This window comes from Camelus dromedarius, chromosome 2, assembly GCF_036321535.1.
Source record: "Camelus dromedarius isolate mCamDro1 chromosome 2, mCamDro1.pat, whole genome shotgun sequence".
Taxonomy (NCBI): Eukaryota; Metazoa; Chordata; class Mammalia; order Artiodactyla; family Camelidae; genus Camelus; species Camelus dromedarius.
The window spans coordinates 114,603,016-114,715,512 of record NC_087437.1 but is presented as its reverse complement, the minus strand read 5'-3'; the positions used below and the strand labels follow the sequence as shown (position 1 = coordinate 114,715,512).

Here is a 112,497-nt window from a genome sequence, read left to right as displayed (position 1 = left end):
AGTTGTGGAATGATTACTACACAATCTAACAAAATATGTAAGCATGATAAGACACTACTGTGGTGATTCTCACAAGGTTCAGTTGCCCCTTACTAAGGAATGGGTGGATTCCTTCACTGGCCCACGTCCATATGCACAGTATTCTCTTCTTTGATGGTTTTACTTTTGCATGTTCATCACTTTGTGTGCCCTATGAAAATGCAAGTAATACCTGGTAGAAGGCATAGTCCTACATCAGAGCATTTAATTCCAAAGGCCAGATCCTGCCTGGTCTCCCAAGTTGTTGTTCAAAACTTTTAACGACAGGCTTCATCAACTATTTCCATGAACCTAGTTACTTCTATTTGTAAATTAACTGGGCATAACACAAATACTGGAAAATAAGGCTTATCTCCTTTGAAACACACCTCACCACTCCTCGAGAGCCAGGAGCCGCCACCTCTGTGCTGTGCTCCAGGATAAGCTGGCTTGGCAGGAAGCCCACTGGGTGGGGTAGCACCGAAACTCTTCTTCACATCATGAAAGAGCAGCAGCCCTCTCGGGGTTTTCCTGTTTCACTTTCTCCGCACCGCGGTTGAGAATGTCACGTTCTAGAGCAAGACAAACCTGGGTTTCGGTTCCTGGCTCTGCTGATTTTATAGAATTGAGTAACAGTCCCTGCCTCCTAAGGGGGTTAGGAAATCAGGCACGTGACACACGCAGCACCATGCCTGGCCCTGGGAAGCACTGCAGTGGGAAGGACCACACATGCAAACCCCGTTCCCACCACACGTCCTGCAGCTCTGTGTGTTAAAAGCTCTGCTTTGTCAGAACACCAGTCCCAATGCTCTGCCCTCAGAACAGTGGCACTTTGGTCCCTGGGCTGGACACCTGGCTTAACTTCTTCTGGGAGGAACTGAGTCAGAGGCATTGTCTTCAAAGTGGGGTACAGAAGGGTCTCCACTGGGAAGAACAAAAAAAGAATTGCTAATTTTGTTTTTCCTCATACTTAAAAAACCTCCATTTTCTCTTTTGTAGAACACACAATATGTTAGTACTCAGGTTAATTAATGTAACACACAGGCTTGGCGACACTGAGGGGTGGGCACAAGTTTCATTTTTACTGATGGGTGCACGATCAAAACTTTATACAGACCACAGAGGTAGCACAGGGGTGGTTAGTTGCTCCGACTCTAAGGTAGTTACCATTGATATTTCCATTTTATAGATGAGAAAACTGAGACACACAGGATTTGCCCAGCCTAGCAAGTGGGGAATGCTGAAGAGTCAATCTAGGCAAACTGACTTCAGAGCCTGTGCCCTCAAGCACTGTAGTATGTATGCTGACAAGGGATTTAGACGTCCATCACATTTATATGGGGGGGGGCATTAGGTCTATTTATTTATGTATGTATTGTTAGGTTTTTTTTTTTTCCAACGTGAGTACTTGGGATTGAGCCCAGGACCTCGTGCATGCTGAACATGTACTCTACCGCTGAATTACACCCTTCTCCCCAATGAGACTTTTTTAGTGCTCTGTGGTAAACATGTATTGTTGAATCCCTTTCAAGATTTCTGTTTAATGAATAAAGATTAAATTACATATGGCATTGACAGAGACCATTAAGTTGTTTTAGATACTGGAGAGAAAAAAAATGAAAAACAAACTTTGTAAACCTAAGGACAGATACAAGAACTACCTTTTGTAGCATAATATCTACTGACGATATAAATAAGCTATTAGTTTTGTTAATTTTGATAGGTGACTGTATGCACCCACCCTGATGTTAACTATGAATCAGCATATGGTTATCTCCTTACAATCTGAATTATGGGGAAGTCCTCATATAAGTTACATACAATTTATAATTCTACATTTCAAGATTTAACATTTTAGTGACCAAACCTGCAAATGATTTTAAAGATACCCTCTATGTACAAAACCAACAGTTTCCACCTAATTTTTAACATACATTTGTATGAATACCCGTGTATTTAGTGCTTTTTGACTCTGATTTTTAGCCCTTATTTAGGGAACCAAGTGGTTCTGTGCTGCCCGAATCCTATATGGGGGCTAGTGACACAAACTGCTTCTGCACTGCACACATACTAATAAGCAAGAGGATGTGAGGAGAAACTTAACCTGTAATGTTGGTCAAATTCCCAAACACCCCGTCTACAAGAGGATGGATCTGAGAGCACACGTTAGGACAGTACGCATCATCTGACCTGGAAAGTGATTTTATGGCCCTGGTGGCTGAAAAGCGGACATGAGGCAGGCAGGTCTGGCAGGTAAGCCCCGCTCACTGGCGCAAAGTGAGCACCCCCCGCGGAGGACGGGCGCCAGGCGGGATTCTAAATAGGGTGGTTGGCGTAAGACAGAGAGGCTTGAAAAGAATGGGAAGACATGCTGTCAGCCTGGAGGAGTCTGTGCCGAGGAACGGATTATTTTAATGAACAGCGATGTCTGCAAAACGCTTGAAGAGATCCCAGAAGGACAGAGTAATAAGGAGGAGTCCAAAGAGTGAGCTTCCCTGATAGTAGTTCCGGGCCTTAACGGCTCCGTGACCACGCTGATTGATTTATGTTAAATGGAGAGTGCTGGCAAGGCACATTCTGGTACACAACTAAGGTTACAGCTGTCAGAGGTTTGAAAACTGTGTCTTTCTTACCCAGAAGAACAGAGCAAACACGTGCTTTTAGTAGGCGAGGGTTAAATACACTGAGATATCTTCAACTCTCGCCTCTGCTGAATAGTCAATGGTCACGGGCAATTCGTATTTTCAGAAAATAATGTATTTTCATTAAAAAATGCAGTACCAATATAAATGCTTAAAGGGACATGTATGACAAGTTAAAAAAATAATATTCAATAGGTTTACACTTTCAGAGAAATGCATACACACAGACCCATCTATCTACATCAACAAAGAAAACAACTCTTCACTCTCTTCGCCTTTTACTCCATATTACAAATTTTATGCCACTGTTAGATGATATATTAATTTTATTTTCTTTACATAAATTGAGGAAGAAACATAAAATTAGATCTAAATGTATTACAAGGCATTCAGGGAGGCGTGTTTTGTTGCCCACCAGAAAATTATCTGAAATTCACTTTCAAAATTGAAATAGACTTGTTTAACAGCAGTATATCCTGGCTCCTTTCTTGTCTGGAATATTATCCTGGTTTTCATCGAAGCAGCAGTAAGTGGATTAAATACATTCTGTCTTACAAGGTTAACATTCCAGATGTTCCAAAAAATCACATTCAACACATTCTTCCAGTTGTTTCAGGACCTTTGGGCCGTCTGCGATGGGGAACTCTATGAGTGGAGGGCCTTGGGTGTCAGCAGGCAGTTTATTTTGGGTTTTAAAAGCACAATTTAGTGTCTTGAAGAACGGTATCAATTGCCTAATGCTGGAAAGAGAATGCTGGCGCAGAAGAGGGAGTTCGCTCTTCATGGTCATCTCATCCGAACTGCCGATTTCCTGCGAAAAACACAACAATCACTCAGCCTTGCTAAGAGTTAGAGAGGCACGTGGAGCACGTGCAGGCAGCAAAAGCTTGGGACAGGCCCTTCATGAAAAGTCACCGTCAGCACTGCTGGCAGCAGTGTGAACTCAAATCCCAGGTCTTCAGCTGCCGTATTCCACCAGGATTTGCCCCAAGTCCCCTGACCGGGGCCCCTGCCCACCCCTCCTGCCGGTCCAGCCTCCAAGTAACACAGGGATTCTGTGCGCCTGACTACTTCTATGTGACACTGTCACCCAGGAAGCTTTACCTCCTAGCAACTGGGATGACAAAGTCACATACAAATGACGAAACCAAGATGGAATTTATGAACACCTCCCAGTTTGAACACTCAGATAAGAAGACATTTTGAAAACTGTTCAAAGTCATTGAAATCAAATGGAGTATGGAGTACTTCACTCACTGCTCAGCCCTTCTCCCCTCTGCCACAAGTATCCATTTTAAAAGAGAAAACATTTACCCCGTATTTTAATTTTAGAAGTTCGAGAATCCGGACAGTGTGGGGTTTACATTCTTGGTGATTCTCCTCTAGATCTGATGAGAAGGCAGGGCCCTCTGTGTCCACTTCAGGAACAAATGCCCACCTATAACTGGAGGAAAAAAATCCAACATCAGGCATGCTGGCTCAGAGCCCACTTAAAGATTTTTAAATAGTTTTATTGAGATGTAATTCACATACCATGCAATTCACCCATTTAAAGTGTACAGTTCAAAAGTTTTTTGGTATGTTCACAGAATTGTATATCCATCACCATAATCAATTTTAGGATATTTTCATAACCCCAAATAGAATCCCTGCTCCCTTTAGCTATCAAGCCATTCAATCCACTACACCCCTTTGGTCTGGACAACCACTAATCTATCTTCTGTCTGTACAGATTTTTTATTCTGGACATTTCATATAAGTGGAATCACACAGCATGTGGCTGTTTGTGACTGGCTTCTTTCATTATACTGTCAAGGTTCATCCATGGTGCAGCACATGTCAGTACTTCATTTCTTTCTATTGTGGAATCTTTCACTGTATATCACATGTTATTTATCCATCTGTCAACTGATGGACATTTAGGTTTTTTCTACTTTTTGCCTGTTATGAATAATGCTGCTATGCATATTCATGTACATCAGAACTCATTTAAAAAAAAAAAACAAAACACTTTTTAGAGCAGGTCGTAGTAAAATTGAGCAGAAAGTACAGAGGTTTCCCATATGCCCCTGCTCCCCTCTGCCATGCACAGCCTCTCCAACTTTTAACACCTCCAACCAGTACATTGGTTACAATCAATGAACTGACACTGACTCATCACCCATCACTATTACTTTACCTTGGGGTTCACTCTTGGCATTGTGCATTCTCTGGGTTTGGACAAATGTGTAATGATATGTAGCCACATTATAGTATCATACAGAGTAGTTTCATGGCCCTAAAAATCCTCTGTGCTCAGCTTCCCTCTCTCCTCACCCCTGGCACGCACTGATCTGTTTACTGTCTCCACAGTTTTGCTTTTTACAGAACATCAAATAATTGGAATCATACAGTATGCAGCTGTTTCAGATTGGCTTCTTTCACTTAGTGTTTCTAACCACAAACCTTTCTACATGATTGCTCTCTTTTGGGGGACAGGACAGAGAGAAGTGGCATCTGGGGCCAGGCATGAAATTAAACATATGAGCAGCTGTGTTAAGCCTACAGGAAATGTGAGCCAACAAGGACAGAGTGAATTGGAGACAGTGTGTTCAATTTATTTAATTAAAAACAAACAGACAAAAAAACCTACACAAATGCAATGAGGACCAGCAGCGGGTGAGTGTTTTATAAGCCCCCAGTAGCAAAAACTACCTACACACACACACACACACACACACACTTACATTTGAAATAATGGCATCTTGTCAGGTGGAAAAGAAAGTGCTGTGTCCAAGAATTTGCAAGCTGATAAATATAAGATGAGTTCACTCGGGGGTATCTCCCCCACCGAGGGCCCATTTCCATCAGAGACTGAAACTTTCATTCTGTTGATTTTGTTGCTGTTTCTATAAATTTGCAAAGAAACTCTTGTTATAAATTCACTCACATCTTCTGGAACCCATTTGCCTTTGCAACGTCCCCTAAGAAGGTTTTCCTTTCAAGCAATGTTCAGAATAGCAACTGACCCCTCACATATACTTCGAAAAAATACTGTTTAGCATTATTAATCTACGTCATACAGTGATGCCCATTAACCTCACATACGTGCACAGACCCTTGCACTACTTACCTCAATGATTCATCCTCCTTCAGATCTTCTTCAAGCTGTATGAATGTATGAACCTTAAAAAAAAAAGTGAAGTTACTATTTGAGAGAGATTAAACGTACTTTAATGTTCAAAATTTGTATGTCCATAAAAATAGCAAATAAAGCAAAAGAAACAATCAACAAAATGAAAAGACAGCCTATGAAATGGGTGAAAAATATTAGCAAACCATATCTGATAAGAGGATACTATCCAAAATGTATTTTTAAAAAACTCATACAACTCAATAGCAAAAAAAAAAAAAAAAAAAAGCAAATAATCCAACTAAAAAATGGGCAAAGGACCTTAATAGACACTTTCACAAAGACAATATATGAATGGCCAATAGGTACATGAAAAAATGCTCAATATCACTAATCATGAGAAAAATGCAAATGAAAACTACAATGAATCTTGTAATAACCTATAATGGAAAAAATCCACAAAAGAATATATATATATAACTGAATCACTTTGCTGTACACCTGAAACAATGTATATCAACCATACTTCAATTAAAAAAATTTTTTTTAAATCCCACAATGAGCTATCACCTCACACCTGTTAGAGCTGCAGTCATCAAAAAGAGATTACAAATGTTGGTGAGGATGTGGAGAAAAGGGAACCCTTGTGCACTGTTGGTAGGATTGTAAACTGGTGCAGCCACTATGGAAAACAGTATGAAGGTTCCTCAAAGGATTAAAAATACAACTACTATATGATCCAGCAATTCTACTTTGGGGAATATACCCAAAGGAAATGAAAATACTGTCAAAGAGATATCTGCACCCCCATGTTTACTGCAGCATTATTTCCAATAGCTAAGACATGGAAACAACCTAACTGTCCATGGACAGATGAATGGATAAGGAAATTGTTGTATATGTATACAGTGGAATATTATTCAGCTATTAAAAAGGAGGAATCCTGCCATTTGCAACAACATAGAAGGACCTTAAGGGCATTACACTAAGTGAAATAAGTCAGAAGAGAAAGATGAAAACGGTACACATCTCACTTATAATTGGAATCTGAAAAACAAAACCAAACCAAAATGAAACTAAACTCATAGAAAAAGAGGTTAGATTTGTGGTTACCAGAGGCAGGGGGTAAGGGGAGGGAAACTGGATTAGAGTGGTCAGAAGGTACAAACCTGAGTTATAAATAAATCCTAGGGATGTAACATACAGCATGAGGACTATAGGTAACACTGCCGTAGGTTATATACGAAAGTTTAGAGCTGTCATCACGAGGAAAAAAATTTTTTTCTTGTTTTTTTCTTTGTGTATCTATATGAGATGATGGATGTTAACTGAACTTATTGTGGTAATCATTTCATGATGTTTCAGTCAAATCACTATGTTGTACACCTTAAACTAATACAGTGCTGTATGTCACATACCTCAATAAAAGTGGAAAAAAAGTTTAAAATAGCAAATAATATCAAACAGTACAAATTATTTGAAATAATGGATAGTTGAGAGATCAAGTATGATTAAAGGATAAAATATCTCTATTTAACCAAGAGCTATGTGCTACAAACTTGATTAAAAGTTCTGCAGATAAAATTAGATATGTATTAAATAATATATTATTGCTGAGGAAGCATTTTAAAAGCTCCATCTTTGCTTTCAAGAGTAAAATAGTCGTACTTACCAATTCAGAGACCATTATTGGCCACAGTGAAGTCAAATGTTGAGGAGATATTCTTAGCAGCAAAACTCTGAAAAAAAGAAACATCTGAGCAGCAACTAGGGATGTCCGTCCAACTCTGAGATTGTCTGTCAGGCGTTCTAAGGGAAGAAGATTTTAGAGATGTCACACACATAGGCAGTTTGGAGTTTCTCATTCGACAAAGAGGAAAAACAAAACTGCAATTGCTTCAACATCTGACAACAGCCCTGTACGTGAAATGGGTGTGGGAGAATGGTTCTGTGCCCCTTGTTTGCCCCCAGCCTGCTTCTTTGTGAGGGGCAGCAGTTCATGGCCTTTGTTTAAAGGAAGTGAACCAAGTGACTCTGATTCTCCTGCTACAACTGAGTAGAAAGGCACATGCTTCTGACTCAAGCCAGAGATCCACTGGATGATCAATGATCAAGTGAATGTTCTTCTAAGAATATGAAACAAGACACAGAAACCAAAGACAGTCCTTGGTGAGTGATGCAACTATAAGACAGCATAGACTGGTTGCCAGATGACACTATATTTCAGGGGTGAGGAGTGGCAAATGGAGTGAGCGAATAAAATAGAAATATTCAGTAAAGTTTAGATTTGATGGCCATGGCAAAAACTTGAATTCCTGCAGGAATAAAAAAGTTATAGTATACGTATGCATATGTATAACTGAATCACTTTGCTGTACACCTGAAACTAATATTGTAAATCCACTACACTTGAATAAAAAATTTTTAAAAAATGGGTTAAACTCTAGTCCCTAACAGATTTCCTCACTTCTCCACTGAAATAACTGTTTGCAGAACTGTGATGTCCCCCTCCCCATAATCTGAGGTTTCTTAGGAACATAACAAATTGCTATAGCAAACAGCTGAACTACAGTCATGCTAGTGAAGATTCACTGTAGCACACTGGTAACGAACTTCTCTTTATTTGAGGTATTTAAGTGGGTTTTTATTTCTCCCTTTAAAAGTACTCTGACCAAATGAAAGAGCATGCATAGCTCAGGTATTTGACAAACAAGTTGGCATTTTTTAAAGAGTGGTTTGTGCTTCTGGACTAGATGGAGTAAGTATGTTACATCCTGTTTTTCTGACTGCAAAGAAATGGACCAAAAAACCTTGGACAAAAGACATAAACCAGTATCAGAAAACAGGTGAAGGAAAGGTGGCAGGACTAGGTAGGCTCCTTAGAACTTAAGGAATGACCTGGAAGTGGGTTCCCTGGGTTTTTTAAATTTTTTTTAATTTAATTTTTAATTTTATCCCAGCCTAGGCAATTGAAAAGAATAACTTGGAATGCCAAAAAAAGTCTCAACTTGAATGAGAAAAGATACCCAAAAGACACCAATGCAGAGATAATACAGAAGTTGGAATTATTAGAAAAGGATTTTAAAGCTGCTATCTAAAAATACTTCAATAATCAATTATGGACACTTGAAACATGTGAAAAATAGAAACTGTCAGCAAAGAAATAGAAGGTACAAAGAAAAGTTAATAGAAATTTTAAAACTAAAAAATAGAATCACCAAGATGGAAAAACTTACTGATGAGCTCAACAGCAGAATGGAGATGACAGAGAAGAGGGAAACTGAAGACAGAATCAAGAGAAATTACTCAAACTGAACAAAGGAGAGAGAAAAACATCAGAAAAAAGAAATGAACAGAGTCTCGTGGGCCAGTGGGACAACAAAAGATCTAACATTTGTGCACCAATGTCCCAGAAGGAGAGTAAAAAGAGTAAAGATTGGAAAAAAGGTTTGAAAAAAAAAATGACTGCAAACTTTCCAAAGCTGGTGAAAGACATACATCTACAAATACAAGAAGCTAAGTGAACTCTAAAGAGGGTAAAATCAAAGAAATCATGTTCAGTCACATAATCAAACTTATGGAAACTAAAGACAAAGAAAAATTTTTGAGATCAGAGGGAAATTATACATGACCTAAAAGGGACAATAATTCAAATGGTAGCAGATTTCTCTTTAGAAACTACAGAGTCAAAAAGTAGCAGCCATTTTTCAAGTGCTAACAGAAAAGAACTTCAACCCGGAATTTTTTATTTTCTGTGAAAACATCCTTCCAGAATGAAGGTGAGAGGAAAAAAACAAAACCAAAACAAGATGAATAAGGGTGGGAAAGAAGTCTCAATGAAGGAAAACTAAGAAAAGTTGTTGCCCGTGGCTTTGCACTAAAAGAACAGCAAAATGATGTTATTCAGACTGAAAAGAAATAACAGTAGGACACATGAAAAATGGGGAATGACTAAAGAGCAACAGAAAGGGTAAATACACAAGTAAAAATAATATTCTTTCCTCTTGAGTATTTAAATTATGTTGGACAGTGAAAGCAAAAAGTGTATCACTACCTCTTGAGGTTCCCAGCATAAATAAAGGTAGTATTTCAGACAACTATCAAATGGGAGAAGAGAAAAGCATCCAAAACGGTGGTAAAATGTTGATACTAGTAGATCACCGTAAGTATGTACATTTTATGTTTACTGTAATCTCTAGAGCAACCACAGCAAAAAACTATATAAAGAGATATACCCCAGAACCACTTCAAGTAAATCAAAATGGAATGCTGAAAAAACGTGAAAGTAACCTCAGGAAAATAGGAAGAGGGAAACAGGAGTGAAAAACAAGGAACAAACAGAAAATAAATAAAAAGGCATTAATAAACCCTGACATGGCAATAATTACATTATAGGCAAACTGTCTCAACATACTAATTAAAAGAGAGCAATTGTTAGAACGGATTAAAGGAATGACCCAATTATATGCTATCTTACACAGAACTCACTTCAGATGTAATGATATAGGTAGGTTTACGGTAAAAGAATGGAAAAAGATACACTATGCAAAAATTTTAAGAAAACTGGAGTGGCTCTATTAATACAAAACAAAATAGACTTCAGAGCAAAGAAAAGTACCAGGGTCAAAGAGGGACATTACATAGTGGTAAGGTCAATTCAACAAGAAGATATATTAATAATATTAAATTTTTTTTCCTCTTTTTTTTAAACTTTTTTTTATTGAGTTATAGTCATTTTACAATGTTGTGTCAAATTCCAGTGTAGAGCACAATTTTTCAGTTATACATGAACATACATATATTCACTGTCACATTTTTTTTCGCTGTAAGCTACCTACCACAAGATCTTGTATATATTTCCCTGTGCTATAATATTTTTATATGTTTATGCTCCAGACAACAGAGGTGTAAAATACATAAAGTAAGAACTGATGGAACTCAAACCAGAGTAAGTACTGACAAGTATAGTTGAACTTCAACATCCCTATCCCATAACTGATAGCACGCATAAGAAAAAAGTCAGTATGGATACAGAAGAACTGAGCAATACCATCAACTAACAGGATCTAATCAACACTTGTAGAACACTCCACTCAACAGCAGCAGCAGAACACCCCTCATTAAGGGCTCATCGAACATTCACCAAGGCTGTTTTATGATCTACGATATAATGTAACTTCAACAAATTTAAATCGTACGAAGAATGTTCTCTGACCATAACAGACTCAACTAGAAATTAATAACAGAAAGATAACTGGAAACACTTGGAAATTAACAAACTTCTAAATAAGATATGGGCTAAAGAGGAAGTATCAAAGGAAATAAAAATAAATATACATAAATGAAAAAGTTAAAATATAATATCAGATTTTGTGGGATATAGTTGAAGTACTGCTGAGAGGGAAATTTACCGCACTAGATGCTTACATTATAGAATAAGAAAGCACTCAGATCTATAATCTACGCCTGTACCTCAAGAGACTAGAAAAAGTACAAAATAAACCCCAAACAAGTACAAAGAAGGACATAATAAAGAGCAGAAATAAATGAAATTGCAAACAAAACAAAAATAGAGAAAAATCAATCAAACTAAAATCTAATTATTTGAAAGGAAGAATAAAATTGATAAATCTCTAGAAAGACTGACCAAAAAAGAGAGAAGGCAAATTACCAATATCAGGGATGAAAGAAGGGAAATCTCTGCAGACCCTACAGACAGCAAAGGGGTAATGACACTTCAATTACTGTGTAAGTGGGAATGCAAAATGGCACATCCACTCTGAAAACCAGTCTGGCAGTTTCTTGTAAAGTTAACCACACATTTACCATACGACGCAGTAATCAAACCCTTGTGTATTCATCCTAGAGAAATGACACCTTATGTCCACACAATAATGATACATGAATGATTTATCATGGAGGCTTTCTTTGCAATAACCAAAAACTGGAACAACCCAAATGTCCATCAGGTAAATGGATAAATGAACTGTGGTACATCCATAAAATGGAGCACTATTACTCATTAAAAAGGATCAAACTCTTGATACATCCATGAATGTACCCCACTTGCCTTGGGATGGTTCTCGAAGGCATTGTACTAAATGAAAAAAGCTAATTTCCAAAGGTGACATACTATATGATTCCATTTACAGGATATTATCAAAGTGACAAAATTAAAGTGATGGGGAACAGATGAGCAGATTCCAGGGTTTAGGGTTGGTGGAGGGTGTGACTATATAAAGCAGGAGTGACTTGAGGGAGTTGTTCTGTAGTGAGTTCTCTATCCTGGATGTGGTGCTGGCTGCAAGAATTTGTATATGTTCACAGAACTAGACATACACACGAACACAAAAAGAGTACGTGCAGAAACTGGTGAAATCTGAAAAAGTCTCTAGTTGGGTTATGGTAATATTCCCATGTCGACTTGCTGGTTTTGACGACGGACTAGGTTTATATGAGATGTGATCACAGGGGAAGCTGGAGGAATAGTAACAGGAACATGAGGTACTATTTGTGCAACTTCTTGTGAGTCTTAATCTATTTCAAAATAGAGTATTAAAAAAAGTGGTTGGCACACATAGGGCATATTTTATATTGATGCTTCAAATAAAAGCTAACTTCATGAGATCATTCTTCAGCTAAGACGATCTATTTTAGAAGCTCTAGTTTTCCTCAATCTCTAATATTCCTTTCTTAGCTGAGTGATAAACCTTACAGGCTTGAGGAGTCCTTGTGAGCACAGAGCTGGAAAAGCCCTGAGCCAGCATCCACGTACCACCGTCAAGGTTGTGGAACCTCGCTTAGGCTGGCCGCTCAATCTCACCGAGTCTGCTTCCCACCTGTAGAACTAGAGTCGTCCCCTTGCTCCACTTGTCTCGAAGGGCACCTACTGAGGACCACAGCCTATCGCTGGGAGCCAGAGGGGCAGGTACTAATCTCTCTGAGGATCAGAATCCTGATGTAAAAATGGAGCTAATACAAGGACAATGAGGAAGACATAAAAGATGGCAAGTACCCCAGTGGAGCTGGAATGAGCTACACTCATCCAGCTTAAAGGGAACAGAGCGCTGCCTCTAGACCTTTCTGATCCCCTCATCAGGGGCCTTTGTTGGGGGGGCAGTGATACCTGTCCTCCTTTCATCCTAGACAAGCAGCATTTTGTTGTCCTCCCACTCCTTTAAAAAAGTAATAACTGCTTTAACCTTATTTACAGCTTCTTTTGGGATCAATGTAAAATCTTTGTCACTATAAGGCAAGGTGTACGGAGCTGCTCACTTCCTCACCCTGTGCTCATCGATTGACCTCCTTGGGGCCACTTGATGGCGTTGTCAATCAGGGGAAAAGGACCCTAGATGGAATCCCAGAGGAGAAATGGCAGACGTTCCCCATTCCTGCCTCTTCTGATTAGGCCTGAACTATTTACGAGGGTGTGCAACTTATAAGCTTCTGGATGCATCTGCTCCCTTGACTTGGGCGTCATTGCTCTATGGGGCCAACATCCCAAGACTGACAGAGAACACTCTGAATTCTGTCACCCCAGGACCTCAGTGGCTGGGCCTATCAACAATCCTGGGGACAATGACAATACAGAGGCAAGTGATTTGTAAACTGTCAGTTACAGTTTTTAAGAGAGCAGGGTAAGAGATCTGTGACATAATTCTGTGTGGAAACAACCTGAATACCCTTCCATTGGTGAACTGGTAAACAGACCACACAACGGAATACTACAAATAAGTGGTAATAAAAAGGAATAAGCTATTGATAATACAAAAGAACAACTCTCAAATACATCATGCAAGTCAAAGAAGCCAGGCTCAAAGGCTACACACCGTCTAATCACATGTATAGGACATTCTGGGAAAGATGAAACTATACAAACAAAATCAGATTTAGTGATTGACGGGGTCAGGGGGTCATGGGAGGAGCTGACTTCCGAGGGGCAAAAGGGAACTTTCTGGGGTGATGGAAATGTTCTGTACTTTGACTGCAGTGGTGGTTATATGACTATATGTGTTTATCAAAATTCACAGAACTGTATAAACCAGAAAGGTGATTTTTACTGTATATAAATTATACCTTAATAAACTGACCCCCCAAAAAGGATTTATACCGTAATTCTAATATTTTTAAAACTATCTCTTACACTAGTCTTTATGATATTTAATACAAATCTTGAAAGATTATTTGTTTATTATATTCCATTCAGGCTATGAGTCTTAAGGAAAACACATTCCTATTTGAGAATTAAAACACAATGTTCACTCTGCCCTCTCAACATTTTATCAGGAGGAAAAAAAAAACCTCCAAAATCATGTACCATTATCCACAATCATTCCTTTTTGAAGCAGACAAGGAATAACATGAGTATGAAGAAGAGAAAAGGCTGCCAAGGAAAAGTGAGATACTTCTCCAAAATCCTGCTCCTTCACCAGCCTCACTCAGTATTGAAAACTCAAAGTGTCTGGGCTGCTGGAGGAATTGAGGAGAAGCAGTGCTAGACATTGTTTTTGGATACATATATATTTACTGAAGTATAGTCAGTTTACAATGTTGTATCAAATCCCAGACTTTAAATAACTACCTATAGAAACTAATGGCCTTATATATAATAACTGATTTTTTAAAGTTTCTTTTTGGGGAGGCAGGGGAATTAATCAGGTTTACTTATTTAATTTTTTTTTTTTTGATGGAGGTACTGGGGATTGAATGTTAAGCATGTTAAGCATGTTAAGCATGAACTCTACCACCTGAGCTATACACTTCCCCCGCAATAACTGATTTTTAACATGAAGTTTCAGATTTACCGATATATTTCCTAAGTTCTACATTCACACCTGCTGACTCCTCATTTTACATCCAACCATTCTGCCAAAACACGCTGTGGGCCAGCCTTCTCATCCCCTCTGGGCCTGTGTGTGTGTCGGGGGTGGGCCAGGGGGGAGGGGCTGGCCTTCTTACCTTGGATCAGAGGAAGGTAAAGGTGGTACTGATCAAGCTCTCCACTGAAGACAGCAAAAGCCTGGCGCTTTAGCAGCATGGCTTTCTGCTCAAAACTGGAGAACAGTTTTAAAGAACTGCTCTGCATGTCTAGAAGAAATAGAGCAAACACGTTCCCTTTAGTGAGAAAACTACAATGAGAGGTAAGTGACTGGAAATTTGTACTGGTGTAATTCCTACCTTCCCTGGTGAAAAATCACAATCTTGATGGAGTAAGGGCATATAGTTATTATTATTCAGATATTCACATTTATAAAAGGACTTACTACTTTCATAACACTTAATGATTTGGTATTTGAAAAGGATATAAGGTTCAGGAAAGAACTCCTAACAAATTATGGTCAACTTATCATTACTTTTCCAAAGCATTTCTCCACCATGACACTGTAGAAAATGTTGTTAAAGGCATTCTTGCCAACAGACTGGAACTAGGAAGGCGCATCAATTTACTGCTGGCAAATCACGTACATCATATTGCAGCCTGCGGCTGAGACGGCATCGTAAAAGGTGTGAGCAGGGATCTGAAATGCGCAGCAAAAGCTATGGCCAAAAGCATCGGTCCTTCAAAGTGTGACTTATGTGCACGTAACACAGAAGAACTTACTCATTAAATCTTTAAACATTGTTTTCTCATGAGTCAGAAGATGGTCAATAATGGACTTCCAACTGGATATTAAATAAAAGCAAAATTAGTTAAATATGCAAAAGGTGACAGTCTGATTAAAAGCTTCAAGTAAAGAAGATGTTCCTATAAGATCTATTAAAAACTGCTTTCTGAAAAGTTAGTGAAACGAATGAATAGTTTTTATATAAGGAAAAGCTAAGAAAAGACTTTTCATTTATAACCTTAACCTAGGGAATGAATGACAGAGCTCACCACAACAGAAAACACCAAGTGTCAAGGTATTTTGGCTTTTGCAAGGGCTGCCCTTAAATATGTTCACACAGGTGATGTCCATGCACTTGTGTGGATGGAAAGAAGCAGGGGTCGTGGAGACAAAGACCACTAGTTTTCAATGGGCTCCCCGCCAGGGCAACAGCATCACAGGGTGAGAGCCGTGGGCTCTGGGGGTGGTAGGCAAACTCTCAGGCTGTACAGAAAAGCTGACCAGTCTCCACCTTCTATCCTGCCATGAATACAGGAGTGTTCAGACAAGCCAGGGGCAGAGTTACACATAGTTTTGTTGACCTCCCAAGAAAAAGGCACAGGAAATTCGTCTTGCAGCTGTAACAGCCTGGATTTCCGCTGCCCGTGCAGAGCCTGGCCAGCCACAAGGACTCAGTCAGGACTCAAGGAGCATAAGCCAAGAAGTGGGATAAGGGCATGGCAGTGTCACCAGTAGGCCCTGTCATCTTAACATTGGTCAAGTATTTGTGATTACAAGATAAAGTAGTTCTAGACTGAGGACAACTGGAACTCCAGATCATGCTCTTTAGGGATAATATGCTCTTATTTGAAACTCTCCTCTTGACTAGAAAAACGAGGCATTAAAGCTTGGACTCCTCTCCCAGGACTACACAGTTAACATGCGAGTGATGGCCTATGACTTGGGTTGAGGCTAGCTCTGCTCCCATTTCGGGTGTGAGAACTGATTACAGAAACCCCACACACTTTTCCAACGATGCAGGGCACGTTTTTATCAGGACAGCATTTCTTACTGCACACAAGAAGTGTCCATCTGAAAGAAGGCAGGGTCCAAGAATAAATCCAGGACTTCTTTTTTCCAGGCCCGTTTCGTATAGGCATAACCGCTCAGAGAACTCAGCAGCTGGGCTCCGGCCCGGAAGCTGGGGGCGTTGTAGGCGCTGAATGGGGTGCGAAGGGGAAAGGGTCAAGGTCAGAGGCTGTGCGAGGAAACGCGCTGGATGCATTTCCCATAATCTCTCTTTCCACATGTGGGCGGCGTACCCCGGAGAAGGCAGAGCTACCTGTGGTTGCGCAAGTACGGGAAAACGTAGTAAAGCAGACGCGAGATCAACGGCACTGCCTTCTCTTTCTCATCGCTTCGATAAACCATGTCCAGGAGAGTTGCCAGAACCTAAAAGGGAAGGATGGCCAGAAAACAGAAATCTCCTCAAGCCAGCGGCAGTACAAAATTCAGTCCTCAGGGTATCTACAGCCTAACGAGAAAACTCCACGGTGCAGTGGGAGGCCAAGACTGACCTACGCGCTCACCTGGGACGGTGCAGCCAGTGCGCCCTGCACCTGAGAATGAACGCCTTTGCAGAGACTTACCTCCGTAAGGGGTGACAAGTCAGATGTGTATTTACCTCTGCCAGGAGGGAGAGGGCTTGCACACTGTACACTGAAGGGGCGGACGCGGACACCATCGCTGAAGCGGCGGCAGCGGCACCTGCTGATAGAAAGAGGCATCTGTGTTTTCATCATTTCTGCCCCTGAGACATCACATGAACGTGAGTCATGAACCCCACCGTTCACACTGATTATGTATGGAAGTACATATTATGGAAGTACTGATTATGTATGGAAGTGTTCCTCTCTGTTAATGTCTTCACTTTCAGCAACGAAGCATCTCAGTACTGTGCTCAAATAAATGAGCACCAACTCGCTGTCTTCCTCCCCACTTCTCATCATCATTCTTGGAACTTCAACAACCCCTTGGACGATTCGTCTAACACCCTGGCCTCTGGGCCCCTTAACCTTTTCCCTTCCGACCATCTTTTATTTTGCTCCAGCTCAGCCACCCACTGTCATCATCGCACCCTTGACCTCACCGATTCCCAAAGCCTCCATTTCCAGCATCCTACTGTAACCACATCTTATCTTTCCTGCTCACTTACTCCTTGAACCCTGCTCTGACAATTTCCTGAATCCTTGTACAGGCCTCTAAGCTCTTGAGTTCACCACCTTAACAACCCACTGACTCCCTCAAGTCTTCATTCCTCCCCCACCCCACCCACACGCACGGTCTATTGTCCACCTTCAAACATCCTCAACTCATTTTGCTTCTCTCTCCCACTGAAGCACTCACCTAGGAAAACGCAAAGCTGGCTAAACCCAACAATTGCCCATGGAGTTCAGCGTAGCTAAATGCTCTGGAAGAAACCAAACCACTATGAAACAGATCTCACTTGACCTCATGACGCTGAATCTCAAAAAGGGCCTGATGTTACTAGATAACCCTACCCATTCCCTCGGGGCAGGCTGGCTTTCCCACTCTCCAGCATAATTCTTTCACCTCCCCTCTTGATAACCACCAGTACCTGTCCCTTCTCAGCTGGTAACCTCACCCCACATTTCATTGAGAAAATGAATGTAAACCAGTAGGAACTCCCTCAGTTTGACCACCATGAGCTATTAATCTAGAACATTTATGTCTGTCTTCTCTACCATGTGTCCTGTTTTGATAGACATGTTCCTGGCTCCTGTCAAAGAACTGTAATTCCATTTATGATATTAATCCTGGCCCTAGGACTGTCTAAGACTTCGCTTTCTAACTATTCTTTCTCTCTTTGGTATTAATTTCTTCCTCTCTGATGTACTGTTTCATCACCATACAAACATGCTTTGCTATACACCAACTGAAAAATAAACCAAGTGAAAGATATTCTTTGGCCCTTAGCACTACTTCATTACTATCCTATTGACACTAAGTTATCAACATCCATCGTCTCCTCTTCCTCATCGCCATCCTCTCCTCCACCTACTCCAACCACGTCTTCCCACCCGCAATGATTTCCATCTTGTCAAATCCAGAATCTGTCCTCATCTCACTTCTCAGCAGGCTTCTGCTGGTTTCCTCCACCCACCTTCTTGAAACACTCTCTTCTCCATAGTTTCCATAACTCTATGTTCTCTTGGGTTTTCCTCTACCCCAGTGACCTTTCCTGGTACCTTCCCAGACATTTCAAAATTTAACACTTGCAAACCCACCCTTGAGTTTCCTCTTCATAATGTTCTTGCTTCGGTCTTCTCCACCTCAATAAATTGTTTAAACCAAAAACCAAAGTCACCCTTGATTACTTTTTTGTAACTACTACGTCCAATCCATCAGCAAGTTCTGCTGACCCTGCACTTAAATCAGTCCACCTTTTTCCATCGCCCCCGCCTCCAGGTCAACATCATCTCTTGCCCAAAGCACCACGAAATCCTTGCAAAGGACTCCCAGTTTCTGCTCTCATTTGCCAGAGCCCTTATGGCTCCCAGCAGCCAAACTGATGCTTTCTAAATACTCAAGAAGATCCTGTTACTGCTCCAAACACTTTAATGGGTTTCTGCAGCAGTGGGCAGACAACCAAGCTCTTAAGCACACTCTGTATCACGCCCGACAGCCTTCAGCCTCCCGCTCCCCCTGACCTTGGATGACTGCTCATTAGGCTCCAGGCAAGCTGGTCTTGAGGTTCTTGGTCTCAGCCCACTCCCACCTCAAGGACTTTCCATCTCCTCCAGGTCTTCACATGGCTGCCCTCTTATCTTTCATTTCTCAGCACAACTGTCACTTCCTTGGGGACACCTACAGTACCCCCCCAACCCCAGTCACCCCTGTAACAGTACTCTGATTTTCCTCACAGTACTAAGAAGCACCTGAAATTCTCTTGGTAATTTATTTTTCTTTTGGCCATTAAAAAACTTTCATTTTGGAGTGATTTTGGATTCTCAGAAGAGTTGAAAGGTACCTTTGTTACTTTACTTTGGACTGTCACCTTCCGTGCCAGCCCCACAAGAGCAGAGGCCCCGCTTACTGTGTTTGCTGCTGCAGCACCAGCACCTAGAACACAGGGCGTGGCCCACGCCAGACACACAGATACAGGAAGACCTTGCACATCCACTGCCGGCATAAAAACTCTCAGCGGAGGAAAACGCAGCATTGGAAGCCTCATCCTGTTTCATGCCTTATATGGCCAACATGCATGCTCAGTTTATTCAAGACCAACACGAAATACAGTTACGATCCAGAGACCCTTCTGGTACTCTGTAATTTGCTAAGTCAGTCTTATTGAGAAGCCCAAAAGCATCTCTAGCTTTGGAAGTCTATGATTTCTTTTTTAAAATAAAAATCAGCTAATTATTTTACAATAGTATTGCCTGGAGCTTAAACTCAATTACTGCACAAAAGCCAGGCCCTATACCACCTGACTCAACACAGCGCAGCCGCACTGGGGGTGGAGCGGCAGTGTAATTCACACAGCAGTACACACGACAGAAACAACTAAAGACCGATTAGCCAAGGAGATGTTCTCTTTCCCTAGAACCACAACTGTAACCATAACCACAGCAGCCCGAGAAAGCATAACTGTTGGTTTAAGTTAGCAAATGATAGCACATTAGTTGTAGGATCTTCATTTCAGAGTAAAGTGTAATTATTTTTCTTAAGTAAGCCACAAAACCAGCTCTCAAGTGAATGCGGCGGAAGTAATGGATGGGGGAACCACAGCATCCTTCCTTCTCCTGGGAAGAGCAGCCCTTCCCGGGTGGAAGTCCATTCCTCGTGGCTCCGGGGCACCAGCCCTCTTCCCGCCCTCCCCTGGGTCAGCTGCAGGCCCAAGAAGAGCCATCCAGAATCTTCATGTGAGACTTGATAAACCTCATCTGAATGCCTGGTTCCTGCTATGCCGAAAGCCAGGCATTGATGCCTGGGCTTCTCACGTACTTGAGCCAAAAGGTTTCACAAAGCTATTTTATCACTCAGTCTCACCCAGGTCCCCACCTTGAAAGATCTGCCACAAACAACTTGGCCAAGGCCCCACAACCCTATAAATACTTCCCCAAATGTCCCCACTGAGACACCCCTGTGCCTCTGTCAAGCTTCCCCCTTGACACAGCAGGTCTAATAGCCTGAGACTGGCTTGACTGATAGATTCCTCTGGGGTCCTTAGGGCTCTGGCAATGAACAGCCCACACTGCTGCATTTAATCCAGACTCCTCAAGGGTACCTGGCTGATCAGCGGTCCTCGGAGTAAACAGATGCGTCCCCTCCGAGGGTCTCCCGACCATCTTCCTAGGAAGCTGTAACTAACAATAAGCCTGGGGGAGCCTACTCCGCATGATGCCTATTACAAACTCCTCATGTCCCGGGCATGACGGAACACCAGGACCACCGAGAGGCTGGGGTGTGTTGGCCAGAAACGAAACATAACATCACGTGCCTGATGACAGCTTGCTGGTTTACTAAGTTTTCTTTCCACAGAGCCACAAAAAGAAAAACACACATTCTCCTATTCTTTACCCCACACAGATTTCTATCACTGAGTCCAAGCAAATTATCTTGGGAAGTTACTTTCTTGGGCCCCCATCTGGGTTCAGTGAGGGCTTAACACGGTGGCAATGAGCCACTTGGGACACTTCCAGTGGAATCCTACTGCTTATTATATGTACAACTCATGTTGTAGGAAGTAAAACCAGTTATGTTCAAGGCAGACCAGACCCACGAGCTGGCAGCACCATTACTTTCTGACCCATCTACACCTACCGTGAAAATCTTCCTCAGCGTCAGATTCTTCTAGAGATATCTGAGGCTGGGCCTTCACTTCCAGGTTTCTGCTTAGCCAGCTGGTTTGTTCCAAGGAAGAGCCAGCAATGTTCCCGACAGCTTCTAGAATTTTCTGAGTGACTTCCTGAGAGGAATCGGGAGGAAGGGGAAAGGGAGTTAGTTAAGGACAAGAATCCTAAGTGCCCAAAACTGCCCCATCCAATAGAAATACAAGGCAAGCCACATCTGTGAGCCATATAGGTAATACCAAGTTCTCCAGGGGCCACATTCCAAGGAACAAGTTCATAACATTTAACCCAGTAGGTCCAGAATATTCTCACCACATAATCAGTATAAAAATTATTAGTGAGATTCAGCACTTTTTTGTGCTAAGTCTTTGAAATCCGACGTGCATGTCACACTTCCTGCACATGCAGCCCAGACAAGCCACATTTCGAGCTCAACAGCCACACGTGGCCCACGGCTACCATATGGCCCGTGTGGGTAAAACAGACACAGGAAGTCACAGCCGCACAACGCACTTGGCAGATTAGATTTCTGGTTTCTTTAGGACCATGGGTTCTTGCTAGCAATGTACCTTGCAGTAATACAACAAGAGACAAAACTGAATAAATTAAACTGACTGCATGAGGGTGGGGTGAGGCGTCATCTGTGTCAGGAGAATAATCAGGAAATCACGTGGTCAAGTAGCTGGGTCAGAGGTGGAAACACTGAGCGGGTTTCTCCAGTCAGTATCCTCAACATCACCAGCTCAGAGTGGCTGGACGTCCTTGACGTCTGAGAACAGAACAATCCTGACTTCCACCACGAGCCCAGCAGTTGTGACCAGGCATGAAGCAGGAGCACGTCTGCCTGCCAGAGGCAAGGAGGGTGAGCCGGAGGGTGCCCGCAGTAAGCCCGGGCAGAGGCCTGATGTGGACGATGGCAGAGAGGAAGATCAAGAAAAGGGGTTGAGGACTTAGCGGAGCTCCCACTTCAAGTGCAGTAAGTGGATGGGGAGGAAGTTAGGGTGTCTCGAAAAGGGAGGAAGGAGTCTGTTGAGGCTGGGACACCACGGGGTGGAAGTAGGGTGCTGCCTGGCCCCCTGCCGATGGGGACAGAGGCAAGGTGCACCAGCTGCACCGGTGGAGGTGGTGCCTGTGGCCAAACTCCGCCCAGATGGACTGAAGGGAAAGGGGCCACGGTTGGCAGCTGGCCATAAAAGGGGGTGCTTGCCAGGCTAGTTTGGGAAGTGGTACCCAAGTGCTGGGGCAGCGCCTGCACCTTGCGAAGGCTTTCTTCTCCACCAGCTGAGCCAAAGGAGTCACTGGCTTTACACAGAACACTGGTGGTTCGGAATCAAGAATTGGACAGACCTTTCACAAATGCCGGGATCACAGCAATTAGCAGTAATATCACCAAAGCCATAAACAACACCCCTCAGTTTAAAGACTGACTCAAAAAGCTCCTCACTCAATGACTACAACGGTTGCAAGATAGTGATTTTTCAGCTCCATCACGACTTCTGCTTCTTAGTTGGTATTCTACTCAATGGAGAAGATTTTCCTTCTCAACTGGGTGAGTTTTACTTTAATTTTTCAGCATTTTTGAAGTTTCCTATGAGTATATATTGCTTTAAAAAGTGGGGGGAGGTTATAAGGAAAGAAATCTGTGTATAAAGATAGATTTACTATTCCAACTATGCTGAAGAGTAAGCTCCACCCACATTTGCGTATAGCAGGGTGGGAGAGGGCACCCTGTGAATTCTACGGTGGATCACTCAAGTCTAACACGAGAACCTTCAGCAGGAGAGCCTGGCCCGAGTCTGCTGAGCCCAGAAAAGACAGTAACGGAGGAAGTCAGACATGGGAACAAACGCAAATTTAAGATCTGGTTCTGCCAATGGAACAGTAACAATCTGCCAAACTTGCACATACAGACCTGCAGGTCTTTTTGATCTTTCTTGTTCTCCAGGTTGGGAGTTCTTGTTACAAAGTCGTTCAGCATGCTGTTGAGAGACAAGCAGCTTCAGACTTGAGAATGCTGCAGAAATAAGAGTACGTTCCAGCAGAAAAATGCAGTAACGTGAGTGCTGCGACATCATACCTGAGAAGCAGAAAATACCCAGGGGGAGCAAGATTCAACTGCACAGACTCCTTTAACACACCCAGTAGCGAAGGAAAGTTCTCTTGCAAGGCTATTACTGGGAGCCTATTTAAAAAGAAAAACAGAAAAAAAAAATCCAACCACGAATAGGTCAAAGCAAAATGTTTGTTTATAAGCACATTTTAGACCCAGGTGGTTGGAAAGCATAAGGGAAGATGGCCCATCTCCCTGACCTGTTAGGTCTTTTTAAAATTGTAATACACACAAGCTAAGTTTTGGAATTCTGGCAAGAACCTGGAGTCTGGAGATGTGATACTCTGCTGCTGACAGGTCAGATGCTCCTGGTTTCCCCGTCTATAAAGTAAAGCCTCGTACTAGGCTGTCTGCTCTCTGGGCCTGTCTGGTTCCAACCTTCGGCCTCTCCAACATTGTTGGTAACAGAGTCAGCCATCAGAAGGTCGCAAAGGGCTACATCAGGGGTCACCCACCAGCAGCTGATCCTCAGTAGCTGTCAGGTCAGGGCTCGCGGGGAACGAGGCTGACTCTGGATTGCTGCTACAGAGCGAGGCCGCAGCTGAGCCACAGCCAAAGGTCCCAGGTTCAGTCCTGGTCCCTGATTTACTGCCTCCTGAGTGACATCCATAAAAGGGGGATGCAGCTCCTGCAGCTGCTGGGAAGGCCCAGGCATCACTGAGGCCACTGTAACCGGCGCCTGCTCGTGTTACAATATGCGTTAGTTACCACGAGGAGGGATGTGACCGACTCATCGTCAACGCCTAGAGAAAGAACTACAATGCTGCTTGTGGTGAAGGGTGAACAGCTGGTCTGAACTCCACCTCAGACCCAGGGACTCCAGGCACTATGACCCTCCTTTTATCTCCCTGCGCAACGTGAACTTGTTAACCAAGGAGCTTGCCGCTGGTTGCCAAATTTATTTATTGTGAAACTCCTGAGATACGTGAGGATGTCGAGGCTCCCCGCAGCAGCCAGCGCCCCGGGGCCTGGGACTGCACTGGGGACAGGCTCCTGCAGGATCTCAAGGAGGCCCAGCCAAGCTTCCCCTCCCCCGCAGAGAAGTGCTGCCTGGGGACCCGCTTCACTTCGTCGCATAGCGGAGACGGCTGCTCCTGGACACTCAGCTCAGTAACCCCAAGCAGAAGACACCCAGCAGAAAACACGGGGAAAAAACTGAGGACAGGACCAAAAATAATCACTTCTCCTTTTTCTAAATGAGGTCTTTAAAGTACTCCTCCCCTTTTTTGGGTATCAACTTAACGCAAATTGTTTCTTCTCGAATTTACCAGGCCTCATATCAAGCTTTGCTGACATCAAGAGTTCAACTTTCAGCACGTGGACTTTAAAATGTCAGATTAGATCTCTGATGAAGGAAAAGTAAGATCATCAGGGCATTCCCATGCCTCGGGAGGAAATCAGGACTCCACTCAGATCCTTTCTGAACTAAGGCTCTCCAGTAATCAAGACACACAATCAGAGTAAGTATTTATAATATTATAATAGCACCTCTATCTGAGAAATGTCTCTGCATTACCTTTGGATGAAAGCAAAGCAAAACTGCAACACAGGGACATCCACGAGGGGCGATTTCTGAAAATTAAAGCAAAGCCAATTAATCCCAGCTGGTAGGAAATGAGGCTAAAAAAGAATTTAAATACAGAAGCGAAACAGATTCTGTGTCCTAACAAAGCAAAGGTTTTCAGCCAAAGAGTCTTTCAAATATAATAACAGACGTGAAAGTATTTCCCAGGTGAAACAAAGACAAATGTACCCTATGAGGTCCCAGAGCCACTCCTTCATGTTTACCTACTTCCCGCTCCAGAATCTTAACAAGTATTTAGGGAAGTGTTGGCATCGTAACGGAACCTCCCCAAACACAAAGTTGGTGGCCAAAGTAGACCTCAGGACGAGCTACAGACAGGAAATAATACAAAATTCTAATTCTTAGCTCCAGGAATTCCCTCAAACCCAGCCCAGACAACTTTCCAAAATCCCACATGGCTGGAACTACTTAGAAATAGGTTTCCAAAACACAATTTTTTCCCCCTCCTTGCTTGTAAAAGGCTATTTATAGAAGTTACAGAAGTTGAGCCAATTAACTACACTAACCACAAAATGTCATTTTGTTATGGGAACAGCCAAAAGCTAGTCAGCCAGACCATGTCTAGATTTTTTTTTTTAGCCCAGGAACTGCAGATACATGTAAAAATTCAAACGTGAAGGAGCAAAACCAAGAAGCGCCTGCTCTGTATATAAAGCTGTCGCAGGGCCAGCTCCCCTGGGGCTGCGGCCAGAATGCCATCTGTGGGGATTGAACAGCAGCGAGGAAGGTCCATTTCCCGACGCCTGAGACTTGCTCAGACTCATAAATGAAAATCCACTCCAGATCTGATGGCTCCTCCACCTGGCCCCTCTCCTCAGGGCTCATCACTTTCACAGTCACGTTCAGGAGCAAAAGGCGACAAGACCACCAGGCACTGGGAGCCCTGGGGGCAGACGTCCGACAGCTGCGGTGAAGGTGCCTGTGCCCATTTGATGTCTGATTCCTTAAGCACTTCGCTGGTTCCATAATCGTGGCCTCGCAGTGTTCATTTTTAGGCTGGCTTATCTTCTTTCCCTAGCTAGGACACAGGCTGACCAGGGGCGGGGACAGTTTCACTATTCAGGACTCCCCACCTTGGATGCACATACTTTTCAATTAACACAGGACTGAAGAAAGGGGACTAGAGCCCTGAGTATAACTGAGTGGTCAGAAGCCCCAAAGGCCTTCCCAGCGTGGACATTTCTGCAGAGGGCTACCCTGTGCCAGAGGCCCTTTCAGGGAGGAGCCCTGAGTGGGGAGTTCTCCTCCAAGGCTGGCAGAGCTACAAAAACCACTAAAGATCATCTCGGTCAGTTTTCTCACTCTGGGGTAATACAGCTCTGATTCTAAGGTCCAGCTTTTTGTTCACCATCCTGAGTATGAGATTTCTTTTACTTGTTATAAAAATTTATTTTGGTTAAAATATACTTAACAAAATTTACCATTTTAAACATTTTTAAGGTATAAGGGCTCTCAGTATATTCGTGCTGTTGGACAACCACCACCACTACTACCTCCAGAACATTTTCATGTTCCCAAACTCAGACTCTGTCCCCACTAAGCACTAAATCCCATTTCTTCCTCCCCCACACCCCCTGGTAACCCCATCATTCCACCTTCTGTCTCTATGGACTCGACTACTGGGTATTCCAGATAAGTGGAATCTTACAACATTGTCTGTTTGGACTGGCTTATTCCCCTTAACACAATGTTTTCAAGGTTCACCTACATTACAGCAGTATCAGAATTTCATTCCTTTTAAAGGCTGAATAATATTCCACTGCATGTATATACTTCATTTTGTTTATCCATTCATCCGTGAATGGATACTTGGGTTGTTTCCACATTTTGGGTATTGTGATTAACACTATTATGAACACTGGTGCACAAATATCTGTTTGAGTAAAACTTTTTTAATAATCACTATGTCCACTCCATTAATTTTCACTTAGATTGGAATTAACCTTAAATTTTTCCTAACTGTATAATTTTACCACACCTGATAGAAGGCAATAATTTCAAGGTTCAAACAAATCCCTAGTTTCTATCAATTTAAGAATAAAATAGCTCTAATACTTTCAAGGAAGAGATCTGCTCTGGTAAAAACAAAAATCTCTAAGGCATAAAACTGTTAAACCATGAAATCTGTTCAGTTTCAGAATCATTGTGCATAAACAAAAAGGCATCTGAGCAGCATGGCTCCCCTCAACTGCTACGTGGACACTGAGCAGAAAAACTGGAGGAGCTTCATCGTTCAATCACATGCCACTTCAAATGCCACTGCCTTCACTGCAGCCAGACGAAATCTCCTCTTTCTCAGAATGTCCAGTGTGAGTTAAGTCCTATGATGTGAATTTTGTACCTTTATAAAAATTATGCAAAGTTTTAACTCATCCACTGACAAAGCTGCTCTCCTTTACCCAGCCCAGTCAGGCTCCTCCGAGCCCTCTTCTTGACTAGGCCTCAACCTTGGTCCACAAGGTTGTACCTTTAGCACAAAGATTCCATCCACCCCACACACTAGGAGACGTGAACAAACACTGGCATGGTTTCCAGCAGCTCAAAGCCACATCCTTAGGGTGATGAACCCAACCCCTTTAAAATGCCTGTCCGAGGAGGAAAGCACTAGGCTTCTGAAGGAATCTGCTGTTGGTTCAGCCAATACCTGACAGGTTCCTGACCTCCCTACCTTAGAGCATGTATTAAGAGAAGCTTATAGTTATAAGTTCTTCCTCTCCCTTTGAGATGCATGTATGTCGCCTACAACCCGGGAATGCCTTTCTCAAAAGACCCAGGAACCATTCTTCTGAACTATCATCATTGAGAAAGACAGGGCCCCTGTCTCCCAGTCTCCGTGGGAGTGTAGGAACCTACCTTCTGCATTACAGTTTGCAAACCCAATGGACTAATTATATCCACCAACCCCCTTCCTGCTTGTTTGTCATTTTCCATGCCCCCGACTCTGTGGAAGCCTCAGCTCATTCACCCTCCCTACCCTTCATTCTCTGCCTCTAATACCCAGTTACCTCTGCAGAAATCTGAACTGGGCCCTGCTCTCTCCCCTGCTGCAGTTGTTACTGAATAAAATCGGTCTTTTCCACCTTTAATTATTATCCGGCTTTGCTTATCTTTGACACCTTTTAGGTTGCAAGTTGCTTGAGGCAAGTGCTATTGCCTCCCCCTAAAGGACTTATTCTATTTAGCACACAGTAGGTCCTTGCAGAGCGCCCCGCAGCGGGACATAAGGATGGAAGTGGTCCCTGACCCAAGCAGTCCCCACCCCAAAACAGGAGCACTGAAGCCCATGAGGCACATTTCATACCATCCCTGCAAAGCCCGGTAAAAACACCTCTGTTTACAGCCCCCGAATTCCCAGTTGCTCCTGTGACCCGTTTCCCTCCCAAACACACTGTATAAGACGCGGAGTCAGAGGCACGCACTCCTTTGGAGGGGCCCCAGGCTCCTGACCTCGTCCCCTCGGATCTGCGGGGGCCTCTTCACCACCTCTTTCACCAGGTGCAGCACCGTGTCTGTCCGCAGGGTACTCAGCGCACAAGTCAGGTCGACGAGGGTGAGCTGGGATGCGCTCGCCACGGGGACAATCTGTAGAAATGAAAATCACTCCTTTAGGATCCCTTAAAAAACTGAAAACAGATTTACCCTATGACCCAGCAATCCCACTCCTGGGCATATATCTTGAGGAAGCTCTAGTTCAAAAAGATACATGCACCCCAGTGTTCACAGCAGCACTATTTACAATAACCAAGACGTGGAGGCAACTTAAATGTCCACTGACAGATGAATGGATAGAACAGTTGTGGTGTATATATACTCGATGGAATACTACTCAACCATAAAAAATAATGAAATAATGCCATTTGCAGCAACATGCATGGACCTGGAGATCACCACTCTAAGTGGAGTCAGTCAGACATAGAAAAAAGAGTATCATATGATATCACTTATATGTGGAGTCTAAAAAAAAGGGCACAAATGAACATATTTATAAAACAGAAACAGACTCACAGTCATAGAAAACATATGGTTACCAGAGGGGAAAGGAGAGGGCAGAGGGATAAATTAGGAGCTCAGGATTTACAGATACACACTACTGTATACAAAACAGATAAACAACAAGTTTATACTGTATAGCACAGAAAACTACATTCTTTATCTTTTAATAGCCTATAATGAAAAGAACATGAAAATGAATATATATATTCTTTATAACTGAATTACTATGCTGTACACCAGAAATTAACACAACATTGTAAACTGACTATACTTGAATTTAAAAAAAAGTAAAAAATCACTCCTTTAAAGCTCACAGAGAGAAAACAAAAATAAGAATTACACACAGAAAGCGCTCTATAATACTTGCTCCTGGAGAAAGAGATTTGTTTTAATCTTTCAAGCAAATATTTAAATGAAAACTGAGTAAAGGACTCTGTTGGTCCTGACAAAGAGTGAGGCAGGCATTTAATTACAATAACGTAATCAGTCTCTGCTGTAAATTAGGAATAAAAGGTGCATTTGATGATGGGGCAGTCACTCTAGTTAGTTCAAGCTTAGAGAGTGTTTAAGAAACAGATAGACTTAATTTGAAGGAAACAGGCTGATATCAAGAGACAGTCCCCAAAGCATGAGGACAGTAAGAAAACCACGTAAACCAGATTCACACTAGCTGGCCTCGGCAGGAAAACCCCAGGGTGGGAGGTATACTTGATGAAAGAAGTCTGCATAAGGTGGTCATGTGCACTGGGAAGGATCAGGTTTATTGTCAGGGAAGCCCTCACAGGTTCTAAGCTGGGTGGCCAGGGCCACCAACCTCTCAGGCCTTCTCAGGGAACAGGTGTCCATGTGGGGCACTGAGACAGCGCTCGGGGGTGGGGCAGACCCTCTGAGGGAGGGATGAGCAGGAGCCTGCATGGTCGAAGAGGGAACCAAGGAAGAAAGCTGTGCTGGTTTTGCAGAAACAGGTCAACTGAGCTCCTGAAGGACCTCGTGATGGACCAGTTGGTGGAGGAAGAACAGACAAAATGCAAACTGAAGTCTGGGCATAGGAACGTGATGATTTAAATTTTCTTTACCATCATGGACAAGTATTATTTCTATAAATTAAAAGAGACTGATGATCCTGGTTGATGACGACGTCTCAAATGCATCAACGGAGACAACATACCTCTGTGACAGGGATGTTGAACGGGGCAGTGAGTGCACGTGCGGGGCCAGGGGAATATGGGAAATCTCTGCACCTTCCTCTCATTTTGTTGTAAGTCTAAAACTGCCCTATAAAGTCTTTATTTAAAATGTACATGTTATGTGTATTCTTGTAAGCATACTATTAGATGCCAGATTTAAAAGGTGAACCGTAAGTACAATGGAGTCGTTAAAGAAAGTCAGAAAACAGAAGCTGGGGCGAGTTCCACCGCCACCCACCCAGCATCCAACCCCGGTGTCACGAGGTTCGGCTGTCTGACTGTGCGCTTTTAAAGCAGCGGAACTACTTTCACAGTTTCCCGTGTTGGTCTCTGACGTCACCTTTGATGACACGTGACTCTGGTATTCTGTCAGAGTAAGTTTAGCTACCGCCTTGATTTTCCGGCTTTACCTTCGTCTTACTGTGGTGTTTCACCCTCTTCCTGCTCCACACGGCTGCAACAGCTGCAGTTAACTGGACTCCAAGGTGGGCTGTCAAGGGGTTCAAGAAGTCTAAAATTTTTTGTCGTATGGTCTGGAAAATAAAGAAGAGCGGAATCAGGGCTCCGGCGGACGACACGCTTCACCGCCACCTGTAAACCCTGGGAGCCCTGGGGTCCATCTTAGTGCTCCCAGCACCAGGCCTAGCAAGTCCCTGGAAGGGGAGGGGCTGGAGGAGAAGTATGGGGGGCCCGCAGGTGGACGGGCAGATGCTATCTGAGCTGAGCAAGAAGAGACTCCAGGGAGGTGATAAATACCACCTTCGAGCAGCCACCTGAAGCCTTGCAGACACAGTGAGAAAGAGGGGACCAAACAGTGGGGCCAGCACTGTTCCCACCCTGAAAGCCCCCACGTCAACCAGCCCAGGAAGGGCTCATGTTCAACAGGAAGGATGTTTTTTCAACTTCCAGGAATAAGTACCACTTAACTAATTTCACTATGTAACCAATTAAAAATAACCCCGCAACATGGCCCTGGACAGCACCCGTTACCCTCCCTTTTGCTACACATGGGTTTTTTTCATTCACGAAACCTCGTTTCTCCCTCTGTAAATCCTGCGTGTCCCCCAGCCTCTAACACCCCCCACCCCATCAACGCCCCGCAAGCTGGGTCCCAGCTCAGCCACTCTGCTTCGGGAAGGCCGCCTTGACCCCCAGCCCAGGTCAGGTTCCTGGGTCGCACGCTGTCACAGTGCCCTCGTTTCTCTGTAGCACTTCTCAGCATTGCTTTTACATTGACAGTGCCTGTGCCTGCCAGCAGGACGAGGACTTACTTCCTCTGTCTTAAACACTGGGCTATAAACGGGGCCTGGTACGCAGCAGCAGGCCCACAAATGTTTGTAGAATGAATGAATTTATTTTGGGCTCTGTCCCCACTGTCTTTGTCTAGAATCACCTTAGATACAAATGAGCGTGGGATGGAGATGTCCTCTCCCTCCTACCACGGTTTCTGCTCTAGAGAGACTGTGGGGGTCTCAGCTGGAGGCCTCGGGTCCTTCAGGGAGGGCTTGAGTTACGTGCTCAATAAATGTTAGCCATTATCACAATGAATCTTTCCCTGAGCCCCCTGAGGCAGGCTACTAGTAACAGACTCATTTCACAGACGAGAAAACTGAAGCTCAGGGTGAGTGCCTACGGATTTTCTGAACCTTTTTAGAACTTATTTTTAAAGCTTAATTTAAGCAGGTTCCTGTGGCAGCTTGGAATACAGCAGATCCCCTTAGAGGGCATTCCTGGAACTGACAGAACATTTTGCAGCCTACCTGTGAGTTATAGAACCTAAAAGCACGCCGATCTGGGAGTCAGACTGCCTGGGTCTAATTCCAGCATCACTGCTTATGGGTGTGCAATTGAGGGCAAAGCATTTAGTCTCTCTACACCCCAATGTCCTCATCTGTAATCAGGGAATAATAATAGTACATCCATCATAGGTGAAGACTAAATATGCCAATAAACATAGGGCACCCGGATGATGCCTGGCATCATGCTTGCAACTGAGGAAACCATAGTACAGAGAGGTTAATGAACTTGTCCAAAGTCCCACAAAGCACCTGAGCAGGAGGCTGAACCCAGGTGAGCTGGCTCCCTGTGCTCTGGTCTGTTTTGTTTAACCGGGGCTGCCAGATGCCAGTGTAAGCCCTGAGGACACCACCTGGCACCGACAGGTGCTCAGCTGATGTGAGACAGGGCCAGATAATTCTTAGCTACTAGACGCGGCAATTAGAGACTGAGTCACGTGCCTGGATGCTTCCAAGGGAGAGTGAACTGTAATGGGGCAGGACCCTGTGGGCCCTTCCCAGGACAGACCACTCCTCCCCACGTCCTCTGCCTGCTTCTTGTTTGTAGAAAAGCTGTCGTCTCCCAGGCCTCCCTGGTCACAGAAGCTTGGTTCAAAAGTTAATGATTGAAAGGATGTGAACATTTAGTGATAAAAGTAGTAGTTTTGCCAGGAGAACTGGTAACTATTTAAACAGTAAGTCAGCCACGCAGCAGTCACAGAATCTTTAGTTGCTCCCTGAAGTATACAGATGACAGTATCTGATGTTGTTTTACATTCACTACATTCCTGAGTTGTTTTACAGACACTAAAACCCTCACCAAATGGAAGAAGCTAACTGCACAATGACCATGTGCCTTAAAAGCTCTTCCCTGAAACCCACTGGGGAGTTGGGGTTTTTTGAGCATCAGCTGCACACATTTCTTGTTTGGCACCTACAATAAATGCTGCACTTTCCTTCACCAAAACCCAGTAGATTGGCTTCATTGCACACAAGAGAGTGGACCCAAGTTTGGTTAGGGAACAGAACTAGAACTGTCCTGGGCTGTGTGCTTCTTCTGGTTCAATAAAAAAACTCAAAGACACCTCAATGTGTTCAAGGCACCACTAAAAGCAGAATGTAAGGGCGAAACTGTCTTAGTAGACATGCTTGAGAGAAACAGGTTGTAGACTTCAGGTAACCCACCTGGAACCCCCAGGGATTTTACTTTTGTTTTTAAAAAAAGAAAGGCAAAGGGGAAAAAATAAACAAAACAACTCAAAAAGCGTTTCTTTCTATGAATAGGAAACTTATTCTAATAAACAAACTGGAGATTTCTACTTCCGACTTACTTCTAACTTGGGATTCACTGAGCACATTAGGTTTGATTAAGTGTGTATATATTCCTGCATATTTTAACTTTCGGTGGACAATACAAGAAAAGGAAATAATAAAACCAGAGAGGAAGCTCTCTCACTTTGGTGGTTTTAAAGTAAACAGAAGAGGATCCGTTTGTGGCTCCAAGGAGATCGACGGGTCTCTTCTGAGTCTCCTCCTTCTTGAGAACATTCCAGAGAAGGGCCATGGTGTTAACAATTCGAGGCAGTTCTTCCAGAATAGCATTCTTGGCATTTTTCAAATTGGTAGGGTCACTCATAGCAGTGGTCTAAAAATGAAAATGAACATATGAGACTCGGCTGCATCTGTGGTGTCGTTTCCCTTTGCATGAGGTGGGATGGTGGGATGGGCTGGTGCGCTCTTCCAAGCAAGTCCCACATGGGGTCTGGAAGTAAAATGCCTCCCTCCCTGAGCATTTAAAGCCAAGACTTTCTTTCCAAGATGTATGGATGTCTGTGACTCTGAGACCCCTCATTACAAACTGTTCCAGTCACTCAACCAAAGCACAGGCTGCAGTCTAAAATTTAATCCCAGGTAGGACAGAACCATCAATAGCTAAAATGTCTTCCTACAGGTCAAGGTCAAGGAAAAAATAACATGGAAAAAAGATACATTTTTATCCACTCCTGGTGGAGAGCTACACTTGCCTACAGGGAGTACCAGCAAGAACAAAACCACATTTGCATTACTTACCTGTGCATATTTGCACATATATTTGCATACATATTTGCATTATTTGCATGTATTCATTTTCATTAACATTTGCATGTTCATTTGTATTACTCACATAAATACATTTCTTATGAACAGACATAACCCCAGCGAAGACAAAACAGTATACGAGAACTGTCTTGAACTCAGGAAAAAATGATTTACCTTTCTGTTTTGGTTGGGTTGTTCCAAAAGACAAAAATGACTAATGGTTGTCAGACCTTCCAGAAGAGTGAGTGGATAATCCGGAGAAATGTTTTCCCTCTTGGAGGTTACGCTTTAGTGAAGAAATGAGAAACTAGTTTTGAGACTTTTAAGAATAAGGCCATAAAGGTTTTTCATCCTACATATAAACATAGAAACCAGAGAGATATCACTCAGAAGAACCTGGGGCTCTCATAATGCGATATTGTTATAATAATGACAGGCATCTTTTGTGCTGATTTACATTTTTATAGTCACTTTGGAAAAATGTTTCCAGATGTTTTAGAATTTCTGTGATGAGGATTCACATTTTTATTTCTGTTTTGCAAAAATAATGGACAGTGACTGACTTGTCCTGTAACACAAAACTAGCCTGGATAGCCATGAGGAATTAAAAATAAAAGAGCTGACCATTTAGTTACCCCTCTTGACAAGGCTAACTAGGCTTTTGATTAGGTTGAAATTACCCTCCAATTGGCTTCTAGAGCAAATCAGCCATTTGTGACAAAAGATGTCATTAAAGCAACAGGAATGCATCCAAGGGTTCACCATACCTGATGGAGAGCTTCACCGATTCGCTTTCATACTGCTTGACCAGCTCGTCCAAGTTTTTGCAAATCTGGACAAGGAAGGGGGTCACTGTCCAGCCCAGGGACTTCCCGAAGTACGGCAAGGACTGCGTGACCAAGCTGACCCAGGCGGGGTGCATGCCGTAGCCGTAGGCCGGCTGCAGGCCCCTCACCACGGCCGAGACCAGCAGCCCCTGCGAGGTGAGGGGGTGGGGCTGCACGTACTGCATGGCGCTGATGGCCTGTTGGAAGTTCAGCGTCCGCCGCCACTCCCGGGACAGGTCCGGCTGATTTTCGGCCTCGTCCTGCACCTGGCCCAGGTGGTGCTCCAAGACGATTAGCACCTGCAGCAGCTTCAGCAGCTCAATCTGCAGGGGGTGCTCGCTCCAGATCTGGTCCTGGCCCAGGTTGATGAGGCTCTCCTCGAAAATGCTGTCCTCCCGCGGGGCCCTGCCTCGCTCCGATGTAGCCAGCCCATAGCGCTTCTGGCTCGTGTACATGGACGCGGACAGTGATAGCAGGACAAACTCCTGGACTTTGCACCGCTGCAGCAGGCTGTGGATGAACTCCACGTTCTTCCCTTCGGCCGACTTGGCCACTGAGACCAGCTGCGTCATCATTCGAATCAACACCTCCACGCTCTTGACCTGCACGTCCCGGTTGCCGAGGATGTCTCGGTGGGAGACCTTCAAGTAACAAGGGTAGTAGCTTCGCAGGAAGCTCAGGCACAGGTAGGTGAGGAGCTCGAGCAGCAGAGAGTGGGGGAACACGTTGGGAGGCTGGGTCTGGAGCTTTCCGTAGAAACTCTGGCCAATGAGGGCCTCCTGATGGCGAGCTAGGAGGTTGGAGATGAGGTTTAGGTGCGCGGTGGAGCTGGTGTCCATGCTGGTCCCGGACACAGCCTCAATAAACTCCCTGGGGTTGGTTTTGAGCACGGCCTCCAGCACGGAGAAGGCATAAAGCACTCGCCGGGAGTCGTAGGGCTGCAGGTAGAGCAGGATGTGCTTGAATAAGGCCTCAATCATCTCCTGCCTCTCCCGCTGCTGCTTCAGCAGCCTGGACGTGGTCAGGGCCTGGAGCTCCAGGTCAGCTTCTTCGTCGCTGGAGAGCGACTCCGAAGCCTGGGTCTTGTCTGAGTCCACGCGCGTCAGGCTCAACTTGGCGTTGGACTTGAGGCTTTCTGCCTGGAAGGCCGCCAGCAGAGTGGAGCGCTTGTGGGGGGCCCTGCCGGCCCCGGGGATGGACGCACAACAGTGCTCGCCACTGCTCAGCTCCTGTGGGTCATGGGAAGGGGAGGAGAGGGAGGACGTGTTTTCGCTGTCCGTGGGGCCGGACTCGGCGTCCGCAGACTCGGTATGCTCGCTGCTGTCCACGGTGCCGCAGGCCGTCCCGTCCAGCAGGTCTGAGGAGCAGGGAACGTCTTCCTCACTTGGATCGCTGCCCGCCGGGCACTTCTCTGGTTCCTTCTCCACCTCGGCCCAGATGGCCTCGCGGTCCACGGTGGTGAGCTGGCTCAGGGGCACACTCTCTGCAGAGCCGCCCTCCTGAAGGTCAGGCACGCCCCACGCCTCTTTGCAAGATGTATGCTTCCTGTTAAACCAACGATGCCAGTCTTCTGAAAATTACAAGATGACAGACGACTTCAGAACAGGAAGATCACTTAGGATAAGTCAGTTCCAGAGTGATCTTTGTCTTAAAGCCAGGCAGAAAGATCAATATTTATAAAATTCTGCCATGAGGAAGGGGTAAGACAGGGGTAGGGGTTTAAGAGGTATAAACTACTATGTATAAAGTAAATAAGCTACAAGGATATATTGTACAGCACAGGGAATACAGCCAATATGTTATAATAACTATAAACCCTTAAAAATGGTGAATCACTATGTCATGCACATGAAACTTATGTAATACTGTAAATCAACTATACCTTAATAAAAAATTGTAAAAAAACAACACAATTAAACAAAATAAAATTCTCCCATGAAATGACATCACTAGAGTCTAGATTACATTACCAAAGGAAGGCAGACATGTAAAGTGAACAGGTCTTTTAAAATGTTCAAGAAATTGGATAATTTAGTTACACTGTCATAGAAAATATAAATATCACAAGTTTTGGGGGAGGGTGATTTTAAAAAAAAATGCCTATCATTTTCTCCCAGGAGTTTCCTTTCAAAAAAGTTATCCTACAGAAACGTCAGCAGAAGGTTTTCAAAGCTAAAAGCGTATCATTGAAACATCTTATATAAAAACAAACAGGAAAGCAAATAAAAGTATCCATAGGAAGAGGCGGGTTGACAAACTCACAGCACATGCTACTTACTGTTTGGGTTTTTTAAAGATACAGCTACATGTACTGATATGGAGCAATGTGTATGATATATTAAGTAAAAGAAAAAACCCAAGCTGCAGAATCCAGCTGTATAGATGAGCCCATTTACAGGAGGGAATTATACGCAGCAGTGAAAAAGTCTGGAAGGGTATCTGCTGAACCATTAACGGTAACGTGCTGTACCAGCCAGCATCACAAGGACTTTCACGTGTACTTTTACTTTCCAATTATTCCAATTTATAAAACAAGCATGTTAGTCCCTCTGCGATCAGAAAATACACAATCTTTTAAGGTGCTCAGGTGTCTTTTAAAAAGGAGTGAAAAGCCAGGCATCTTTGGTGTTACCAAACATTTTTAATATGCAACTTTCAACAGATCTAGTCCATGAATATTAAGCCAGATTAGGAAAGAAGGAGAATTAAGATATTAGAAATAGATGAGCTGCCTGATGTGTACAACAGTATTTCAAAATTAGATTACAGAGGGAGTGTGGAGGGCAAGCACGTCTAGTTGCTTCCAGGGAAAGAGCATGGCAGAGAAAACACATTTTCTCTCATTAGGCAGGTAGCATTAAACCTCGATTAGAGGAATTAGAGGAGGTGCCAAGAGACCTTCAAAACTCAACGAACCGTGGAGTTAAAACTTTCTTCTTACAACAAGGAAACACTTAAAAATTTAGCTGCCATAAATGGAAGCCAAACTTTTAAGAAGGTGCTTAGTTTAAACATCTTTGAATTTTACTTTCTCAGTAAAACGTCTAAGTAATAAAACGTCTCTTCTTTGAGAAGGCAGCCAGCTTTCCCCTCTACAGAAAAACCAGAAGTTATAGCTCTAGGCAAGGAGCCCTGTAAAGAGGAAGCCACCTCAGAAATCTTTGCTTATTTAGGCGTTAGGCAGCTTTTCTCTGTAAGATAAGACTGTGACTGTGAGTATTTACAACCCAGTGAGCCAAACAAACTAATTAAAACTTGTAAAACCATCACTTAGAAAACTGCAGGAAGTCATAAAATACAGCCACTGTGAGAAGTAACGTCAGTTCAGAAACTGTGCTAGGTATTAAACACTGAAACGCAATGAACTCATCAGTTTTATTTTAGTCTCTTTCTTTTCTTCTTTCTACCTTGACTCTTTTAAATTTGTGTTAAAGATGCCTCTCAAAGTTCTCAGAACCCAAAGGTTGACTTCTTCTGTGTTTCTGATTAGCTGTTAACAGCTGGAAAGAACCTTAGAGAGTGGATAGGAAAAAACCACTTACCTTGTTGTTGAGGGTTCCAAGCAGAAGTAATTTTTATAGGTCAAGTATAACGGATGAGACCTCATGCAAATTTCCACATTCTTGATCGTTCAGACCTGGGGGCAACCTCAGCTCTCCCGCCCCAGGTCTGAGAACTGCGAGCCTGGCCAACCCAAACTTCACTTCCCGCCAGACATCAGACTACTTCTCTGAGTGAAGGGCTGGTCTTAGAGACCTCTGGGTGGACGGTCTGCTTTCCCTTCCTCCTACCTTAGATGCCCTTGAATTGTTTTTTCTAGCCAAAGAATCAAGATTCAGCTATTTTTATTGTAAATTTTTATTAAAATTTTCCTTTATAACATAAAAAAATTAGATTTTTCAGTGAAAACAACACACTCGCTACCTGGCATTCCTAAGTGCCAGTTCATCTGAGCCTTAGGATTTAAACGTCCCTACAAAGTACCTACGTACCTTTTGAATCTGGCAAAACCACCAAGTAGGCCAAAGTGCCCTGACTGTCACATTGGGAGGTTGGATTCCACGCCAGCCCTTCCTCAATCCCAAGTCCAGGGTTCTGGCGACACACAGCTGGCCCAGCACCCAGCCCGTGAGGTGTGCTCACCTGCTGAGTTCTCCTGCTTGAGGCAGTGAATGGAGGTCCTCTGGGTCTTGGGCTGGAGCAGAAGCAGGAGCACGGGTTCGAGGATGCGCGCCACATCGCCGAGGGAGAGCGCCCGCACCAGCCAGCCCTGGGCGGCAGCACTGATGGCGCCATCCGTGCAGGCCAGGCTGTCCAGCACGACGAACAGGGACCTGCGGGGTGGGGGTGGGGTATGGAAGCACACCGTCAGGTCGGCATTCAGGGCCCCGTGTGCCGGGATGCCCTCAGAAAGCTTCATCCAGGCTGGGCTTGAGGACCCAGGCAGGAAGGACCAGGGATCTCAACCTTGCCTTCAGCTAGAGTCACTGGGGGAGCTTCTAAATTCTGATGCCATACCTGGAGAAAACTACAATTCAAAAAGCTACATGCACCCCAATGTCCATAGCCACACTATTTACAACAGACAAGACACGGAAGCAACCTAAATGTCCATGGACACATGACTGGATAAAGAAGGCGTGGTGTACATATGTAGACAATGGAGTACTACTCAACCATTAAAAAATGAAATAATGCCATTTGCAGCAACATGATTGGACATGGAGATTATCTTACTAAGTGAAGTCAGTCAGACAGAGAAAGACAAATATCATATGATATGATTCCACTTATACGTGGAATCTAAAAAATATATACAAATGAACTTATTTATAAAATAGAAAGACGTAGAAAACAAATTTATGGTTACCGAAGGGGATGGAGGAGGAGAGAGAAATTAGGAGTTTTGGGATTGGCAGATACAAACTACTGTATGTAAAAGAGATAAACAACAGGTCCTAATGTATAGCACAGAAAACTACATTCAGTATCTTGCAATAACCTGTAATGACAAAGAATATATATATAACTGAATCAATATGCTGTACACCAAAAACTAACACAACGTTGTAAATCAAATATACTTCAATAAAAAATAAAACCCCGATGCCCAAGCCTCACCCCAAGTCTGGGCTGGGGAGCTCAGGCGTTAGAATCAGCTGGCATCTCTCTAAGGCTGTCTGACCCCACATCTCCAACTTCAGAAACAAGGTAGGGAATTTAAAAAAAAAAAAAACAACATGGAGTAGGATGCACTTGCAATAGAACACACGTCTTCAGGGTGTGGTTGATGACCTGACAAGCGTACACACGCAGGGTTCCTGCCGTCCAATCGAGATCCAGACCATCTTCATTTCCCTGCAAAGCTCCCTCGTGGGGCACATTCTACAAGCTCCTTGGGTGATTCTGACATGTGCTGGGCTTCCTCCCTCCATGACCAAGTTAAGGAAATTCCTACCAGGTATTCACACCTATCTGGTCTGAATTCACTTAGGGGATCACAGGAATTGTTTGCTCTGCATCAAGAGCACAGGGTCATGTTTTCCATCTCACACATCCCCCTCCCTCACCAGCCTGACACGCTGACCCGGAACTTCTGCAAAGTGGCCTTTTGCACTAAGGGCAAGTTACAATGAAGACTCGCTCACCTGTCAAAGGAGCGATTGTGAGAAGTCACCCGACTGCCTTGGATCTCCCTCGTCAGGTGCCAGATGACAGAAAATCGAAACAGTGCTTCCAATCTTGTTCCCTTGATTAGGACAGAAATAAGAGTGAGGAACCTGATTTCTTAACAGAACACTGTTCTCAGTGGCAGCAAATCCAGTTTAAATATCAAACAGGAGCTCAGGAGAAAGGCAGCAACCAGGGCAGAGATGCTGGAGTCTCATTAGTGCCTGGTGGGACCTGGAGGACAGGAGGACCCGCATCCTCACTTTAACATGGATGCACTTTTAGGAAAGCGCTTATTACAGACTCAGCATTGGCCCAAGTCCAGGGCCACATGTAGGCCTGTGGTTGAAGGAAAACACAGAGCTTGGCCCCCTCATGCTCCTTGGTAGTGCCAGGTTGAACGGCTTAGACAGTAGGACACGACCTGACGGCAAAGACGAGCTGGGGCTTCAAAGGCCAACACATTCTCTACGACTGTCTACTTCACCCATAGCTCCAGAAGCCCCACAAACATCATGGGAGCCTGGGCAGATCTCCCTGCCTTGATATGACTCTATAGGGGATGGCTCATGCTTCTGCAGGCCTTCTGGTCCTGAAATTACTGATTTATTAAAATGTTCCTAATGCACCATGCCTGCTCATTAACTGGGATGTCCACGGAGCCCCAGAAAGACCCCCACCAGATACAGGTGAGCCTGCCTGAGCGCGGAGAGTATGACCACTGCTGGATGGAGGTTACCGGCTGCAAAGACTCACCTTGTCGGGGTCCAGGAGGGCGTGGCAGATGATGTCCTCACAGATGCTGGCCGTCGGGGCCAGGCAGTGCAGCCGGTAGAACAACTCCACACACATGATGTGATGTTCCCGGGTCTCCTTGTTCAGCTGATTCCACAGCACTTGGGCCACCCTCTGACAGAGGGGAGACCGTGTGAACACAGGCTGTGTTCTCCCATCTCTCCCCTGTGGCAGCCCAGTGCCAGCCCCGAGGTACTCGCTTCTGCCTACATTTGCTGTGCGAGAATCTTAATATCCCAAAGAAACACCACCGACAAACAAAACAAAGCAAACTAAACCCAAACCACATTACAGATCCCCCCAGGAGTCATCCAGGCAAGAGCAGTATAGAGGTTCAATGTGGAGGTTTGTGACCAGCTTAGGACACTGCAGCTCTGCCCAGAACTCCACTTTCAGAGGGGCACCACCTGGAAGTGAGAACCTATCGGCTGAGGCATCCTCTCAACAAGCACACACCAAGGCTCCCGCACTACGGCTCTAGAGACGTGCCCTCCAGCAAGCTGGGTGGATCTGCAGTGGTCACTGTCCCAAAGTCGCTGTCAAACCTTACCACCTAGGGTTGCCTCAAACTGGAGCTCAGCTTTAATTCCACAAACTTGTTCATTCCCATTTCTGAGCCGTGGCAGATGCCTGGCTCACCTTCAGGACACAAATTGTATCCCAAATCAAGTGTTTCACCTCCCCTGCCCTGATCTTAGCTGTTTAAACATATGAGGTCTGCAAATGGCCACAGCTCAAGACTCAAAAGGAAGGCTGGTCCCCACTTCCAGGAGGGGAGTTTCTGAAGGCATTTTTCCAGGTCATGGAAAAAGACCGCGTCTCATAGGTACATCTTAAATCAAAGAACTTCTTTTGGCCCATTTATTTCTATTTGACAAAATTGTCTTCTCTGCACAAATCAAATTAACCCCTGACTGGCCTGAGTCCCTAAACATTATTTATTTTTTATCAAAAGGAACGTGGTGTCCAATCATCAAGTTAAACTTCTGATATGAAACTTCTGACTAAGTAAAGTAGTCCCCTTACCTGCAGTCCCCATGGCAAATTTATATCTAAGAGGCTCCATCTGAAAGGTTTAAAGTTTTCTGGAGGCTTTTTGAGACTTGATGTGGATCACAAAATCCACACCTGCTCCTTCATCTGTCCTAGCCTTCACAATCCCTGTGCTCTGGACAGTTTCCTAGTGGTTGACAATCTGTAATTACCACCTAGAAAGGGCAGGGTACTCTTGGGAGAGCTGACCTCATTCTCATTTCCACTGTGGACAGCAGGCACACTGGAGTTGAAAGTACAATAACTGAAATGAAAAATTCACTAGAGGAGGCTCAACAGTTTATCTGAATTGGCAGAAGAAAGAATCAGTGAAAAAGATTGACAGGATTTATGTAATCTGAAGTATATGGAGAAAAAAATAGTAAAAAATGAGTGGAGTCTTGGAGAAATGTGTGGCACACCATTAAGTGCACCAGCCTACACATATCTGGAATGCCAGGTGAAAAAAAAAGAGAAAGGAATAGGAAAATATTTGAAGAAATAATGGCTGAAAACTTCCCAAACCTGATGAAAAACCTTAAACTACATATACCAGAAGCTCAGTAAATTCCACGTAAGATAAATACAAAGAGACCCACACCCAGACACATCATAGTGAAATGATAAAGGACAAAGAGAAAATCTTGAAAAGTAACAAGAGAAAAATGACTCGATAATTTACAAGGGAACCCCAATATGATTAACAGCCAACTTCTCATCAGAAACAAAGGAGGCCAGAAGACAGGTGGATGACACATTCAAACAATTAATTTAAATGTAAGTTCACTCAAACATTTAGATGAGCATTTGTTACGGATTATTAAACAAATGCTGCTTTAAATATTTTATATTCAAGTGTATGTGGGGGAAGATTAAAGTATATTTATTCCTTTTTTAAAGTATATTAATTCTTATATTCACAGTGTTGAAAGGCAAAAAAAAAAAAAAACTCAACCAAGAATCTTGTATCATGTAAAACTACCTTACATAAAATAATAAGAAATAAAGACATTTCCAGATAAAAACTGAGAGATTTTGTTGCCAGCAGACCTGTCTTACAAGAAATACTAAAGGAAAATAGGCACACGAAAAAATGCTCAATATGACTAATTATCAGACAAAAGCAAATCAAAACTACAATGAGGTATCACTTCACACCATCAGAATGGCCATCATTAAAAAATCCACAAAAGATAAATGCTGGAGAGGGTGTGGAGAAAAGGGAACATTTCTTACACTGCAGGTGGGAATGTAGTTTGGTGCAGCCATTACAGAAAACAGTATGGAGATTTCACAAAAAACTAAAAATAGACTTGCCATATGATCCAGCAATCCCCCTTCTGAGTGTGTATCTGGAGGGAACTCTAATGCAAAAAGATACATGCACCCCAATGTTCATAACAGCACTATTTACAATAGCTAAGACATGGAAGCAACCTAAATGTCCATCGAGAGATGACTAGATAAAAGTATATTTATACAGTGGAATACTACTCAGCCATAAAATAAAAGAATAAAATAATGCCATTTGCAGCAACGTGGATGGACCTAGAGATTGTCATTCTAAGTGAAGTAAGCCAGAAAGAGAAAGAAAAATACCATATGATATCACTCATATGTGGAATCTAAAAAAAAAAAAAGGACACTAATGAACTTACCTACAAAACAGAAACAGACTTACAGACATGGTAAACAATCTTATGGTTACCAGGGGAAAGGGAGTGGGAAGGGATAAATTTAGGAGTTTGAGATTTGCAAATGTTATTTAGCCACTATATATAAAAATACATTCAAAAAACCCAACACATTTTTTCTGTATAGTACAGGGAACTATAGTCAATATCTTGAAATAACCTTTAATGAAAAAGAATACGAAAATGAATATATGTACGTATATGAATGACCAGGATATTGTGCCAGAAATTACACCAGAAATTGACACATTTTAACTGACTATACTTCAACAAAAAATAATTTTTAAAAAAATTTAAAAAAAAAAGAAATACTAAAAGAAGTTGTTTAGCATGAAAGCAATTGATCCCAGACAGTTATCTGAACCCATACAAAAAGCAAATGACACCGGTAAAGGTAATTATGCAATTATAAAAAGATGGTATAAATGCATAATTCTTCTCCTTTCTTCTTTCAACTGACTTAAAAAACAGTTGTGTGAAATAATAGGCACACACTGCACTGTTGGGCCTATCGCATGAAATGCAGCTGACAATAACAGCACAAGTGAAGACATACTGGAGTAAAGAAATGGCACCAGATGCTCCTCGAGCCCACAAGTGAAGAGAGCCAGAGTGATGAACAAGAAGGCCAACGTGACAAACTCTATAAACACATCCAATTGTTTTCCTTTCTTCTCCAACTTCTTTAAGTGACATAAAACTATAAAAAGTGTAACTGCAACCATGTAATGTTGGCCTATAACATACACAGATGTACGATACGTAACAGTAATAACACGAGAAGGGGAAGAGGAACAGAGCTACTCAGGAGGGATGGTTCTGTATCTCCCCAGAATTTCGGAGGAAAGTGAACTCCATTCTCGTAAAATGTATATGGTAATCCTTACAGCAACGACTAAAAAAAACCAAAACCTCCAAAAATATGTTGAAAAAATCATTAAGGGAATTAAAATATTATGTTGGAAAATACTCACTTATGAAAAAGTAGTAAAGGAGAAATAGGTGGGAAAAGATAAAACATAATAGAAAACAAGGAAAATGGCACCTTTCTGTGAATATAGTACAACCACTGAATTGTATACTTTCAATGGGTAAATTATATCTGAATAATGCTGTTATTTAAAAAAAAAAAAAAAGGGAAACAAAGCTGAGAGGTGGCCTCAGTTATATGACCTGCTTGAGAAGAGCTCATTCCAGACAGGTGAAAAGCCAGCCCATTTTGAAAGCCTTTCACGGGCTGATGGGCTGTCAAGACCTAAAAGGATAGTTTAGTTCTGATATCTCATTCCCACATGAAACATCTAACATGTCTCTTCCTTAGTGTCTCCGGGTTTGCAGGGTGCCTGCCACCCCCACCACCCACAGGGGAAATGCTTTCCATCTACAGGCCCCAGTGAGTGAGACTGTCCCTGTCTATACCACACGGCTGCTTCCCCCTGGGCCTCTGGCTGGTCACTGCCGTGGTCACCTGGATGAGCAGAAGTTGCCTGACCCAAGGGTGCCCCACTGGCTGCCTATTAAATAGCTGTGACAGGCTAGTTCGGAATTGTTAGAAAGAGATACAAGCATTATTAGCTATGAGAACCAGGTCTGAGGGTCCTGAGGCAGACATGGTCAAGTGGAAACCAAGTTAGGTCCTGGCTGGCAGGGAGATGTGCAGAGCAAACAGCCTTGGGATGTGATGGCTTCCCAGGTGAGCCCCCAGGGGACCCAGCTGCATTCCTCTCCCGCCCTTTGACTTCCACGGGCTCTCCCATCGTCATAATAAACTTCACTTTTTTTTTTTCACGAGCAGCTGGAGTAGCTTTCAGCTCCTTGCAATTACATGAGCCCTATGATACCTTATTTTCCTAATTTGTCCCCAAGAAAGATGGACAACACATGCTCACCACCTTTAGTGAATAATCTTTCTTAAATCTGACAAGTACTAAATTTTCCCTGAGGTTAAATAACCTCAAAGCCTCTAATCTCACAAATTAGGACAGGCTCTCTTTTTCTGTATACTTAGATAATTTAGCAATCTTCACTCATATGGGGTCTAGTCAGCCTAAATCTGAACACAAATGTTACTGAACACTTGCTGCGGGGACAGAAATTGTGCCAGGAGCCTGGGTTAGAGAGATGGCCAAGCCAGGCACAGGTCCCCAGCAACCCTCACTGGCTGCCACCAGAGACACCATATTCCGTCACTGCCACTACAATCTTAGGGACAACAACAAATAAATAGTCTGGGAAGAGGGTCCCAGGGTCCCATCCACCCTCTTCCTGGTGGGAACTACCTGGTAGAAGTCTGTTTTCTCTGCGATGACTTTCAATATTCCTGGAGCGATGGGCGGAACCGTCACCATCTGCAGCTTCCCGAAAAATGGGTTGTGTCCAGAGCTTTTATAGCGTTTCATCTTGTCTTCAATGACGAGCGCTAGGGACTGGGAGTGGTTTATCACTTCGAGTAGAGTGGAGATGGCCACGTGCTGGAGGTAGCAGTCAGTCACGCAGCAGCTGATGGTCATGAGGGATTTCAGCCAAGATGGAAAACTGAAATCACCATCTCCTGCAAGGAAACCAACCAGAGAGGATGGAGACAGACACACCCACATGAGACTGGCTCACCAACCTGCAGACTCTAAGACACCTTTAGATCTGGCAAGTCACCTGGGCAGCAGTGTGATATTCTTCTGGTGGGGACACAATATGCTGTCCCCATTCAGGGCCAGAGGACAAGTGAGACCAAGTCTGGTTTCATGTGCTTGTCAGATTATTCAAATTCTGCAAATGTCAGTCTCGGGGTTTTAAGATGATTCAAAATGTTTGCTTCTCTTTTATTTAAAAATTTGCATACAGTAAAATTTGCATTACACGTTCTTTTTGAAATTTACATATGGAGAGAGTCACTTTTTTTTGGTGTAGAGTTCAAAATGTGTTCTTGAAGCTCTCTTGGTAGTAGGGCACATGGCATTAGCTTTAAAAGAGGGCAAAAATATACTGAGGATATCAATACTAAATGCAGTTCTTCCCGGCGTGCGGTCAGGTGCAGCTATGGAGCCAAGAGAGAAGTGGGGAGTTTGAGGTAATGACTACAAGAGGGGAAGTCTTCATCCTCTGCTCCTGCCAACTTAATCACTTTTTCTTGCTTTCCACCTTCCCTCCTACCCCTTTTTTCTTTGAAGTGTTCACTGTCTGTGACGGACTCGGTTGTATCTGCTCAAAATTCACAGGTTGAAGCCCCAGTCTTTATGTGATGGTGTTTGGAGGTGGGGCCTGTGGGAGGTGATTAGGTCTAGTTAGAAGAGGTCCTGGGTGTGTGGCCTTCATGATCGGACTGGTGCCCTTGTAAGAAGAGACAACAGAGAGACGCCCCCACCCACACCACCCCCGGGGATGTCAGCACACAGGGACAAGGGGGCAGTCTGTAGCCCAGCGGAGAGGTCTCGTCAGAAACCAACTCTGCGGGCACCCTGATCTCGAACTTCCAGCCCCAGAGCTGCGAGAAAATACCTTTCTGTTGTGCCAGCCACCCAGTCTACGGTGTTTTGTTATGGCAGCCCCAGCTAAGATACCGCCTGTTATGGGTTGAACTGTGTCCTCATAAAAATTCTTATGTTGAAGTCCTATCCTCTAGCACCTTGGAATGTGACCTCATTGGGAAATACGATCAATGTAGATGTAATTAGTTAAAATGAGGTCACAGTAGAGTGGCCCTGACCCAGTATAACTGGGGCCTGATAGAAGGGAAATCTGAATATAGACATGTACACAGGAAGAACACCATGGAGAGACTGGAGTCAGGCTGCCCCCGAGCCCAGGAGCTCCCAGGCCTGGACCACATCCTTCCCCGGCACCTTCAGAGGGAGCATGACCCTGCCAACAACTGACCACAGACTTCTGGCCTCCAGACCCGTGAGACAATACATTTCTACTGTTTAAACCCCTTAGTTTGTGGCTGTTATGGTAGCCCTAGCAAACTAACGGACGAAGCTTTAACAGCAGGTCTCATGAAATCGTCTATTTCCTGACTATCATTAAGCAGCTTTAATGTCCCAGATCTTTATGCTGGACACCCAAAGTTTAAAAATACAGACCCAGCCTCACCAACTTCGCATCTGGTGAGACACAAATCAAAACTGTACACACTAATCACAAAACAAGGAAGGAGACAAATGTGGCAACTGGTTCCTTCTCAGCTGATGTGACTTTAGCTGGTCTACACGCATCCACTGCCTGAGTCACATGACTCCCCAGGTGGGCCCCAGCAGGGAGTGGGGTGGGGCTGCCCTCTCACCTGGAAGCTGGAAGAGCACTTCGCAGAGCCGCTCGGTCTCCTCCTCGGACAGGTAGACGGGGAAGGTGGCGCACTCCAGCAGCAGGTGGCAGGAAGCCGCGAAGGCCTCCCTGCAGCCCTCCCTGGAGCTCCCCAGGTTGATGACCACCTGGCCCATGGCCCACTCTCCCTCCTTCCGGTGGCCGGGGCTACTGGGCAGAGGCGGAGGCGACCCCGTGCTTTTGGTCTTAAATGGAGACCCTCGGGCGGTGAACAGGTCTGAGAGCATCTGCTTGAACTGGGGCACGCTGACGGGCTTCGCCTCCCACGGGGTCCTCCTGCCCGCGCCGCTGGCCACCGCGCCGCGCATCCCGCCCTCGTCCCTCTGACCGGCAGGCTCCTCCAACTTGGTTTCTTCTCCAGATGCCACCAGCTGGACTCCAAAAATGTTCTTGTGGGCGAAGTTGGCAATCAGCTCTTGGATGCAAAGAAACGTCCTCTGCATGCTCCCACCCTTCTTCCAAACGTCGTCTTTATCCGGAGAAACTCTGGGAACCCTCAAGTGCTCAGAGAGCTCTGGAGACGAGGCACTGAGCCCGATCCCACTGTCTTCAGATTTCAGCGGAGGAAACGAAGCATCTTCATCACCGGGCAGCACTGCGTTTGGGTCTAAGATTATTTCACTGTTTTCACCTTTTACTGGACTCTGCAAAGAAAAAAAAAGAAAAAAAGAAAAAAGACACAAGGGAAGTTTGTAGTGTGTATCTGGTAAGACCCCGGGATTCAAACATCAGCTGAATAAGGATATAAATGTGTACTTCTTATTTTTCGAAATCATAATTCTCTACACCAAGAGAATCCCTGTGTACAAACGTGTTTGAAATGAAAAGAGCACACAGCAGGACAGAGACAGGCTGACAAAGCCCCACGCTCTCTAGGGGGGCTGCCTTTGAGCCCATTTTGTATGTTTTATTTAGACCCTTCAGGGTTCAAAAAGATTATTTAAAAACAGCTTCTGACAGACTGAAAAATATGAATGAGGACATTGGACTGAATGTAAAATAAAGGCATGAAGAAAGAGGAGAAAGCTAAAACAAAGTATTTAACCATGTGTACGTTTTACATACTCACACAGGTGCATATATATTCTGCAGCTTTTCCAAAAGGATGACACTTCAATCTTTAATGAATCAACCTCTTATATTGTTACTCAGATAATATTACATTAAATTGAAAAATTTTCAACATTCAACATTTAGCCCACTGTGCTCTCTGGGGAAGAACAAAGCAATATTATGCAACTTTTGAAATATTGTTAATTATATTTCTAGACTACACATGCTTAAACTTTATATCTTATATTATTTTTAGGATTTTTTTTCCAATAGCTGTATTAGGTAGCCAAAAAAAAAAAAAAGACCTAATTTTGAAACTGAAGTAACAATCTGTAACTAGTCTGCAAACTGACAATCAAGTCCCATAGGCAGCTCATGAGCCCTAACCAGCACACAGCCCCTGTCCCGCAACACTCTGCTTCCTCAGTCTGTTCGCACACCTGCCCACCATTGCACCAAGTGGATTTCAAGGGCAGAGCTTTCAAATCACTGAACAAAGTAGAAAACAAAAATAATTCAAAGACCGTGGGGCCTCAAACTGCTTGTGGAACCATAACTGTTACAGTCTTTTTGGAGAACAATTTGGCAGGGTCTCTCCAAGTTTAAAAAGAAATGGGTCTGACTGCAACCCATTTCGAGGAACTGATCCCTCGGAAACCCTTGCAGCCCTGAAAACGGTCTGTGCAAGGATGCTGACTGCGGCACTGTAACGGTGAAAAACTAGAAATAACCGAAATAACGTCCACGGGGGAAGAGCGATTATAGCCATACCGCAGACTGTCACGCAGAAGTTAGAAAGTGTAATAAGATACTTCCACGCGCACAGATCGGGACAGATGTCCCCAGATGTGGCCTGGATGAGAACCAAAGCAAAGCAGAGAATAATGTACGTTACGGGTTGACCTGTGTTCCCTAAAAAAGATGCTGGAAGTCTTAATCTCCAGTACTTATAAATGTGACCTCATTTGGAAATAGAGTCCTTGCAAAGATCAAATTAAGTGAGGTCATTAGGGTGGGTCCTAATCCAGCATCACTGGTGTCCTTATAAAAAGGCAAAATTTGGACGCACAGATATGCACGTGAGGAAGACGCTGTGTGAAGAGGAGGGCGGAGACTGGGTGGCGTGTCTACGAGCCAAGGAATCCAAAGATGGCCAGCAAACCCCAGAAGACAGTTGAGATGCGTGGAACAGATTCTCCCTCACAATCCTCAGAAGGAATCACCCTCCTGACACCTTAACCTCGGACATCTGGCCTCCAGAACTTCAGACAGTAAATTTCTGTTATTTGTCACCCAGTGTGGCACTTTTTTACCATAGCCTCAGGAACTAATCTCTCACTTATATTAAAAAAAAAAAAAAGCAAAATTTCATATATACAAACATGCATATAGAAGGTCTGGACAGCGAGCTACGTCTAACTGTGAGCTTAGTGATGGGCTGTTGCAGGAAGTACCAGAGAAGGGGTGACACGGAGGAGGGTGACTTCTACACTAAAAGCTTTGATAAAGCGTTAGAGGACGTTAGAAGTGTATTTTAGACATTGCCGATACATCTTCCGGTCTTTACTCCTACCCGGGAAGGCACAAGGATCTTTCAGCCCAGGGAACCACTTCCGCTCCTCCCAGCACCTACCGAGCTTCCACTTGCAAGCTCCGTGTCCAGGTAGGAAGGGGGCATCTGGACTTTGCTGAGCACTTTGAAACACGTCTTCACGGCGTGCGTGAACTCAGGTAAGCTGAGCGCGTCCATCTCCTCAGCCAGAGGCTGCACCAGGCAGCCCAGCACCTGCGGGAGGTACTGGGTTTGCACCTCAGAGTAAAGTTCCTGTGAAGTAAAGACACGGCTTTAACTAACGTGTTTCCAGTTGACACCCTGTAGAAAACGGCCCCTTAGACAATCCAAATATTTTTAGAGCATAAATTTGTTTCATGTTAGTTTCCAAGTCAGAAAACAAAACAATATTTCTTTTTGATCTAAATCAATGGACGTTCTTCCTCTCCGTTCAGGTAGCTTTATTCTTTCTAGTAAAAAAAAAAAACTGCCACAACTATTTCTATATTAAGGAGATTAGTTTCCTTTGAGAAAATGAGCCAACAGCACAATTTTAACTAGGAAATACATTTACTCTCATTCCTAAATAGCTGTTGTACAGGGGTGACACCCAGTTCATCATCTGGTTTCATAACTTCAGCTCGGCCCACTTACAACTGGCTCAAAAGTTATAACCCTTTTAATTAAAAGGACATAAAAGACATAAGAGATCACACCCGGCTACAGCTTCCTTGCTGAAACAAACACGGAAGGGGTGCTACATATTTATGTATAATACTCTTCGGTAAGTTTTGGTTTCTACAAAGGCCGACAACACTCAGAAGAACGTAAGTAACAGCCAGCACTGAGCCATCTCTTTACAGCAAGGGACCCACCAGGGGGATAACGTCCAGAATGAACACGAGGAGGGTGCAGATCTCTGAGGCTGTCGGGGGAGGGCCGACGCTTCTCCCGAGAGCGTTTCTCTGCTTCATTGGTCTGCGTGAGTCCCAGGAAAAGAAAAACAAATCAACTCTCTTAAAATAATTTCAAGCATTTCCTATGATTCCCAATAACGTGACTTATTCTATTTCAATTCTATTTCAAATATAATGAAAGAGCTCCTGTAGTACTAACAATTAAGCTTTGGTGCCTAAAACTATCGCACACATAAAAGAATCAGTAAGTGTCTCAAATCTGCTCAGCCACAAAAGGGGTTCACGCTGAGTTGAAGTTCATCGAGTCAGATGAAGGTGGTCCCAGGCTCACGTGGAATGCCACACCGAGCAGAGCTGGAGCTGCCCACAGCAACGACCCCAAACCACAGGCATGTTCCGAGGGAGGGAGCCAGGCTCCGGGACAACACAGGACAGCTGTTTGACTTGCTGTAGGAGCAACCACAGGCAGCTCCCCAGGGTCACCGTGAGCTCATCCACGTGAGGTGCTCGGAATTCTTCAGTTTCCTCAGAGAAGTGTAACTCCACCGGTCAGTTCCATTAGGAGCTGCTTATCTTATACTGAAAGTCAACACTTCCTTTTAAATAAGAAGGCAACTGGATAAATGAATTTAAAAGTATATACCGGTTCTTGAAACAGAATAATTTTGGATTCACCTAGCTATCACAGTACAATTCAACTTGAGTTAATCTTCTTCGTTGTAAATTATTGCTTAGTTATCTCAGAGTTTATCTTGGTAAGAGAATGACTAAAAACCTGCAACCACTACATCCCGGAGGTTCTGCTTATAGGTGTCGACTTTGAAGAAACCCGTGTGTCTGTGTGTAAAGAGACGGGGCAAGTGTGGTCACCACAGTACTATGGACAACAGTGAAAACACTGGTTTATTTGCGCACTGGACTACCACACCTACGATGAATGAAAGATACACACTTGGCATAAAAACACAGACATCACGGGCAGGAGAGGGATTAATACTGGGATGAAAGGAGAGAAAAGTGCTGGGACGGTGGGCAGTTAGCTCTATTGGGGTAGCAACGTTTTATTCCTTTAAAAGAAAAAAATGTGAATAATAGCCTATAATGAAAAAGAATATGAAAAGGTATATATATATATGTATGAAGGTATCACTATGTTATACCCCAGAAATTAATACAACACTGTACACTGACTATATACTTCAACAAAAGATAAATAAGTAAATAAATAATGTAAATGTCCAAAAATAGAATAAATAAAAGAAAGACGTGAAAAACAACAATCAAGCGTCACCTGTAATTTCAGCGACAGGTGATATATGTCTGACATTATTTCCTCTCCTCTCTTACACCTGCAATGCTTCGTTAACTCTTTCTCTTTAAAGAAAGCACTCCTTGTAACTCTGAAATGGAGATAAGCTGACCAAATACCTTCCGGTCTCAGTATAACATGGCCCTGCTGTCCCCATGGATCCAATTACGATGAATTTATTCATCACAGGTTTGAATGCATCCTGGGGCCTGGCACTAGAGACGGCAGAGCAGGAGCAGCTGGGACATCAGGCAGGCCTGGTTTTAATCTCAGCTGCTGCTAATTTGCTGTGCAGTGTCACACAAGGTACTTCACGTCTCTGAGCTCCGGCTTTCTTACGTGATGGGAGCGCCTGCTTCTCCCGGGGGTGTCCAGGGGATGGCCCACGGCAAACATTAATAAGCAACGCCCTGATTACAGCTGCAGGTACCGAAGGCAGTGTGACAACACCGGGCATTGCAAAGGAGGTGACAAGAATGAGGTTTTAGAGCATGACCCACGGGGCAAAATGGGGTGTGAGAGATGACCTCAGTCCTCCTTTACAGGGAGAATCATGGGCATGGGCCCTGCGGGAAAGCCTGCCATCCTGAGTGCACCACCCCCTGCAATTCTGGGGTGGTGCAATTCGCCAGACTGAAAGTGGCAGTAAAGCTGACTGCAGCCGCTGAAGACACGAATACTTTCAACCGACCAGGTATCCACGAATTTCAATAAGAATTTAAGAAAATTGATGATTTCAGAAACACTCTAGCCAATCCCAGGGCCACAAAACTAAACTTCTTTAATAGATCGGGCCTCCAAGGAAGCCCTGTGTGAAGAAAGCCGATTAGAAAACGCACAGAAGAGTTCCTAAAGTTTGCCTCTAATAAGGAAGCTTCAGAATTATGCGAATCTTCTAAATGGCAACGTTTTCAATACTCTTGTAATTTTAAACGAATTCTTTCCAATCGTGTCTTCAGCAGAGACCACTCAACTTGAGCCAGTTAAGTATCGTCTGACCACAACAGCAGCTACAAAACCATGAAGCCCTCAGTTCCTTCCCACACCCTCACCGTCCTGAACCAGAAGCTTACCTGAAGCAATTCTCAAAACACCTTGTCATGTAATCCCAGAGAAAGTCTGTGCTCAGGGAAGTGATCAGCAAATTCACCGTTTTAACAATCTCAGAGGCGTGTCTGTTTTCTTTTATTGCACTGTAAGGGAAGAGGGATATTTATAAACGCATCTAGGAAAACCCCTGTATGACAAGAATGCCATGTCTGAAAAACTAATTCATTTTACCACTTACAACTTATTTCTAGAGAGATTGGCAAACTCAGTTACAGATTAAAATGTATCTGTTCTTACGCAGGGAAGAGTATGCACTGTGCTGTCCTAAACGGTATTTACACTGATACATTCTCTCAGAAGTAAGCTTAAGAGCTCCTGGAAAAAGGATGTGACATGGAAAACCAGTTTAGTCCAACTACAGGTAATTACATACTCCACTTGTGAAATAATATAGTAGAGCCATTTAGGAGGGAAATTTGGCTAACATTTAAATGTGCATCGTCTTTGACTCAGGGAATTTATTCCAGGGATTTATCCTACAGAAATTCTTGCAGAGGCACACAAAGATGTAGGCATAAGGCTATCACTGCAACGCCATTTTAAAATACTGAAAGTGGAAACCACCCAAAAGTCAATCAATAAGAGACTGGTCAGTCAGGATTTCTTACAGAAGTGATAAAGCCTTACTGAGGAATCTAAGGCAACTTCATGTTCATAGGAGAAGAGAGCAGAGCCATTTACACCTTGCTTTAAAAAAAAAAAAGGCAACTAAACAGTTATTGTAATTCCATCTTAAAAATGAAAGATAAGCATCTATGTACTTATGCATTGAAAGTCTGGAAAGAAATGCAAATGTTTTACGTTGTGCTCTGAAGAGCGGTGGGATTATGGACGGTATCTATTTTTCTTGATACCTTCAAATATTGGTATATTCTACAACGAACAGGTATTCCTCTCGTGCCCAGAAAAACAATAAACTACTCTCATTCTGGGAGAAAAAGCAAACACTAAAAACTCTTGGCACACTTACAATGAATAAATGAGAAAAAACTTCTAATTGTTTAAAATTTTCAACATGCCCAATGCCAATTCAGGGAGAAGGAAATTATATCAAGAGTAAAAGTAAAAGGGAAGAGGCTGTACTACCTTAAAAAGAACAAAAACAGAACAAAACACAGGGTTGATGGATAACCTGTCTGCTGTCTTCCAAACCCCACTCACCCTGCCTCCAGGGTCATAGGGCATGTGCCCTTGGGGAGCCCTCACCTGCTCCCCCTCTTCTGACGGGTCTCCCTGAAGGCTGGTGCCCATAGGCTCCACTCCCTGCCCTGATCTCCGCCTGCCCTCCTCCCTGTAACTGGCCGTTTGGATACACTAGACCAGGCTGCCTCTGTTGAATCACTTTTCACACTTGATCAATAAACACGGTTTATACTTCCCGGGCTGGGGCAGAGACAAGATCAAACTCCTTTTAAACTCTTCACAGTATTCAACAGGAAAAAGTCAATTCGCGCTGATCGATTTCAGAGCACAGGCCTGACCTGCTACACCTCCACTTTCTGAGGCACTTCACGGTTTACAGTAAACAGAGGGAAAAACAGTATGGCTTTAGGGAGGAAGGAAAAGAGGGAAGTTAGAAGCCAAGCCCATACCTTGTCAGGGAATTTCCACTCTGAGTGTAGCTAAGTTTAAGATCAGAGCCAAGAGCATCTCTGCAGTAAGAATAAAAGGCCCGGATGACTTCCAGAAACAAATCCCCAACCACCTGAGGCCCTGCAATGAAGAAGAAAATGGCCAGAGAAAGATGAACAGTCCACTTTTAAACCCATAAATGACATACGTATAAAACATACCGTGAGCAACCCTATGGACAATTTACGCAGTCTCATACAGAAACTTTAGGAGTGACAATGACACCTTCAGCTGGGGAATAACACTGGTGAAACAGTTTCCACTGACACTTCTGTAGGCCTTACCACATGCTGGACACCATTCTAAGTATTTTAAAACTACTAACTTATTTAATCCTCGGGACAGCCATTTAACCAGGTATTGTTCTGCTGCCCTGATTACAGGTAAGAGGACTGGGGCTGGGAGGCTGAGCGGCTGGCCCAAGGCGGGCTCTGCTGGGCCGAGGCAGGGAGTGTCACATGTTTTAAGAGTGTATAAACTGCAGGGCCAGAGAGTTCACTCAATATAAACACCAAGACAGCAGGGTAACCTTCCCTATTCTGAATTCTTTTAATGATGAGTTAAAACAACACAAAAGAAACACCACCAACCCTGAAAAGCTTAAGGTGGCTCAAAAGAACTGGACCAGCTGCCAATGAGGCGGGCAGAAGGCGGCTGGACATTTCTGCTCCACAGACCTCAACCAGCAGGAAGGGAGTGACCTCCCACCCCTGTACACAGAGGAATGAACACAGGATGATTCAGAGAAAACAAAAGGTCTGTCAACACATCTGTGTAAAAAGGAATCAGCAAATAATCGAATCTCTTATGCTTCCGTTTCGTTGCCTCTGGTTCACGACAAGCCCCAGCAGAAGCGTGCTGAGTGCTTTTCAGTAGTGAAGGCAAGCTCGTGGTTGAGATTCAAGGAGAAGAAATGAGGAAGTGGCTAAAGCCTGCTAGGAAAAGAACAGATGAGACTGACTGGCCGTCTTGCCCCTCTGGTCTCTATTATCAATCTGGAGCTCAAAGGCTATTTTCCTAACAGGAACGTTCAGGTTACTGCACAAAACTTTTAAGTGGTGCCCGGACAATGACAAGTGAACCTCACATCACGACTCCAGTACTGCATGGTTCTGAGGTTCCAAAGATTAAATCATATTCTAAACAACATGTCGATTGTATCTCATGGAGTTTTAATCCCCCAAAACAGGTGGTCCGTCTTTGGCATCTGATGGCAAAGCGCATCTAATGTTACCTATTTCCGGCTTGTCGAGCAGGCTGATGAGGATGCGGAAAGGCTTCAGGTACGCGTGATGGCGTTCCTCTGCGTCAGCATCCGGGAGCTTCTGGTGCAGTATCTCAGCCAGCCCCTGTCGTTGTTTTTTAAGCCACGTATCAGGGTATTATATAAAGCACAGTATCACATTATCAGTTGTTTCAATTCTTAAATACTCTGGGACAGAAGTAAAAGCAGTCACAGACCACGAAATGAGAACAGTTGGCATTCTGTATTTGGGGCTCCATGTCCACGGAGTCAAACAACCACAGATCGAAAATATTTGGGAAAAAAAGATTCCAGAACATTTCCAAAAGCAAAACTTGAATTTGCCATGCACTGGCAACTACTTACATAGCATTTACACTGTACTAGGTTCTGTAAGTAGTCTAGAGGGGATTTGCAGTATGTGGGAGGAGGTCTGTAAGTTATATGCAAATACTCGGCCATGTTGCACACATGAGGGATTTGAGCATCTGGGGATTCTGGTATCCACGGGGGTCCAGGGAGGGTAATGGAACCAATCCCCCTCCATACATGGAATTTTCCCCACCATGTACCAAGGAACAGCCCCAAAATCTTCTCTGCAGCCCCACAAGGAACTCCACTGAAGAACCCTGATCAGGAATGTCCTAATTGGGGTCTACTTTCCAGAAATGCTCCTTTACCTCAACTAAAAGATCCTTCGAATATTTTTCAAAGAAATACAAGGACTGGTCTTCATAAGAATTTGAGGTTTCAGATTCTGGCACAACAGTATTTCCTTTAATATCTGAACCTATAAAAGAATAAGCACCATGAGTTGTGAAGAGATCTACACCCTTAAAGTACATTGTATCGTGCAGAGGGCTCACACTCTGACATTCTGAAAAACAGAATTCCTCCAACAGAAAAATCAAAATCTGATCCAGCAAAACCAAGTCACATTTTCTTCTGACAGAGGTGTGCCAGGCATTGGACAGGCAGAATTCCATCTCAACACGGATCAGTTGAGTTTATCCCAAGAACTCATTCTAATTGTCCTTGACAAGTATAATTATAGGGGGTCTAACGGAATGAGTATCATTTTTTAAAACCAGTGTTTATTCGTACGGCATTATGTGAAATCGGTATTCTCATCTACATGCCCTCATTTTGCACCTTGGGTAAGTCTTTAAGGTCCTCTGGGGCAAGGAACGGCATCTTTCTAAACAGACAGCCTGGACTCCTGGGGTCGGGGCTGAGCAAGTTGGAGCTGGGGCTGAACTTGGGTCCCGGGTCCTCTTTGTCCACAGCAAGTCGAGACCCACCGGGAGGGAGGTATGCATTTAACAAAATCATCCTTTTAACAAAAGTGCTTAAAGAGCCTGTAAATACCCTTCAGGAAATCCATTATCAGTTTCTATGCTATGACTTCTGAAAGTTTTATAACTAGGGGAAGAAAGGGTAAAGAGGACTTTCTGACATTGGGATAGAAGACCTATTATGTTGAGGGTTTAAAAAAAAAAAGTTGTGAAGCAGAAAATAGTCTGTGTGGCGCGATGACAGTGGACACACATCCTTATACGTTTGTCTAAGCCCAGGAAATGCACAACACTGACTAGAACCCTAATGAAAATGGTGGGCTGTGGGTAATGAGGATGCACTGGTGTAGGCCCACAGTTGTAGTAAACATGCCACTCTGGTGGGGGACACTGATGATGGAGGAGGGGAGGCTGGACATGTAGGGGACGAGGGGTAAACGGGGCATCTCTGTACCTTCTCTTAGCTTTACTGTGATCCTAAAACTGCTCTAAAAAATACATATAAAGTCTTAAAAAAAAAAAGGCTATGGAGTCTGTTCGCCATCGCCCTGTGCACCACCTTCTCTTAGGCACGTGAACATGGGAATTTATAAAATTCAGAAAGAATTCAGAAAATTCAGAAAGTAAGCCCTGTGATTGCCTGGGCTCTGTCCCCATGAAGCCTTCCAACCAACAGCCAAGGGTTCTTTCCCTACAGGTTTACAGGCTCCACGAGAACACACGTGCAGAGAAACATGGAACAGGGCTCCCGCGCCCCGCCAAAGGCATCCCAGGATCTCCCCAAATGTGCCGATGAGACAGACGCTCCCATCCACACAGGACCTCCACGTTTACGCGCTTTTCTCACACGCACTCTCAGCCCATGAAACTTCTCCACAGCAACAGGCTTCTATTTGAATAATGTCTAGTTACCATCATTCTAGGGTATTTCAAGCTTCTTAAAATGGAATTCAGTTAACATTTAAAACTCCCGTCCCTCCCCTATGTTTTACAGAATGGCTACAAACAAGCAAAGCTGTGGCGTGGGGAGGACTCAGCTGACCAGCGTCCATTCGGTCACCGCGTTCTCTCGCCATACTTCGTGATTCAGGAATGTATCACCGATACTGAAACTTAGTCCACGATCAGCACTCAGAGCTTTCACATTAACCTAGACTTTCTACCACCGCATCACTCAGTACCTAGTAACCAGGCGTACAGCCTTCTGTTCAGAGACATGTCTCTCCTCAGGAGGGTCTGCGCGGCGGCTGAGAGGATGTGGACGACGTCGGATCTGAGCAGGGGAACGGCTCTCTCGTTGGAATCCTATGAGGAGGACACAGAGAACTTCGCTGCAGGGAGATGACACGGTAAGTTACTGACCTCCGGACACGCAGCCCTCCTTACCACGGTCTACAAAGCTTATCTTAAAGAGGGAGTTCTCAAAAGCAGTTGGTTCTTCCCGCACTGCCCAGGGAAAGAAGCTGTTCAATTTATGCTGTGGAAACACCATCCTCACAAAAATGAACGAGGACCTTTAATCCACTGAGAGTGAACAGTGATCCCTGAGGGGCCACCCTCCCACTCAGGACAAGACCAGTCGGACCTATGCCGCTGCCCCACATCCTCGGGCAGGGCCAGCGACTCCCCTGGAAGAACACAAACGCTTACCAGACAGGCATAGAATGGGAAGAAGAACAGAACAACTTCCAGGTTATTTCTTTGCACCAGAACATTTGAGTCCAACAGTGATGCACATAAGGACTTCACCTGTAGACAACAAAACACCATGAACATTTCATTCCCAAGACATTGAACACCACGTGCTGGCTCCTGTTTTTTTCTCCCGGGAGTCTTGAAAGCACTGTGTTAACTCACGTGGAACAGAACATAAAGTATAAACATGGGAGACTTGGTTCTAGCCCCAGACGCTAGGGGGGCTTTGAGATACCGGGAAGACGGACCGCTTGTTTCTCCTGAGTGCTGGAGGGGTTTGGACCAGATGGTCAGGTTCTAAGACGTCAAATTCTCTGATCCCAGAAAGGAAAGTCTTAAGGTTCCAACAGGAACTTACAGCTAAACTAAGGCTCCAAAGACGTTCAGTCATATGGATTCCAAACCAATTCAGTACACACTCTGAGTGTCTTTTCTGAGTGCATACAGACGTAGTACAGCTGCAAAATGGATGAGAGTCATAAGAGAAATGCGCACCAAAAGCTCTAAGAATTCGGAAGAGGAAAGGGAGCGTTCTTTCAGCTGGAGAAAACAGCGAAGCTTTGGGGGAAAGCTGAACTTGAAAGACGAGGAGGAGACACACCGAGACAACAGAGAAGAGGGCTGGGCAGAGAGCGTGGGAGAGGGGACTGACCGGAGCAAAGACAGCATCACAGATGCGCCAGGGGAGGCCAGGCAGCCAGCTCCGGGAGCGCAGAGCCCTGAAGGGGGGAACAGAGGCATCCGGTGGGTTGGGAGCAGGTTGTTAGGATACTATTGAGGTTGGACTTGGTCTGAAGGCCAACAGGAAGCCAGGTGTTTTTCAAGCACAGAACAGATCTGAGCAAAGCTATACAAGGCAAATCTCTTAGCAGTCGGAAAGGAAAGGGGGAGAAATCGGTTAGAAAATCACTTGATCAGTTGCCCAGAAGGAAGACCCAAGAAGCTGAAGCAGGGCGGTGCAAACAGAGAGAGATGGGCTGGGAAGAAGGGAACGCATTTATGAGAGTCTCCTATGTCCTAAGCGTTGCTCATGGTCCTTTTCCTCACTCTTTTCCTCCGAGAGCCCCATGAGGAAGAGCTACTATTCCCACTTGCAGAGGAATGGACTCAAGTTGTTTTTGCCAACTTTCTTAAGGATGAACTCAGCTTTGAACATTTTAAGTTTGAAGTGTGGGCCCACCACTAGGTGGCGATAGACTGCAGGCTATTAAACAATCTGTTAAGCTTCAGGAGAAGGCAGGTCTGGGAAATGCCCATCTCTCAAGGTCATGGGAAGGCATGTTGCTGCCAGCCAAGAGGGACCTGGGGCAGATGCCCCGACAATCCAGGTGTAAGAGCAGCCAGAGGAGAGGGTGATGGCAAAAGCAGGACCGGACAGAGTCTGGAGGAGAAGGAGGGGGCCTCCAGTGTGGGCAGTGGGCAGTGTGCCGGGGAGGCGGGGACAGGGGCAGAAACAAGCCTGCAGCCCAGCAGCAGGCCTGGTGCGAGGTTCTCCAGGTACCGTGACAGCCCCGTATCGCTGAAGCTGCAGGGCCCTGGGAAGGGCCGTCCTCAGGTGAACAACACTCATCTGAATACACCAACTGTGATGCGTATGATAGAAACTGACACTGCCATCCCTGGTGGCACACGGATGCTGCCTCCTTGCTGGCCCCATCTCGGGGCGCCACCACCTCCCGCAGCCCCCTGCAGCCCAGTGGCGCCCTGTGGGGAAGCAGGCCTGCCCGCCGCACCCACCCACCGTGAGCTGGTAGTCTGTCCCCAGCATGTACTTCTGCTCCCTGCCGGGCGAGCCCCTGCTGATGTGGCCCACCATGAAGAGCGAGGCAGGCAGGCGGATGGACGGGCTGGCCAGGACGCTCCCCCAGAGGGCGGCGTAGAACACCTCCTTGCCGACCACCAGGGACAGCCTCAGGAGTAGGGCGTCTGTTCTGCGGACGAGAGAGCACAGGTTAGGGCTCGCTGCCCCTGGGCCCTGGAGACACCAGCTTCCTTGTCATTTTGAGCTGCTGCCACCTGTCTTCCTTCTGTGTCTGTCCTGCTGGCAGCCACTGCAACTGAACTTGCTAAAACAAACGTCACCGAGAGGTGCAGCTTCTCCGCCAAGAGGCAGCGCCTGCCTGGTCCTGTCACCCACTGCGGCACAGAGACCCACCTCCGCCTTTGGCCTGGCTGTGGACGCCACGGTACTTACAGGAGGCGGTCCCATTGCACAGATCAGCCACGTTACATAAAAGCATGAAGAGTCATTAAGGTGTCAAAAAATAAATAAATAAAAGGCTGATGTGACTGGAGACGTAAATAAAGAGAAAGATACCCCTCACTTGAGCACAGCCGAAAATGTGCCAAGTGACAGTGGACCTCAGAAGCACTGGGGACAAAATCCGCCTGGCCTCCCACTCCAAGGCACGTCCACAAAGCCTGGGGAAGTGTTTCCCTGTCACTCTGCCCACAGCACCTCTGTGCACTGGCTCCCACTCTGGGAGGCCCTTCTGCTGACAACCTGCATTTATTCATCCCTTATTTTCTGGTTGCCCAGACGTGACATCAGCAACTTCATGGACGTCCTCTAAGAGGAGCAGGGGCATCGGGGGGTCTCAGCTTGTGTCCCGCTGACACTGACCAAAGCCTGGTCCTTCTCTGCTCGGGGTGCACCTGCAGCTGACGGGGCATTTTCCTGCCAACTGTGAAACCAAAGCTTGAGGGCCGGGTGACAGCACCTGTCAATAAAACAAGGGAGGCAAACTCCCAAGGCGGGCTGTCACTTAAGGAGTGACCTGGCTCAAAATCTGCAGTGACTCCGTTTTTCACATGCTTCCTATTTGCAAAGACGACAGAGAAGAATTACAGGAAGACAAGCCCAGTGCAGTGCACAGGGCTCTGGGGTCAGGCCCCTGGCATCCAAATCCTGTATCTCCTTCCCAGCAGTGGTGCCGAGGACAAGTTAAACCTCTGTGCGTGTTGGCATCCAGCTCTGGTAAGGAAAAGAGATGAAATGTCGTGAGATGCATGACAGTCTCTGAGTACAAACTCAGCCCAGGAGAAGAGAGCTGGTGCTGGGACCACACAGCCCGCCATCCCCACAAGGTCCGCTACGTTGGCTGACACTCCCGGGTGTCCAGATGGGCGTCTGACACTCAGCTGGTACTTGAAAAAAAAGGTCAGATGAACGTCACTCTTTCTCTTTTATTATCACTCAAACTGTCTTTAGCTTACTTTTTAAATAATCAGTTCAGTGTATATTAAAACACTGCAATGAAGCTAGAACACTCCCTTACACCATATACAAAAATCAACTCAAAATGGATTAAAGACTTAAACATAAGACAAGATACAATAAACCTCCTAGAGGAAAACATAGGCAAAACATTATCTGACATACATTTCAAAAATTTTCTCCTAGAAGAAATAAAAGCAAGAATAAACAAATGGGACCTAATGAAACTTACAAGCTTCTGCACAGCAAAGGAAACCAGAAGTAAAACAAGAAAACCTACGGAATGGGAGAAAATTTTTGCAAGTGAAACCGACAAAGGCTTGATCTCCAGGATATATAAGCAGCTCATACGACTCAATAAGAAAAAAATAAACAACCCAATCCAAAAATGGGCAGAAGACCTAAACAAGCAATTCTCCAAGGAAGACATACAAATGATCAAAAAGCACATGAAAAAATGCTCAATATCACTAATTATCAGAGAAATGCAAATCAAAACTACAATGAGGTATCACCTCACACCAGTCAGAATGGCCGTCATTCAAAAATCCACAAATGACAAATGCTGGAGAGGCTGTGGAGAAAGGGGAACCCTCCTACACTGCTGGTGGGAATGCAGTTTGGTGCAGCCACTATGGAAAACAGTGTGGAGATTCCTCAAAAGACTAGGAATAGACTTACCATATGACCCAGGAATCCCACTCCTGGGCTTGTATCCAGAAGGAAATCTACTTCAGGATGACACCTGCACCCCAGTGTTCATAGCAGCACTATTTACAATAGCCAAAACATGGAAACAGCCTAAATGTCCATCAACAGGTGACTGGATGAAGAAGATTTGGTATATTTATACAATGGAATACTACTCAGCCGTAAAAACCGACAACATAACGCTGTCTGCAGCAACATGGATGCTCCTGGAGAATGTCATTCTAAGTGAAGTAGGCCAGAAAGAGAAAGAAAAATACCATATGAGATCGCTCATATGTGGAATCTAAAAAACAAAAACAAAAACAAAGCATATACAGGACAGAAATAGACTCATAGACAGAGAATACAGTCTTATGGTTGCCAGGTGGGCGGAGGGTGGGAAGGGACAGACTGGGATTTCAAAATTGTAGAATAGATAAACAGGATTACACTGTATAGCACAGGGAAATATACACAAAATGTTATGATAACTCACAGAGAAAAAAATGTGACAATGAGTGTGTATATGTCCATGAATGACTGAAAAATTGTGCTGAACACTGGAATTTGACACAACATTTTAAAATGATTATAAATCAATAAAAAATGTTAAAAAAACACTGCATACAAAAAAAATGTCAACTACTTTTTGATATTAAAAATGAATTTTGTTCTTTTTAAAGCTAGTCTGGACCATTTGGACTCATAAAACATTTGTAGCCAATGACGCAGAGTATCATCTTTTCAGAACAAACGAAATGGAGAAGCAGGAGGGACAGCCAAACGTTTAGGACAAGGACATGGTTTAGTGGTTAAAGGTATCAACTGGTCTCCTATCAAGGCTGAGCAAACAAATGGAGCTTATCTCTGCCCAGCTCTGAAAACAACCAAAGGCCCTAATTTTGGGCAGAAGTTCCAATCAGCAGTTGTCGTAAATCGGGCAGGTGGATCCCTGTGTCCCCTGGACAGACCGGATGGTCCTGAGCTAGGAAGATTCCCACAGCAACAGAGTAACTTAGGAAGTCCCTGGAATGATCCTCTCTCTCCAGGATCCCTATCACAAGAACACCAACACTTAGATAAAACCCAGCGCAGACACCTTAGTGCTCACGCTGCTATCACGTCCCCCTTGCTTAGGACAGCGTATTCCCAAAGTACGTCCCATGGAACACCGGCCACTTGAGCTGTTCCACAGGAGTGGTTCCGCTGTCAAAGAGCCTGGGGACACCCCTTACACTTTCCCTCCTTCAGGAGTCAGAGAGCACTGGCTGGTTTTCTTTATGAAAGAAATGCAGCGTTAAATAAACAGACAAAGTCCTATTTTATCCTAAAATATTAATGGATATTAAAAACTGAAATGATACTACAGTTCAGAAAATGGCAATTATGACAGGACTGCTATGGAGAGCAGAGTAAACAGCAAGATAACTGGGGTTAGAAGCTAAACTTCTACTACAGAAGAATTACATCATCTCAGTTGTGAAATTCCAAATTACGTGTGCTCAGTTTAGCATCCAGAATGGTAATCTTTTCTATTCAAAACTAACAACCAAAAGAAAAACAAAACCACCCTACAACCCAAAACAAAAGAGACACACCAAACCCCAACCTCCACTCTCTCCATCCTTCCTTGGCCACGCTGGCCGCTGCTCTCCTGTGCCCCCTGCAAACACAAGCTCACTCTACCAAAACGGACACTCTTCTCTGCTCAACTGACGGAAGTGAGTGACACGGGCCTTTAGTCCCAAGCATCTCACAACTCTGGCTGTGCGGCCACTTGCCGAGCTGTCACGAGACTGAACAGCCTGGTGTGTGATCATCTGAATGAGCAGGGATGTGACAACAGCGCCCTGCACCATCACTGACAGACAGATGCCAAATAAGCAGCAAAAAATTCTATAACTAGCAGAGTTCATCATGGTGCCTGGCATCAACAGAAAGAAAGGTCAATAAGCACTTTTCAACTACTATTTAAATCAGGGTTTCTCAGCCTTGACACTGTTACCACCTGGGGCTGGATCCTCTGCTGTGAGACAAACGTGTGCGTTGAAGGGTGTTTAGCCTCATCCCTCGTGCACCTTCCCATGATGCCAGCAGCACCCTCCCTGCCCCAGTTATAACAACCAAAAATGTGCCCAGATATTGCCAAATGTCCCCTGGGGGACAAAAATCACAGAAATCTCTGGTGAGCTGGTTCTGCCTGCTTACTGACCACTGAAAACAACCACCTCTCTCTCCTCCGTCCTCTTAGAATAGGAGGTGAGTGTCCACCTGCCCCAGCTAATCCTGTTTTCTCAGTACAGCAAAACACGAAAGCCATGTGGCTACTTCTAGGGCACTTTAAAGAAGGAATTCTGGCAGGCAGTGATTCTCAGGCATCAAAGGGTTAGAAAGCCAGGGTGAATGAATCATGAGTCCTAACACTGGCCAAAATTTCCATTCCTTACGGTTCACTAATAAGCACAGACCAGGAACAGTCCCCGCCTCCACGAAACTCGTGAATCACCCGCCTCACCAACCCGAGCATCCTCCACCAACCTGGCCATTGTGACCCCCGCCCCAGGCTCTCCCTTCCTGTCTCTCTGCGCAGTATTTGCTGGGGGCGGTGTGTGGGGTCTGACTCAATTCCTAAGCACATTGGGGAAGAAACTGTTGCCAAACTCTCTCAAACTAACACGGATACATGCAGTCACCTAACTGCTGTTGCCCGTACAGGTGCGCTCAGGCTACACAACCCTTGACTGGCCTCTGCCTCGGAAAGCTTGTCACTAACAGCTTCTGAGAGCTGCAGACGCTGGACTGGGTTTTCTGTCACAGCTGCATCTACTCAGTGATTCATGCAGCTTTACTCAGCTCTTGGTTCAACGTCAAGAAATCACAATGTTAGGAGAAAACACTTGTGTTAAGCAACTTCAGCAACTGTTCAAATGAACACTCATTTATCAACTAAGAGAACACACAGAAACACACTGCTATTGACACACTTCTGGTGTGATTCACTCTTGCAGATTTAAAACCTGCAAAACACTTTAGGAACTGATGTGTTCAACTTCAGACGAGGAGAAAAGTATTTACACACACACACACACACACATACACTTGTTAGGAAAATATAAGTGGACCAGAACTTCTACAAAGGGCCTAAGACCAGGAATCAAGAGACAGAGTCTGGTAATGGTCTTCTTGCTGACCCCAGGTGACCTTGACCGTTCCTTAACCCACACACCTACCCAGCCTCGCAGAGCACGGTCCTGGTCCAGAGACAGGCCCTGCCTCCCAGGGAAGTGGATCCTGGTGACTGAGTGCACTGCTGAGGTGGACTCCCTCCCCACTGGGAAGTCAAGAGCCACCACCTGCTCTGTGTGAAAGCCTGAAATGGCCCAAGTGCACATCAAATCCCAGCACACATGCTCGTGATGTGCATGCGTCCTTGGTCACCAGTGACAATCCTGCAAACCATTCTGACCATTTGGTTTCCCTGAGGGGATCGTTCTGACTAGACCCTGGACTGATCCTTCAGTTCCACTCCACACCCCCTGCCCCCCCACCCCCCTAGTCACAGCCAACCCAACAGGCAAAGGTGGTGTGGCTGGGGCCTCTGGCGGGAAGAGCAGTGCCTTGTGTAACCAGATGGAAACTTTCGCAAGCACAAAGGTTCCTAAACCTCCAGTCAGGCTGTGCGTGGGCTCTGAAAACAGGTCCTATGAACTGAAGTTAGTCACTGTGGCATCACTTAGAATGGTTAATACATGGGAAGTGAGTTCCTGCACTGTAATTCTCCAGAAAAACAGGACATTCTGTATCCTCAGTTGTCTGAATGGATACCAGCTTTCTCCTGGACCTAAGCAGTGACCGAAACAAACAGATAAATACTACTGTGTGAGATTTACAAATTTCTCCAAGGTGCTACTGAAACTTGTCAAGCTATCCTTAGCTGCACACCGTTCTGTGCCCTACCTGCCACTGGAACTTGGCCACGCCCTTTTATTTGGAAGCAGCCTAGTGTAACAGGAAGGAGGAGGACTTCAGAAGCTGACACGGGGGTGGAATCCCATCTCTGCCACCCACTGTCGGTGCGACTCTGGGAAATTTCCTGCCTCCTGACCCTCACCTGGACACGGAGGGAGTTCCCAGGGGCACCGGGTACTGTGCCAGGCGGAGCCCAGCACAGAAATGTAAGCATCACCTCGACTCCTGCACCTGTCCTGCTCCCCCGCACGTCTCTGCACTTCTTCCCCGTTTCTCATAAAGCGGCGGAATGCAACCCGAGCCACGCGGCGCGCCCACCTGGACGGGCACGGCCGTGAGCTCTGGACGAGACCCACCTGTCGTAGATCTCCGAGCCCTCCTCGAGGCCGGGCAGCAGGCCGACGATGAAGGCCTGGAGACTGGGCAGCAGCAGCTTCTGCAGCGGGAGGAAGTACTTCTCGTAAAGGCCGAGCAGCACGGGCCGCACCGACATGGCTGCATGCGCCAGCAGAGGGAACAACCCACAGCTTGGGGACAGAAGAAGAGGAGGGGATAATGAGACACCTGCTTGGAAGCTCCAAATGATCAGCCAGCCCAATGGGGTCTTTGAAACAGCCAGCCAGCCATCTAAGCTGGTGATGGAGATGCCTGCTCGTCATGAGACGGTCACAGCGTGCCTTGAGCACAGCACAGGGGACAGGTCTGGACAGGACACTCCAACTTAAAGAAAAGTCAGGCAGGACACACTCCAGAAGGTGAGCTCTGGTTTCCTCCTGTGATGGATTTATAGGGAGCCATTCTACATGCCCGCTGTATGTTTCTTGTTTATCACTGTCTTATCTTGGGAACTGAAATGTGGATTACTCAGGTAATAAAAAAGGAATGTGGTGGGGCAGCTACTGTACCTGTAGAGGAACAAATCCTTGGCCAGCCATTTGGTCCCCACAATTTTAAAGATAATTTCATAGGTTTCTAGGGCTTTTAAGTGCACACCACTGGGCAAAGCAGGATGTAGGCACTGAGCTAATCTCTTGCTGATAAGGAGCCGTCTTGGCAACAAGGAATACCTCAGGTTACTCTGCAGAGCCTGGAAAACAAGGAGAAACACGTGAGGAAGGAGGCGGTGACGCTGACGGTGGAGAGTCCATCTGCGGGGGCTGAGGGGACACCAGCAGGCCCCAGTGTGGCTGGAAGAGATCGGGAGTGACAGGACAGGAGGACACAGGGACAGCACGGGGGGCAGGCGGTGGGGACCACGAGCCAGCATCAGGGCCGGGGGGCCAGGAAGCCCCCAGCCATGCTGGAGATGAGGCAGGCACCAGAGCTGAGGGCAGAGGAAACCCTGCATTCCTCCAAAGGGATTTTGTCACAATCAGGTCGGCTTCTTGGCCACACGTGGAAGCCCATGGACCAGTGAGGGCTGTGTGGTTCTGTCTGGGGAAGCCTCTGGTCTACACATGAGACTAAGCAGGACACAGAGCTCCTGTCCCCACAAAGACTCTTGTTTGTGTGCGTGGAAGCCCTAGATCTCCCCATCATTCTCCCAGCTTGGCATCAGAGCCGAGTGGCTCTGAGTGAGGGACACCGCAGAAAAGAAGGGGGCACACTTCTGGGCTGTGACTCCTGGCATCTTCACCAGTGGGCTCCACAGGAGAAAACCAGAACCGTGCTGGCACCAAGTGGCAGTCCTCCCGTGCCAGGCCTCCTCCAGCAGGACATAGGCCTTGTCTGCACTAGAGCATCCTGGGCACCTGCCGCACCCAGGAAATACTGCCAGGGGCATGAGCAGATGGATGCTGCCCCTCATGGCTGCAGGTGACCACGTGGAGGGCACTGGGTGGGTCCTCGAGACTCAATCTTATGATACCAAGTGTCGTCGTTACAGTGGAACAATCCATACAACTCGCACAAATATTTACAGAAAGCCAGCAGGGTAAAGTCCATGCTTCTTAAAAAGCCACTCAAAGGCTGCTATAGCGTGATTTCTGCCCAGTTCCCACACTCCATCTCTCATGCTTCGGCTTCAAACTTTCTAACAACACAGATCCACCTGCAGCTCCAGCCCGCCCCTCACTGGCCCTCAGCCAGGACGTCCCTCCCCTCCGCTGTGCTAATGTTCCTCACTTGAGACTTAGCTCAGCAGCCCCTCCCAGCAGGCAGAATGGTCCCAGCTCCGGGCAGGGCACACTCATTTAGCTGCTGCCCTGCCGGGATCCGCGTGCACGTCTGTCACTGACTCTGCTGTGCTAATGACGCCTGCTTCAGGGCTGACCCAGGCGGTGAGCAACCTGCTGGCCAGGCCTATCTCCTTCCTCTGCTGTCCTCAGCACTCTGCACACCGCCTCCCACGAGACAGGCATCCTGGGACAACGTCACAGGACACGCATGTCAGAACCGCTGGTCCCCGGACGGTGTGATCGTAGGGCCGTGATGGCTTTCTCTCTATGAGCAAAGAAAACGATCCTCCTCTAAAACCTACACTGAGGTTTGCAGGAGATGGAGGGATGAGAGGGAAAGTAATATTTTTCATCAGAGCATGTGGTCAAACTGAACTCTCAGTTCAATGCAACTGTATCTTAAAAAAACCAGCCACACCTAGAGGTCATCAAGGAATACCTTAAAACATTATTTAAGAGAGTCTGATAGCTTAAAACAAAGGGAAAAGCCAACAAAATTTTTTTTAATGTGCTTATGTCAAACAGAAAATTGAAGTGGTGACCAAAAATACACACTGTAACAGAAAATAAGAACTGAGACGCTCAGGCAGAGAGGAAATGATTGTGGGAAACTCACAGGGAACAGTGCATTACGGACATTCTCAAACATACAGAAAAGCATGTCGAACAGCAACGGACCCATCACCCAGCTTCAGCAAGGATCAGCTGGCCAGTCCTGAAGACGCAGCTTTTGGAAACCATGTCTGGGGCTCACCTGGCTTATCGATAATGCGGAGGTGGGTGCGGTGGTGGGCTTTCTCCACAAATCCAGAGGAGGAGAACGAAACTCTGTGCTCACCTGTTCTTTCGGTCAGGCAGGGCTTTTGCTTTTTAAGTCATGATCTCATTTTTGCTTAGTGTATTCTAAGGACTTTTGCTATGTGCTGTGTAAAAGCTGTGCTGCAGCTGCTAAGGTGGTCACCTGGGATTCACAAGTGTCTGGTCCCCCCGGGCTGGGCAGTAGCAGCATCCCAGTCCTCTGCCCTTTTGAGCACAGGCGGGGCAGCATGACTCACTCTGGCCAGCGAGATGAGTGGAATGATGTGTCACTCCTACTCACCCATGGGGCTCTCCTTCCCCACCCTAGAGGTGGGTTGAGCTGAAGTCCCTCCCAGCCTGGGTCCCTGAGAAATTACAGAGAACAGAAACCACTTGCTGACCTACCCCGAGGCAGAACTCAATCAAGTGGTAAAAATCACTGAGTGTGGGGACTGTTTGTTACCATGATGGAACCTTCCCTATGCTGACTGATACATCTCTTCCCATATAAATGGGATTTCAAGGAACCACAACCATTCATTTCAAAGGAACGAGGCTGGTTGCTATTTCTTTCTCATTTAAATTTGTCATTCCACTTAATTTAACTAGAAAAGGAAACATAACCAGTGACCAGTACATGTGGAGTGGATTGTTCATTGTATGCTGCCCATGTTAATCCAAGCAAATACAGTGTGTCTGAATCGGGGAGTCAGTGCCTCTTGACCGAAAGGTACACTGAAGATGAAAGTAGCTGACTTGAAAACGCAAGAACAAAAGATATAATCCGATAGCATTTAGAAAAATGAGAAGATACTCATCCTTCCTGATTAAAAATAAATGCAAATTAAAACTACTAGGAAATGCCATCCTTTTTACCCATCAGATTGGCAAGTTAGATGGAAGCACACAGGTTCAGAAGTAGAGCAGAGACACCCAGAGATCACGAACCAGGTTTATCAAACCTACAGTCAGGATTTGGGCAGACAGAATTTGCGAGCCTGCTCCTTGAACTGGTTAAGACATCTGATTCCCCTGTGTCTGGGTAATAATGATTTTGTTATCACACTTCCCATAGAGCCTGGCACCTACCACATGCTTCAAAACTGAGGTTGAACAAACACACAAGAGTGAGGCTATTATAATGCCTGGCTTAAGTCTGTGAGCCTGCAGGTCGCAGCCTGGAGTTCCAGTTCTGTCATCTGTTGGGTATATTCTTTAATTTTTCTGGGCTGCGGTTTCAAATGGATAATGATGCCGCACGGAGTTGCAAGCATCCGATGAGACATCACACGTAAAGAAATTAGCACAGTGCCTGCCACAGCATAAGTAATCAACAGACATCTCCTCTTAGTATAATGACAAGCTGAAAACTAAGCGCCAGATTTAAAGATGGAGACAGAAATGCACCTTATTTTAAAAGAAGTGACTGAAATCCAATCATTTGTAAATATTGCCCTTTATGTCACAAAAGCAAACAAGGACACTAGTCAGATGTGTTTATGAGAAAGGTCGAGAAATATATTGTCCTAGAAAAAGAAAAACTCAAATTGTTGTATATTTGGAGGTGAGATCAACCGTGGACCCAAAATATGATGAGAATTCTGAGAGACACTGAAGTCAAAGGGAAACTGCATATAATGAGAGGTGGAGCTGAAGAACCTGAAATTTCCTTTTAAGATGATAAAGGAAAAGGTACATAGTAATTAATATTTAAGATTTAAAGGGAAAAAATTATTCTTACTTCTTAAAGGATATTTAATGAAAAAAATTCTAAAGAAACATTTTGCAGGTGGCTAAGACTGGAGATTAGAATAGCCGGGTGAAAACGTTTCCATGTAACAGATCCAAAGCTCTTTTAGAAGCAAAGGATTCCCCTCGACAGAACTCCACCTCCCACAGTGTGACTTAACTACACGGGAAATGGGGTGTGGACCCCATTTTAAAACCCCTTCCACGTGAGCAGCACCAAGCAGCACCTCAAATTCTACCTTCCTGAGACTCTTCCTTTGTCTCACTGAGGATTAATCCATGGGCCACAAGGGTGTCAACTGAAAAAAAAGGCACAACCTAAAAGTTGAGAATTATGTTTTATTAGGCAGACTTTCTGAGGACTTCAAGCTAGGGAGACAGCCTCTCAGATTGCTCTGAGGGACTGCTCCGAAAAGGTAGGGGAGGAGCCAGGATATACGGGAGCTTTTGCAACAAAGACTTTACTATTAAAGAAAACCAGGTATCTCAAGTTAAGGAATTTAGCGTTTTTCTATGTATGGGAAGATGTAAGAGTCAGGGCTCACTGAAATCATTCCTTCGATGTGCACCTAGCTGTCTAGGGCCAGTGTCCCATTCTTCCACACCCGAGTCCCCTCTGGGGCACTGCCGGGGGTGCTGCCGGGGGTGCTGCAGTGGCTGAGGGCGTGATGGCCAGGCATTCAGTTTCCATCCTGAGTTCCCTCAGGGCTCACCTTTGGGATGGCTGCAAAGTGATGGCTTGATGGCTGCAACATCCGTTATCCTTTGTTTACTGATATGGCAGGCAATATTTTTTATTTACAAGGGGAACAGCTCCATGATTTTTAAGGCAAACTTTTTAAAAGAGGGCAAGAGTTATCTAGTGATTCATTTCCTCTCAGGCTGCTACAATTTCAGAGCTCCATGTGCTGCTTCAGCCCAGTGGCTTTCTTCAGTCAGACACCCTGGATTCAGAAGCTCCCCTATTTGCAAGCTAGCCCCCTTGGGCGTGAGCAAAGCGCCTGGTCAACGTGGCCAGCCCACTTCAGGCTCCCAAACACATTTCTGGTAGGAAACTGGAGGGATTCTGCTGCATCCTCTCTGAGAGGTGGGGTCAAGCCTGATGCCCACAGCTGCCACTGCTTCTGAAAAAGACGACACTCTACTTGGACCAGACCTGCCCTAGGAGGTTTCAACGCTGAGTGCTGCGCACCACAGGTGGGAATGTAAAAGGGTGCAAAATGTTAAACATTTGATTTGTTTCCCAATTCCACTTCTGGATGCACACCCAAAAGAACTGAAAGCAGGGACTCAAACAGGTATCTGCACCCCCACGTTCGCTGCAGCATTATTCACAATGGTCAAAAGGTGGAAACCAACCAAAGGCCCACGAATGGATGAATGGATCAACAAAATGGGGTCTATATATTCAATGGAATACAATCACAGGCTACCACACGCATGAATCTTGAAGGTACTGTTCTAAGTGAAATAAGCCTGACACAAAAAGACAAATTTTGTATGGTTCTACTTATATGAGGTTCCTGGTGGTGACCAGGGGCTGGGGAGACGGGGAATGGGGAGTGAGTAGTTAATGGATATGGAGTTTCTAGCTCAGGAAGACATAAAAGTTCTGGAAATGGATGGTGGTGATGGTTGCATAACAACGAAACACACTGAATACCACTGAACTGTACACTCAAAAATAGTTTAAATGGTAAATTTTATGTTATGTGTAGTTTACCGCCAAAAAAGAAAGGAGAAACGAACACTGTGTCACCCAACTGCTCTTGCTGGCTGAGCCGCAAGGGCCGTGAACTCTTGAGTGCTGTTCACACGTTGGACTAACTGAAAACTCTTTCCTGAGCACAGAACAAAGGGACTCCTTTTAACAAATCCTGAAAGGACCCAGGGACTCAGTCCAGCCTCGCCTAAGTGTGAGTTTTTAACCCTTAATTAGCAAAATAACCCCTTCGACTGTGTCTTACCCTCCAGCGCCTGCAAGTGCCTGACTCCTCTTCATGCCCCTCCCAGCTGCTCAAGAGCTGCCAGGGCCGGCCCCTGGCTCAGGTCAGGGAGGGCCACCCTGGCTCTGCCGTCCTCTGTCTGCCTCCGCCGTCCTCTGTCTGCCTCCATCCCGGCCTTTGTTTTGGCAAGACCCTTTCTCCCGTGAGATAAGCTCAGGGACGTTTCCAGGGAAGTTTCATTGTTTGGGTTGTGTTTTTCAGGAAGCCAGAAACTCAAAATGACTGGCCAGAAAGCTTAATATAATCTTTATATATATTTTAAACACTGAATAAAAATGATGTATACAAAAAAAAAAAGAGAGAAAGAGAAATGTTCTTCTACAAATGTAGAATAAATATCTTGGGAAACAGACGTATTAGGAAGGAAAAAATGGCCATGTTTTCAAAATTACTATTTAAAGTGCTAACCAGAAAGGAAAAACATGATTAGACGGGAAATTAAACTTCCTTATTTATTTCACTCAGACACTATAGAATTTTAAAGGTATTCCTTGAGCTATAATTACGATATAATTACAATATTTTTAATCTCATTGTATTCATGGGCTCAGCACGCTGAACTTGGAACAAAATAATAAAAAATAAAATATAAATTTGAGAAAAAAGGTTTGAAGCACATCTGAGCTCCCCTAATGAAGACCAGGAAGTGTCTCACTTTGCCCCACCCAAGGCAGTGTCTGTGTTTCACTTTGTTTTGCTCTGTCATGACACAATCTGACAGTCTGATATTCTCCAGGACACCCAGCGTGATTTAGAACAGTTTTATGCAAGAAACATGATTAAAAATTCCAAAAGGGTAGACCGTGGACTCAAAAAGTAACTTAATACACTTAAAAATGGTTAAGATTATACATTTTATGTTGTATTTTATCACAATTTAAAAAATTTTTAAGATAATTTAACAATACGAATGGAGGAGAGTTATATTAAATTTTTAAATGTTCAAGCCTGTAAAATAAAATTTTAAATGTTTCCTTTAAACGTTCCTAGAAGAGCTCGCCCAAACCTGTTCGTGCACAGAGTGGTAACACCGGCTTCAGAATGCCAGATGCTTGTCTGTAAAGGAACGTAAGGAAGCCAATTTAAAAGCCTGTCTCTCATCAAGCAAATAGTAAGACGTTGGCATGTCTTCCTACTGGAAGTCGGTCATTTTTATAAGGATGTTCATTTCATGCCACAAAAATGAAGCTGTACAGTGAGTCAGACCGACCAGGTGGCACAGGCTTGAACTCTCATTAAATACTTGCCAGGGGACACCAACAGTGCTCTTCAGATAGAATGAAGACAGAACAGACACTGAGCAATAACAAACGGGCCAAGACGTCCCATATTAAAGTAGGCCATGCTGACGGCGGAGAGCGTCAGGCCGTCCCTGAAAAGGCAGTGACCTGGCCACCGCACCAGCTTGGGAGGGCGGGGGCGGGGGATGGCAAGAGGCTGGTGGGGGAAACAGACATGTCATCAAGGCACTTGAAAGCCACTGCAGGGAGCTGGGATTCACAGGGAGCCAGCAAGGCCAGCTTTGGCTCAACCAGGGCAGTGACACCAGTACAACTCCTTTGTAAAGGAAGAGCTTCCTTCTCAAAAAGGTCACTGACGGAAGGGTCACTATATTGCTTCCTGCTGAACGCTTAGAGCAAACCTGCAGAGCCGTGCACCCAATCAGCCAACTCTCAGCGTGGTTACAACATCCATGTCCCAGCCCGTGGTAGAGCTGCCAGCAGGGCACAGAGTTCTCTGGTTGACTCAACCACCCACAGCAGTTAGAGACCCATTAGGATATATTTTTTGTTGTTTAAAAATGTCTTAAACTTCACTTTATGTCTCTTGCTCAGTTTTACCTTATGTTGAATACCATGCTGCTTGCACAGGAGGATGACTAAAAAGTGACCATCTACACGCCTGGAGACCTCCGAGAGCACGGCTGAAAGGCAAAGGCACGGCCCACCCAGCTGACGCTCCACCTTCTCACCCAGGAAACGTGCTGTCACCGCTCACAGGCTGGTCCTGCGGGTCAGACTCCAAAGGCAGCTGGAGCATCCGGGGTGCTCACTCCACGTCCGCTCCCTGGTGCAGCAGGATCACCACTGAATGCACATGAATGCACGTGCACACACACAGGACACAGCACCAGGGGCCATCTCACCTCCTGGTTAACACAACTTGGGAATCTAACACTAGGTCAGAAAACTGCTTCTTAAGCCATTACAACAAACACTTCGCCGCCTCACAGAAGGCAGGCTACAACACACGTGCTCAAATATCACTCTTCAACTCCCCACCTCTGAATTTACTCCCTTTAGACTGTAAAAGACACTGACTGACACCACTGACACCTATTTCCCCTGTCTCCCCACAGAGAAACTTCATGGGCTACCGTGATGCTTTCCAGCACTTTCCATGTTTCCAGGCTTTATTCTTTGCCGAGAGCAGTGCCTGTCCTCAGCCCTCCCTCTCGTCCACATGTCCCCCTCCCTCCTGGGCTGTGCGGGGCACTGGCTGAGCTGAAACACTGCATGTAGAGCTGGGAAATACCTCAAGCAAGTCTGAGCTTCATTCAGTGTCTTCATCAGTAAAAGGAGCTGAATGGCACTGACTTTGGAGGATTCCAGGTTTGAAAAGTAATGGGTGAGAAGCATGTATCAGGGGCTCACTAAAGGGAGTCACTCTATTTTCGAGGGCTCATGATGGAAAATGATGGGGGAGGTCCAGGCCACCGAGCTCTACAGTAAACCACACAAAAGGGAAACGAACCCGTGGGCAAACATACCCTCCAGGATACAATCTAAATCCTGAAACACACGATGCAGAGAATACTGAAATAGGTAAGGATTTATACCCACATTCTGTGCAATAGATACAATAATAAAAGGAAGCACATTATTCAGATAGTAGATGACAAAATGTATGGAAATGTTATTTTTCCTTCCTTTAAACTTATTTTAATCCACATATAAATGATATATTTAACAAATAAACCAAAAGCCTAATAACCATCTTGTTAAAAGTCAAGAGCCAGGAGAGAAAAATGAAAATCACGGGGACAGAATCTCACTACAAATCCCAAACAAGGTTCAGCCCTCTAAGTTTTACTGGTAGAACTTGGTATTTTGCAAAACGTACACCCCGGAGGGCAGAACCGGCATCAAGCGAGACTCATCGTTGCGCCTTTCCGCACACAGCAGCCTTCTCTAGGCACCCTCCCAGCCGCACGTCCCCATCCGCACTGCCAGTGCAGAGTGGGTTCAGAGCCCGGACGCGTCCTCCCTGTGTGCTCGGGTTCCACCAGCCCACGAGGGCCTCAGGCAACAGAAGGCACCAGGACCGTGTGACCAGCACGCACAGCGACAGCATCAAGGAATGTAATTCGGTCTCAAGTTGGGAGGCGAGGAACACACCTCTCCCATGAGGCACTGTCCTTTCCATCAGATCTGAATCCGACCCTCGGTCCTTCTCCTCCGGGCACTCCCCTGCGCTCCCGTCTCTGAGACAAGCTTTCTGCACAAATCCGCAACAGTGAAAAAACAAGGTCTAGGTGGCAGAGTCACTAATGATCACGCAGAAATGGTGACAAAGGCATGAGAGCCTGGTTCACTCTCTCCAGATCAATTTCACCCAAACCTGCCTTTTCTCTCCAAAGCCCACCAGCTGTGAGACTGCCCAGGGTGCTCAGGACCGAGAGGCAGAATGCGTGGCCGGCATAAAGCAGGCACTGGAAGAACACGACCTCCTCAGAAATACAAGGAGGGTCCGTACTTAGGATGAAACCTGTGCAGACGGGGAGACAGAAAGTCCTCGACAGTCACTCCACAGAAGCCTGACACCAGCCAGAGCCACACGAATGCCAACGGTGAAGGTGCGGATCAGGACATTCTGCACCTTTTAAGGACACACAAACATCTCCACTGGCAAGAAAGAAGTGTGCCTGCATCAGCCCACAGAGGAAACGTGCTCCCATGAGTTAAGGATGGTCTAAGGCTACAGAATAGCTTCTGGATGTAAAGAATAGGATATTTGACTATACAAGTCTTAATGAAGGCACCTACCACCTCACAACCCAAAGTCTAGAGCAGTGGCTCTCAAACTGGGGCAATTTTTCCCCCAAGGGACACTTGGCAATGTCTGGAGGCATTTCTGGCTGTCATGGGGGGAGCGGGGCTGGCATTTGGTGGGCAAAAAGGCCAGGATGCTGATAAACCTCCTACAATGCACAGGACTGCACCCCCATCCCATCACAGGAGGTGATGCCAAGGCTGAGAAACCCCGGTCCAGAGGAGCCTGTTTCTGAGTTTGGTTAATGCAAGGGCCCAAAGACAGCCTAAAAGGACCCAGGCTTTTTCATTGCTTAAGTGGTCCCAATGGTGAACTGACTTATCTTTAGCCTTTTCCTGTCATAACCTCCTGACAAACATCAGGTACTAAATTCTCACATGACCACAGAGAGAAGCAAAGAAAAATTTTTGGTTTCCTTTCTTGTCTCCCTGCATTAGAGGAAATCCTTTCCAGAAGCCAGCTGGCCACATCTCATGGTCAGAGAAGGTCACTTGCCCATGTCTAAATTAATCCCAAGGAAAACAGAATACTAGGATTAAGTCCTCGAACCATGACGTGGATGGCTGGGCCTGGAAGATGGGGGCCACCACCCTGCAGCACATCACCACCTGATCCCTGGACATAACCGGGTCCTTCTGACGAGAAGGAAGAGCATGAGTGGGTGGGCAACCAGCACGCCTGCCCCGAAATGAGACGTGGGGAGCCTGACCACGAACCCAGGAGTTCCTCCTTCAAGCTCAGTGTTCCTTCCTTCATCCCACAGCACCTGAGTTAGCAACCTTTCAACATATCTACTTCCAAGGCTTATCTCAGGTGCTGGGAGAATCTGGCTTAAGCACAATAATCACCAAAAGCACATGAATAAAATGTAAGGCAAAACCATGTTGCTTGGAAAAAAGCAATTAATATTTTACAAATTGAGCAAGTAATGAAATGACATACATTTCTTGCCATACAAAGATAAAAAAGTATTAAGTTTAGTAAATAAGGAGCAAACTGATCCTTGATGAGACAAGCAACATGATGGAGCTGCAGAGCTGAGACCGTGGTGAAACGCTGGAGGCACTCCCACTAAGAGCTGTGCAGGCCAGGAAGGGGCCGTGACAGGGACCGCCCACCTGACTCAAGTCCCCTTCTGTGGCGAGGATCACAGCTGGGCCACGGCTGCAATAAGCTTTTCCCCTGAAGGGAAAGTGGAAGTAACACGTACCATTAAGGTCTATGCACGCTCCCACGTGCTCGTCCCCTTTCCTGTGGAAGAGACTCTGGAAGCCATGAGTTAAAGATGGCAGGCTCCCTGGCTTGAGTCTCTGAAATGACCAATACAAGAGAGATGCCCACTCTGGACCACCACGCTGAACTGATACATGAGCAAGAAACTTCAATCTTACGGTGACATTGAATTTTTGGACTTGTTTGTTACAGCAGCTAACGTTACTGTAATTCATACACTGATAGTATCATCATTAGTTAATCATGTTCTAGAAAATGCTAGCCAAATATCAGGGAAAAAGCACAAGCTCAGTACTGACTGATGATATATATGCCTGTCTACCTAAATAACTCAAAACAATTAGCTGAAAAAACTTAGAAATAAGTTCATTAAAATGGTCAGTTTCCAAATTCTGTAAATTGATAGTTTCCTACATGCCAACAACCAGTTAAAACTGGTTGGAATGTGGTGGAAAATAATCCCACTGATAATAGCAAAAATACATGTATAAAATGATATATTTAAGAAACAGGAAGGACTTATATAAGAGCAATTCAATGCTTAGGAACCAAAGTGAACGCCTTTCAATCCATGGGGAGACCATCACATTTCTATGAGGAAGGAGGGCCCAAGTGTGTGAAGATGTCATTTCTTCCCAAAATATTCAATAATTGTTACTTAATGCCAACCAACTCCCATAAATTTTTTTCTAACTTTGCAAATGATTTTGAAGTTCATCTGGAAGAAAACCACCTGGGAATAGTAGGAAAATTCTGAAACAGAGAAGTGGTTAGTGAGGGTGGAGAACGTGGTATTGCCAGATACGGACGTCACATAGCACAGCAGCTGAGAGGCATGGCTCTGGCAGCAAGGCAGACAGGTGAATGGAGCAAAATAACATCCACAGGCAGACTCACGTGTCCAAAGGTTTAAGTCTACGTTCACTGATACAGCAACTCCACCTCTGGTAATACGGTATTACACCTTAAAAAACAGCCACGGGTGGAAAGACATTCACTACAACTGCCTTTAGGATTATGGAAAACTGGAAGTAAACCATTCTAACAATAAAGGGCTTCTAGATCTTGTTCACCCCTATACAGAACCCCTACTCCCTTTTTCTCACACACACACGCACACACACACGAGACAGAGCTACATGTGAGCTGTTCAATCTGCCTTTTTTTGCCCCCTTATTTTATCATGAGCATTTTCACGTCAGTAACTACAAGTCTACTTTATTTGGATGCCATATATGTCACCACACTGTTGTATCATGTTGTATCCTACAGCCAGTCTCACCAAGGGTGGCTGTTTCCAGTTTTTTTTCTATTACATACAGTGAAGTAGATTCTTAGAGTTCTCTTTGTGTTGTATTTCCATAGGATTAAAACAAATTTACAATGATCATGAACTAACTCTCTGATCATTAGTCATTTGGGAAATGCAAAAGCCACAGGGAGATACCACTACAGCACCACTAAAATGGCAAAAGTAAAAAGACTGCTATCTTGTGCCTTCAGACTGGAAGAACTAATATTGTTAAAATGGCCATACTACTCAAAGCAACCTACAGATTTCATGCAGTCCCTATCAAAATACCCAAGACACTTTCCACAGAACTAAAACAAATTATCCTAAAATTCATATGGAACCACAAAAGGCCCTGAATTGTCAAAGCAATACTGAGAAAAAAAGAACAAAGCTGAAGGTATCACCCTCCCAGACTTCAGATTATACTGCAAAGCTACAGTAATCAAAACAGCATGGTACTGGCACAAAAACAGACATATGGATCAATGGAACAGAACAGAGGGCCCAGAAATAAACTCACACACTTACAGTCAATTAATCTATGACAAAAAAGGCAAGAATAAATACTAGAGAAAAGATAGCCTCTTCAGCCTCTGGTGCTGGGAAAATTAGACAGTTGCAGGTAAAACAATGAGATTAAAATATTTCCTCACACCATATATAAAAATAAACTCAAAATGGAGTGAAGATTAAAACAGATTAAATGTAAGACCTGAAACTGTCAAACTCCTAGAAGAAAACACATGCAGAACACCCTTCGGCATAAACTGTAGCAATATTTTTCTGGGTCAGTCTCCCAAAGCAAAAGAAAAGCAAAAATAAACAAATGGAACATAATTAAACATAAAAGCTTTTGTGCAGCAAAGGAAACCATGAACAAAACAAAAAGACAACCTATGGACTAGGAGAATATATTTGCAAATGATATGACCAACAAGCAGTTAATATCCAAAATAAACAAAGACCTCAGACAACTCAATATTAAAAAAATAAAATAAAATAAATGGGCAGAAGGCCTCAACAGACATTCTTCCAAAGAAGACATATAGATGGCTAACAGCCATATGAAAAGATGTTCAACATCGCTAATTATTAGAGAAATGCAAATCATAACACTGAGGTTATCAACTCACGACTATCAGAATGGTCAACATCAAAAAGTCTACAAATAAAAAATGTTGGAGAGGATGTGGAGAAAAGGGAACCCTTGTACACTGTTGGTAGGAATGTAAATTGGTACAGCCACTATGGAAATTAGCGTGGAGGTCCCTCAAAAAACTAAAAATAGAACTACCATATGATCCATTAATTTTACTCCTGGGTATATATCCAGAAAAAATGAAAACACTAATTCAAAAAGACACACACTCTCCAATGTTCATAGCAGCACTGAGTTACAAAAGCAACCCAAATGCCCATCGAGAGACAAATGGATAAAGAAGATGTGGTGTGTGTGTACATATACGTTACTCAGCCATAAAAAAGAACGAAATTGTCATTTGCAGCAACGTGGATGGACCTAGAGATTATGCTTAATGAAATATGTCAGAGAAAGGCAAATACTGTATAATATCACTGATATGTGGAATCTAAAAAATAATACAAATGAATGTATATGCAACACAGGAACAGACTCACAGATACAGAAAATGAACTAGTGGTTACCAAAGGGACGAGGGAAGGGGAGAGGGTCAAATGAGGGGAATGGGAATAAGAGATACAAACTACTACATATGAAGTTGAGCAGCAACAAGGACATACTGTATAGAACAGGGAATTATAGCTACTATCTTGTAATAGCTCTCAATGGAGTATAATCTGTAAAAAGACTGAATCATTATGCTGTATCCCTAAAACTAACATAATACTGTAAATCAATTATACGTCAACTAAAAAAATAAAGACCACCCATACCAAGCATTGGTAAGAATACAGAAGAACTGAGGTTCTCAAAACTGCTGGCGGGGTGTAAAATGATACAACCACTTTGGAAAACAATTTGGCAGTTTTTTTAAAAAATTAAATATGTACCTACTGGAAGCAACCCAATGTCCATTAACAGGCAAATGGACAAATAAATGGTATATATCCATGAAATCCTACTCAGCAGTAAGAAGGAATAACTATCAATATACACAACTTGGATGACTCTCAAAACAGTTCTGCTGAGTGAAATAAGCCAGACTAGGAGGGGGAAAAAAAAAAGAGTATGTTCTGTATGAGTCTGCTTATACAAAATTTTTGAAAATGCAAACTAGTAATAGTGACAGAAAGCAGACCAGTAGTTGCCTGGGGATGGGGGCAGGGAGGGGAGGGAGGGAGGAGGACCACAAAAGCCCCGCGGAAACCTCTGGGGTGGGGGGGGGGGGCGGATACCTGCTCATTGTCTTATGCAGTGATGGTTTATGGGGCTATACCGATGTCAAAACTCATCAAAATTACACATTTTAAACACATGCAGTTTATTGTACAACAAAGCTGTGAAAATTTTTTTTGAAAACACAGAAAAAGAAGAGACCATTTGAAAAAGATAAATGAGAATGCCTGTAATTGACTCAAACATAAGCTTGAATATTGATGTTCATGTTCAGTCATCCTTTTTGAAAAATAGCCCAGTTTAACTTATTTCCTTTTGTTATCAATTTGCTGAAACGAACTATCACAGGCTGGGCGGCTTGAACAACAGATGTTTATTTCTGCCAGTTCTGGAGGCTGGAAGTCCAAGATCAAGGTGCCGCTGACTCAGTTCTCCTCCCGGTTTGCAGCTGGTGCCTGCCTGTTGTGTCCTCCCGCAGAGGGGAGAGAACTCTTCCTTGTTCTAAGGCCACAGTCCTATTGGATTAGGGCCCCACCTTCACGACCTTGTTTAACTTTACTTATCTCCTGAAAACCCTACCTCCAGACACAGTCACGCTGGGGGTTGGAGCTTCAACATGTGAATTTGGGGTAGGGGAGGCCCGGAGGGGTACAGTTCAGTCCATAACACCTTCTTTCCACAGCCTGACATGAAGTTTCTGGTTTCTTAACTTTCTTGATAGTACTTATAAAACATAAGTGAACCCCTTTTTTTCTTATCCATAAACTCAATTCTGCTAGATGAGCTTTTTTTTTTTAAATCAGATGAGCTATAGTCATTAGATTACTGGAGGAATAATTCACCTGTCCAAATCTGGACTATTTCCATCCCTCCAGCAGATCTGAAAGGAAGAACAGCAAAAATATCCTTGGCTCAGATGCAAAATAAATAGACTGTCCTAACTATCAATCATCAGGTGTATATCAGACTCTTTTCAACAGAGAGAAATGCTCTTTCTGAAAGGACCACGTTGCCCTTGTGGTGTCTGAGTGGCTCACAGCAAGGCTGTTCTCTCAACCTGAACAGCAATGCCCTTGCCAATTCTCAGCTCCTTCAGGGTAACGCAGGGTAGGGAAAGAAGCAACAATGTCACATGAGCCCCAGGGCATCCCCCACCAAAAGGACGGCAGAACAGTGGAGCAGGATTCGGCAGCCCTCACCACGCACGAGGATGAGAGTTCTGCCTGACATTCTATTAGCGGCATCTCCTAAGTCCTGGTGCCAAGAAGAATCACAACACTGCCAGGAACAAATGGGTCCTGTGCTCAGCACTCCCCTGTAGAGGTGCAGGATCTACTTTATTTACAAGGGAAAAGAGTCAATAATTGCCAACACGCCCTTCCAATTTGGTCTCTTCTCAGAAGGCATTCAGGCCCATGTCTTTCCAATATGAAAACTTATCTGAAAACTTGTAGCTTCAAGGTCCCCACCCTGGACAGTAGATTGCTAGAAAATGACTAATTGCCCCAAACTGAGACACCATTTCTTTACCACATAGGACCCCAAAAGTGAGGTGACAAGGTGGAACCACGCATCATGCAGGCTGGGAGGGGCCCACAGCCCTATCCAGGTCACCCACTAGGCAGAGTCGGGTCCAGCGGGGATCGGGGTGGCAATTTAAACTGTGTCTCAGTGGAAGGAGGAGGAGGTTGGGGAGGAGGACTGCAAGGGAGATACATGGGGAAGCCCAACCCCTTCCTTCAGGGATGAACTCCCCTAAAATAACACCCCACAAACGGCCCCCACAAAGAAGCTGGTGCAGAGCTGGTGAGGTGCAATCAGGTGGGGCACAAATCATCAGGGCTCTGGTCTAAATGTGTTCCCCGGTGTGACAGGGTTCGGAGGTGGGGCCTTTGGAGGGTGATCAGGTCATCAGGGTGGAGCCCTTGTGAACAGGATTAGTGCCCTTGTGAAAGGGACCCCACAGGGCTCCCGGCCCCCTCCACCACGTGAGGACACAACAGAAGATGGCCAGCTGTGAACCAGGAGGAGGCCCGTCACCAGACACCGAATCTGCTGGCCTTGACTTCCCGGCTCTGGACCGAGAGATAAATGTCTGTCGCTGACGAGCCGCCAGCCTGTGGAGTTTTGTTACAGCAGCCGGCGTGGACTGAGATGGCCGGGAAGGCCGCCCTGAGTGACTCGGAGGCCCGGGCACGTATTCTATCACCACACGCTCGGGAACCGGAGTTCCTCCCGGCGCTCCTGAGCAGTAAAACAAGACTAAACAAGCAACACGCTGCTCTACCCAAGGCCGGCAATGAAGAGCCGTCTGGGCTTCCATCACAAAAAAGCTTTTTTAAAAGTCGATATGAGGAGGGAGAGTGTGCACTTCGTTATCAGACCCTGCTATGGGCTGGACTGTGTCCCCAGAGTTCAGACCTCAGAACGGGGCTGTATCTGGAGACAGGGCCCCCGAAGAGGTAACTAAGGTGACAGGAGGTCACACAGGTGCTGTCCAACATGACTGGTGTCCTCAGGAGGAGCAGATCAGGACAGACCCACGCACAGAAGAGGACACAGTGAGAAGCAGCCGCCGGCAAACCGAGCAGAGAGGCCCCTGAAGAAGCCAAACCTGCTGACACCTTGATCGTGGACCTCCAGCCTCCAGACCTGTGAGAAAATCAGTTTCTGTTCTTTCAGCCACCCAGGCCGTGGTATTTTGTGATGGCAGCCGAGCAAACTAACACGGACCTCAAACCAAAGCGGCTTTATCTGAACTGATACTATTTCACGGAGAAAAGCAGCTGATCAGGGTGAGGGTGGGCATCAGGCTGCAGCTCAGACTCATCGAGCTTTTGGGCAGAAGAGGTCTTGGAGCTGATGTGTAAAGGGCCAGAGCAGCTCCCCTGGTCTCCAAGCTCTGGCCACGTCCCCATAATGTCACAAGTTGCTCTGCTTTAAAAAGGAGGTGCTCGTCACTAAGCGATAGGACTAGGAGCTGAAACACCTAATATGACCCAAGACTTCCAGCTCCTCCTACTACTCACGCCATCTGCTTTTTGTGAAACAGTAGGATATTGAATAAAAACAGCAAAAAAGTGGTTCATTTAGAACCATTACGACTTTTGTTTTAAAAAAGAAGCTTTAGTGTTGAGGTTTTTTTTCCTAATGTACAGAGTTTATTTCTACTTATTTCCTTCATTTCCTTAATCAAAGTTGTAATCCAGCCTTGGTACAATGGTTGGGTTCACAAGGGCTCAAAATGCACTTGCTGATCAACACTTCTCTAAAAATATTCAGTGAAAGGTGATGGCTTGTGGCCTCAGATAAACAATGAAGCAGAAATTATCCTATTCGTGTCAATATACATAAAAACTAAAAAAAGATAAACTTTTTTCTAATACGGAAAAATTCTAAAAATGATACTGAAAGTGTAGCAAGTTTTTAAAATGATTCAATTAGAATCTGCCTATAGTCTGACAGCCTGAGGCTTCTCGGGGTTCAGTTTTCTCTTATCAAGAGTTGAGCCAGAAGCAACTTCTGCTGTGAGGCTATGGTTTACATTTTAGAATCTGAAATCAACTACCTTAATTAGAACGCACCGCGACCCAACTTTGCGTACCACAATATTGTTTCTACTTGCATTATAGAGTATTTACTAACTCATCACTAATTCACTCACTGAATTTCTATGTCCATGCATGAGTCCAAGACATCTGACTATCACTAAAGCCTTAAAACACTTTATTCACATCAACTACCAGGTACACTTGATGCAGAAGTTGCGAGTCTCCTAGAAGTGCGTCACTGCTAAGCAGATTGAGGCTTGTTCCCTCCAGCACCCTCCCAAACCCTCCGTGTCCAGAAACTCTGATCCGGGTATGGAGGCTGCCCACCTCCACCCGACAGGCTCCCATGATCAGGCTCACTCCTCACATCAGCCAGAGAAACTCCCCCAGTGAGAAAGGCAGCTATGGGTCACCTTGCTCAAAGCCTTCCCGGAAGCTCAGTGGCTTCCCTCCATCGCAGGAGATCCGTGCTGCTGGGCTCTGGCTACCTCTCCTCCCTCACCTCCCATCACCTCCCCTCTCCAGCCACGCCCACCCCCTGCTGTACCTTGAACAAAAGCCTGCGCCCCAGATGGCCCCCCAGCCAGCTAGCTCACTGCCTCCAGGCCTCTGCTCAAATCTCAAATGTCACATTATCAGAGAGCCAGCTCTGTCTGAGCCAGCACCCCATCCTCCTTCCTTGCTACCAACTTTCCTGGTTTATTTTTCTTCGTAGCATTCAGCACCTGACATCACGTATTTATTCGTTGTCTGCCATCAGCAAAGCCTTACATTCCATGAGAGCAGGAACCGTGTGTCGAAGGCTGGGCCCTGGCACCTAAGTGTTCAGAATACCCTGGTATCAGTTTGCTAGGGCTGCCATAACAAAGCCCCACCCACGGGGAGGCTTACAACACCAGAAACGGAGGCGGGGAGTCGGCAGGGCGGCTGCCTCCTGAGGCTTAGGAAGACTCTGCTCCAGGCTGCGCTTCTGGCAGTTTGCTGGCCATCTTGGGGTTCCTTGGCTTTTAACTGCATTACCCCAATCTCTGCCTTCATCCTCACATGGCATCTTCCCTCTCCGCATGACTATGTCAGTGTCCAAATTTCCCCTTTTTATAAGGACACAGTCATGCTGGATAATGACCTCTTTTTAACTTGACCGGCTCTGTAAACACTGGATCTTCAAGTAAGTCACACTCTGAGATACTGCGGGTCAGGACCAGTCTTTTTTTGGAGGACACACTTCAACCCTTAACAACCACTCAGCAGCCATATGAGATCGGGCAGTTAGCTAACCTCACCAGTAAAATGGAGCTAATAATCAGCTCTACCTTGTTTGGTAATGAAGAAAGCAGAGAGATGTCTCTCCTGTCCGCTTATGTGAGCCGTACAGACACTGACATGAAAACAGTCGGGGGGCCCCGCTCCAGAGCATGAAGCTTGGAGGTCGGCAGACAGGACCTGGGTCATCCCTCTGCTGCTTGCTGTCTGTGATCCTGCACAAGTTGCTGCGTCTGAGTCCAATCTCCAGCCACACTGTAAGTACATATAACTATGCACACTGAGTCCTCAGCACACAGTAGGCTCTCTATGATGTCCGCTGTCATTAGCAAGGCTGAGGGTGGGACAGACGTGTCACCCTCATCCCGTGGATCTCCTGCAAGTTCATCAAGGGGGCTGCTCTCCTTCATTACCTAATTGTGGCCGCAGAGAACAGGAAGCTGGAGCAAAGAGGACGCAGGAGTGGGGTTACATGCAACTGGGTAACGACCGTAACAAAAGTTGTCTTTTTAAACTCTTACCCCATACGACTCACATCTCACCAGCCACGGGACATCCACCGGACGTGCAAACTAATCCGTCCCAAAGGGAACCCCTGGCCTCCCTTCCCAGCCCATGGGGCCGGCTTCTCCTGTCTCCCTATCGCACCCTTTCAGCTTCTCAAGCTAAAGACCTGGGAGGAAACCTGCAAGTCGTACCCAATTCCCCTTTCCCTTATATCCCACATCTGATCCACAGGCAAAGCCCATTTGCTACACCTCTGAAGTCTATTCCGAAAACAGACGCTTCCCCGCTGGCTCACCTGTGTTACAGCAACAGCTCCTAAGTGGTCTCCCTGTTTCTGCCTGACCCCACCTCACTAGAGCAGCTGGAAATGGTTTTAGCACCTAAAAGGGAGGCCGGGCCACATCACTCTGCCAGGCAGCTTCCCCCCTTAGGGGCCACTGTCAGACTCCGGTTTTAAAGGACCTACAAGATCAGATGCCCCCCAACCCTCCCCTCTGTGGCCTTGTTTCCTGCGATCTCCCCATTCCTTGCCTGCTTCATGACAACCTCCCTGGCCACCAGAGCCTGAGTGTGTCTCAAACTGGCACTGACTCAGCAAGGCTTCCTGATGACCCCACTGAATCACAGTGTTCCCCTGATACTCACCATCCCATCCCCTCTCCACTCCTGGCACAGAACTCATCACCACCTAACAGCATGTATATTGTGTTTATCACACAGCTTCCCCCACCCCCGCTACAGTGAGGGCAGGGTCTTGTCAGTTCTGTTCTCTGCTGTGCCCTGGCACTTACCTACTGGCATGTTTCAGGCACTCAGAAGGCTACTGAATAAATGAATGAATGAACGAATGGCCAGTGCTTTCAAAGCTCCTTAAAGAAAGACTCAACCGTATCTGATCACCTGCATTCTAAAAGGCGGGTTAAAATGATTAAAAACTTTTGAAAGTTTTCAGGGCTACTGAAACAAAGTTTATTTCATAGAATACCTCATTGCTCAAGAACTGCACTTTCCAAATTTATAATTTTACCTACCTCAGAATGTACATGGTCCTAAATAAATGGGGAGACATTCTGTGTTCACGGATTAAAAGACATAATATTGTTAACATGGTAAGATTTCCCAAAGCCATCTACAGAGTAAGGCAATCCCTTTCAAAATCCCACTTGGCTTTTGCAGAAATTGAAAAGCTGATCCTAAAATTCAAATGGAATTTCAAGGAATCCAGAACAATTCTGAAAGAGAACAACAAAGTTGAAAGACTCTCACTTCCTCGTATCAAAACTTACTACAAAGCTACAATAATCAAAACGTGTGATACTGGCATAAAGATAAGCATATAGATCACTGGGAAAAAAAATGAAAGTCCAGAAGTAAACCCATTTCTCTACGGTCAACTGACTTTCAACAACAGTTCCAAGACTCTTGAAAATAACTGTCTCTTCAACAGATGGCTTTTCACATGTGGAACAACGGGATTTCCACGTGCAAAAGAATGAAGTTGGAGCCACACCTCACACCATGTGAAAAAATTAACTCAGAATGACATTGTGTTGTACGCTAGAAATTGACACATTGTAACTGACGGTACTTCAATTAAAAAAAAATTAGAATGGATCAAAGACCTAAACGTAAGAGCTAAAGCTATAAAACTCTTAGAAGAAAACACAGGGGTAAATCTTTATGATCTTGGATTTGGCAATGGTTTCTTGGCTATGCACCAAAAGCACAAGCAACAAAAGAAAAAACAGACAAATTGAACTTCATCAAAATTAAAAATTGTGAGTATCAAAGGACACTATCAAAAAAGTGAAAAGCCAACCCAAAGACTGGGGAAAAAAATATGTGCCCAATATATATACAATAAGGGGCCAGTATCCAGAATATATAAGGAACTCTTACAAATCAACAATAAAAAGACAAACAACATGGTGAAAAAACGGACATAGTACTTGAATAGAAGTTTCTCCAAGGAGGATATACAAATGGCCAATAAGCAAATGGAAAGATGCTCAAAATTTTAGTCATTAGGGAAATAAAAATCAAAACCATGAGACACCATTGCATACCCACTAAGAGGGCTATCAGCAAAAAAAACCCTGAAAAAAGTGTTTTTTAATAAGTAATATGAGTTTAATTACTCTAGAAACAACCTCCACAATAATGCCTGAACCTAGAAGGTACATAAAAACAACCACAAATATTTTTTATGGTTAAAATATGGTTTTTAATGGTTAAAATAATGTTATCAAGGATTAGAAGAAATCAGAACCCTCATATACTGCTGGTGGGCATGCACAGCGGGGCAGCCACTGAGGAAGACAGTTTGGCGGTTCCTCAGTAAGTTCAATGCAGAATTACCGTATGACTGAGTAACTCCACTCCTATGTATATACCCAGAAGAAATGAAGACGGGTGTTCAAAGAAGAACTCGTCCACAAATGTTCATACAGTACTATTCAGCAAGAGCCAAACTGTAGAAACTCAATGGATAAACAAAATGTGGCCCAGTCACACGATGGAACATTATTCAGCCATAAAAAGCAATGAAATACTGACACACATAACAACACGATGAACCCTGCAAACACGCTAAATGAAAGAAGCCAGACACAAGAGGCCATGTTATTGTACGATTTCTTTTATATGAAATATCTGTAGACATGGAAAATAGATTAGTGGTTGCCAGGGGCTGGGGAAGGGGAGGGCTGGCGGGGGTTTCCTTTTGGAGGGGGTGAAAATGTTCTGGAACTAGACCGGGGTGATGGCTGCACAACAGCATGAACGAACAAGAAGCCGCTTTACTGTATACTTAAAGATGGTTGAATGGTTGCATGAATTTTAACTCAAGAGCAAAAAACTAAATACACTCGCCCCAAAAAAGGATGCTGTTTTTAGATTCCAGGAGAGTCAAATAGTAATTATTGACACAGTTAGAAAAACCTGAATATGCCCAAATCCCACACCAGGGCTCCTTGTTTTCCCCTAAAAAAGCAACCCACCTTCATGCAAGACAGTGAATGTCAGCTAGAAAAATCCTGAGTTACAGCCCTACAACCAAAGCACTCTCAAACTCTTATCTGCTGTTTTATTACAGGTCTCCCTCCCTGCCAGCACCAGCCACGATGCTCCCGTGTTGTAAATCCACCTTGCAGAGACCATGCAGTTTCCCAGCCACAACCTGTAATAACTGCCTGTCTCCACTGTGCCATCTGTGAGCGCTGACAGCTGCCTTCTGGCAGTTGGTGCTGGAAGGCTGCCCAGACGCTGTCCCCGTGGTCAGGCCACTCGCATTCTAACTCCTCCCCCACCCCCCGTTCCTTAAAAAGGTAAAAAGACAAATTCCTTCTCTTTAGCAAGGTTTGTTCGAGTCCCCTGGTGTGTGTGCACTGGGGAGTGGGGACCTCCCAGAGTAGGATGGGCATCTCCCAGCTTCCATATGGCACTCAGGCTCACAGGTGTCAGGTGTCACAGCTGGGAGCCCTGGCCACACAGCAATGGGGAGCCAGGCACAGCCTCTCCAAGCCCAGATATCTGCTTCCTACAGGACACAGTGGTCACCCTCCTTTTGGGCAGGATGGGAAAATACAGTGGTCCCATCCCTAGAACACAAGGTCAAGCCCACATGCAACCAATTCTGGTCTTCCTAGACCTGCCCCGCCCCATTTTCCCCTGTCCAAACACACACAACTTCTGGGCAGATTTCAGTACTTATTTCATCCTTTATTCTAGGAGTTACCAGTTGGCACTAAAATGGTGAAAAAAAGTAGACCGGGTAAGAAAAAGTCATAAAAATCCTAAGCACTACACAGAATGATTCATCTTTGCATAACTGCACAGTTTAAAAACTTATTACCTTGTTTAGACCTAAATATTGTTGAGAAAAAGGCTGTTCGGCTCTTCTACTGGCTGTACCCACACTGTACTTCTGTGCTTAGGGAAAAAGAGCTGGAAGGAGATAGGGACGCTGACTGGTTAACAGTGGGTAACTCTGGGCGACAGAGTTACAGGTGTTTCCTCTTATCTGATGGCTGTAATCAGCATGTAGTGTAATATGAAAAAGACACGTCCTTGAAGTAATAAAAGGGCAGCTGTGTCCCCGCCCCCACACAATCCCAATGCTCCCAGCCCCACATACCTTGTTGAGCTTGCCCAGGGAGGAGATGAGATCCGCCCACTCACTTGAGGACTCAAAATTTCTTAAGGCCTTTTCAATCACTGAAGAGTAATTTCTGTATCTGTAATCATTCAATAGTTCCTGCTCTTCTGGCTCCATCTTACATTCTTGCAGCAGAGAAGGTACCTAAAAGGGAATCAAAGAATAAACAAGTGAGGCAGCTCTTCAAGGATGAGACGCGTCCCCAGCCCAGAGCGCCAGAGGACACGCGTCCACAAACACGATTGTGCACAAGCTCGCTGGGCAGTCCAACTCAAATATTTAGCAAGGCTTCTGAGCCAGGAGCTAGGGGAGATAAAAGATAAACAGTTCCGGACCTCCTGGACTCGGAGGGAGATAAATGCACGGAGCAGAAAGAAGTGAAATGCTAGGGTCCCACTTAATGGACAAAATGCACTTGAGAAGCAAAATTCACAAAGTGGCTAACTGCAAGTTGCTGCCAACTGGTAATTCTGAACGCAGATGGTCCCTCTCAGTGTAGGGCATTTACAAAACCTAAAGAGAAGCAGATCTGTGGTTCCTAACTGAACAGTCTGGTTAGCAATCCAGCCCTCTACAACCAGACTTGGATAGAGGGTTGGAAATATCCTACAAGAAAGTCATGTGGGGAAAAAACAGCTAAAGAACATAAGGATGTAAGAGCGAAGTGCCTGACAGCAGTGCTGGCAGAAATCCACCACATGCCTGTTCATTTCCTAAGCGCCAATTACCTGTCGAGCCCCGGACAGGGTGCTGCCCCGACAGCTCTGGGCCTCCTCCGGGTGCAGCGTCTGGATGGAGGTTACACCTGCTGTTATACCAGGGCCCAAGCAGTCATCTTTTTATTCTTGCCCGTGTATATGCTTTGATGGATTCTTTTACTTTTTTCTGTGGCTAGATGCATTCATTATATATGAACCACTGCAGCTGCTGCAAAGCCCGGGACACAGACCGCGTGATCCCAATGCCAACAGCAACCATTTCCCTTCGTCTTCTTTTCATCCCCAATATGACAAAAGGAAACAAAGAACATCATGAGATGCTGCACTGATCTGGGTTTTTGAAAACATCCATCATTTTTACATTTTAACATATAGAAATGCATGCTTAAGTTCTGTTTTCACTCCTTCAATTAAAAAAAAAAATCTGAAGGTCAACCCATCAGTCTATTCAAACAAGTTACAGCTCTGAAAAGTACTTCACAAGACATGGAAGTGTTCAATCACTCCCTGGACTTGTCACCAAGCTCCATATGCCAAAGTTTTCTCAAAAGTGATACCTGAGGGTTCCCGCCTGCCTCCCTTCTTTAGGTTTCACCTGATTAAGATCTATTTAAAGAGTGACAGGCACCTCCCCCAAACTCCTTGTCCCCCTTCTCCACACTAAGGGAACCCTCAGTTTGCTCGGGCAGCACTATGGTTCCCAGCCTCCCTGCAGCCAGGTGGCTGTGTGACCTCTCTGGGCAATGAGACGCCCACAGAAGCTGGTGGTGGAGACTCCTCTGGCCTTTTGTCGTTCACCCTTCCCCTTCTCTCTGCCTGGAACAAAGGTATGATGTTGGAACTGAAGCCACATCTTTCAACCAAGAGGGAAGAGCCATCTTTAGCACATGACTTCTGTATGGAAGGGGAAGGACTGAGCAGCTGAGGGCCCAGAAGGCACCAGACCAATGCTGGACGCTCTGCCTCTGGACTTAACTGTTTTCTGCACAGAAGAGCTCATTTGTTCTACCCTTCAGTCTAGTTTTCTGGTGTTCACAACCAAACACAATCCTGATCGATTTATGAGCCTAAGTAATATTTCACTAGCACACAGTCTGAGAGAGAGACATGGAACAATGGTGATCTGATTAAATCCATGGAGCTGCGGCTAGTTTGCTAACCAAGCTGCATGTTGTCAGGCAAATGAAAAGGCAAACATCACAGACAGAACGAACTGAACTGCAGGTACAATGTGTCCTTCAAGCCTGACTCCTTCACAGATGGACCTGGGGCAGTTGCAGGGCTCCCATGGTACCTCCTACTTCGCTTTCCATTGCTCTGGGCACGCTCCAGTCTTCTCAAGGCCAACACGACTTTCAAGTCGCCAACGTCAGTGGACTCTTGTTTCCTCATTCACCTCTCAGGAGGGCTGTGCATCAGACCACTTCCTCCTTCTCCAAACAGCCTCCTTTGAGCCCACACTCCTCCAGGCCGCTGGCCCCATGCTGGTCCCCTCCCACCCCTCCGCTGTGCGGTCCCATCTGCAGGCTCACCGTCAGCTACCTGACTGCCCAACACTCCCAGACACCAAGCTTGGGCCCTCTTTCTCTCTCCACCCTCAGTGATTTCTCCACTCCTTTCACTTACAAATACCATCTTTCTGCCAATGACCCACAGATTTATAACCACCCAAAGTGCCCCATCCAGGGCCCAAATTCATGTAAATGGCCCCTTGACTTCTTCATCTGGAAATGGCACAAGTGTTTGAAATTTGGCACGTCCCAAACTAGACTCCCCGGTGTCCATCAACAAAATGCGGTCTGACCATACGACGACACACTATTCAGCTATGAAGATGAATGAGGACTGAAACCTGCGACAGTGTGGATGAAGCTGGAAAGTACAAGCTCAGTGGAAGCAGCCAGCCCTAACAGGCCGCGTACTGTATGATGACGTTTATACTAAATGCCCAGAACAGGCAAACCTATAGAGATGGCAGGTGGGTTAGCTAGTGGTTGCCTAGGGTGGGGAGGGGGTCATGGGGTAGCTGCAAGGGGGCACAAGGGATCTTTCGGGGGGGGGTGATAGAAATGTGCTAACACTAGATTATGGTGATGGCTGCACATCTCTATAAATTTACTAAAAATCACTGAATTGTATACTTAAATGAATGGATTTTATGGTTGGTAAATTGTACCTCAACAACACTTTTTAAAAAACCCTCCACTCTCGATTCTATCTGTGCAACATGCTCCCTTTCTGGTCCTCCTTTCCTCAGAAAGTGGCCCTCCTACCTATGGGGCCTTTGACATCGTCCTGGACTCCTCCTCCTCTTCACCTGCCACACTCAACCCAAGTCCTGTTGGCTCTTCTTCCAAAATACCCATGGATTCGCCTGCTCCCCATCTCCTCTGTGCAAGCCATCTTTCTCCCACAAGCTTGCAGAAGCTTCCTAAGGGTCCTCCTTCACTCTCCCCCCAACACAAAGTACCTTCACCCAGCGCTCCAAGTCCCCACCACGCTTACACTCCTCCCACTGCGCTTACAATCAGCCCACACTCCCTCCTCCCCCACAGCCCACTCTGGGGCCTACAAGGCTCCACCTGCCTCTCTCCTCAAGGCACTCTGCTTGCTTAAGATGGACTCATCCTGCCGCAGAGCCTCCGCACACGAAGGGCCTCTCTGCAAACACATACATACTGTACTGTGCATACGCACCCACACAGTATGACTGTCTGCTCATTTGTGGAAAAGTCTTCCCTTTTTCTGAAATAACAGCCTTCATACTTGAAAATATTAAGTATGGTAATGAGAGGGGTGGTTTCTTTTATCAAGTAAAGACATACGAATTTAGGACATTCCAACATGTCCATAAGTTCTTTTTTTTTTTTTTTTTTCAATTCCAGGTAATACACAAGTCTGAAATTCTGTGTGTCCAAACCACTGCAATACTCCATGGAGCCTGTCCACTGTATTAGGTGTCTCAGCACTGGGGAAAGAAACATGAACAAGGCAGGGTTCCACGCTCACAGCTCAGAGCCTAATAAAAGAGGAAATACCTAAACACATCATTTCAGTTTCACAGGGCACACACAGTGACAGAGGGTGGGCTGACATAACAGAGGGACACTGGCAAGGCGAGGGAGGAGGCCCAGCTAACACCAGAGACATCCTCAAAGTCCACAGGTGTGGGCACTTGTTAGCAGGAAGAGAGCCTCATCAGCAATAACCCGTGTGCTCAGGAGGCGGGGTAGCAGAGGGGCACCACTGCTAGTGGCAACGAAGGCGTCAGCCAGGTAAGAGCAGGTAACTGGAGCAGTTCAGTGTTACCCGAGGCGCTAAGAACTACAGTACTATTCGATGTAACTAACAGCACAGGTGAGAAGTTTGGAAATAGGCATTCAAGCAAGCTCTTTTATTTCAAAATACAGCACTTGATACTGTGCTATGAAGCAAGTCTTCCGGATTTATGCATGTATTTCTCTCAGGCAACACACAGGAGTCAGAAGAGATGGGTATCATCAGCTTTCAGATGAGGATACTGGGGAATCAGACCCTCCAGAAAACTGCTGGGTTCACACAGCAAACGACTGACAGAATGAGGAATCCAGCTCAGGCCAGCCAGATGCCACAGAGCCTCTACCACATTATGCTACAGGTGGAATTAACAGCGTGGCCCTTGAAGAGCTCTTTTGACAATGATTTTGCAATCTACTCTGGATGCCTTTTCTATGAGAGACTCAACCTCCCACTCAAACTGGGCTCTACAGCCTGCTACCAATTAGTTACACATGGAAGCAGTCATATCAACAAGCATACTGGACCAGACGTGACCGCCTGAAGATGGAAAATGTCACCAGGAAGAGTCTCACCTTAACCATTCTTAATTTTTTTAGAAAAACAAGGTTAAGCGAAAAGCCAACCAGCCAGATGCACAAGAAGTTAATTTTAGAGATGTTTACACGAAGGAATGTTTCTGAGTTAGATGAAAACGGAGACCAGTGAACAATGTCAAACAGCCACCCTCCTAAGAGTGAGAACACTTATCAATAGGTAATAATGATCCTTAGTCCACAGCACAGAAACACTCGTCTGCAATCAGTTTCATCAACTCTAGGGCACATTATTTTGAATCGGGTTGTTCAGAGTAGTAATTAAAATGCAGTTGAAAAAAAACGTAAGACATCAATTGGTGCAGGCTTTAGGGGGAGAGGAGACCTCCACTGCCTTACCAAAATCTTTCCCAGGTCAGGGAAACACCTGCGGTAACAGTCCCCACAAGCAGCCGCACTGTGAGTTGCTAAAGGACCATCCAGGGTAGCAGCAGCCGGCAATCCTGCAAGACGCAGGGGCCAGGCGGGCAGAGAGCATACTGCGGCTCGGATCCCTTCTCCTGGGGACAATCTGGAAGACTTGCGGGGTCTTCTCTTAGCAGGAAAGCCTTCATCTTATAAAGGTCTGGATCCATAGCCCTGCTTCCCGAATAAGACCGTGGTCAAACAAAGCCGCATCTTCGGCATCTGCCGAAGGAGGTGAGGGGAGGGCGGGCCGTGACCCACCTGACCTCCACCTGCCGGACGCGAGGCCGCGCGGAGTCCGGCCGCTCTTTCTTCGCCGCGAGGAGCCGGGGGAAGTGGGAGGGGACCCTGCTCAGCAACCGGGGCCGCCCCTTGGGGGTCCCGGGCCGGAGCACACGCCCACTCGCGGCCTCCCTGGGGCCTCCCCCGCACTGCAGCAGCGAGCGCCGCGGGCCCAGGCGGCGCTTGGAGGAGGTACCTGCACCCCGGAGCCGTCCCACGGCACCGCCCGAACCCTGTGCACCCGGGGAGGATGCCCCCGCCGCTCGCGGGCCCGCGGGAGGAGACGCCCCGGCTCCCTCGGCTTCGCTTGGTGACTGAGGGAGCGGGCCTGACTTACCGGCGGAGAAGGCCTTTCTCGGCGGCGCGCCCACGGGAAGCGCGGAGGAGCCGATCTGGACGCGACGGGTAGAGCGGTCGGGAGCTGCGGCACGGGCGAGAGCCGGGACCGCGGAAGAAGAGCCCCGCCCGAGCCCCAGCGGCCGCGGCTCCAGGACACTGGGCGGGCCGGGAGGCGGGCCTTCGGCGAGTGGGGGCGGGGACAGGGCGGCTCCGCAGTGCCTGGGGCGGGACCGAGGGCGGGCCCTAGGAGGGAGGGGCCGGGAGGAGGGCCCTCGGCGCATGGGGGCGGGGCCAAGGGCGAGCCCTCGCTGCGTGGGGTTGGGCCGAGGGCGGGACCTAGGAGGGCGGGGCCGGGAGGCGGGTCCTCGGCGCGCTGGGGCGGATCCTGGGCGCCGACTGCCGAGTGCCCCGGTCGCACCCTAAGTCTTTCGCAGCTTCCCGGTGGTAGGCGTCGCTTTCAGCCTGAGCACCTAGCTCCCGTCCTCGCCGCAGGTCTGCTCTTGGGCGGGCCTCGCACAGGTGGGAGGGTTGTTTCGCCCCTCATCTAGGCCTTCCCAGACACACCCAAATGAAAGGGGACATCGGTCACTCAACCAGCTGGCCCAAGGAGGGTTTGGAGTTACAGACGAGGAGATTCGTTGGACCCAAGAAAGGTGCGGCCCATGGCACATGACCGTCGGGACCACACCCAAACCTTTGGGGAGGAAGCAGAATGAACCCTTCCATACACACTCAGGCCGCAGGAGGTTTGGAGACCCTGAATAAGGTGCCCCTTCCCCACAGGCCGCGCTTTTCTGACCCTCGGCATCAGAAGAGTTGAGGTAATTAATTCCTGGAATGAGCTTCTTTATGTAGGCTCTGGCTCAGAAAGGAGACCTCCCATCAAGTCTAAAGAGCATGAATATTTCCAGATAAACTCTAATTGCTTCCTGTCATCCTTGGGAGCCTTTGGGCCTGGACAGTCCAGACCCACCCAACCTGGCCTGACAGCTGCAGAGCAAAAACAGCCTTGATGACGAGACTCAGGCAAAGGTCACCTGAGCATCCTGACTGCACCAGCTAGGGCTCCCAGCCAACCAGACCAGTGCCACCTGTTGGCTGAAGGTGTGGTTTCTGTAGAGGCCTCTAGCAGTTTAGCCCCTCATGGGTCCTTAGGAATCTTCAGATCTAGTCTGGGGATCATGAATGCTCGACCATCCATGAAAGAGTTCTGGGGAGGGGGGAGTTGGGCGAGGGGGTGGGTCCATGAACACTTTGAAATTGTGTAAAATACTTTGCGTATATGTATGCTTCTGAAGAAACAGTATAGAGTTTGTATCAGATACCCAAGGGGATCTATTACCTCCTCCCAAACACCAAGAATATTTTAACAGTTTGGGATGCTGGACCTCTTGCCCAGCGAGGCTTCTTATTCTGATTCCATCTCCATCTATTTGGCATACGCCATGTGTCCCAGATGTAAATCCTCTAATAGTCAATTCTAGGAATGGTCTTAAAGTGGAAACAGGAACACTAAAGGATTGAGCATTTAGCAAGAAAAAGAGTTAATTTCATGAAAATTGATTTCCTAATGAAGATATGATAAAGTCTGTTTATACAAAACTGAAGTTGACAAACCAGGTGATTTCTTTTTTTTTTCCCCACGTTCCTCAAATCCTAGCCACACTCCACTGAACTAATAGAGATAACAGAACTGTTTAATACCCACCATCAACAAGAGAGAGAATCAGCCTGTCTGTACAAAACCACCATGTACAGCTCTTTTCCTAATGCATTTAGATAAAATAATACACGTGCTTTGTAGTTAGGTCACCTAGCTCTAAAGAATGCCAGGTGTGTGGGAGGTTAATTTAAATTAACTTTGACAAATAAGGGTAGTGTAAACCCTTAGAACAACTCCACTTATAATCATGATTGACCATAGAGCACTAAGATTTGAAAGCTTGTTCTTGAAAGCAATCTGTTTACTTGGGTCAAGTTGTCTTGTTACCCTTGATCTACTGGCCTATGTTCATCTGTTGAAGACATAGAGTAGGTTCCTTGCATAATGACACTCAAACTAATTAGGGTGCTTCAGGTTTGATTTCAATCAGAACTTTACCCCCTTGGACAATAAAGAAGGTATTTTAAGTCAGAGGAAACCACGTTCTCTGGCTCAGGCCGGCCCACCTACTAGGGAGATTGGCCAGGTGAGCGCGTTCTGAGTTTCCACGGGTAGATGTCAGTGACCCTGTAAGCCCATCTCTCTCCACCCACCTGGCGGGAAGCCTCGCCTAGTTCTGTGGTTGATGCTGTGCCCACTTTGTAGTTGACTTGCAGTAACAAGTAAGCCTTTGTCAGGATCGCTGTTATCACCTGTTTCATCTCCACTGTGTCACCGTTCAGGTTCTTGTCCCAATTCTTGTTGTGGTTCAGTAGGTGAGGGAGAAGTCTAAGGGTCAGGTCTGAAGCTGATCCTGTGTTTGGGTTTCCTACACGTGTATCAACCTAGAAAATTGTTATCACAGAGAAGCTCCATTTGGTGCCTAAAAAACATGTTCTATGAACTAATCCATTTAAAATGTACCACTTGAAAACCGTATTTCATTCATCTACTTTATGGAAAAGTTCACCCAGAGGCTGATTTGGGGATCTAATAACCATATGGTTACAAATCCCTTAGATTCGTTGTATCATCTTCCTTAATTTTTCCACCAAGGAAGTTGCCTGTGGTCTTTAGACTCGTAACAGTGAAGCTGGACGTCCCAAGCACTAGGCACCCAGGAATTTTGTGATCATACAGTCCGGGACACAATCCTGACTCTTGCCTCTTAGCTGTGCGATACTGTGTAAGTTAATCAACCTCTCCAGCCTTTATTTCCTAGTTTGTAAAATGACATTAATACCTACCTCAAAGGATGGTTGTGAGAATTATGTAAAACAATGTCGGCAAAGTACTAAGCATGGCATCCGGCCCAGTATGCCCTGGGTTCTCAATTCATGATGCTTTTTCTTTCTAATTCCAAGCCTAATTATTTTTTTCCTCTACAGCATACCATAGAAATGTCTTCATGCACTTCTGTTAGTTAGATTCCTTTTGGTTGTAAGCAGCAACAAGCCACTTCTAACTAGCTTAAGGAAAAGGGAGATTTCTTTTAAGGATATAAGGGTATCTTGGAGCATCTCTTAGAATCCAGGTTCACAGGGATGGTCTGAGGCCAGGGAATGGATGCCGCGGTGGGGAGGGGAGCTGTCTCCCTTTGGGCCACTCTGTAACTGGTTCTCTTGAGAGTCGATTGCCTCCATCACTGGCTATGCGTGGCTCCCTCTGCACCTTAGACCACGTAGGGTGGGGCATGGCCACTCACAGGAGCAGCTCTGAGCTTTCCCTGATCCAGTCCAGCTGGTCCTGCTGTTCAGAGGAAGGGTCCACAGCTGGAACAGTCAACAGAGGACAAAGTCACCTTGCGGCTGCCACAGCTGCAAACATGGGAAAGAAGCTGGGGGGAAAGGGGCCAGGAGATAATTCTTGGGAAAAGGGTGCTGAGCAGACCGTCCAGTAAGGGCCCCCCTATGACCTTTCCATAAAAATGAGAAATGCTGTTCCAATCAGCAGCTTACAATGAAGGGTCTTCTAAGTGGGGTAGTTGCTGATCCAAAAATGTCAAGGTGGGAAACGGCTAGAGACAAAAACAGGAGAAGAAACGAAAGGGATGAGCCTGTTTACCCGTACACTTCCTGTCTGTGTCTCCATCAGGCAGAGCCTGAAAGTGCCCCCCGGTCCCCATGCTTCTGCCCGTCCCTGGCGGGAGGCGGGAGGCTGGGGGCTGGTGGCAGAGGAAGTCGAGAGTATGAAAGGTCTTCAGGAGACATCGAAAGCCATTGAAATGCTTTTAGAGCTGAACAAGAAGTGATGAATATGTCTTAGGAGCTGTGGTCTGAGACAAACGTGAGCGCATGGGGGCGTTCATCAAGCAATGTTGGGAGACGGCTAAAGGAAGTGAAATGCAGTCTGGATGGGATTCAGACTTCCCCCAAAGTGGACGGAAAAGTGTGAGGGCTGGGAGAGCTAGACTGACACTTCACCGTGCTGCCATCACAAGTCAGAGTCAAGAAATGTAAATACCTCCCACCCTGTGGTAGACCAGAAATACCAGTGTCACCTGTGTCGTCCTGCCTACCAAAATGAAGCCTTGAGCATTTCCATACTTTACTGATCCCCAAATGGAAAACAGCATTGTCCCTTATTTCTACAGTGCTGTTGTCATGAGGTTCAATGTGACCTTTGAGGTCATAATCAAATGACAAAGTTGCTCTCTCCTACTGAACAGCCCATCGCAAACTGGGTAAATCTGTGACATCTTTCATTTGTATTTTGCCCATTGTGCACCTGTCGTATTTTTGTTGTTTGGCTAGCCATACCTTCTGGAGTCTTGAATCCCTTGCAGACTTTCCTTGCAAGTATATTTCTTCTCTTTCATAAGGTCCTCTGGTCTCCAAGTCTTCTTTTTTTTCTACAGGGTATAACCAGAACCCAGGAGGCTGGTTGCAAAACCCATCCCATTTGAAAGCAGTGAGCATGGAGTTGCCTGTTGTCAGAGGGACTACAAAAGGGGCTCAGGGAGGCATCTGAAAAGATCACCGTGGGCTGTAGCTCAGAGGGGAGCGGAAACAGGTTAAGGAGAGAACACGCATGAGTCAGAGCAAGGAGATGGCCTGGACAAAGTTGCCCTCCTCGCACGAACAAGATGAAAAGAGTGGCAGGGCAATCTCGCAGACATTCTGGAAGGCAAAACCCAAATGCCCATTATGGAAGAAATCATATCCCCACAAAATAAGGACATTCCTCCTTCAAGAGTGCTTCAAGCTATACAACCTCATAAGTGTAAGAACCATTTTAAATGTACTCAAATATGATAAAACAGAATGAGACATAAAGCAGGCTCGCAGAGCTAAGGAAACAGAGAATCACTTGTTGTTTTTACCGAGTTGACAACCTAGAAACAGCAAGGGACAGCTGGAAAAGGGCTGGGATGTGCTCCCCAGCCCTGAGACCTCTCACTAGACTAGTGTTTCTGTCAGTGCCATCCCAACACCAGCAGCTCCTGGGAACTTGTTAGAATGCACATTCTTGGGCCCCAGTTCTGGGCAATGTTTTGACACACCCTCCAGGTGATTCTGACGCCCTCTAATATTTGAGAACCACTGGTTTAGGTTCATCGCCCTCTCAGGCTAGCGTCTGGGTATAGCAAAATTGCTTAGCTCCAGTCCAGAACTAGACACTTCCTCATAGGGAGATTCTAATCGATGGTCCCTGAGTACAGAAATAGAATCGAACCACAATGCCAGGATCCATCCGTTCATTCCACAAGCGTTTATTAAACATCAAGTGTCAAAGCAGATGTTCACCAGTCTTGGACGACTTTGTCACGGACTAGCTGGCCATGAGGCTTGGTGGCATCTGGAGGCAGGAGGGCCAGGTAGACAGGGGTCTCAGCCCCCTCCTCTGCAGTCCGGGAGCCCTGAGCCCCAGTCATGTCTGTCTTCACCCACCCGGGGCAGCATGCATTCAGCAGAATCCTGTCTGCTTTCCTCTTCTCATCCAGATGCCGGGCCAGGATTCTTGATAAGACTGTGACCCCCAACTTGGACACCCCATAAGCTGAGGTGGGCCAGCCTTCCCTCTCGTGCACCTCATTTTTTGTATCCTCCACAAACTTTTTCATGAGGTCCACCAGGTCTTCCTCTGTGAGTGTCTCGCATCGGAACTTCTCCTGAAGATCTTCACTGCAGTTTTCAAGGGCTTTGGAACCCTGTAAACTACTGATATTCACCACTCTGCCTGAAACAAAATAAAATATGGAAGCATGGCACAAGTAAACCATCATTGGTTGACTATTGACAAACACGTGATTGAGTCATGGTGCATGTTTACTTGCTGATTAAAAAAATAACTCTATACGGCACAAAAAAAATACCTCCAAAAGGCAGTAAGACATGACTCAGGAAGACACCAGTGGATTTTAACGTTTTGTCCCTTATCCTGCCAAAAGGAAGAACGCATTTTCGTCTATAACAAGTGCTAAAGAGCAACGATTCTCCACTAGGTGCGCAGGAGGTGGGTCTGTGGGAGAATCACCGGGCAGTTGTTTTGTTTTTTTTTTTTTAAATGGAGGTGCCGAGGATTGAGCCCAGGACCTAGTGCATGCTAAGCATGTGCTCTACCAACTGAGCCATACCCACCCCCACTAGGTAGTTTTATAAAACACATCCTGCCCCCTCTGCCCACACACACACACATCTCCTTAATGATGGTACCTTCACATGTGGAATGGGTTGATTCTCCATCCTGGTTTTGATTTTCATTGCTTTTTTAAGCCCATAGTTAAATAATTAACTATAATTAGTTAATGAGTTACTCTTGATATTAACAATGATTCACAGCTACTGAAGAGATGGTTCTGTTCATAAAATAAAAATCACAGGCCAAAACCCATAAAACAATTTGAAGCATTGGTGGAAATCCCCAAACTAGTAAACATGTAAATTTACATTTTGTCCAACATCAAAAAACACCAAATTTGGAGGGTTCTTTTCTCACGTATTATCCTGAATCCACAGCCTCTGCATCCAATAGGGTAACTGGATTTTATCTCATTTTCTAAGTGGTGTTCACCACAGGGACACATCTGCAGGGTACCCCCCCCAGCTCCACGCATGCTTAGATATCCTTGTGGGCCCAGCCTGACACAGGGATGCCCTCACTCTGTCCTTTAACACAAGCCTCTCACTGAGCCCCCAGGTACCTAAGACTCTTAGCATTTTCTTTCCTTCCTTCTCTCTCTCCCTCTCTCTGGTAAAACATAAGTTCTTTCCCAACTTTTAATTTTGAAAACTTTGCAACCTACAGAGAAGTTGCAAGAATAGTTTAATAAATACCCATCTACCTTTCACCTAAGTGCACCAATTGTTAACACTTGGCCACATTTGCCTTCTCTCTTTCTCTTAGTTGTAGACAGACATCGAAAACATTCACCCTAAACCCTGTAGTGTACGTAAGTCAGGGCATTCTCTTACAGAACCGAAAATGTGGTCACACTCCAGACATTTATCAGGATACAACACTATTGTCTGAAGTCTGTATTCGAATATCCCCAATTGTCTCAATAATCTTCCTGGATAAGTTTTTGGTTTGTTTTTATCCAAGACCCAGTGTGGGACCACAGATTGCATTTAGCTGTCCTATCTCTTTAGTCTGTTTTAATCTGGAGCAGGTGACAGTGATCTTTTTAAAGAGTCTAAGCCGATATTTTGTAGTACTTCCCCCAATTTGGATTGGCTTTTTTTTTTTTTTTTATGGTAGATTCACTTCAATATTTTGGCCAGGAATTCTGCTTCAGGGATGTTGTGTTCTTCATTACTTTCTAAGCAGCTTTGTTCTCAAGCACTTGGCTGCTACAAGGAATTAAATTCAGTGAGGAAAGGAAGTAAAGGAAAACACATTACAGGAGCTATTCTATGCTTTCAGTGGAACTAAAAAAATTCCTAAGAGGAAGAAGTGTCCTTTTTGATCTCAGGGCACACCTCTAGGGCAGAGGCAAAGGGGTGACAGTCAGTCGCAACAGCTAAATGGGTTCAGTCAGCCCAGCTGAGCCCAAACCACCACCACCACTGTTTGCTGAGGTCCAGAAACAATCCTCTCCGCGTTCTGGGAAAGGTGGGCAAGTAGCTCCATCTAGTGGCTGAACAGTGGATTAACCTATTCACTCAGTCTTGAACCAATAAGCAAGCTGGATAACTTTCTTTAAAGCGATTATAAAGCTAAATAAAGAGTGGCTTTTAAATCAGCTTTGTATGGGGAGAAGATGATTGCCTACAAACCAGGAGGCAACGGTGATCAGCGTTTTGCTCTCCAGGTAAACATGAGGTTTATTGAAAACTCACTAATATTTTCAAGTGTTGTAAGCCAGATTCTCGCTTTGGGAATTACTCTTATGGAAAACTGGTTAAAGACAGTTATTCACCAGCTCTGGGTTGATCCGTGGGCCCCCACCCTCCCCAAAGCCTTCATTTATCGTTCGAAGTGGCTTGGTTTGCAATCATTTGGCTCTGTAATCCTTCCCCCACTGGAACTAACTCTCCTGATTTGATTGAAGGTTGAAGGCAAGAAACTTGGGTATTGTTTCCAGCTCTATTACTACCTGGCCATGTTCACTTCTCTGGGCTTCAGCTTCTTTCTCTGTAAAGTGAAGGTGTAGGAATGTAAGTTTTCTTCAATACCTTGCAGCTTTTAAATTCTGTGATTTTAAAATCCAGAGGGGGAAGCCTTCCTGACACTTGGTAAAAGACACCCTGCAAGGAAATACTATGCAGCTGTAAAGAAGAATAAGACAGCTTTCTGTCCTGATCTGGAAAGAGTCCCAGATGTAATAAGAGAAGAAAGCAAGGTGGCAAACATTGTTCTTAATGTCCTTTTTCTTGGTTTTTTGTTTGTTTGTTTTTGTAAGAAGGGGAGCAAAAAAATATATGCATTGAAGTTTGCTTAGATTTCCGTTTAAAATCCCCATCCTCGGCCCTGGGCACTCATCGACTCCATGTCCCTGGACGCAAAACTTCCTTGAGTGAGTACCTGCAACTCTACCTATGGGCTTTCTGATCCCATCCCACTAAGAAACCAATAAAGAGAATTATCTGTGGGGGGCTGTGGATGGGTAGATGGGTGGAACTCTCACCATGCGTCTTTTTATTTTATTTTATTTTTTTGGTAAAGTTTTTCCTTTTCTCCTTCTCCTTCTTTCTTTTTAGTGGAGATACTGGAGATTGAACCCAGGATCTCATGCATGCTAAGCATATGTCCTAGTCCTGAGCTATTCCCACCACCATGCATCTTTTTTAGATTTAAATATTTTTGCACTAGAGATCATATTTATTCAAAATGTTAAATTAAGAAAAGCACATTTCTGCTAAGAACCAGAGAGTTTTTCTTCCTAAGAATCACAGTTGACTTCTTGGGAAAGAAAATCGTCAAGGAAGCAAGCCTTCTCTCCCCACCTGCCAGCACAGTTGTCATTTACACACTTAGGATTCTTTGTCAGCGATGGTCTCCCCCACTGGACTCAGTGCTCCATGGACAGGACTGTGTCCACAATGCTTCCTACTGTATCCCCGGCACCCAGCGTGATGCCTGGGTTACCGTAGGCACTCAAATCTTTGTGGAAAAGTAGTAAATGTTATTTATTGAATATTTGAAAGCATGGGCAAGATATTTCCTAATAAATTTTCTTGGGGGGGGGGATATTCTGAATCAGCTTGACAAATGTTGGTGCAAGGAAAAAGGAATATAGGAAAATTCATAATAATGCTAGAACAGACCCTTTCCCCATCTCCTTGGGGAGCCGAGAAGGACTCACTGAAGTTGCTCAAAGGCAAGAGGCCTTCTGGGACTTGCAACACCTTATCATTCTAGGGTTGAGTTCATGACACAGGACCTAAGAGCATATCTTTCAATAGAGCTGAAACGTTCAGGTGAGGGAGCCAGGTACTATGAGAAAACAATGCAATTTTCTATGTCCCCCCCCCACACACACACAGAAATAGCATCCCTGGGTGATTCCTGAGGGACCGCCCAGGGGCTCACTCCTTGCTACAAGGATGCAGCCTGACAGTCAACACGGCTGGACTTACCATGAGGTTTTATTATCGGCAGTAATTCTATGCAGACATTTCTCGTGGCAAAAAAGTTTGTCTTCAGCGTCATCTCAGCTTGAATATCAAACGGCGTTGGATCATCAACTTTCAAAAAGAGAAGAAAACAAAGTCATGCATTTCCCCCGGAAAGTCATTGACAAAGCGGATCTCTCTCTAACTGAAGGCAGAACAAGCTACCTTTCAAGTGATTTTTTAAATCTCTAGGTCTGTGGGTCTCAGCCCTCAAGCGTGCATCTCAGTCGCCTGTAGGGCGGGTGCGCGCACACCTTTCTGGGCCCCGCCCCCGGAGTTTGGGCTCGAGAAGGTCCGGGGTGGGGCTCCGGAATTTGCTTTGGTAACGAGTTCCCAGGTAACGCTACAGCTACTGTTCTGGGAGCCACCCTTTGAGCAGCAGTGATCAAAGCCAGGAGTTCTCAATCTTGAAGGGCCATGGGAGGCACCTGGGGATTCTGTTATTAGGCAGATTGTGATTCCGCGAGTGTAGGGCAAGGCGGGAGATTGTGCAGTTCCAGCGGGTGCGGCGGGTCGACCGCCCACACTTGGAGCGGCGAGAGCTTCAGAAACACTGACACGAGTGTTTCTCCGTGCGCTGTCCAGGAAGCCGGGTATTTATCCACCAATCCCTCAGCCCCGTCGGCTTGGGGGTGGGGTGCCGGCCACCTCCCGCTGCGCTCCAGACGGAGTTGCGGGTGCACAGCGCTGGCGAGTGCCCAAGGCCAAGGGGATGAACTTAACGCTTCACAATGCTTCATTTCCCTCCGCTCTGCCTCTTGGGTTTCTCTTCCCCACTACGCAGTAAGTGAGGCTGGCCTGTTTATTTCTACCCCCATCACTTGGCAGATCAATAACTTTCTTACTTGAGTAGCAGACTAAGTAAGCTCTAATTCCGCCCCCCCCCCCCAAGGGAAGATGCTACTAAAAACCACACTTCTATGTTTGACAACAAACAAAGCTTCCCTGGGGGTGGGAACGACTTTCGCTTCCTTTTTGCCGGAGCCTATCAAAGCTCTCCGTTAAACACTCTCAAGTCCACTAACGTGCAAGTGCGCGCTAATTGTGTCTCCGAGATTCACTTCCTGTCCCGGAGCAGATGCCTCCCGGTGTCTGTGAATGCGCCCTTTCAAGGAAAGCGAAAGCGCAAAGTGAGTGTGGAGACCCTTGGCAGAGAAAATGTTTCTTGCATTAGAAAGCTGATGAGCTTAGCAGGGTGTGGTCCCCTCCCTGGAGACCGATTCTTTAGCAAAGCGCAGCAGTTGACAGTTCTGGGAGGGCCCTAGGCTGCGCACAGGCCCGCACAGGCCAGTGGGCGGGCGGGGCGCGCTGTGCCCGGCAGCCGCGCCGGTCTTGCGCGAGGCGGACTGCTCCCGGGACTCCGGAGAGCGAGAACTCGCCACGGAAGGCGAGAGCTGCAAGCATCCCGAGGGCGGGAGCTGCCTTTCCGGATCACTCAAGTGGATGGCTGGGGGGCTCCTGCGGCTCATTGCCCCGCACCCTCGGAGCGCCCGGGGGCCTCCCAACCCCGCACCTACTCTTGAAGGCGATGCCCGCGTTGTTGACCAGCACGTTGAGACCCCCGTACTCCTTGCGCAGGAAGTCGCGCAGGGCGCGGATGCTCTGCAGGTCGTCGATGTCCAGCTGATGGAAGCGCGGGCTCAGGCCCTCGGCCTGCAGCTGCTGCACGGCCGCCCGGCCCCGCGCCGGGTCCCGTGCGGTGAGCACCACGTCCCCCGAGAACTGCCGGCACAGGTCGCGCGTGATGGCGAAGCCGATGCCCTTGTTGGCCCCGGTCACCAGCGCCACGCGGGTGTAGGATGACATGGCTGGGTGCCCGGCGCGCGGTGCCCTTGGGTGGAGAGCAGACTGGACTGTGGGCCACCGGCGGTGCGCGCTGCGGAGGCCCGGCCACAGGCAGAGAAGCCAGGAAGAGCTGTGTTCTAGGATCCAGCGCTGTAACTTGTAGAGAACGAGGCTCTGGTCCTCCGTCCCTCCCCTCCGAGGAGGGGCTGTCTATTCCTGAAGGTTTCGTAACGCCCCATTCCCGGGTCCGCCCCCTCCCCGCGTTGCGCCCTTTTGTTCCCGCGTCTGAGCCAAGCGGTGGTCTGGGGTTGGAGAGGTGGTTCCCTCAAAGCAAAACAACGGTGGTGGGTCGATAGCGTCTAGAGATTTCACTGCAGTTGGATTGAAGAAACTATTGTTGGAGAACCCCAAAAGCAGAAAAACAAGTGCTGAGTAATTTTCTTGGGCGTGCGCCCGCAAAATGAGAATGTTTGGTTTTCCCTGAGTACAGTGAAATTATTTCGACACGGCAACTGCTTCTCAGGACGTAGATGCCGTTCCTTGCTTAAAAGAAACTCAAGAGGGAATGAGAAAAAGGATCCTATGAGTAGATGCACAGGTGTGGGCCGGGTACCTCGCTCTGTGGGATTCCCCGTGCGCCCCCAAGTGGGAGAGAATGTTTATGCAACTGTCACTGTGTGCCAATCCTCTTATCCGAATGTTTTTTATTCATCTTACATAACTCCTGTGGGTGCGAAGTGTGCATTTTAGGTTTGTCCAAAGAGGATACATATATATATATATATTCTTTCAGTGAACTCTGTGCCAACAAAATTCAACTGAAAGTGAATCCCCAAAGGTGTGTCACGATGTGGACAAGAAATTAGAACTCCCTCATCCACCTTCTTTAGCGTAAAAAAGATCCAAATATGTTTGATTAGGGACCTTGAGATTTATGGAGAGCTGTGATCTCATTATGACTCAGCTTTTCCAGGGCACAGCTGGCTAAGCTGCCTGGGCTTGTCACCTTGACTCCATCACGGTGACAGTTGAGGTCACAAAGGTGGGCACCTGCTGTGTGTCGTCCCCTGCTGTGACTCAGCCAGTATTTTCTTTTTTCCCCTAAAGATTATTTGGAATTCTATAATAAAGATACAGGGCTATTCAGCTTTTCTGTTTCTTCTTGAGTGAGCTTAATTCGTGTTTTTCAACAAATTTGTGTATTTCAACTAGGCTGTTGACCCTGACATGAAGTTTTTCATAATGTGCCCTTATCAATCCTGATTATGGGTAATGATGTTACTTCTCTCACTCCTGATATTGGTAATTTGTGTCTCTCACTTTTTTCCCGATCTATTTAGAACTTTATCATTTTTGTTTCCTTAAGAAGATTTTGGTTTTTGACATCTTTCTTGATTTTTTTCAGATTTTATTTCTGTTCTAATCTTTGTTTCCTCTCTTCTCACTTTGGATTTTATTTGCTCTTTTTCTAGTTTCAAAAATATCTTTTATTTTTTTAACCACGGAAGCTGAGATGATTGATTTGAGATCTTTCTTTTCTAATATAGTGCTACATTGTAAGTACTATATTAGTGGCCTCCCGTAAACATTGATATGTTGTGTTTTCAATTTCAATCAGTTTAAAATACTTCTTGATATCTTCTTTGACCAAGGGTATTTAGAAGCATCTTTTTTAGCTTCCAAGGATTTGGGGGTTTTCTAGTTATCTTGCTGTTACTGATTTCTTAATTCTGTTGTAGTCAGGAAACATACTTTGTATGACTTGAATTCTTTTAAAAGAGTTTTTAAAGCTGAGAGAGAGAGGTGAAAGCATATTTTCATACAATAGTAATGTCAAAGAGAGATAAAAACTGGCGACAGAAACAAAAAGAATAATTCAAGAGCAAAATGTGTAGGCAGGTGAATGCAGATGGGGTCCAGGGCTCAGATGGGGCTTGGCCTTGGAAGCAGGGCATCTCTTGTACAGGAGGGAAGGCAGCGTGTGTGGGTTGAGTTGCGGGACATTAAGTGGCTCTCCTTTTTTTAAAAAAAATATTTAATTTTTATTGTTTAACTAGCTTATGGAGGGGCATACGTAACTGGGATTTGTTTTTTTTTTTTTTTTTTTTTTAATGGAGGTACTGGGGATTGAACCCAGGACCCATGAGTGCTGGGTGTTCTCTCTACCACTGAGCTATACACCCCCATAAGTGGCTTCCCTTGAGGGCATTATTTTCTCTTTGAAAGAGAGTGATTTGAGATCATTAACAAGAAGGAATGTTTTGGGAGAGTTGAGGAAAACAGTCATCTTTCAGAGTGGGAAACTGACTTTACT

General features: G+C 45.5%; 2 protein-coding genes and 1 long non-coding RNA gene across 9 annotated transcripts; 1 reads left to right on the top strand and 2 right to left on the bottom strand.

The window, feature by feature from the left end:
• Window positions 1-2,968: 2,968 nt before the first annotated feature.
• Window positions 2,969-98,848, bottom strand: DOP1B (DOP1 leucine zipper like protein B). 7 transcript variants are annotated; one of them, XM_064475751.1, is made up of 37 exons: window positions 98,698-98,848; window positions 93,062-93,226; window positions 68,884-69,065; window positions 68,335-68,505; window positions 61,844-62,033; window positions 60,058-60,156; window positions 59,589-59,712; window positions 57,793-57,902; window positions 57,104-57,218; window positions 55,830-55,950; window positions 54,201-54,320; window positions 51,777-51,879; window positions 50,983-51,174; window positions 48,256-48,940; window positions 46,256-46,527; window positions 41,212-41,364; window positions 40,434-40,534; window positions 38,929-39,119; window positions 34,726-36,355; window positions 34,133-34,244; window positions 33,336-33,524; window positions 30,515-30,637; window positions 28,372-28,506; window positions 24,856-24,911; window positions 23,307-23,411; window positions 23,142-23,208; window positions 21,201-21,345; window positions 17,041-17,126; window positions 16,699-16,808; window positions 16,429-16,575; window positions 15,374-15,435; window positions 14,731-14,859; window positions 7,445-7,581; window positions 5,773-5,825; window positions 5,387-5,548; window positions 3,975-4,104; window positions 2,969-3,471 (listed from the first exon to the last, which is right to left on the bottom strand). In XM_064475751.1, exons 2-37 carry the CDS (start codon window positions 93,197-93,199, stop codon window positions 3,220-3,222), a joined length of 6,897 nt encoding a protein of 2,298 aa, XP_064331821.1. In that variant the 5' UTR covers window positions 93,200-93,226; window positions 98,698-98,848; the 3' UTR covers window positions 2,969-3,219. The 7 variants fall into 7 exon arrangements, 6 of the variants coding, with proteins under 6 accessions (XP_064331821.1, XP_064331829.1, XP_064331832.1 ...); XM_064475759.1 differs by having other exon boundaries at window positions 17,041-17,123; XM_064475762.1 differs by lacking the exon at window positions 23,307-23,411.
• On the top strand, window positions 21,931-28,378 carry LOC135318515 (uncharacterized). The gene is made up of 3 exons (XR_010376635.1): window positions 21,931-22,778; window positions 24,611-24,799; window positions 27,057-28,378. It is a non-coding gene; the product is annotated as an uncharacterized LOC135318515 (long non-coding RNA).
• Window positions 98,849-104,031: 5,183 nt separating the features above from the next.
• On the bottom strand, window positions 104,032-110,424 carry CBR3 (carbonyl reductase 3). Its single transcript, XM_031459342.2, has 3 exons — window positions 109,916-110,424; window positions 108,363-108,470; window positions 104,032-104,520 (listed from the first exon to the last, which is right to left on the bottom strand). The coding sequence occupies exons 1-3, from the start codon at window positions 110,202-110,204 to the stop codon at window positions 104,084-104,086; spliced, it is 834 nt and encodes a 277-aa protein (XP_031315202.2). The 5' UTR covers window positions 110,205-110,424; the 3' UTR covers window positions 104,032-104,083.
• Window positions 110,425-112,497: the final 2,073 nt, after the last annotated feature.

Bases quoted from the DNA above. Each gene is read 5' to 3' on its own strand.
- DOP1B (XM_064475751.1), bottom strand. From the start codon at position 93,199: ATGGAGCCAGAAGAGCAGGAACTATTGAATGATTACAGATACAGAAAT. The intron at 51,880-54,200 runs GTAAGCTTCTGG...GGACTCACGCAG, and splicing joins TGTTTTGAGAATTGCTTCAG to ACCAATGAAGCAGAGAAACG. The intron at 33,525-34,132 runs GTAAATCATTTT...TTTCATTTTTAG, and splicing joins AACCCAACCAAAACAGAAAG to ACCACTGCTATGAGTGACCC.
- CBR3 (XM_031459342.2), bottom strand. From the start codon at position 110,204: ATGTCATCCTACACCCGCGTGGCGCTGGTGACCGGGGCCAACAAGGGC. The intron at 108,471-109,915 runs GTAGGTGCGGGG...TCTTTTTGAAAG, and splicing joins CGCGGGCATCGCCTTCAAGA to TTGATGATCCAACGCCGTTT. The intron at 104,521-108,362 runs GTAAGTCCAGCC...ATTTTGTTTCAG, and splicing joins GCCGATAATAAAACCTCATG to GCAGAGTGGTGAATATCAGT.